Raw genomic sequence first — 144,179 nt, forward strand, 5'->3', positions numbered from 1 at the left:
TCATATCGCATTCGATTCCTCTACTAAGAAGTACTATTCGCCGTCACCTGCAAGTTATTCTTAAATCATTGGATGTATGGTTGTATCGAATACGCATCTTGTCATTTGAAATGCACATAACTCATTGGTGTTTGCAGGCGTTACCATTCTCATAGAGCAAAAATGACCGATGCAGAGAAAATATCTTCCAACCTTTACCCAAATCGTTATAATTCATGCGACTCTGTCCACTGATTGGCAGTATTACTGGTAACCTTGCCAATATAAGGCGTGCGGGATAAACAAGTACACAGTCAGGTTCAGTCGGATTGGGCACGTTAAATCTGATGCCTCGCGAGGGCAACAGTCTGTGCACGTTAAGAACCCTTACAACAACTTTTTGCGATATTCGTTTGCTGTCTGTTTCAATGTATGTCCCTATCCAATACTAGTATATCCTCTTTTACAGTGGCAGTTCAAACTTCCCGATTTCATCCTCGACGGCCTTTAGTACAAAACGTACCTTTTGTATTAATATTAATTTGTTCCCGTTCTGAATATGTATTATGAACTATTTGCATTAAACAGTAAGCAATCAGAATATTTTAAATCAATCTTTTTCATTTGGCATCATACTTCATAAGTTAATACAATAAGATATCTATAACACTAGTACGCTTATTTATTTATAAAAATACAGCTTTAAGGACAAACCCGTCATGTTTTGGAGAAATTTAATGGATCGATACAACTGAAACGTACGCATATAACTCCTGCAAAAAGAATCTTGATGTAGAAATTTTACTCGGCGGCTCCTGCTAAGAAGTTTGATCTGACAATCCAAAATGTATCTTTGGTTATTCAAGATTATTGTCTAAGCTCCCTAAGACATTGCAGTGTGCGACAAATTTTAATTGAAAAAATCTTCGTGGTTATGTTGATGTATTACTTTCTAGTCTAGATAGAAATATTTCCGCGCTGCATTTGACAGATTGCATAATAGAATAGAATATGTATTGTTTATAGAAACTTAAGATATTGGTTTGTCACAATTTGTTTCTATTTATACCTGGTTTAAGCAATGCACATTTGTTTTCCTCTGCGTGATGCGGTCAAGGTTATTTAAGTATGCCGTCATTGATACCTAATTAATGACATGACATTTTCCATATATGTCCTAGAATTTACCAGAAACTCCCACAACAGACTTAAGCAGATATATTTCTAAGAATAAAGTAAATATACAGATTACAAAAATACTTAGCTTAATCTGATAGGAACTAATTCCAACAAATCTACGAGCTTTGTTTAATCAAGAGAAAAAAAACGCGTAGGATATATTTGAAACGCTTTTTAATCAAAATATTGTTTTCTCTACAACATAGCACTATAAAGTACTTAGTGCAACGAGGTTAATTCGAAATATAACGATAGAGGTAATGTTTTGTAGTGTTTTTTTCAATTTGCCAAATGTTAACAATTTCTGTAAAAAAAAGCGTAAAAAAGAACTTAAACAAAGAAAATAAACATGTTCAAGGCTGTCTATACTTGGACGTTATAAGCCAGTTGTTGGTGTTGCTAAGAGTAAACTACTTTTTTTTCTTGTTTCTTATCCTATGGTTATCAAAATTAAGATTTTAAGGTAATTTGTTTTCCATATCTAGCCTTATTATAATTGGATCAAATAAATACAAACTTAAAACTGGTGTTGGCTTCATTTAGATTTAAACAATATTATAAGAATGATGTTCTTGGATTGTCAACCAGTCGTATAGCAGTCAATATTGATATTCCTCGTTATTTTCATGCAACTCTTTCCAACGGGTTTATTAATTTTGATGAAAAAACTTCGAAATGATCCATTTTTCTGCCACAATTTCATTGTCCAAATAGTGGACTAATCGACCACTCATAGCGCAGCTAAGTTTTCGTTAATTCATGTATTAGATGGTCACATTTAAAAAAGTTACCTAATGGGCTATTTCTTAAAGTAGAAGTATAACATACTTGTATAAACCAAAAACAAGAATATGTCAAAATCATAAGTTAACAAGTGTGTTCATTCGAATGATTTTTGACTATTTTAAATCTCGGTCTATTTCTGAAATTTGTTCTTACATACTTTTGTTGTTTGATTTTGCCATGTGATTATGGACTTTCCTCTGAGTTCAGTATTTTTGTGATTTTACTTTTTATCAGTGTCCTACTATCAGTAAATATACTTTTAAATCATTGTATCTTTACCAGTATAAGGTTTGTTTTCCGAATGCATATTTTCGACCAGTTAAGAGTTAATTTGCGTGATCACGGAAGTAACAGAATTAATTTCGATTTAACTGTGACATTTGAAACTAATTAGTTGTGGCCGTATAAATGCAGCATACCGTTTTTGCTGATTTTACGAAACACGAGCTCAATTTAATCGATTTCGTGTACTTTTATTCGACACGACCCTCTTGAATAAGCCATTGTAATTTCAATTTTGATATGACTTAGAAAAAGGGAATAGTACATGCACTAAATTATAGGTATATTTAAAACAAATGTACTCAATGAGACTCTCGCGAATTCATTGGTGTAACTTTATTATAAAAAGCCAGTGTCTTTCAATGTGAAACCCTTTTTAACAGTTAATTTTTGCTTAACGGCATAATACGATCACTGATCCAGCACTCTTGTTAAGACATGACATCGTTTCAGCATGATCAATGAAATTCAAGTGGACAATCCATAATACATCTTTCGGCCAATATCAGGAACGTACTTGGTGGAGGTTTTAGAGTGAAATTCAAAACAGTTGTGGCTGTGGCCATTGATTGACACATTAAATTTATCCATTGACTGGGACAATTTAGGTGAACGTTTGTATGTAACGACCACTGCTCACTATGTACTTTTTAAAGACACTTAAACTATGGGGTCACCAAAGGTTCTCATCACCTTAATAAAGTAATTCGAAAAATTAATTAAAAATAACACGATGTTTTGATTTATATCAAGTATATAAATCAAAACATAAAGGTTATTCCTGATTAATTTTTCGAATTATTTTATAATTAAAGGCGTTAAGAAACCTTTGGTGACCCAACAGTTTAAATGTCTATCGTAGGTACGTCGTGAACAGTGGTCGATACAGACAAACGTTCACGTAAATTGTCCCAGTAAATGGATGAATTTAATGTGTCAATCAATGGCCACAGCCACACTGTTTTGAATTTCATTCTATTTCCCGATGATATCACCAGCCCAGTGGTCAGCGCATGAACCATATCAAGGATAATTCAACTATTTACCAAACTTTAAATTTTTGAAATGCTAAGGCTACATCAGTACCTCAGGAATAGATTACCTTAGCTGTATTTAGGAATTTTTGATCATCAATGCTCTTCAACTTCGTACTTTATTTGGCATTTAAGACATTTTTTATTAGAGCGATTCTTAATTCTTATAAAAGAAACTCGCGTCTGGCGCAAATATAAAATTTCAATACTGGTATCTATAATGAGTTTATTTAAATGTTGTGAGTTTTGACAGTACTGAACTAAAATAGTATTTCATTGCCTTTTCAAATATATATATATAAAGTAAAAATGTAGGACAATTGTTAATACAAACAGCAACACAAAGAAACAAATAAACTATAAGTTAACAACATAGTAATGTCTGTTTTAATTCAATGGTAAAAAAGAAGATGTGGTATGATTGCCAATGAGACAACTCTCCATAAGAGACCAAAATGACACAAAAGTTACCAACTATAGGTCACCGTACGGCCACTTACTTGTCCACAGTCTATAAAAGAGAGGCCAAAAATACGACGCCATCACGAGTTGGTTGAACGTTATGGAATAACCGTTTCACAGATGGTATCGGATATGTTCCTTATGTCGTAACTGCAATACCCTCTCCCTTTTCACGAATATGACCTACCGAATTAGACTATTTACTGGATTTGTTGTAACATAAGCAACACTACGGGTGCCATAAGTGGAGAAGGATCTGCTTACCCTTCCAGAGCACCTGAGATCACCCCAAGAATTTGGTGGGGTTCGTGCTGCTTAGTCTTTAGTTGTCTATGGTACTTCTGTACTATTATTTGTCTGTTTGTCTTTTGTATCTTTAGCCATGGCTTTGTCAGTTTATTTTCTATCTATGAGTTTGTCTCTCCCTCTGGTATCTTTCGTCCCACTTTTAAAGTCAAATTAACCTGACCTCGCTATATATAACTGGTACACATAACACAACATATAGAAAACAAGAAACTGAACAACACAAACCCTACCAACAACTGGGGTTGATCTCAGGATCTTAGATAGGGTAAGCAGATTCTGCACCACAGGAATATACAAGGTTTATCAATTCATTCTTAAAATAGAACATTTAAAATCAAGATATTGTTCCACGTTTATTCATATATTTTTTTCGAAATATCATTTCAAAATAAGACTTTATGCAAGATAATTACATTTGTTTCATAACTCGGAAGTATTTGCTTTCCCCACATTTAGCGGTTTTAATTATAATAAATAAACAAACATTCAATTGAATATTTTTCCGAAATACATTGAAGCTTTCGTGTTTGATCATAACCGCAAGGATGATCAGACTATAAAACCTTATTTGTGTAAATTATGTTATCTATATGTATCATTTATTGAAATAACAGCTTACAAATACAGTAATATTGTGGTTAATTATCTTGAAATACATGAATTAGCTAAATCACGGAAAACGTTGAATGCAAGCAACTTAATAAAAAACAAAAATAGACAGGGAAACACAATCATTTCAATTATATTCAATTAATGCAGGTGGTGTTCACCATTTCACTGCGAGTATATCCTTGATGATACACAAGGTGAAGGGTGATGTTTCATAAAAGATACAGGGTGCACAGGGGTTACCAATCAGGAAACATAAATATTACTCTAAAAAAAACGGGAATTAAACGCTATTTGCTGTTCAACACAGTAAATAAACAGTAAAAATCAACATTTCAATTAAAATTACTACTATGTCTGAAGATTCAAAAGCTCAAATATCATAGTGAAGGTAAATAATTCGAATTGAACCGGAAACACGTATTTAGGTCATGTGGTGTTTCAAAATGGCTTCACTCGATTACAAGCAGAGGAAGTACAGTTGTTTTTGTTGTTTTGATGAAGCTTTTAATCATTCTAAGGTAGTGCTGAACATATATGAGTTCAATATGTATTTAAGAATTATAAAAGCGATCATCGTTAAGCGTTTTATCGCTATAAGTAGGCACAAGACAGGTACGTTTTTCACTTAGTTAAAAAAAAATTGTCCCAGATTTTAAGGAGAAAAGATAATTTGGTTGGAACACACTGGAAAAATGCACGAACTAAATTAAGGAAGTAAAACTTTGTCTACGAATATTGCAGTGTCAGAAAACGAATCTGGCGGTTATTTTTAAGGTTTTAGTGAAACAGACGTAATCAATGCAGAAGAAAAAGACGTGACTGCTGAGGAAAGATTAAACAAGAATGATTCTGAACGAACTGTTTTATGGGGATTATAATCTGGATGAAGGGGAGCAGGAGGTGAATATTGATAAGACAGGAGGGTTTATGGATGGCATGATGGGTTTAACATTTTTGAAAGGGGTCTTCAAAATATATTTACCTCTCGTGGTAATACTGCGCCAAGTCGTGTCATGGGTACTGATATGGAGGTCTTACATATTTAGAAACTCTTTTTAGATAATACTTTTCTAACTATGCTAACTATTACTTTCAGCAAAGGCCAAATGACTACAAAATTGCTTGGTGGATCCCTACATTACCAGAAATAAAGGACTTCTTGGCTTTATATACCAAATGGAAATAAGTCCTAAACCTTCTACAATGTTGTATTACAAATCCGATAATGGTCAACCCAATATTTTCTTCTTTAATGATCAGAAACAGGTACATTAAAATACTACAATATCACTGTTTTTCTGACCATGTAAATGAACCACGACAAGGTGGACATAATTGTGATACATAGTACAGAATAAAACCTGTGGTAAACCAATTTAATAACAAATTTTGTTTGAAAAATATCCTGAAAAGTGCATGGTACCTTTTAAAGGAAGAACATTACTGAAACAATATATACTAAGTAAACCCCATAATTGGGGCGTCAGCATTTGGATGCTGTCAAAATCAGACAACAGCTATATTCAATATATAGATGTTTATTTAGGCAGAACATTTTGGACAGAGGGCAGCCTGGTATTTTCAGTTGTGACGAATTGTATAGAATGATCGATTATTGCTGGTCAGGGGGATTATGTTTATTCCGATATGTTTTTGCATCACCTCACCTTTATTTAGAGTTGTGGGGACATTATGACACAGAAATCTATCAATTCGTCGAGACCATAAATTCAGACAAAGTTGATTTATTAGCCGTGTCCAAAAAAGTATTAGTCTAGTCAACTGTACTAGTAAGGAAAAATGTGAGGAAAAGGAAGAGAATAACATGTAATTAGGAAACATCCTTGGCTGAAAGGCACACAATTCATAGGCGAGTTACAGAGTGTTGGTTTTATTTTTTGTTCTTGTTTGTTTCAATTTTAATGTTGAAAGTTTTAAAATTATACAAAAGACTTGAGATACATGGACTGATAAAAAGAAGTTATTTGAAGAAACATTTATCAGTTTCGAAAGTTTTGTGAATTAATGTGAGACTGAATGATCAAGAACGGATAATACAGGTAATGTGTGTACACAATAAATGAACGTAGAAATTATTTTATAAGTGAAAGATTCTGCATATTAAATATATATCACCAGCTTAGTAGTCAGCACTTATGTATTGACTTTTAGATATTTTTGGTCCTTAATGGTCTTAAATTTCGTACTTTATTTGGCCTTTTGAACTTTTTTTATTCGAACGTCACTGATGCGTCTTTTGTAGACGAAACGCGCGTCAGGCGCATTTACACAATTTCAATCCTGCTATCTGTGATGAGTTTATTTACAATCACTGGGTCTATTTCACTGCTGTTTGAGTATTTATTCCCCAATGGTATCAACAGCTCAGTAGTCAGCACTTTTTGTGTTGACATGAATTATCATTGATGTGGTCATAATTATCAATTAACTGTTTGAAATTCAAAGATTTTTTTCTACCTCAGGAATAGATTATCTTAGCTGTCTTTTGGCATAACTTTCATCTTTGTTAAATATCCACTTTTCAAAAACTTATGCAGAATTTATTTTTTGTTTCAAATAAAGATATACTTGGCGTGAGTAAAGTTTTATCCTGACCAGTACTATAGTAAAAACTCACATAACACTTCATTGCATATAAGAAAAGAATCATCACTGGAAGTAAACCAATCCCTTTTCTTAACCGGTTCCACGCTGTAGTAACCATGTAACCTCAAGTTTCTAAAATATTCTATAGAAATCCCAAATGAAAAACAAATTGTGCTTTGTTTTGCTGCAATATAATGGAAGCTTAATCACCTACAACTGTCAAATTCAAGGGAATATTTTTTTTAGACCTATGTTCGTATGCAACCGGATGTGACGTACGATGATTTGGTGGTATAACACCTTTTTTTGTTCTCAATCTCTTCAAACCTCGTATTTCATTTTGCCGTCTAACTTTTATTATTCGCGATGAATCTTTTTACAGAATTTCAATTTTGTCATAGCCAGAAATTAGTAGTGGTTTTGCTAATTAATATTCATAATATGTAAATGAGAATTGTACCACGTGATAGTAGTTTGAACTGAACTGGCTTGATATCATTAAAATCTTTAAAACACGGATATTATAAGTTGCCCGTCACAGAGTCCTTATTTACAATCACTTTGATATTTCCGTAAAGTTGTCAGGCGGTCAAAATCAAAACAATGAACGCGAATTTAGTGAATTTTTCGTGCTTTCGTGAGTTTATGCTTCTTGAAATAGTGACATTTTAACTTTACGTGGGAACCTAAAATTCATCGACTACACAAACAAGGTTTGGACTTGCTTATTCTTTGGAAATTCAAGTTTCAAATTTCACCCCGGCCGGCAACCTGTTTTTGTAATGACCTTGTAAGCCAATTTTCAACACGAAGTTTGCAAATTTTGACGTTTCAGCCATTTTAGCCTGTATTTTACACTGCAATGTTAAAAGCCTCTCGCTTCGATTTTTAAAATAGCTCAGGAACCTGTATTTTTGCAACAACAGTCATTATGTTACGTTTAAATGGTGTATATTGTTGTGTATATTCATTTTCTGCCCCGGCAACCTGTCTATCACTTAAATTAAAATTAAAACATACATTTTTTCAAAATTCCCTATCATTTTAATGTACTTTCCGTGACCCGTATCCGATTTCTTTAGTATAATATTCAAATAAGCAAAGTGGCGTTGATTTCTGGATATGTTATCTATGATGAGTTTAATTTAAGTAGAAGTCGGTCAATTGGTTATACTGTAAAGCTAGTACTTTGTGGAATTTTTGGTCCTCAATGCTCTTCAACTTTGTAGTAGTTTGGCTTTAAAAATATTTTGATCTGAGCGTCACTGAAGAGTCTTATGTAGACGAAACGCGCGTCTGGCTTATTAAATAAACTCATCATAGAAACCAGGACTAAATTTTGTGTATACACCAGACGCGCGTTTCGTCTACAAAAGACTCATCAGTGACGCACGAATCCAAAACTGTTTAAAAGGCCAAAATAAAGTACGAAGTTGAAGAGCATTGAGAACCAAAATTCCTAAAAGTTTTGCCAAATACAGCTAAGGTAATCTATGCCTGAGGTAGAAAAGCCTTAGTTTTTTCAAAAATTTAAATTATAATCCTGGTACCTTTGATAACTAATTATAAATATTTGTCTTCCGTCTCTACTTTGAGATATAATTACATCGACCACTACTACAGATATTATGCAAAACTGATCAAACGTGACTGAAAAAAGGTGTCCTAACAAACTTAACACGAAAAGCAACAGCAAAGAAGCCGTCAACAAATTCTGCACAGAAGACTAAAGATAGAGCAACACCAACCCCAAACAACACTGGTGATGTTCTTTTCACCTTCTCGAAATAATAATTTTAATGACGTCATCATGTTGATTAACACAATCAACGCGACAGGCGCAACCAAGGGATCGCGAAATATCATTTTTCATGAACATCATTAATCACCATTGGGCTATTCTATAGCGTTTGCCTTACTTTTTATGCCCCACCTTCGATAGTAGAGGGACATTATGTTTTCTGGTCTGTGCGTCCGTCCGTCCCGCTCCAGGTGTAAGTTTTTGGTCAAGGTAGTTTTTGATGAAGCTGAAGTCCAATCAACTTGAAACTGAGTAAACATGTTGCTTATGATATGGTCGTTTTAATTTTAAAGCCAAATTATACTTTTGACCCCAATTTCAAGATCCACTGAACATAGAAAATGAAAGTGTGAGTTACAGGTTAAAGTTTTTGGTCAAGGTAGTTTTTGATAAGGTTAAGAGTCCAATCAACTTGGAACTTACTACAAATGTTCCCGATGATATAACCTTTCTAATTTTAATGCCAAATTAGATTTTTTTACCCAATTTCGCGGTCCATTGAACATGGAAAATGATAGTGCGAGTTGGGCATCCGTGTACTTTGGACACATTCTTGTTCTTTACGTTACTGTGATGTTTGTGTGTTGTTTTAGTTTCCAAATGCTTTACAGTTTCAAAAACATACATATATAACACCGTACATTTTGCACTTGAAATTTTTTTTTGGACGGCTGTGATTGGTTTAACGCCGTCAAAAGTGGTTCCCTATTAATTCGTACGGGTAATGATTTCATAAAGATATTTAGGCATCACGTTTACTTTCATTATGACGTCATCGATTAATTAAATTGTATTTCATTACTCATTATTAAGGCCACACCAATTTGATCCCTTGTTCGACGGACCCGCCCGCACCTATTTTTTTTCAAAACAGAATTTTTTTATTTTTTTTATATTCCCGCTTCCCGCATCCGGAATTGTAATCATGTCCATTTCCCGCACCGTTTTTTTTTGGTAAATATTATAAAAAGATATCAACATTTGTTAAATCACAGTCTATTAACCTGTATATAACGATTTTAAACATAAAAGCACCCCACCACACTGTGTAAATATCTGTGAAAATATTTGTTTCAGCATGAAACCTGGAGTGCTCCGATAAAAAGTTATAACAGCGGGTATTTCTGTGAAGAACAAAAAATTGGTTTCTTTCCCCCTTACTTATATTCCCTATCAAGAAATGATCGTTGTTAGAATAAAGTACAAAGAACTTCTGAAGGATTTGCCTTCAACTGCAATTATTTTGTATGCTGGCGAAACAAAACTATCCATAGCCGCTGCATGTTTATGCACCTGTTCTGATTGATTCAGGAGCATGTCGTTCAGCAGTTATCGTTTGTTGATGTTGTTCATTGGTATTTTCCCGTTTGGATATATAAATTAGATCGTGGGTTTTCCTGTTCGAATTGTGTACGCTTATAATTTTGGGGTCCTTTATAGCTTGCTGTTTGGTCTGTATCAAAGCCCTGTGTAAAAAGCCGTACTTTGACCTGTGTTTGTTATTATCAGATTGAGAACAACCCTCCCTCAGACAAGGAGTCATTTTACTGGTGTAGAAAAGAAAATAGAAATACCAAGGAATTGTATAGTTCTTCTATACAAAACATTTGAACACTTAGAATTTTGTACTCAAAAAGAGGAGAGTTACATCATATTTTAAACATTTTTTTCTAAAAGAGGGGTCCACTTATTTTGAATAATATTAAACTGTTAAAGTAAATGTGGTAACATGTTTCAAGTCCAGATATATTACTAAATTCTTGGACATGTTTTGACCATTTAATACCAGATAGATATATAGTTTTATGAGAAAATATGAGCCCTTTTGTACAAACAAATATATTATAACTTATATTGATCCCTCATAAAACATGTAAAAGGGATATTTATAACATTAAGGGGTTGCCCCCAAACTGATTATGATTTGGATGGAGAATTGTCTCATTGTCAGTCACACATACATAGACCAGATTTAATTATTTCTTGGTGAACAGGGAAAAATACTTCAGAAATTAAAGAAATGTCAAAGTACAAGTGATAAATCAAGTTTTAATATTGTCAAAACCTATTATTTTATGTTTACAAAAAAAAAATTATAATCGCTCGCCTTTACTTTTCAAGCTTCGCCTCAAAAATTTTGCAAATTAAATATTTTTTTATTAAAATTTTCAAATCGCTCGCTCGCCCCAAATTTTGGAGTCCAAAAATCCGTAGAACAAGAAATTAAATTGGTGTGGCCTAAACATAACTTTTGACAGGAAAAGTTTAGTGTGCGATTAATTTGTTATATATACTTCATTACTACACCCCCTAACGAACCTATAGAGGGTTCGGCTGCATCCCAATGAATTTGATATGAACAATATGGTCATTTTTATCAGTTGACTATTTGCAAAAGTATGAATTATTTGAAATACTAAGGATTTTCTTATCCAACCAATGCAAAGAGTCGTATTTGGCACAACCTTTTTGGAATTTTGGGTGCTAAAAGCTCTTTAACTTTCCTTCTTTGGCTTTCAAACTATTTTGATCTAAGCGTCATTGATCAGGATCGTAACTAGGGTTCGCATTCGGGGAGGCAGGGGTTTGGGGATTTAGGCTCTCACCGCCGATTGCGCCACCGTCGATTTTTTTTCAGTAAAATTGCCCAAAATTACACGTTTTCCTTCGATTTCCTTACTCTAAGACTCATCAGTTTTGCTTGAACCTAAAAGCAATTTTCATGCAAAAACAAACTGGGATTGTGGTTCGAGGTGAGGTAAGGTTCCGTGTTGAAGGCCGTACTTTGAACTATAATTATCATCTTTAAATTCATTGTGACTTGGATGGAGAGTAACAGTTATCTCATTTGCACTCAAACCACTTATATTGTTATATCAGTAAATGTTTCCTCGATAAAAACATACAATTTTGGCTTCTAAAAATGTTTTATGGAAATTTTAATCGGCGGTAAACGCAAGGTGAATCTTCCTGTTTCCACTCAAATCCCATCTTTTTAATACTGCTTCTGCTTTAACGTGTCCTACATTGTCATTACGGTGTACATGTAGTAATGTCAAACCACTAAGCCGATATTCTGTCGTTGAAGCTCTGCATCGTGTCTTCAAGCGTCGAAGAGCAGAGAAAGATCTCTCACAAGAACACGAGCCGACCGGCATTGTAAGAAGTAACTTTAATACCACATGGACATTTAGATGCCAGTCGGAATCAGCATAAAAAAAATTGCGCCTGTAAGCGTCGTTACTAACTGAACTGCAAGTTGTGTCTATCACATTTTGCCACCCATCTATCAACTTTTTGCCCAAATTCATCTGGATATGGCAAGTTAGTCAAGTATTCCCGTTTCATTACAGTTACCAATTCGTCTTTATCTTTCCCACAAACGATAATACATTGTAACAAGGTAGTTTCCATAAAAAATAACAGATATATCGCGTATCATGATAACACTGTTAAAACTTTTATCTTGTGCTGTTTATCAAATAAATTCAAGTCATTCTTGTACATATTGTCAATGTTTCAATTTATTACTTCAAAATACAATTTTGGTTCAGAAAATTCAGGGAAGGCAGTTGCCGCCCCTGCCTCAACGGAAGTTACGGCCCTGCTGATGAGTCTGGCGTATTAAATTATAAGCCTTATACCTTTGATAACTATTTGGGTCAATACCACTGCTGGTGGAAGTTTCGTCCCTGAGGGTATTACCAGCCCAGTAGTCAACACTTCGGTGTTGACATGAATATCAATTATATGGTCATTTTTTTAATATACTGTTTGCAAAAATATGACTTTTTCAAAAAAGTATGGTTTTTTTTTTATCCAAAGCAACAATTACTTTAGCCGTATTTGGCACAACCTTTTGAAATTTTGGGTCTTCAATGCTCTTTAACTTTACTTGCTTGGTTTTCTAACTATTTCGATCTGGCGTATTTAAAAAAAATATTAAGCCTGATACATTTGATAACAATTTACTATCCCTCTATAGATATGCAGAGGTCAGTAGAAACTATATAACTTATAAAATACCTAATTAAGGTAAGAAATACATGTGAAGGATAACTTTGTAGTTTGCAAGAATGTATGTTTTTCCTATATACTACATTTGAGACAAATCAAGCGGTGTCGTATGTAGAAACTCTTAGTTAGAGTCAAGTCGGTATTGGAAAAACAGCTATATCATGGCTATTTATTGTCCATTAACTGCCAGAATCATCTGGTTTAACGTTTCATTTATCTTAAATATTCCTTTAATGTATATTACATCCGTAACGGTATTGATATTGGTAAAAGAGCTTTATTAACGGAAACCAATCAAATGTTCAAAATCTGTTGACGTCATTACTTAAGGACACGTGTACTTTAAGGATAAACTCAGTTTGAAATTTTGAGAACTGCAATATGCTATAATAGTTATCAAAGGTACCAGCATTATAATTTGGTACGCCAGACGCGCGTTTCGTCTACATAAGACTCATCAGTGATGCTCATATCAAAATAGTTATAAAGCCAAACAAGTACAAAGTTGAAGAGCATTGAATATCCAAAATTCCAAATAGTTGAGCCAAATACGGCTAAGGTAATCTATGCATGGGATAAGAATATCCTAAATTTTTCGAAAAATTCAAAGTTTTGTTAACAGAAAATTTCTTTAAAGGACTACATTATTGATATTCATGTCAACACCAAAGTGTTGACTACTGGGCTGGTGATACCCTCGGGGACGAAACGTCCGCCAGCAGTGGCATCAACCCAGGGGTGTAAATAGTTATTAAAGGTACCAGGATTATAATTTAGTACGCCAGACGCGCGTTTCGTCTACATAAGACTCATCAGTGACGCTCAGATTAAATAGTTATAAAGGATAAAACGGATCTGAAACGGATAAATGCCAATTGAAAATTTTGCGTAGGAAATGACAATTATTTTTATGTCAGACTGCTTAAGGTTCGTGAATTCTTATTATTCATAATCGATCTTAAAGTAAGGGCACGTTTTCACAATTATGCAGCTCTTATTCAGGCCAGACACTGCCCTTAGGCGTCATTCTCAAGAACAAACCAATACCAGTTACACAGAAACATTTTAAATATTTATGCGATTTACATGTATTATCATTGTCGCCTTTAATTTTTCCGTATATCTTCTTCATCCGTTTTATCTGGTACGCTTCCGTTAGGTGTCCGTTTTATGCGATACTCGTCCGTTGGATGTACGTTTCCGTGTCTCGTACGTTGCATATCCGGTGTGTGTCCGTTTTGCATTCATTACGCGTCCGTTCTATTTGGTCAGTACATCAACAGACTCCTAACGGATAACAATTTTGTCAACGGACAACTTTTGTTTTTATCCGTTAGGCGTCCGTTCGTGCTATCCGATAAGGTGTGATCGAGGCTTTACGAGCAAAATGGGATAAGATGATATTATAAATCGGGCAAACATAAAACAAACCACTAATATTATAAAACAGACGTACTCACAATATTACAAATAACACATTAAATGTGCTATTTATTATGTAACATCTAAAGCAATATAATACGATGTAGGAATACATGTAACACTTTTTAGATAAGTGTGAAGGTTAGCGCCTATTTAAACGTTTTTTTTTTAAATCGCTGCATTTGTTTGCACCTGTCCTAAGTCAGGAACCTGATGTTCAGTATATGTCGTTTTTTTTTGGTGTGGTTCATTAGTGATTCTCGTTTCTTTTAAAGATTAGACCGTTGGCTTTTCTGTTTGCATTGTTCTTCACTAGTCATTGTGTGGTGTTTTATAGCCAGTCGGAAACCAGGTTGAAATAGAACAAAAGAATCGAAGCTCTTTGTTAGAGAAGGCGATAAATGTTTACTGTATTGTTTACTATAGTGACAAAATTTTTAAAAGTTAATAGAAACAAACAAAATTGCAATTTTCTTCTCAATAACGAGGTGTTTTATTTTAAAAACACCATTTGCATAAGTTTTCAATTTATCTAGTACATAGTTAAGCAGAACAATTAGATATCAAGTCGACGACATGGGTATCTTTCAAGTTGGATGAAGAAAATGCATATCCTCCGATTTCTTTGAAAAAATTACCACGGATGGAAAACATATCAATCTATTAGTTTAGTAATTTACGAGTCTGCCCTTCCATTATGTGACTGAAGAAAAAAATTCAAAAAATGAGTAACAATTGTATCGATAAGAGAAAATCGAGTGCACCTTTTAATGTTAGGGCGTGTTTGAGTTGAGTATTTTGTCTTGATATCGTACAAAGTAAGAATATTTCATACATCGTCTCGCTTCAGATTCTATCATTTTTATATATTAAAGCAACCGGTTGACTTTATAACACAAAAAAATCACAGTACTAAAAGATGAAATATATGGGTCAAGTGAAATACCTATCTAATGAGTCACAAACACAGAGAAGGTGTGTTCGAATAGCTATTTTTTTACTGAAAGTACTTGACGACAGTCTTTCAAGTTGGATGATGAAAGTGCATATCTTCGAAAAATTCTATTTTTTTGTGTGTGATAACTAGGGTTTATAGTCTTCATACACTAAAAAAATCTAGTCTGCCCTTCCACGAAATATTTAATTAGAATTTTTTTTAATGTTTATGAATTTTCGAAAATTCCACCTGACAACCGATCAGACAATAGTTTTAAGCTGAATCAATGCAGGCAAGATTATTAACTGATGCTTATTAGCTAGTTGATACATTTGTCATTTAAAATACAACTGACATATAATGATCGTAATGGTGCAATGTGGATAAATCTATCGGTTTCCAAGAGCAAAATTGGTAGCGCGTCATCCCTACAATGGCTTCCATTTCTACGATTGTGAAAATTAACTGGCGTAATGGGGAGATAATTTTGACGAAGTAGAATCCCGACTGATAGCTCGCTGTTCATTGTGAGCCAAGGCTTTGTGTTGAAGGTCGTACTTTGAACAAAGAGATAACACGACGGGTGCCGTCTACGGTGCAGGAAATGCTTACCCTTCCGGAACACCTGATTTCACTCCCGGTTTTTAGTGGAGTTCGTGATGTTTCTTATAACTGTTGATGTAAATGTCCTCTGGTTTTGTGAGTCTTTGTTTACTCCTTGGTTTTGATTGTTAATGTCTTTGATCTTAATGTTTACTTTTTACAAATTGTGACTTGGATGGAGAGTTGTCTCATTGGCACTCATACCACATCTTATTATTTATAATTACAAGTCAGATGATTATATGGAAACCCAACCGTTCTAGTTTATCTGTCTACGCATACTCCAGACGGAGCTTCATAATTATCTCACATACTATTAGATTAACAGTACGATATGATTGAGGGATTGATATTTTAGAGTGCATAATTCTTGTTTTGTTAAAACTATTTCCAATGAACTTTGTCACCACCAGTACCCACCTTAAACAACTTCATGACATCTCTATAAAGAACTAATCAATATAGTGTTGCTGCTAGAGAGGATGAAAGAGCTGCTGTCATCTCCATGAAAAATGCCATGCACTATTGAGACAAGGAGTGACTGCGAAATTAATATCCTTGAATAAATCTCTTACATAATTCAACTATTTTTTTCTTTTTGGTTAATTTAGTTTAAAAACAATACACATGTAACATAAACTCGTACTTAAAACCATTGGTAATGTTAATCATCATAACCCTCAATTCGAAGCAGGTCTTAGCCTGACAAAACAAATATATTAGAGAGATGTGAGCCTATCAATGTCTCGATAAGGTTTAGAGCTTGACATTTTGTGAAGAAATGTGCCTATTGTTTAAGTCAACATATTTACTTTTATGTCTTTTTGTATGTCTCTGAATTGATGCATCATTGACTTGTTATCCACTTTCCGTTTGATATATATACATCTTAAATAAATGTTAAGCACCGCCTGATATATTGAATTAAAAAATTGAGAATGGAAATGGGGAATGTGTCAAAGAGACAACAACCCAACCAAATAAAAAACAACAGCAGAGGGTCACCAACAGGTCTTCAATGTAGCGAGAAATTCCCGCACCCGGAGGCGTCCTTCAGCTGGCCCCTAAACAAATATATACTAGTCCAGTGATAATGAACGCCATACTAATTTCCAAATTGTACACAAGAAACTAAAATTAAAATAATACAAAACTAACAAAGGCCAGAGGCTCCTGACTTGGGACAGGCGCAAAAATGCGGCGGGGTTAAACATGTTTGTGAGATCTCAACCCTCCCCCTATACCTCTAACCAATGTAGAAAAGTAAACGGCATGTTAGCATGAATGAATTTTTAATACAAATATTGATTTTAACAAGACCATTCTACCATTAAAAAGATGTGAGGATAGATGTGTAATTTTGATATTGAAGTATCATGCATGGGAACCATGCCTCTTATGCAATATTCAACATTGGGTATATTCCCTTTTCAAATTTGAGTAATTAAGTCAGGCGTTTTGACTATAATAACATTGAGCCTCCGATATTCGTCTGCGGAACATGCTCATATTCCTTCTATATGAGCATGTTCCGCAGACGAATATCGGAGGCTCAACGATTAAAAATTATCGCCATTAGGTCAACAGGGAAGTCCTTTAATGGTTTTAGACGTCATATGGATTATCACTGTATTGTGGTCAGCCGTCACGTGAAAAAAAAACACATATCAAAACGGAACTCCATGAAAGACTTGCCAAGATCCGGTAGACCACCTGTCACATTGCCGTGCCAGATCACTGCATCACCTAGTTCGACGAATGTCATTTGCGACTAACCCTATTTTAAAAAGGCAATGGTTACCAAATATTCGCCTATCGACTGGAGCAGTGAGAAATTAAAGCCTGCATTTCAAAAAGGGCATGAACAAGTCAAACCTGTATATTTTATTATAAACATTTATATGTAATTATTAACTTCTTTTCTATGGTAACGTTATATAAAAAGACCACTCGCGTACAATTTCAGAAGCTACATAATAAACGAAAGCATACATTTTGAAACGGAATGACTTTTAATTAGTTTGACCCTCAATAATTCAATGGATGCAAGACATGGTATCTAGCATTATAAATAACAGTGCAATCAGAGCACATGCTCGGGCTGACATTAATAATACACTTGCATTTTAACAACGACATGCCTTTTTTGTTTAAAATATATTGACAACTTTCAAATTAAAAGCCTGCGCAGTTTATTTTTTGTTAAAATAATCAAAGTTTGAAAGGTGAAGTTCTTTTGACTTTTATCTTGTAAGTCAGTTTGATGTTGGATTTAAGTTTATTTTTTTATCTGGTAGCATTTGTTTTTAAATATTTATACTCTAATTTGATTATTTTACCTAAACAACAAGTAATTCTGTTCTAAATTTTAACTGAACAATTACGTTCTCAAATGCTGTGTATTTGTTAATCCTAATTATAGTCCAGTCAATCTAGCATAAATTTGACCCTAACCTTAATGTAATTGCAACAGAAGATTTTTAAGTTTTCATCTTTAGCATTATAACCCAAATATACACAGAAAAAAAAGTCCCATAAAATCTTATTTGAGGAAGAGTAAAAAAATCACCATTTGAAATTCCTATGGAGATTTGCATTGAAAAGGGAAATAACTCTTGCAAAAAAAGGCAGAAATATCAATTAAAATCGATACAAAATTATAACTTTACCGCTTCTATTCATCAGAATATTTTTTAGTGGTCTTTAGGGTATAACAAACAACTCTAAAGGTGTTTTCATGTCTTTTATCAAGCTATAATCTATATTTCGTAATTCATTAGTTGACCATTTATTGAATTTTTCAACATGTCAAGGTAAAGAATCTCAAATTTAATAAAAATAATTAAGCATGTATTATTCTTTTTGTGGTTTAAAGTTTCTTTAGACAAATTAGATGCTGAATAAATATAATATACAGGTATAAACAATACCAAATGTTCACATTATTTTTTCAAAATGGTCACAAAGCTTCAAATTTGCAATTTTTTTAATGAAAAATGCACAAAAAAAACCTACCCAAAACACTTCGGTTTTTGTACATTTCATGAGCAGAAGATTATATAATTTAGTCAAATATCAACTTATAACTCCATCAAAGTATCATACCTTACATAAATTTCAAGAAAATCAACCAAAAACTGACTATTAGAGTACAAATGATTATATAAATAAAATTGTGATGTACGAAATCTAACGCATTTTTTTCATTTATTGATCGTTTCTGTACTAATCAAATGATAAAATTTTCGTACGAAACTAAATGGATAGAAAAAGTGATCAAGTTTATAAACATTTGCCAAATAGGTTGAAATAACGGCAGTCAAAAATAAGTTTGATAACCACATGCCCTTCAAACTAAAAACTTGCATTACTCGGCATCCGGGTGGTGGTAAATCCTGCACTTTACCCTGTTTGATATGTGCTGCGCTTTGTGAATATTATATTGTTGTGTAAAACTACAATCGTTTCACTTTGTTACCATTATTTGCCTTATTTCTATGATGAATTCTACATACGCTCCTTTTATATGACTCCATGAGACGTAGGTGGAGGTCGAATATATTATGGGAAGTGTGATAAAACTGTCGTCAACTCGCTAAAATTACTTGTAGAGTATGGCAATACGCTCCTTAGACTCGTTAATTTATTTAATAATATCTTGGATAACTTAAAATTGCTTAGGTGCAAAGATTCTACCTATCGTTTACAGCTTTCAAGATAAAAGGCACGCTCGGAAATAGGTCAATGAAGTCCAAAACCAGCTTATAGTTTCTTGATAACTGGTTTAGAAAACCTCTCATATTCCAAAATATCAATCATGTACACCAATCGAAACATTAAAAAAATACATGTGACAAAATTGCTAATCTCAATAGTTTGTAACGGTTGCTTCTAAAATGTTTCATGTAACCTTATAAATTATGTTATATTGCTTTGGGAATCAAAAATATGTACCGTTTTTATTTTTTTATTTCTAAGTTTTTATTTCACAGCCATTTACCAAAATATAAGTTTACATGCGACATTTTGAACAATTTTCTAATCCTGTTTGTGATATTTTTATTGTTTTAGTAATTAGAATTAGAATTAGTAATGTACTACAAAAATCAAGCACAGCGATGGTATTCACCTACTGTTTTAAACCTTAAAATGTTGAGGGAATTGAAACGGAGCTTGTTTGGCCTCTCAATACACATAAAATATTTAATTCATTTTAGTTTATAATAGTAAAAATATGTCATGTAACTTTTTCGAAATCGTCAATTTTAAATGTCATCTGGGACTCTTTCATCTACAGCTTTGCTTCAATTTGAATAGTATCCTTTACTTGCTTTTCACTTGATATCTCAATATCAGGTAAATATATCGAGCTTTATCTCCAAAACTGATTTTGAGCATTCGAAACATAATCCTGCCACACATCCATTTCAGGACCCCAGTTTACTTTCACTGTACAAATGTCAAATCTTTCATTTCTAAACAATATCGTGTCTCATTTAATATGACTACTTGATCTTCTTGTTTGGTCAAATGTAAGCGTTGTAATTTATGTACTTATTTAGTAACTTTTGTCAATTCTCTCACAATTTAAGTATTAACATATGTGCTTAATATATTAAAAAAGCAATAGTCGATTAGATATTAAACCATAAACTAATCATATTTGTCCTGTTGCATCACTGCCTTTTTTAAAATCCCAGAAGCAACAAACCAACCATGTTTATTAGTATATGTGTTCATTGTAAATCTCTCTGATCTAGGTATAGATCCTCTTGGAATGGAGCCTCGATTTCTTGTAGACGATGTAGTGTATTGTGGAGGTCTAAACACCAGTCTTCGTCCCTTCCTGCAACAACTAAGTGCTACTCTAAATTCTTTTCTAAACTTGGCTGAAATAGTATAATAAAAAGTACATCATACAAATAAATGCACTAAAAGATATACAAACAAAATTATCTTTAAGTGATTTAGTACTATAGAGCACTATGTTATTTATCGTTAATAACAGATGGTAAGGACAACATTATTTGATTGTACACTTCCAAACACTCCTAGTTTATAAGACGCTATTTCTATGACAACCGATTTCATACAATTGATTCATTTAACACAATTGTGCAATAGCCAGTTCAGCAGTGTGTTCGCTTGTATAACAAATTGGAGCTGTCGTATTATTTCTCCAATTTATTGTCTTATATTACCATCTAGACTGTATTTAACTAATGTCATTAAGTTGACATCGGACAAAATATTGTCGTCGACGATTTTGTTATGGAAAGACTTTTTACAAGTATTTTACAGAATGATAAACTTCAAATTTTACACAACAAATAAATTAATCATACATGTAGCAATAAATACCAGGATTGAAATTGCATACGCCAGACAAGCGTTTGGGCTATAAACGAACCATCATTGACGCTCGAATCGAAAATGTTAAAAAGAGCAGTTAGAGAAGGACGTTGAAGAGCACTGAGGACCCCTAAATATAAAAAAAAAAGGTTTTTCCAAGTACAGCTTAGGTCATATATTCCTAAGATAGAACATGTTTGCTAAGTTGAACAATTAAAAGTTTCGAAAACACGTGATTTATAATTGTGACCCTAGCAATGGTAATTATTGTCACCACCGAGGTACTGACTATTGGGCTGCCTTTAATAGGAAAATAGAATAATTTTCTGGCTACTTAATTCAGGTTTCGGTCTTGGTTTAAGAAATGGAATTAATGCTGCTGAAAGATACAGGACAGGTGAAGACTCTTTTGATTGTTTATGTGCAAAAATGTAAATAACTTCTTATGAATTTTGTGCATTTAAAACGGGGTTATTTTAAAAGCTATGTGAGCAAAAAGGGAGCTAACAGGAGTAGAACCCAACTTGCGGGATCGACCAACTGCTAGAAAATTAAAATAACAATAAATAATTAAAAATTAAAATGACAATATAGTGTGGCTTCCGAATACAATAACTCCTTAACTCACGGTATCAGTAGCTACAAATAGTCAACAAATATAGAAATATGAGGTGCAAATTTTTGTTCCTTGGTAAATTTTCTAGAAATTTTATTAAGTATGTCTGAAACAAACCACCAATATAGGTTTTAGGGAATATCAATTGCCCCTGCAAACCTTCTACTTATCTGTATTGCTTGTGTATTTCACGTTCCATTGTTGCAAAAAAGAAATTCCTATATTTTTCGGTATATAAAACAACACTTAGACAATCTTTGTTTACTTGGAGTAGCTTTAAAAATGTACTCTTAAACTAATGTTTGGTGTCGAAAGGGTCCAGACTATGAATGAATAAGTTTATCTATCGATTTAATCGACAATATAACGACTTAGTCTGACTGTTCTGGCTTGTTACTTACCACTCTTGAATAATATGTACTTATATCAATACGTACTGCATTTCTAGTGTAATTTAAATTCCAATAAACGAGTATATTTCGTCTACTTCAAAAAGATCAGAAGTGATAATTCCCTTAGATAAACTCAATTTAGAACTGACATTAAACTAAAACAATCGACAACAATATTAGAACAAAGATTAAATATAGATGTATTCAAATGAAGGCTAAACAAGAGAGTACCAAAAACACTGTTTAGTTTTTTTTAACTTAAATTCCAATAAACTGTATTGTTGTTTTTCTAGAATTGTTTATCTTTGTAGTAGAGCATACCAGTTTCCCGTCTAGTGCAGATCGTCTCGCTGTATTGGATAACATTTTATTAAATGTGGTTCTCAGTTTACCTAATCCATTTTGTATTGCTTTTTTCAACGTAATGGTTTGTACTTGTTGTAACATTATCATGATTATGTCCTAATTTGACTACAAGAAATTACAAGGAATTTAATCAAATGCTTCTTACGGCTTCATTATTGACACGTTCTATAAATTGGACTGTATAATGCTTCTGCTGATGGTAACAATTACCGATCTGCTACAATGTGACAAAAAAGAATTTAGGAACTTAATTGTGTTAGTAAAAAAATTACTTCTAGCATTTTGCTAGATAAATAGGCCACTGTTATGAATTTTTTGTCCTACAAGCGTTGTATCTCTATTAGTGTTAAACATGTACAGACATTGTATTTTTCAGATAATTGCGAATGTAAATAGTTTCAAAAAGACCATCACAGTGATAGAATATCGCCCATTTGACTTTTGTATAAATGAAAAAAGAAATCTTGTAAAAAATTATGGTTTTTTTTAACAGTTTCATGAACGAGCTTCTATACAATACTACAAATAAGCAAATCCATCAAAATTCATTTTGGTAACTTTTCATGAAAAATGTAACAACCATTTGAGCCAAGAAAATGAATTTGAATATTATCTTTATCTAATTTTGGAAAAGAAGGAAACTGAGATTTCCAATAAGTATTAGAAGATGGTATCGTTGATGTAATTTTTGCAACAACAGTGCTGGAATGAAATCAAACAGTAAATTTATTTATTTTTTTGAGTTGAGTATTTTTTTGATTTTACTTTTTACATACTTTGAGCATTAAAATTGTAACAGAACAACAATTATTTTTTTCCACATTTATAATAAACTTCATAGAGCCTTAGGGTTTGCATGTTTGAATTCTAGCTTGGGGTCTGGTTATATAATGACATTTTTATCAGATCTGCCATAGAATCATTATACAATCACACGTAAATATCGATTTTAATGTCGGCTTTGATGGCGGGTATTCAGCTGAATAAGTTAATCTTATGAAACTTAAGTTGAATTACATTTTCAGTACAATGTAGGTCAAATACTCATATGAGATTGTATTTTGTCATTAATAGTTTTGTATTACTGTTATCAGAAAGGATAGCTGCATTCGGTGTTAAAACTCATTTTCATGACATTGCTATCAGAGGGGCGAAAAATACAAGAGGGACATTCAAACTCATAGATCGAATGTAAAATGACAACGCCATGGCTAAAAAAGACAAACAATTATAGTACACAAGACACAACATAGAACACTAAAAACTAAGCAACACGAACACCCACTAAAACCTGGGGGTGATCTCAGATGACAGACAAACAATTATAGTACACAAGACACAACATAGAAACGAAGGACTAAGCATCACGAACGCCCACCAAAACCCGGAAGGGTAGGCAGATCCTGCTCCACATGTGGCACCAGTCGTGTTGCTCATTTTATTACAAACCCGGTAAATAGTCTAATTCGGTGTGTCACATGCGTGGAAAGGGAACGGATGTAGTTACGACATATGGGACATATCCGATATCATCTGTGAAATGGATACTCCGTAACGGTCGACCATCTCGTGATGGCGTCCGTAGAGTTTACTTACTTAGGTGCCATGGCGAGTAGAAGGTACAACCTTACCGATGTAATATTTGATGAGTAAATGCTGATTTCACAACTGTAACTTTTAACGACAGTCTCATGCAGACAGATAACTTGTAGACGAATGATTTCTTAACCAATTTAGATATTATTTCTATTAATGATATAACATGTTTCACGTCTTTACTCTTCGAATCAAGTTCCAAAGCTCTGATTTAAAGTTGCATGTACTAACTAGATATAGCTTTACACAAGATATCATAACAAACAGAATTTCATATACTAATCTAATTAATCTTTGTTTACAAGTAAAGGGGAAATATTTAGTAAAAACAGGCAAGATCACATTAAAACAAAAAACAGTCAAAAAGACCACACATTTAGGTATCCAGAAAAGCGATTCTGACGTATTTTATTTAATAAGTGTTGTATTCACATATTAGTAAACAGCACAAAAAAAAACTAAAACTGAATGTAGGTGCGCAAGAAGGATGGCAATACAAATGTCATCAGCGACAACCATGGTATGTATATTCAGTGAAAATCACTTTAGAATAAAGGATTCGTGAAGGTCTCTTTTTTAATGCTATGAAATCGCTTAATTTTTAAACAACATGTGAAGGTTCGAAATGAAAACCTTTTTTTAAATAAATGATTGTTAAGACTGAATAGTAAAATAACAGATGCATTTAACACCCAACAAACTTTTAAACGCAACACTTAATTAAAATAACACAAACAACGTTAAAACACAAATACTGATTAAGTCAGAAATAAAATGAGAAATGCATTGAATTTAGAACAAACAACCAAAATTTTTTGGGAACGGTAAAAAAAAGGGATCAAGAACCGTCAAAATCTAACTTTTGTCAAATTCGTCGAAGGAACTCGCTGAAGTCGTAATACAAAATTGAAAACAAAGATAATTTCTCGATAAATCACAAAATAATTCGAAGTATTTAGTAGTGATGAAATGCATCTAGTCACCTTTACAAAAGGAGTGATGCAAACCTTTTACGTGCCATGTAAACAATGAGCTAAATAAGCAATCAATTTGTTCACTAATGGATTTTCAAAGGATTGAAATTAAAAAATAATAGCTTTTATTACAAGTTTTATGTCTTATCTCAGTTTTTAATTATCTTGTTTTCAATACTTTTAGAATGATACATTTATTGACTGCTATTTGAAATATATTTTACATTAGCTGAAATAATGATAAGGATTAATATTAGCTTTACAGTTTAATTGCAGAGATCTATGTTATTTGTTTGTTCATTAAAACACTATCTGAATAGCAAACTAAACAAAAACAAACAATTATTTAGTATGAAATGTTATTTTGTATAAATCACGAACAAGTTTTTGTTGTGCGGCTAATTTTATACAAATTAAAGTTCGGTTCAGAGATACTGGAATCATTTAAAGTTGTACATTCTATTGGGATTAAAGAATAGTTTGTAGAAAAACATCTTTATCAGATTGTCTAGATAACATAAACAAACGTATGTCCTTAACAGAATTAATCTAAAGGAAATTGTTAAAATAATCTGATGATTTACTATCAAAGAAAATAAGTAACCCCCCCCCCCCCCCCAAAAAAAAACTATTTACGCAAAAAACAATCAAAACTATCAACCTTTTTAAAATTTTGCTTGAATTGCATTTTGATATAAAAGTAAAATAACCAAAATAACCAAAAATACCGAACTCCGGAGAAATTCAAAATGGAATTCCGTAGTCGAATGTCAAAATTATAGTTCGAACACATTAAACTAATGGATACAACTGTATTAATCATGGCTTGGTACAAACATTATCTTAACATAATGACCTTTTTATTCGTTTTGCGATGGTCTCAACATCAACCACAAATCCAGTAAACGGCTTTAATCTTGATTCACTTATACGTCCTTTGCACCGGAACTAAACACATTTATTTAAAAAAAAAAACAGTTGTTAACATGACAAGGGTTATGTTCTCGTGTATTTGATGATAGTATGATACTAAACTCCTAACGGGACGGATTGTGCCTGATATTCATATGATGAAGACATAATCTTTCAATCAGTTTAATTGAGGTCTGAAGCTGGCATGTCAGTTAACTGCTAGTAGTCTGTTCTTATTTATGTATTATTGTCATTTTGGTTTTTTTCTTATAATACATCTTATGACATCGGACTCGGACTTCTCTTGAACTGAATTTTAATGTGCGTATTGCTATGCGTTCACTTTTCTACATTGGCTAGATCTATAGAGGAGGGTTGAGATCTCATAAACATGTTTAACCCCGCCACAATTTGCGCCTGTCCCAAGTCAGGAGCCTCTGGCCTTTGTTAGTCTTGTATGATTTTTAATTTTAGTTTCTTGTGTATAATTTGGAGTTTAGTATCACGTCCATTATCACTGAACTAGTATACATATTTTTAAGGGGCCAGCTGAAGGACGCCTCCGGGTGCTGGAGTTTTTCGCTACATTTAAGACCTTTTGGTGGCCTTCAGCTGTTGTCTGCTCTACAGTCGGGTTGTTGTCGCTTTGACACATTCCCCATTTCCTTTCTCAATTTCATTTTTAAAACGGCAGTTGTAACAAATTCATTGATCACTGTTTTGTGATTCGCCCTTCCTTTTTTTGTTATAAATGGGGAAGTAATTAATACGAAGCTATCGAGATATTAAAAATATTTAAATATGATCCCGTTTCAGCATTGAAGTATTTATTTACCTGATTCAGACGTTAGGACCATTAAATTGGCTGTATATTCTCGTATTCATTGATAAATTTTGTATTTATAATTTAATATAAACGGAATCAACCATTATTTCCGCTTTATTAATCGACTTTTAATATTGATCTTAAATCACATTTCAACATTGATTCAATACCAGATTTCAACATTGATGCAACATTTTCAATTACATATAAAAATGCACTTTGATTCAATAATCAAGGTAAACATTGCTTCAGTATTTTTTGCTAGCTGGTTAAACAGAAAATACTATTTTTGATGTCTCATTTGTCACGATTACCACTTTCCAGTCAGGCACAGGATGTGGTATACTGAAGACCTACAGAGGTGTACAAAATGTAACAATGCCTTAAGATGCAAGATCTGAAATACTCGATTGTTCGTCATTAACATTAAAAACGTTTTTGCTTTTCCAAAAACCAGTATGATTTTTTTTTAATTATATTATTCCAGTTTGAAACAATAGACTATACGGATTCCTCTAGGGAATTTGTTAATCTTGATTAAAATTTAACTGTTTCTATTACATTTTGGGAGGCTTCAGTCTAAAATAAAAATTAAATATAGATAATGTTATAGTCGGATGTCAACCTGGATAAGATTTAAAAATGCTCAGAACAATTTAAGTTAAGGATAAGAAGTTTCTCAGTTCATTTTTGTTCGTTTTGTATGTTGTGTTAAATATAAAGCATATATCAATATCAGACACTTTTATATTGACTGTACAGTGTAATGAACGCTTAGAAAGTTAGTTCATACGGCACATATTAGCCGTGAAGAACAGCATAACATGGAATCTAATGAAATTATAATGCTTAAAACGTGCTTGGTTTCGAATTCTGTTAATGATCATATATCTATATAAAATATATAATTCCATAACTCACCACTCATAAAATTGTAGATAATCGGATTGACAGCACTGCTGAGATAAACCAATGCATGAGACAGCATTATCATAATATGAACATTTTCATCTGATATCTTATTCACTAGTTCAAAAGACCTGAAACGGAAAGATCGCAAAAATAGTTAATTTATCCTATTAGTTAGCTTTCTTCTAAATTATCAAAATAACAAACCAAATAAAGAATATTTGTGGCAACAGAGTGCGCATTTTTTGTCATACAAACTCTCGATTAGTTATTGCTGTCAACACGTTAGCATAATGCTTGTCTTACGAAGGTAAAGGTGATATAAACGTTAGCAAACCTTCCAAAAGATACTTCGTTTGCCTACCTGGCTAGATTCAAAAGTCAGACAAATATAGGCAAGGGCATGATATAAATTACTAGGACGTCGTAGCTTCTTTCTTTTGAGGGTCTCCGTAAAATTTTATGCTTGTTTTTAAAATAATTCTTTAAAAACAAACATTTTCAACATACAGTGATATATGTCAACAAAGAACATTATGAGTGTACATGAATACAGATATCTTATAAATGCATAATGTCTGGCAGAAAAAAATTGAACAGAATTTAACTTCAAGGAAGATTTAATGCATTCGGAATATAAACGATTCTTTGGTACTAGATTAATTTCCTAAACATGAAACCACACTACCTTATAAGAATTATATTAAAATAGCATTGTAAGTCATTCAATACTAATAAAAGACATTGTCAAAAGATGTTTGTCAAAATATGCACTAAAATTATCAGGTATAATAGTTCACTTATGTGGAAAATAATAATTTTCCTATCGAATAGAAACCGTAAATCCGGAAATAACTGACTTGTGGTTTTTATAATACATAGAACAAATTCACGCAAGATGAAAAATAATATCATAATAGGCAATTTAGATGATAAATGATTTTAATACAACTGTCTTATCGTAATCACAGGCGGTTAAACATAAATTCCAATATGTGTTGTTACCAATGAAAATGTACAACAAAAGTGTTTTGTAAATGTAAAAAGCCATTTGCCTAAACATAAATAAATGGATGAATTTTTGTTGTGTGCATCGACTGACACATCTTTAAGGTTTAAAGTATGAAATGCTAAGCAATTAGTCTTTTCCTAGGGATGCCGTCGGTTCAGTGTAGTCTGCTATAATTGTTTTTTCATTAAATGTTATCAGGTTAATTTCGGGTCGTCGTTTTGTTTCGTTAACATGTGTCCCGCTTGTTAACAAGGAACACCTTACAATACAGGTGTCACACAATGCTGGAAGTGGTACAGTGACGTAAGGTTGTTTCGGTTACAGCCCTGATTTGTTCTTTAAAAGATTGGTAACCATACACCATTATCTTAGATTATTTTTTTTAAAGCAAAACCGACAAGCCAATTGCAAAGAAAAAAAACCAGTGAGCATTAGATAAACCATATTGATAATGACGTTATTTCCAACTCGGCAAAAAAAGAGGCAGATAAAAATAAATAAGGTAATTTCTGTGTTTTGCTTACGTATGTCATCGGCATTAACACAACAACAACAACAAAAACAAGACAAAACTATTAATTTACGAGTGCAACTTTGTGCGAATATTTTTTTCAAATTAATTTTGCCGTAAATATTAATGCAATATCCATTTGTTTGCTCAAACACTGTTTACTTGTATTTTTTTGTGAGGTAATGTTTCTTTGTTAATATTGTACATCTACATAATGAGGAAAACTTTTCAGAGAACAATAAATCTTAAGTCTCAGAATAAGTTTTGTGACTATATAAATCGATCATGCATATTAAAAGGTAGAATGACAAAAATGTCGCAATCCGAGGAAATTCTTAACGGAAAGTTCCTTAGCAAAACTTCTAAAGCAAAGGCTCAAACACATACACTGAATGTATTACAAAGTCATATTCCTGCCTTGGTACAGTCATTTTTGGGGTAGAGAACGGTGGTTCAAACCTGGTTCCATAGCTAGCTAAACCTCTCATTTGCAATGCGTGAAAGTCGCGTAACATTCAATTGCATTATAAACGATTTGTAAACAAAACAGATTAATGTACAAATGTCAAAATAGAGTAACAGCAGTCAACATTGTTTTATAATCTTAACCACTATAAAACAAACAAATAGGTCAACAAAGAAATGCAAAAAGAACATATTAACAAAGCACTTAATCAAAAACAAAAAGACAAGAATACACAAAATATCAGTTCAATTACACAAATGACGAGCCACTTCAAATGGATATTACCAAAAAGACTTAACAGTTAAAGTAATAATTCACAATGAAAAATTAAAAGAATATTATAACACATTAAAAACCAATTGTTCAGAGAACAATTGAAAGTCTTTCCACATCAAAGAAATTTGGATAAGAAGATAGTTTCTTCATACTGATGCGATTAATAATGGTTTAATTATATTTTTTAGTGATATAAGGGAGATAATATGCTACTTCCGGTGAAATGAATGTCACTTCCTGTCTCATGTGATAGCTTTTTTCACACTGATTCCAAAAATATATAGTATCTATATACTTTTGTATGTAGAATGGGAGATAATTGGCCACTTCCGGTTTGTTGGAAGTCATTTTTAGTCTTCAGTTATCAGTTTTTGTTTCTGTATGACAAAATATATGGATTCTGAGTACTTTTATGTGAGAAAATTGCAAAAAAGGCTACATCCGGTTTTCTCAAGGTCACTTCCGGTAGTCATTTTTCAAGGTCATTTGTCACCTTACCTTTTGTTTAAGGTCAAATGCCTTGATCATGAACTTACTTGAAGTTATAATCAAATAACCGTATTTCAAGACATTTCAGGGGCACTAACTCCTATAAGATGACCTTAAATTGTATAGCATTAAATGTAGCATATCTTCATTACAATAAAGCAGACATTTTGCACTTGTTCTTTTATATGTATCTTTTAAGGTGTCGAAGATATTGTAAAAACAAGCAAAAGTCACAATTGAGAACTTGACCTTGACCTTTGACCTTGACCTCATTTTTTAAGTTAGGACCTAGAGGCTTCAAATAAAAACATTGCAGGGTTATACAGTTAACTGTTTATGAGTTAAAAAAACATACCGACAAATTTATTTTGTAAAGGTAGATAACTCCTATAAAATGTCATCGAATCGCTTCGATCCAAATTAGCCAAAAATTCCTGAGGATAAAACGAACAATTTTTAAAAAGAATTTTGTCGCTATCTTTGTTACGAAGGAGATGCACACAGATGATAAACAGTGAATAGGGAGATAACTCTTACAAAGAAAATGGTTCGGCTTAGCAGGGTGAAATTTAAAAGCGCATAAACTATACGATACCATATGAGAAATATCTAAGCGACATATTGCGAAACAAACATTTATCGCAAGAACAAAATTTGGCGGAAGAAAAAAAAAAAAAAAATAATAATCAGAAGAAAAACAATAAGTCTTTCCACAGAAAAGTGGAAAGACTTAATTATCAAAATGATTCACAACGTCAGTAACTAGAATCTGTATTTCAAGACCATCGTGTATTATTTATGAAGTTGATACGGAATATTATCTTTATTTTAGAAAAAAGGATGAGATGTTCTCAGACATCAAATTTCTGCACAGACACTGATGACGTTTAACAAAGTCTGAGTAGCAGCCGCAAGCACTTGAATACCGAATGAGATCGGAATTGTATATCCCATATGCAGGTGAAGTAGCTATATTGTTACTTAGAAGAGGAAAATTGATAATTTAAAAATACAAACGTCTCGTTTGTCATTGATTCAGGTATTGAAATGACCGCTTATGTCAAATTCGAGGAATAAAGCAGAGGCCGAGAACGCCGTGTCTGTTGTTTCTGTAATGTTGTTCTGTAAGTCCTTATGTTTCACTAATAAAACGTAATACAGAAATGTATATTTCTTTTATAAAGCAAACAATAGTTTAAGTATTGATTTTCATAACCAAACAAAACTAGTATTCAACACTTTTGGCAAAATATCAATAATAATCAACAAAAGAACATGGGATATTTTGAGAATTTGAATATATATCCTGATATGGTCACAGGGGACAATTAAATATGCCTAGGAGAAGAACTCAGAAGATTCACAGAGAAAAGTTTTTAGATGAAATTTCTAAATATGTCATCATACTTTAAAAAACACAAAACAAATTCAATCTTATAAGCTTTGGAATTGGGTTCTACTGTCATGCTTTTCTATTTCAATCTAGTATATATGAGTTAATCTTCAGAAATCTTCTTCAGTTATCAAGTGAACTAATTTAGGAGGAAGAACAGTAAGCAATATCCGTTGTCTGTTAGTAATAACAGTAACTTTCCCATAGATATTATCCATTAATCTAACAAGATTAAAACTGTAATGTTTTGACATACAAATGTCTGAAAACAATAGACTTCACCTAAAAACAGAATGATCTATCAAAAGTTAAAAGTTTGTTAGGTATATGGCGAAAATACGGTCAAGAAAAACATTAATGATTGAATAAAGTAGTCTCCAACATCTCGGAATCACTACCAAATAGAGGCTTGTATGTGGCAGAATCTCTTTCTTCACACAGCCGTTCAGCTATATTGCTGCTACAATGTACAAACAATGCATTGTTTGAATTCGTCATTGGCACATAATGTTCAAAGTCTTATGAACTATATCTTTTTTTATCTGTTTAGATATTTATTTAGTGATTACCATGATAAAAGGATATTCTAATTCAATAATGGTTTCAAAAAAAAGAGTTAAGATTATATCTCTACATTTTCAATAGTCAAAATGTCAATAAAACCACAATTGACAATACAAGAGTTTTGTCTTATTTTAATTCCAAAATATGCAATATAATGTATATTTAAACAGAATTATTTTAGATTACTGCATTATCATCAGGAAACTGAAACTGGAAATCACCGTTTCATATCAATGATGTACATATTTGTTTTATTTTTAGCCGATTTGACTTTGATGCCCCTTCGCTTTATTTAGAAGTAAGAGCAAAGAAATGCCGATTAACTGCCAGAAAATAATAGACTGTCTTCTTGTGATTTTGTTTTACGTTTAAAATCCCAACGTGAGAGTTAGTTTAAAGCATAGCAATTTATAATTTGTTAGTTTGATATCTGTATGTAATATTTTCCAATAGATTGCTCTTAATTGACACCAACCGTGCTAGACCCTCATGATTAGCCAAGTTCGCACTATAGTTATAGCATACTTTACGCTCAAATACGCGACACTGGTGTGATGATCACTTTGAAGGTGCCTTTCAAGGATACAACTCCTGGTTATTGAGGGGATTGTCATGATTGTTGCATAGGTTATTTTTGTTTTTTGTTATTTTAATTTATGTTGCAATTATACTGATTTCACTTTTTGTTGTAATTTTTTAATCGAGAATTCAAACAGTAAAAAATCAATCAATAAGGATTTACAGAACTTTACTAAACGTGTTGTTGTATTTAGATAACATTTACTTAGTGTTTAAATATATTTGTTGACAGTCTCGTTATTGGAATTTAATGACTAATTCTAATATACTTAAAATTCAATTGATTATGGCGCTAACGTAGTACTAAAGAGTATGACTAATTAGTCCGTTATTTTCGATTTTAAATGAAAGGTTGCGAGGGAAATGAACATATGGGAATAAAGCAATGAACCTACTTTTTTCAAGTTAAACCAAATTAATAAACGTGTAATGGTTTTTTATTTATGATTTTCATTTCCCCATTTTATTAGGTTTAAATTGTACATATTAAGATGCACACAATAATGTATACTTATGTGCATATCAAACTTTATCAACATCAGAAAGAAGAAAAAACGAAAATCCAAACTCATGTACATTCGTTTTTTGGACGAATTGCAGTCATTAATTAAAGAATAGAAACTTTTACCAATTAAGAATTTTTTTAAATGTGCAACACAAGGTACCCAGACTGAATAACACAGATAGTACAATAAGAGATAACTGTATTGTGTTTTAAGATTTGATGGTCCGAGGAAAATTCAAAACGGAAAGTCCCTTTATCAAATGGCAAAATCAGAAGCTAAAACACATCAAAGGAATGGATAACAACTGTCATATTCATGACTTGCTATAGGCATTTTCTTATGTAGAAACGAACTTTTAAGCAAGATCCGTTTTTGAACATGTTTGTTTGTCTTGAGATTGTAACACAGTGATGACTGCTGTAACCATATTTTGACTATTTTACCGATTGTGTCTGTTTTGTTCACGCATCGTTGTAGAAATAACGGAATTTGATGCGACTGTCATAAAAGTGAGAGGTTTAGCGCTATGAAACCAGGTTCAATTCACCATTTTCTACATTTGAAAAAGGCCTGTACCAAGTCAGGAATATGACAGTTGATGTCCATTCGTTTGATGTGTTTTATCCTTTGATTTTGCCATTTGATTAGGGACTTTCCGTTTTGAATTTTCCTCGGATTCCAGTATATTTTTGTGATTTTACTTTTTAGTGTTTGAATTAGACAGCCTCTACAAGATACCAGTTAACATTTTGATGTTGTTTATTATAGCTTAAGATCTTAACGTCCAGAGACATCTTGAAATCCGTATTCAGTATTCAGTATTTTGCGAATCCACCTTTTTGTATAGCACAAACACTTTTTCGAACAGCGGTATACTACTGTCTAATAAGTCTAATAACAGAAAAGTTAATAAATAATATAAAATATGTTGCATAATCTAGTTTTGGATGAAACACGTCTTCAGAATGGCTAACAGTGTGTTGTCTATCAGGTCATAGACATAATTTTGTCATCTAAACGTGGCGAAATCAATGTTATTTCATGATTTCTTCCGTCTTAAAATGGAACTTAAAATTAAATTATCAGGACTGATTGTAATTTTTTTACTGTCTATTTGAAATAACATAACAATTTGGGGTGCACACTTTAATTCGCTACGCGTGTTATTCAGTATGCAGCAAATTTATTATGTTTTTTTTTTTTCAAAAACAAAAAAATATAAGAGTCATTACTTAAATGAACTGGGTATGTGTTTACTTCGATATGCGGGGATTTCCTAAAGTGTTTATATCATTATTTGTTTTGAATTTATAAAACGTACTTTTTGTATTAGTATACACTTTATAAAAGAGGGACAAGAGATACCAGAGGGACAGTCAAACTTATAAATCGAAAATAAACTGACAACGCCATGGCTAAAAACGAAAAAGACAAACAGACAAGCAATATTATAGTACACATGACACAACATAGAAAACTTAAGAATAAGCAAAACGACCCCCCCCCCCAAAAAAAAACCAAACAAAAGCCAAAAAAAACTAGGGGTTGTCTCAGATGCTCCGGAAGGGTAAGCAGATCCTGCTCCACATTTGGCACCCGTCGTGTTGCTTATGTTATAACAAATCCGGTAAATAGTTTAATTATGTAGGTCACATTCATGAAAGGGAAGGGGATTGTAGTTACGACGTAAAGAACATATCCCAAATCATTTGTGAAACGGTTATTAAATAACGGTCAACCAACTCGTGATGGCGTCCGTAAAATTTACGAAAGGATGATTTCAACTTCACCATTTGGAACTCTTGGTTTAATAGCTTCCTTGTGAGCAGCAACTCTTCATCAAGAAAATCACGATAGGAAATGCAAGCACAGGAATAGTGTATCAATTGGGAGATATATACCCCGTATGAAGGTGCTGCTGGAATGTTGCTACTTAAAATGGAAAGTTCTCAATTGGAAAGCTGAAATCATCTCTTTTGTCGTAAAGTTTTGTTTTCAACCGATATGAGGCAGACTTAACTGTATCTGTTGTATCCTTTATCTCTAGTTAGATTGGATAGAGGCGTTAAACATAGTCACCAAATTTTGAATTATTTAGTGAAAGAACATCATCTATATAGCGGAGAGTACAGTTAAAGGATATTACTAACTTCTTATCTTTCTTTCTAAAAGGATATTGCTAACTTCTTATCTTTCTTCCTAAGAATTTCCTGTATGAAGTGAGCCTCATATTAATAAAGAAACAAATCTGCAAGAAGAGGGGCACAATTGGTTCCCATTGGAATGCCGACAGTCTGTTGAAAAACACGTCCTCCGAACGTAACAAGTATGTTGTCAATCAAGAAATCAAGCATCGTGATACTGTCAGTTTCAGAGAATTTTTTGTTTGTTTCAGAGTGATCTTTTACAAAGTAGGATTTGTCCCTCCCTATGATAAGATACTTGTATCTACGTTGGCCATTCTTTTTTATGAAACAAAGCAATACCAACTCTTTCTTTTAGTGTGGAATGTGGAACACTTGTGTTGAAAAATCAAATGTTTTAATACTATTGCAAGATGTTATAAAGTTATCAGGTTGTATTTTTAATTTTCACTTGTAATCAAACCAGCTGATGGAAACCTCCGGGTGCGGGAGTTTTTCGCTACATTGAAGACTCATTGGTGGCCTTCGACTGTTGTTTGCTCTATGGTCGGGTTGTTGTCAATTTGACACATTCCACATTTTTTTTCTCAATTTTAATGTTCTTGTGGAAAAAGAAGGTCTTTATAAGAAGATAAAAGACTGACACACGTTTAGTACGAACAATGCCAATATCTTTTGATTTCCTTTAACTCGTTTTGTTTACTAGTATTCTTTCAGTTCTGTGCGTATTTTAACTATTTAAGAAGAACATTATATGAAACGCATGTATAAACACATTCAATTTATATTAATGTAGATTGCATATATAGTATCAAAAAGTCCGTATTTCGTAAGATCAAGAATATATTGTTATTTGATATTAAATTGATCTAAATTAGCCATTAAATAAGCCTTGATGTAAAACAAAACATCAATTCACAAGGTAGCTTTCTTTGAAAACGAAAAGTATTAAAATAATTTTCAATCGAAAAAAAATTATAAAAGGATTTTTTTCTTCATTAGAAATAGACATTTTAGGAATATAGAAAATTCTATACGATTGCTTTTATATGTTATAGTTGACTGTCGTAACACGGATCACTTACCAGATTTAATAACAGTAGCGTAACAATCTGAATTCAGACCACATTTTAACACTCCATCAAAATAGAGATTCGGGCTAGGTGACATTGCCTTTTAGTTATCTAGATTCATATTAACCTATCATGCCGGAAAAAGGAGTAAGTTTTCAAAGGGTTAAGTTGTTCATTTGTTTGAAGTGTTTGAGCCTTAGAATTTGCCATTAGATACTGGACTTTCCGTTTTGAATTTTTTCTCAGAGTTCAGTACGGTTTGTGTATTATTTTTTGGCCAAGACATTTTTATGCTTTTCAACCATGTCAAATTATTACAAATTTCACATATAAGTATTAATGATTAAAATATTAATACAGAATAGTTCTTTTCGGAATATAGGTTTAAAATTACGAAGTAATGACCCCACATGTATGTGTTATGTGTTTTGTACAATCATATTTGGTCAACTTTTCAATAATTAAAAACAGCTATTCAATTAATTTACTTTAGCAGCCACTAGTTTAAACATATGTTATTGTTCAAAAATGACAAATGGATTAGATACAAGTTTTTTCAACTTGGTAACGTCTTCTCCAAGCAGCCACTACTGATTCATTACGTATTTTGTGTTTAGCTTGTCTGTGGATTCAATTTCATCATTGGCAAATATTTTGGACTACAAACATTTTGAATTATAAGTAACGGCATAGAGTGCCTGCATGGTATAGGGTCCTTAAAGAGCATAGAATGTGTTTTTAAACATCATACCTAAAATGTGATCACGAGGAAGCTTATAGGATTATTCTTTTATGAAAAGATTTGTTTAACATAAAAGTGAGGCGTAAGAAATAGACCTTATAAAAGAACCAAGTTATGGCCATTTTGGAATTTTATGTTAAAGTTGAAATTCATGGCCATTTTTTGGAACTTTTGGCTCTCAATGCTCTTCAACTTTGAACTTGTTTTGGCTTTTGAACTGTTTTGATCTGGGCGTCACTGGTTAGTCTTGTGTAGACGAAACGCGCGTCTGTTGTATTAAATTATAAACCTGGTACCTTTTGATTTTTTCAATTGATTCATGAATTTCGAACAACGGTATACTACTGTTGCCTTTATTTTTTTAGACCTAACGTGAATCTTGTCCAAAGTTTAAGCCATAAATTTTACTTATAAAAATCACTGCACTAAAGATGTGTGGAATAACCTTCTTCAGATTGTAAAGCCAAGTCATTTTAATTATATCATTTTGAACCAACAATGATAAATAAACATAGTATCATCATATCAGCTCAAATGTTACACAGTTCAAGTATCACAATATACTATGTTTGAGGATTAATTAAAGAAACCTTTATAAATGCAAGAAAATAATCAACTTGCGCACATTAGATTTAATAACACATGTTAACTCAGATGTTATAGTAAAAGCATTGCTCATCTTTTGACTAAAAAACTTACATACATTTTTTGTGTAGGCTTTGATACCAAAATATGAGATATCACTACTAACAAAAAATTCATCTTTTGACTTAAAAACTTACATACATTTTTTATGTAGGCTTTGATACCAAAATATGAGATATCACTACTAACAAAAAAATAGAATAAGTGCACTTTCACTTTCCATTTAAACAGAGATATATAGTAAACCAACACTTTTAGCAATGGAATGATTCTGCAAATCTTGCAGGGATAAAGTACACTTCTTTTTTTTATATTGTCCCCAATATAAAATCCTTCGAGAGAAGTTTAATATTTTCCAAAATTTGATTAACGATGATGATTTATAATTAGTAATCGATTTTCCTAATCCAAAAAAACTGACTAATGCCAAACTAATATGCTATTATTTTTAAACAAGCTTTAGAAGTTCACAATAATTTTAAGTGTCAGTTGATCTACTATAAGTTATTGCTATACTACACACAATATAAATAGGCATTTTTTTTCCTGCAATGTTAATGTTTAATTAACAATATTTGTCATATTGTATATGTCATATTTGTTGTACACTAGGATTACGCAATTGATCGTATATGATTTATGCAATCAAATACTTGAATTGCATCTATCTTTCTGTATGCAGTTTTACTGTTTGTGATAATTGTATAAAATTACTATGTTCGATATAACAACATACACTGTATAAAGAATATATAAATATTTTAATGTATTATAAAATACTTTGCTATGCTATAGCATCCTAGGTGTATTTAATACAGTCTTAACTACAAACATTACAAATGTAAGAAAACACTTTCTGTTCACAGTAATAATAATCAATATACTTGACCCTTACGGTGTATCGTAATTGTTTAACCTTGCAATTCCACTTGTTTGAATGAATGAAATAAGTTTCATTCTTGTTCCGTCTCTAAAAAGAGACACAATGAGAGAAATGTCAGGTTGATAAATGGACAAAATTAACTTGTCGCAGAATGGAAGCATATGTTTAGTGATAAATGGGTCTATGGTTAGTATCTATAATTGCATCTTCTGAAGGAGTGGATGGGCGTAATTGTTACCTAGGAATATGATAATGGCTGTTCAGGAAAACGTTGGTTTATTGAAATCATTTGTCAGACTCAGTGGTATAAGTTTTCGTCTCTAATTGTATAATTTATCCCTGTCATCGACATATCTTCCCGATTTTAAAACTCTTTTTTCATTTTTTTTCGTGTTGTAATGTATGTTTGTTATTTGGCTTTAGAACTGACATGATTTATATCCTGCTAAAGAATTAACAAAAAAATATGAAACCAATGGTTAAAATCCAATTTTATTCTTAGTTGATTTAGGATGTTCTGTTTTGTCCTTTTTTTAGCACTAAGCTACTTTTTTTACGTATTTATGCATATCTGGCTTGTAAATGTTTACGTTGCCGCATTCCTGATGAAAGGTGATCCCGAAAAGAGCTATAGCACACGGAACTTATCAAGTTTTAGCAGAATATAGAAAAAGTACAATAATTTGTATATATGAAATAGTCTTAGTTTCCATTTTAATGAAACTAATTTTAGATAAAAGAAACAAACAAAAAATTAATTAAGGAACAGTACCAAGTTAAGAAAGGATTAAAGTTTATAAAGGTATTTATCGTGATAGATTTTAAGGTCCTTATATTGCTTTTGTGTATGTGCTTACCTCAAAACATGTATGAGATGAACAACAAAGAAGCAGATAACAAATACTGCCACAATGGTAATTAACATTTTGGCTGCTCTTCTTCTCGACCTCATCTGCGACTCGGGTCCAGATTTTGTGGCGAATTTTCCTGGTCGTTGATCTGTATAAATATATAAATTGGCATTAACTAGAATCGATATGGTTTAACAGTATTCAAGATTGTGGGGAAAAAGATTAAACTGTCACTGTATCCAAAATGAAACTTTATTTTCTTTATTTGTGTAAAATTACATTGGCAGTCTTCAGAAGTACGTGTCGCATATTAATGACATTTTGAGTTAATAGCTGTATTAGACGAGGATTTAATTTCCATTTCCGCACAATAAGATGTCTCAGTTTCTTTTCATATGCGGTACTTTTCTAATCATTTATTGTAACAGTTCTAAATCAAATATCAGTTATTTTAGTTCAAAGTAAATGTTCTTTTTGAATGGGCTATAAAAAGGTCAATCCAAATGATTATTTTAAAGATAATGTTAATATTAAAAATTGTTTGATGTGTGTTTGGAAAAAGATTAAAAGTAAAATGATGAAGAGTTAATTGGATATACAATATTGTGCTGAAATACGCCAGCCTATCAGAATAATTTAAGATTACATTTTTAAAGTGCAAGCATTCACGTTTGTCAATATAGAAACAGCTATTTCGAGAAAATTAAAAATACACTAAAAAAAAGCATAAGAAAGACATGTTATGTTTTCATTCGTAGAAGAGATTTACAATTTTTTTGCGTTCCCAACCTCTTTACTTCTATTGTAGTTGATGAAGATAAATCAGAATATCAATTATAGAACCTAATTCCGCGACACACGTAATTTTTATCATTCATTATATTTTTTTATAACGAAATCTTTAAAATGTCGGTAACTAGGTCGATGAATAAACGATACATTCATTTATGATTGATTTTATACAATTGTAAAACATATTGTTTTGACGGTTATGATTAACAAATCTAGGCTCGAATTGGTATTACTGGTACTGCACCTGATGCACCTTCCGGCAACTAGTGTATCCGCCTAGATGTTGGGGACAAATTATATGCAAATTCGAAGCATGCTGAACAGCTGTTTATTCGAAACATGGCACAAAGTAAAACCCAGACAAATACTCATGAGTGGATTCATTTCTAACGAGAGTAAACATTTAAAAGCATTACAATGCGGGGCACAAACATGAGTACATCTGTATTATGGTATCGAATTTCAGACTAACGAGAGGTTGCAAATGCGCATGACATATGCTTTATTTATACCCCCATGCCCATTCTTTTTCTGAACAATAATAAAGAGTAATATTAGAATCAATAAACAATGGCTTTTGTTACTTCCAAAAAGGTTACATTATGGCATCAATATTGTAAACTATTTTCATGCTGATGAACAAAGAAACTCTAAGGGGTGAAATGTGAGACAACCAGTATTTACTTTCCCTATTTGAATATGTCACTAGCTTTTAAACATTAGTGTCATTAAGTAATACCTTGTAGCGGGGGATAGAAAGTAGTCCGCTTTCATCCACGCGTCTAGTAGTGTAGTTGTAATTCTTAATTATATTTATATGTGTATCAATCTGATGAGTTGAGCCTTTTTCGACTGATTTTTATATTTCTTTCTTATGTTGTATTGTTATAACTAGGCTAGGGGAGAGTTTGGATCCCGCTAAATCGTTTAACCCCACCACATTATGTATGTGCCTGTCCGAAATCGGGAGCCCGTTATTCAGTGGTTGTCGTTGGTTGATGTGTTACATATTTGTTTTTCGTTCATTGTTTAAACACATTTGGTCGTTAGTTTTCTCGCTTGATTTGTTTTACATTTATCATTTTAGGGCCTTTTATAGCTGTCTATGTTGTATGGGCTTTGCTCATTTTTGAAGGCCGTACGGTGACCTATAATTTGTTAATTTCTGTGTCATATGATCTCTTGTAGAAAGTTGTCTCATTGGCAATCATCAATTACTTTTTTTAACGTGTTTGTTTTTATTCTGGGGTTAGCAAGTACAGGAATATGACAGTTATTGTCTATCGTTTGATGTGTTTTATCATTTGATTTTGCCATGTGATTAGGGACTTGCGGTTTTGAATTTTAAGTATTTTTATATTTAGTGATTTTACTTTTTTTAGAATACATGTCGAAATGTACTATTGTATATTTGTGTATTTCTCTATCCTGAATGTTCTTGGATTTATTTGTACTGTATTCCTGCCAAGTAATGTTGTCATTCTAGTGTTTTAGTTAACCTTGCCCTTAAAGCGCGAGATTTGTCTAGCCACAAAACCAGCATGAACCCACCATTTTTTCTTAAAATGTCCTGTACCAAGTCTGGAAATGGCATTGTTATCGCATTGTTCGTTTCTTTGTGTTTTGCATTGTTTTTTGTTTTTGTTTATAACTTTTTTGATTTGATCGTCACTGATGAGTCTTATGTAGACGAAACGCGCGTCTGGCGTACAAAATTATAGTCCTGGTACTTTTGATAACTATATATTTTTACATCACTTGGTCGATGTCACTGTTGGTGGACGTTTCGTCCCCGAGGTATCACCAGCCCAGTAGTCAGCATTTCCGTATTGACATAAATATCAATTTAATGGTCATTTTAATAAATATCCTGTAACAAAACTTTGAATTTTTCGAAAAACTAAGAATTTTTTTATCCCAGGAATAGATAACCTTAGCTGTATTTGGCACAACTATTTTGGAGTTTTGGGTCCTCAATGCTCTTCAACCTTGTACTTGTTTGGCTTCATTGCTATTTTGATTTGAGCATCACTGATGAGTCTTGTGTAGGCGAAACGCGCGTCTGGCGTACTAAATTATAATGCTGGTACTTTTGATAACTATTTGTTCACTTCAGTGTATATAGTTTGCGATCTGGATTTGTTTTCTTTCTATCGATTTATGACTTTCAAAAAGCGATATACTACTGTTGCCTCTATCTAAACTGTATTTTCATTCATATGAAAAGTTAATTCATTAAATCCATTTTCAATAAAGGTAGATTTTTTGTATTTGAAATGCTTTTATCAAATAAGCCTCCATCTTGCATATTTAAGTGTTAAAACATTGCTACTTAAATGAGGGCGATGTTTGAAGATAAACAAATAATGTGTGAACCGCAATAATGTTTTAATTAGTGATCAGTTACATCTATATTACTTAAATAACGAGGTCAAATGTATTAGCCGGCATGACGTCAACATGACGAATTAAAGAATCTAACTTTTTAGATATATAACTTATATAAACCAATGGTGTACTTAGAAATGATACTACTACATGTCCCTTTGTTTTCCACATAAATAATATAACCAATAACTACCGTGTCGAATTCGATACTATTATCAGTAGTATGTGTAATGTTTTACCTAATCTGTACGTCCCGCTTCTGTCAGGTGCACCACCAAACCGTGTATTTACTTTTGCGCAATTATAAAGTAATATTGAATCAATAATTTAAAAGAATTTTGACATATAGTGTATAATTACTATAAATTGGATACTGCTAATTAAGGTATATAAAACATTACCTTCTTCTGAGACTCCAGGTAATTCATTTTTCCACAGATGTCGGGAAATAACAGAGTATGTGAACGTCATAATCAGTACTGGTAATACATATAACATTGTTATCTTTAACATATTATAACCCAAATAATGGTCCTCATCCATTTCAATTTTACAATATGTCAATAACGACGTCAAAGACTCCGGAAATGTATGGAATTCGGCCATATATACAATATGAGGTATTGATATCAGACAACTAACACACCATATAATAACTAAGATACAACTTAAAGTCTTTGAAGCAGGTTTTACTTTCCAGAACTGACATATAGCGAAGTATCTCTCCACAGATATAGCACTTAGTGTTAATACGGATACAGAAACAGATGTAGTCTGAAAATTATAAAATAAATCATAATGTTAGTTATAAAAAAAACATGATTTGAAAACTTATTTAATACATTTGCACACATATCTTAAAATTAGGCAGTGTAAAATGTAAAGGGCAAGTGATTCAACATTTACAGGTTATGATACATGTACTCAGATCGAGTATATTCACAATGTGTGTTCATACACTGTGGCAACTTTGATGAAAATGTTCATATTAGTGAATCACGGCGACAACGGTGAAAAACGTTATATTCAACTGGCGTACCCTAAATGAGGGTCTAGATTCTTATAAGAAAAATCAATCAGAAATAACTTGATAATTAAGATAATTTCAATCAAAAAATTTAAATTACTTCAATAATAATCGATCATTAATGTAAACGTCACCAATTTAGTGTTTCCAAACTAAATGATAATTTATATGAAGTAAAACAGTGCATGTATTGAAAAATAAATACAGGAATAGTCATTAAAAATTGAAACATTTATTATAAACCAAAAAACAAAGGTTAACGGTAACAACTCTAACACAATTGAATAATAGATGGAACTCTAGCAGTGCTTGAACGAAGGTACGAATAACTATTATACACATGTGACCGCATACATACATAAAAACTTATCTACAGTGTATCGAGTAATGTCATCCAAGAAATGTGTTTATATAGACTTCAAATTCAATTAAACAAAATTAAATGTAATTCTGATTATATTCGTGTAGTACAATTGTTAACCACAGAACTATCTTGTATGTATGAATAATGAATGTTTATGTACATGATAGTCGATAAAATCATATAGTTAACATATTAACATTGTCAATATTGCTTTTTATGTTCTTATAACTAAAATTGAGAATGGAAAATAAAATTGAAAATTCATTTGTAAATAAGTAAACTAAAATATTTGTGTGAAACGGTAACCTAACAATGATCGAGAAGAAAGTGAAATTCGGATTTAGGTCTGCATTTTATATGTTACACACGTCAATTACCGTTATCTGTAGCATCTGTATTGATTCGGTCAAGAAAGAATGATAATAAACCACTTGACCAACAATTACTCTGCGGTAATGAATCTTTCTTCAGACAAATTATTTGTGGTAACAGGCATTATAAACAAATCAGTAGAATATGCCTTAGTATCTTAATGTTATTTCACCTAAATTGACATTATGCGATCTGTAGGGTTGTTTGTTACTTCATTACTGGTGTATCGATGTCTTGTAAAAATTAACTACAAGAACTTAGGATTACAATATACTTTATTAAAGCATAAGTTTAATGAGTTTTGATTGACAATTCTTTTAGATAACACTGATAATCATGGAAGTGACATTATAGAAATTCCCTATTTTTGTGGGGGCATAGTTTTATTATTCTAGTAAAATATTGAATTTGTTTCGGGCACCTTTTTTTATTTTCTTGTCTCAGAAACAGTTGCTAGGGTACAAAGAAAAACCACGAAGATAAACTATTGATATTTTTAATAACTGATGAGATAAAACCGGTTATATTTCAAAATACTCGAAAGTGTTTAAACTGAAATCAGATGAAACTTTTACATGGTTCCGGGTAAACATATAAATGATACTATTTCAAAGATTGATAATACTTTTGTTTTTTTATTTTCGAATTATTCTCGTCCTTCTCCTTTGTGACCTAGTCCTTTACACATGTGTCTTAGTATTTGAGACGGAAAGATTCAAAGATGACCGATCAACAAATAAAATACTAATACAAGATAAAGAGGGATCATAAACAAATAAAAGAAAAAAGGTAGGAAAAAATACAAACCAGCAATAGCAGTCACCTTAGCTGCAACCGTTATATAACGTAGCCATATTTATAGAATTTATATACCTTGAAGCTTCCGATCAAGACTTTCTTTTAACAAAACATTAACAAATGGGCAGTACGAAGGAACAAAGTCAGCTTTAAATGGTGGTTGGAGCCGAGATGCAGACGAGAATTGCCGTACTTTGGTAGGAAAACTTACAATCCTAGTCAATTAAGATCAGAGCCGACGTGCAGAATTTGAACTCACGAACAGACCAATAAGGTTGGTTTTTTTTTACCTTTAACTAAAACGTAAGGTAAAATAATACCATATACAAAGTGTGTTTTTTTTATGATCAGACACATTTTTCAATTATTTACTGTAATATAATGAATCGTTGGTTGCTTTTACTTTTATTCAATCAAGATATATTATGGAAGAATTGAAGTGACATTTCCTATTTTGTATGGAATGGACTTGTTGATATTATTCTGATAAATGAGTTATGCCTGATTATTAGTAGGAAAGCTTGTAGTAATAACTTCATTAGTTTCCGAATTTTGATGATACTTTTTTCCCTTGTGTCGTTTTACTGTGGTGAGTGTTCGCCACAGCGCAAGATGAAATCCGTTACATATATAACACAAATGTTCTGTTAGCTCATTACTGCAGTTCGATGTCCATACCGCATTTTATAAATCAGTATAGTAAATCAATGGAAGGTTAAATAGTAACAAAGATTTGTTTTACGTCCACCTGAACCTAACGTGTTTACCTCCCTCTGTCAGCATAGACGAGTTACATTTATGGCACATTCTGACAACAGTATTTATCGTACTAAATTGTTTTCAGTGGACTGATATTGAGGACAAGCAAGTTTATTAACGTCAGACGATTCATACAATTTGAAAATACAAAGTTAATCAAAATAGGAAAGATAGTTTTCTCGTTTTTAATACCAAACTGTTTACAATTGTCAATCACTCCCAACTTTTAATTCAAAAATACTTTTTTTGATTGACAAGTCACTCTGACTATGTCGGCAGCCTGATTTAATGTTAAATCACAATAACAACAAAGATATTGACAGTCTGAAAATATGCTATTTTTATAAAAACAATTGCATAAATAAACAATTAATAAGACGTCTGATATCAATAAAAAATATCAGTAATCTACTCGGGGAAAAAGTAATAGACTTCATGGCGAGATCCATTCCGTCGGGACTCGCCATCCAATATATATTCAAAAGTAAAATAACAAAAATACAAAACTCCGAAGAAAATTTAAAAGCGAAAGTCCATAATAAAAACAAACATGTATATTTTTAACCTTCTTGTCATAATGTAACAACAAATTATATGGTGATATTACGATTTCGGTAATAAAAAAAATAATGCAACAACATATCTATAACTGTTAAAATTGTGTTTGAAAAGTTAAACACTATACAAGGATGACTTTCCCACATGATGAAATTTAGAGATAAAGAGCATGTGTTTTACAGTTTTAAAATTATTAGACAGAGCCTTTGTAGTATCAACATCGATTAAATGTCAAAACCAACCTTGTTCGCGACAGGTAAAAACTACAATTTTACCTTGAACAGTTTATAACAATGAATGCCATACATTTTCGTTGTAGTGCTTTGAGCCAATTTCATTTAAAAACAACAGATTTTTATCCTGATTGTGATTACAATTAAATATCCTGATTGTGATAACAATTATATATCCTGATTGTGATAACAATTAAATATTCTGATTGTGATAACTATTAAACATAGCAAAAATGGAGTCTAAATATCTTAGATTAATGCTAAAATTTCTTACGACAGATGATTAAAAACACTTGTGTTTTTTTGACGATTTGTTTTTGGAACAGTTGAGATACAACATGGTTAAACGATGTGTAAACAATACAGTTGATCAGTATATCGCATGCGAGACATGGACTAAATGCTAAAGTCGATAAAATTTGTCAGCTGGTTGAATCGAACATTCTGGAGCCGCTTATAGTTATGACAAAAGTACAAAAGCCTAACGTCAACTCAATCAATCTTTTATCCTCTCATTAAGTATTATTAAGATGTAATGTTTCAATAAATGTCAAAGAAACCACACCCAAATATCTCTAATAAAATAAACTTGGTATGATGAGAAACGCTAAAACGCTTAATCCACAGTATGCAACATTATGAAAAGAAAAAAAAATATTTATTTAGTCCAACGAATTTCCACAGTGCTCTAAAACAGTCAAAGATATGCATAAACAATTGTTTGTGTTTCTAATTTGTTTTACATTAGTTGCATGCAAATGTATTGTAAATTTGAAGTTATTCCTTTTATTTTGGAGTTACATAATATTGTTTTTTTTTAATTTTGGGACTGATGTGGAGAAAAAGAAATTAAGTTTGCCTAAATGTGCCATGACCACATTAATAAGTTAATTAACCTGTCAAGTGAAAATGCTATAAATTTCGAAAATATCGTTTCTAGCTTGTTATTTACATAGAACAATTGAATAGTTGAGTTGCTTTTATTAAACTGCCTAAACCTGAAATAATTTGTTTGACGAATATAAACATGTGTATGTGGCTTTCAACAAAAAGGTTGTTAAAAAACCCAAATATACATGATCATTTAAAAATGGTCATCTTTTGGAAAAACGTGAACCATTACACAATTTAAGCTCTTTAAAATCGTTATTAAACTAATTAAAAGATCAAATAACTCATCGTAGATATCAGGCTAAAATATTGGTACCCAAGACGCGTGAAACGTTTCGTCTAAAAAAGACTTATCAGTTACGCTGGAATAAGAAAGTTCAAAAGGGCAAATAAAGCACGATGCTGAAAAGCCTTTAGTACTACAATTTCTGGAAGGTTTTGCCAATCACAGCAAAAGTAATCTATTGATCCATTTTTTGGGAAAGAATGGCCTTATTTTTTCCAGAAATTAAAGTTTTGTAACCATAAATTTATAAGTAGTACCATTTCAAAGCGATAAAATGGGTAACAGAAGAAACTATGCTCAAGAATGACCTTAGCTTTTCTAGAAATTAAAATTTTGTAAACCATAACTTTATAAGTAGGACCATTTCAAAGCGATAAAATGGGTAACAGAAGAAAATATGTTAAGTTATACTGAACAACGCAAATTCAAGGACTACTAGCCAGTACTCGATCGAAAGGTAAAGTCGTCACCATAGGACATCAAACACAATACCTCCCGTTATTGGTTTAATATCATGGCAAACGTATTTATTTGCATCGAGTGGTAGGGTTTTTTATTTTTAATTCTTAAATCGCCATATCTATATATTGTCTACAAAAAGCTCTCAAATTTTGGAAGCCATAAAAAAACCCGCAATAATTGCTAAAGATTTTTTGTAAACTTCCTTGTTTGACGGGAGATTTAGTACACAGGTATTTATAGATTATATCACTATATAAGTAAGAAATGGAAATATGTGACCACGATCCCAAAACACCATCTCAGAATAATGAAATGAAATACAAGCACACACATAAATTAATATTCAAAACCATATGGCAGGACATATGATTTTAATGGTGGCAAGCTGAGAATTAAACCAATGTATATTTGGTGTATTTCGCCTCACTCTTGCGGTTAAATAATAAATCAGTCTTCACATCGAACTAGGATTGCTTAAAATGTATATTGTATCCAAGTTTCTGAAGTCATGCATCCTTGGCTTTCACATATTCGGATTTGAGCTTTCCTAATGAACGTACATCTAGAGAAGCGGCACATGGACTAGTTACCATGAATCAGTAAACAATGTATTACCTTTGATAACTATTTACACCACTGGGTCGATGTCACTGCTGGTGGACTTTTCGTCCCCGAGGGTATCACCAGCCCAGTAGTCAGCACTTCGGTGTTGACATGAATATCAATTATATGGTCATTATTATAAATTTCCCGTTTACAAAACTTTGAATTTTTCGAAAAACTAAGGATTTTCTTACCGCATGAGTAGATTACCTTAGCTGTATTTGGCACAACTTTTTTTGGAATTTTGGGTCCTCAATGCTCTTCAACTTTGCATTTGTTTGGCCTTTTAACTGTTTTGATCTGAGCGTCACTGATGAGTCTTATGTAGACGAAACGCGCGTCTGGCGTATTACATTATAATCCTGGTACCTTTGATAACTATTATTCTCGCTTTTTATAGGGACAATGTTCTGTATGCACTGAAAAACTTAACACATTTGTTAACAGCCAATCCATATCACTGCTACTATTACTAAAAATGAGGAAGTAATAAACAAATAAATTAAAATAATCAAAAGACAAGTACGCTATTATGCTTCTCAAAGTTTAGGCTAATTTAAAAGATGTGTAGCCACGAGAACATGGTTATTGTCTTTTGTCAATATATAGAAAAAAATGTTCCATTTTTATTAGGTCGCTTAAGTTGTATTATTTGTATAATCGATGCATGTTACACTCTAAGGCTACAATTTTTTAAAAACTACAAAGCAACCTCTATAAAAGAATGACTTCATGACCCGATTTGAAGGAACAAGTCCATATAGATAAATGTTTTGTTAATATTAAGTTTCGATATGTATTTCATGCACTTCTTAGAATGTGGTTTTTATGGTTTTTTGGTTGAATATCTCAAGGATCAACATTGCAATAGATATTGAACATTGGAATATAAATTGAGACATTCAAATTTTCCCTTAAACTTGACGGAAGTTCAGCTTTATGGTGAACGACAAGTTCATTACATGCTGTATCGTTTTAAACAAACTGATTTTTTAATCCTTTAGGTAGCATTTGCACTGAATGTTTATAGAATAAATAATTGTCCTAAACCATAACCAGGACGAGGTTGAATTATTAAATTAAAAAGTAAAAAAACTAAAATACCGGACTCAGAGGAAAATTGAAAACGAAGTCCCTGATCAAATGGCAGAAGTCAAAGCTCAAACACATCAAATAAATGGATAACATCTATTCGGAGCAATGTTTGCAACTTTGGAAAGCATATGTACAGCTTTCTACATTGACGTTAGTACTTACTTACAGAACAATGCCTTTGTACATTTGAAACGTCTTTCGCTGTCTGTTTGAAAGACGAAGAAAGGACGTTTTGCTCTTTTGATAAAAGCATGGCTATCATGTGTAATTAGAATTAACTACCGACTTCGTCGTGTCAAAATGTAATTTATAATGATCGTAGTCTTAACAATGACTTAATGACCAAGAACATTCATCAGCTGTTCATATTTCCTTCAGTTGATTTTGTCACTGCACTATATATAATAAACATTTGTACTATAACTGAATCTTTTCCGGTAATTAACTTAGGCAGTCTTATAATAAACACATTTACTTTTTATAGTTAGGGTATGCGATACGTAATATTTGTTTACCTAATATAGAACAATTTTGGCTTTAATTTAATAATTTCCTTGTAACAAACACTGCATTTGGAAAAAAATAATGCTTCTAATAACCAGAGTCCAACGACATTATGGTTTGTAAACACGAAAGCAAACTTATTCCGTCTATTAAATTTCCATACCAATGTAATATTAGTCTTATGGAAATAATTAATAAGTAAATAATTGAATAAGCCTAATAAAAATACCAGACAAGCAGTCTGAAACATTCTTTGCAGTAGATACTTGTCTTATTACCATATCTTTGATACAGCGTTGTGAATGACAATTAAGATTACATTGTCAACTGTATGCACTTGGTATCTGGATGAAATAAGTTTTTTATGAATGTTATTTTATGAAATATTCTGATGAAATATAATTCTTATTGCTTGTTGTGTTATTTAATAATTTATGGCTTATTTGTTTCACGTGCAAATTGATACTTACCAGGAGCCGAACAAATTAAAGCGTAAACATGCTAACATACCATTTCTCTGCATTAAAAAGTAACTTTGAGATCAATTTCCATGACAGGAAAATAAACTGTTTGGTCATTTCTAGTTATCTTTGGTATGATATTTGTCCAATGCATACCAGATAAAAAAAAAAGCAATATCGTGAGATACATTTAAAGTGCAATGGTTATAATGCTTTGCTGTTATTAACGTAAAAGAACTTTAACACAGTATTCTCCGCTACGTGGAATAAATGGTATGCGAACAGAATGTGACATATTTCTCTAAGACTAGCTTATATGTCAATGTTTGCACCCCAACTAACCTCTATATATCATGAAATTTATGGGCGTAGCACAGGAATTGCAGAAAACAAAAACATGACATTTTTTTTGTTCATGTTGCCCTTTGCTTAGGGACTTATTGTTTACAATTTTCCTGTGAGTTATTATTTTATTTTACTTTTTCATGTTATATTTACCAACATAAATGCTTTCCGTATTTGCATTTCATTCGAAAACCCAGATAGTATCTAGCCTACATATTGTTGCCTTATCATTATTTTTAAATATAAATACCTCAAGCTATGATAAAAAGTTTATAATGTATCTAGACATGTAGAATAATTCTTAATGTCTTAACTTCTGACAATCGATGACTTTAAGAGGATCACATTTGATTAAACTTTAATAGTACAAATGTTATAAAAGTATTAACCCACATAATATTTTTCTTTGTATAAATTTACCTGCGTTGTCTGATTATTATCAGAGAGTATTCGTTAAAGCTGATGTAAATACATGCAGAAATAAACCGACTTACATATAAGATTGCTAATAAAACCTCCGTAGCTAAAGCACAAACAGAATTGGTCCGATTAAACAACTGTCATAATTCAAACAAGAATTAACAATGGACAGAACTTATAACTACACCTGTTGGTGTAGTTTGTAGTATATCACGACCTTTACAATTCTCCATTATTGTGCAATGTGTGACGGACAGTGGGTAACGAAAACAAAATGACTAAAAAAGTATTACTAATATCCATGTACAATATACCTCTTTTTATCCGAAGTTGTTGATATTATGCCCAAGAATAATAAAAGATTATACGTTACATAACTGAGACGGCAACCCAACAAAACTACCACAATGTATCGCAATCGGTTGTCGTTGATAGACAAGTTTCCAAACCTATCAAGCTTTTGCACTCATACCACATCTGTTTATATTTATTTGGCCGCCAGAATCTTGTAAATATATTACAAAGCTATACAAAAAGTCTAACAACAACACCAAAATGTTCAATGAGTTAAACTACAAAGATGTAGACGATGATACCAACCTTGCAAAAGTACATTCATAGTTTACTATTTTTATTTGTTTTCTGTATTTATGGACAAAGTACATAGGCAAAACATGTTTGTTTACCTATAGTTTAAAAAAAAAATCAGCCGCACTTTTAGAAACACACCTTCTAATTTTTAGAGCGCGATATACGTATGACTATAGAATAACACACAGGGTCCATATATGGGGTATGAATATTTCGCGATCGTTGGACAAGAAATGTTATGAAAAAGTACATAAACTTGGTATACATGATATTATTGATAGCCAATATTCCAACAGACATGAAATATAGGATATTAAAACAAAATTGTGTAAAATTGAAAAAAAAAGAATGGGTTGAAAAATTGTATCAAGATAGAAATGAACCAAATTGTAACAAGTTACGTATCTATAGACTATATAAAATGAATTAGAAACAATTTTAAAAATGTACATGTTACACAACATAGTCGTATTTTATCTAATTTTAGAAGTGGGTGTTTACGTTTAGTAACAGAGACAGGTCTTCACTCCAAGCCAAAAATCTTCTTACTGACCAAAAATGTAAATATTGTACAGTTGATTGTGTAACTTGTGTAGAAGACGAAAACATTTTTAAATGCATTGTGAAATTTATTCAGATCTGCGATATGGTCTATCTTTGAAAGCATGTGCAATTAACCCCAAATTAAGAAGAAATTCACCGGGCGTACTAAATCAGACGCCTGAAGGATGTTTTTTTTTTTAACATAATGTTCACCTATAAATGTTAAAATATATATAAGCCGCAATTCACAATTTTAAGCTTTTGGACACTATTATTGTGCTAACTCTAAAACAACAACATACTTTGAATGGCAGATGACATTTTACAAGATTTACATATAGAAGTACGTGGAAGCCAAATATCTCAAACGCGTAATTGCGCAAGTGAAATTCGGTTGTTAACCATATGATACTCCTCTGTGTGAACTTTGACATGTTGCATAATACTTTAATGTCAAGGGAACATTTGCCCATCTGCATTTGAATATCCAATGCCTGGTCAATGTGATATAGTCGATAAAGCCCAATCATTTACATGTAAATGTCAGCTTTCAAAGCTTGTTTCAGTATTAATTAGTAGCACAGTTGACTGATTTGCTCAAGCTATCTCGAGATTGATGATTGGTTTGTACTTTAACAACATTATAAACTTTCGTTATTAAAACACAGTTCACTTTCCTGATTTAATTTCAATCTAAAACTTATTTATTCTCTCGCGTTTCATTGCGCTTCTCATTATTTTTTAATTGTTTTTCTTCGTAATATGCATTGTCTAAATACGTATAGGTACTTTGACTAGAAAATGTGGAAGGGATATTAAATTTTTATCTTAATGGTAACAATTAACGTGGTATTTTTGGTGTTTTTTGTTCAAACTGTTATTTAAACATTTAACATGATGTACGTGTTTGTAAGGATATTTCAACAATTTGATGCTGCGATTGGCTTATAAACATTGTAGCCATAGTCTATAAAAGGATTATTGAGAGCCAAATTTCAGATTGTGCTCTTCAGATTAGGTTAAGAAAAAAAGCCAATAAACTGACATATAACAGATGCTTCCTGTCGATGCACATGTATATACCGTGTTTTGATTTTGTATATGAATACAAATTCGAACTCTTTATTTTACCATATCTCAAGACTACTATATTACTCAATTTATAGTTCAAAGAAAGGCTATGTAATCTGTGTATTTTCACCAGTGGATTACAGAGTCTCTCACCAACAAATGGACTTATTGCACTTCCGTAACGCCGCCCATTATATTATTTGTTTTATTGTTTCTTATTTGATTGTTTTATATCAACTATTTCTTGTTCCGGCATCAAATTATATCTAATATGGTGCTTGTTCTAGATCATAGACATACATCATATCAGATTTGTCGTTAGCGATGCCAATAATCCGCATTTTAATACCGGTCCAGACAGTGTCAAAAAGTTAATACTGTGTTTACGGTTGAAAGCGAAAAATAAATGACGAACCATATTAAAACGTGATAAATCACAACAGTATAATAATGGTGTACCAAAAAGAAATAAGACAATGCAAACATAATATATGACTTATAAAAGCTTATTTATTAACCTCATCAAATTGATTGTCATTACTGCCAGAAAAACAAATACCATAGATATATGATATTGCCTATACTTTATTATTTTTTAGATGACATAGTACAAACACATTGTATATTTTCAAAGGAATTGTCCTACCTGCAGTTCTTTTAATCAATAAGTATATCCTCTAGCACTATATATAAGGAACCCCTATATTGGCTTATTGCTAATAAACAAATATAAAAGTTTGTGCTGGGTTACGTATGAATATATTATGATAGAAATCCATGACTTAACATAAAGTCCGGTATATTTTGAGTATTTTTACTAAACGTAAAGACTTACAAGCATCGGTACAAAAAACACCATAGAGAAAATTAAATTGACTAATAGGGACCTTTCAATAACCTGCAGTAAACTCGCTATTCTTATCCGTTGATGAAACATATCCGGGTATCTTTAATACAATGCGATCAGAAAATGCATCTTGCATAATACTTCAATACTACTAGATATATATATTTTTTAATTTTTTAAGGTTGCTTTAATTTTTATCAATGAGTTCAACAAATTTAGAAATAAGCAAGACAAGAATTTGTTTAATCTTTTGAATCAATTTTTACTTGTTTATAAGGTAACTAAAAGGGTTAAAATGTCGATTCGGGTTGCCATAAAACAGATACCTCAGAGATGCATCGTTATCATTATAAATGGAATTTGGTGCGACTGTGAAAGGTTAAGCTAGCTACAAAACAAACTAGATTCAATCCACCATTTTTTACATGGAGACAATGCCTGTACCAAATCAGGAATACGACTGTTGTTATTCATTCGTTTGATGTGTTTGCGCTTTTTATTTTGCCATTTGATTTAGGACTTTACTTTGGAGATTCCGTATATGGTCAGGTTATCGGAATTCCAATGGGGACTAACTGTGCACCACTTATTGCGGACTTTTTTTTGTATTGCTATGAGTTACAATTTATGACAAAAATCAGCAAAGACCCATCGAAACAACATCTGATAAACAAATTTAATAATACTTTTAGATATTTGGATGATATTTTGGCTCTCAATAATGACGACTTCAGTATGTATACTAATTTAAAGAAATGTATCATGTTGAACTTACTTTAAATAAAGCTAATACTAACAATGACCACTGCCCTTTCCTCGATCTTGATATCTATATCACTAACGGAAAGCTTTATACTAAAATTTATGATAAAAGAGATGATTTTTCATTTCCTATCGTTAAGTATTCATTTTTTTAGATGGTGACGTTCCCTTGTCACCATCTCACGGTGTTTATATATCTCAACTTGTACGATTTGCTCGTGTATGTAACAATGTTTTAGATTTTAACGAGAGAATTTATGTATTGCTGAAAAATTATTTCACCAGGGTTTTCGATATCACAAACTAGTCAAAACATTTACTAAATTTTATCATCGGTATAAGGACATCATTCGTAAATACAGCTCAACATGCAGTCTCCTTATACGTTCAGGTATTTCACATTCAATTTTTTATGAAAATATTCTTTATAAAGCACAAAAATGTTAGTATTCACCTCAAAAACTAACAAAACCTTTAAATAGGCTTATTAAGAAGGGATATAGTTACGATACTGTTGTCAGGTCATTAAAGATTGCATATTTTGGCGTTAATATTGATTCACTTATAGGGTCTTTGCATCAGACCTATCACATTTATTCAAAAACCAGTTGTTGGCATGACATATGTTGTGTCCTTCTCATATATGGCATGATGGTATGATACTAAACCCCTAACGGGTAGGATTGTGCCTGATATTCATATGATGCAATCATAATCTTTCGATCAGTTTAATTGAAGTCTGGAGCTGGCATGTCAGTTAACTGCTATTAGTCTGTTGTTATTTATGTATTATTGTCATTTTGTTTATTTTCTTTGGTTACACCTTCTAACATCAGACTCGGACTTCTCTTGAACTGAATTTTATTGTGTGGATTGTTATACGTTTACTTTTCTACATTGGCTACAGGTCTAGGAGGAGGGTTGCGATCTCATAAACATGTTTAACCCCGCCGCATTTTTGCGCCTGTCCCAAGCCAGGAGCCTGTGGCCTTTGTTAGTCTTGTATTATTTTAATTTCAGTTTCTTGTGTACAATTTGGAGTTTAGTATGGCTTTCATTATCACTGAACTAGTATATATTTGTTTAGGCGCCAGCTGAAGGACGCCTGCGGGTGTGGGAATTTCTCGCTTAATTGAAGACCTGTTGGTGACCTTCTGCTGATGTTTTTTCTATGGTTAGGTTGTTGTTTCTTTGACACATTCCCCATTTCCATTCTCAATTTTATTTTCGTTTTGAATTTTCCGCAGAGTTCAGTATTTTTGTGATTTTACTTGTTATACCGACTTGTTTTATATGTCGGCGAGGTGCTCGGACTTAATTGATAATTCAACAATCAAGATTGATAAATCCGATAATCCACGGGTACCTTTGTAAGAATCATCTGTTTTGTCTAATGATAAACGAAGATTCCCTTCGAGTACCTTCCCTATTCTACAAAATTGTTAATTTCATTAACACCTGTTATTATAAATAGATTCATTCAGTGAGCTGATAAAAGTTATGACTCTTAAACTGATCCAATCATCTTCTCAGATCATTGGCAACCACACATTGATTAATGTTTTTTTAAATGGGTTCGGATAGGGTTAAATTGTAACGAAATTGTAGTTAATAAATTTATGATTTTTGAAATATCTAGGTATACTACCATCATATTCTCTATCAGTTTAGAAATACAACTGGTATCTGAGACAGCATATGAATATTTTACCATATTACGCACTACTTGAAAATCTCTTGTTTCACAGGCTCGTCCAACTAATTTTTATATTTTCATACAATGTACGAATATTGTATACACATAAATATATATATATACATGCTTTGCATATGACAAGCACCAGCTTATATATGATACCCGACCGCGCTTTTTTTTAATGTCTTTAAACCTCGTTCAAATAACAAATTAAATCTGATCAGTGAATTTGCTTTTAAATAAATATGTATTCCATATGATATTTCACGTGTATCGTTGTAAATAATAATTCGTTTGGTTCCGTAAAGTGCTTGACGTGTAAAGATGAAAGAACACGTGGTTAGCACTTTTTATAAACACGTTATTGATTACGATTTTACTACAACGTCTGAAATTGAAGATACAGTGTTTTGTTGTAAATGAAAACTCATTATTGACGATCTTGTTTCGTTCACACATTTAAAATCATAGATTGCTTTTATCACTGTTTAGATAGTTAAAAACATTCATTCAGTGAATTTTTTTTGAAATATTGATCTTAACTCAAATCTTCATTTCTTTTTTATAATTTGCATTCGGAAAATCGACTTAATAACATTTTACCATGTTGGTTTTGCGGTTTATAAAATTGTTAATACTAAATATTAAACTAACACTAATAAGGAAGTCGTAATAAACTGTTTACAAATTTAAAGCATTTTTGGGTCTGTTGTCAATGTTTCAAACAAATGTAAATATTTTTTTTTGGATTCTACTATTCATTAGTCTTTCAAGATAGTTTACATTTCAGGTTTATTCTATCTAATCTTCCAACTTCTGTTAAAAGATTAGGGAATCCTTAGTTTATTTATAATTCATGAAGAATTACACATTGAATTTAACATTACTTCATCTTTGTTCATTACTAATGACGCGTTAATCCTTATTCATATCCCTCAACAACTACAATAACATGTTTGAAAGTTTTCATTTGACAGCGTACATATTTTACATATATGCTTCCGAAAGAATATAGTTAACGATGTTTAAAGAAACACCTGACTAATCTCACTTAGAGTATTCCTATCATGTTTCCGAAAGAAGATAAGTGACGTTTGTATAAATCTTTCGACTAATTTCAATAATAGTATTCCTATCAAGTTTGATGCAAGCATGCGTTTGTTTTTTGTTATGTCTAGAACTAATATATAAATATCAACGATAGATCTATCAATACACACAAACCCGCAAATTGTTCACACGAAGGTTTTATAATTTGTCGTATGATCCTGTATAACTTTCAACATTAAATGTAGAACGTGTGTTGTCATATTATTATTTAGGTGTATAGAGTACAATGGTATAAATGAACAAGAGTTACTCGGTTATTGAAAGCTGTATTTTATATAGCCTATTTTGCAGTGTTTTGAAGTCGCTATAAGAATAACTTATGCAGTTGTCATGATGTCACAAACGCATGGTAGCAAATCCGGCTAAATCTTTCGTTTTCTTCTTGGTGTTAGAGATGCCGATTAACCATTCCAGTTTAATTACAAGCATTCCAAAATTATAACAACACCCCCCTCCCCCCCTCCCACCCCCGCCATTAAAAAGAACTGTCTCCAGTTGTCAAATGTCAAAATACTGTTCGAACATGTAGAATGTCCAGAATCTGAATGAATCTTGAACTTCGTGTGATTTCGTTCAAAATAACTTGTTTCAAAAGCAATTCGGTCATTCTGTTCAGCAACTCATCTGATGTAGTTCTGTTGTGAAGTGTTTAGTTGGAATGACTGGTTTGTACCAATTAGCTAGGAATGCATGAACCTTTCTAAATTATCTTTTTTGGTATACAAGTGAAGAAGCTTCAAAACTCACTTTCTGGTACTTATTTCCGAAAGCCAAACTTTGACATCTGTTGTTCTCCTGCCGAGCTGGATGTTCTGGTTGTCTGAAATCGGCGTTAGTAAGAAATTGTTAGATCAAAAGTAACTACAAATATTGCTATCGTGTTAGTTTGGAGGAAAGTTTGGAATGTCGATAAATTCGAATAAAGATTTATCAAGTGAGTGTGCTCATCTGCACATCTCGCCTTCATATGATTATGATGAATGTGGATACATTGCTAGAAATAAAATTAAAACATAATTCAGAAGGTCATTCTGAAATATTATGGGCATTTTAAAGTCTCCCTTACATGCAAACACGTTTCATTCTGTCATTATACCCCGCTTTGAAAAAAAGAGGGGTATACTGTTTTACTTCTGTCTGTCCTTCCGTCAGTCCATCAGTCCATCAGTCTGTCAGCCAGTCCGTCAGTCCGTCGGTCCGTCAGTCTGTCAGTCAGTCCGTCCGTCCCATGAATATTTTTCGTCAAATTTTTTCTCAGGAACTACACTACCAGAATTTCTGAAATTTGGTTTCAGGCTTGATATAAGTCAGCTATACTGTGTGATGCGTTTTCAGATTCATCACTCGACAACTTCCTGTTTACCGAACACTTGTATCATTTTTACACCTGATAGCCAAGTTGAAAATTTTTCGTCACATTTTTCTCAGGAACTGCACTACCAGGATTTCTAATATTTGGTTTCAGACTTGATATAAGTCAGCTATACCGTGTGATGCGTTTTCAGATTCTTCACTTCGACAATTTCCTGTTTACCGAAAACATTTGGACGGGAGTATCATCAGTGAGCAGAAGCTCAGTTTATCACAAAGGTTATCACTTGTTAGTATTATATTGTAATATCATTGTCGGAATTCTAGGTCAGCAATACTCTGCTACTTAGTAAAATTGTTATCCTTTAACTCGTTCAAAGATCACTGGTGAGACTTTTGTATATTAAATCATAATCCTGCTTTACAAAGAGTTTTTCGCCAAATAAAACTCTACAAATATTTGATAGTTTACAATAGTCTTGTGTAATTTCTTATATGAAATCTAAAACTGGCTTAAAATGACTTACATTTTTATCTATGAAGAAGTGAATGAAACATACGCCAATCGCATGCTAAAAACTACAATTTCCTTGTGAAATCTTAATCTTATTTATTACGGTTTTGTGTTCGATTGTGGTGGTATTTTAAAATAACTAAAACAATTATTTCATTATTACATTAATCAAATAATTCATATTGGACAGCTCAAAAAAAGAGGGGCGAAAGATACCAGAGGGACAATCAAACTCATAGCTTAAAAATAAACTGACAACGTCATGGCCACAAAATAAAAGACAAACAGACAAATAATAGTACACAAGATAAAACATAGAAAATTAAAGACTAAGCAACACGATGATTTCTCAAGTGCTCCAGAAAGGTAAGCAGATACAGCTAAATAAACGTTTGTTTTTTTCAGAAAAAGATAATTATCTTATCTTTTTTCTTTTAACATTCACTTGCATATCTGTATCATGGAGATATATTTAAATAAACTCGGAGAGAAAAGTTGAAAATAGAATTGTTGAATAGAGGCATAGGAACAAACACTTGTTAAACAACGTTATATAATGTACAATTCATTGATGGTTATATATTTTACGCTAACCAAAAATTTGATGTACATGATCAGTGATGATATTTTTGAACATATGATTGGTATTTAAGTTTTTTTTAGATGTATAATAAAAGGCATTTCATAAAGACCTAACTTCTTTTAATAGAAAGACGAATTACAAGTACCATACTTGAACAATAATCATCTATCGTTTTGATTTAGTTATACATTTCATTCACATGCATGTTATCTTACTGATGTATAATACACAGCTGTTACCATTCCCAGTTGAAGCCAATTCTAAGATGTTAATTAGTTTTTATCTACAATGTCTAGAATATTCAGAGATCATTTAAACCAGATATACCATTTGCATCCATATGATATTACATTAGTCTATTTTATGATGTGTTTAGTCATACTGCAGTTATCTCATTTCAATTCAAGAGGGACGAAATACGTTCACAGCATTAAACACATTTCGAGTACTTGCTGACAAAACAAAATATCCTTTCCTGAATTCGCATTGATACATGATATCTAAGCATATATCCTCAAAATGTAAAGAAATATACTCAAAAGTTATAACCGATTTTGAATATCGTTTATTTCAGGACGCAAATAATCACATGCTTGTGATTAATGTGACACTATTTGGGTGTTCCGCCTTCTTAATAAATCAAACAAAATGCTTGTTTTCAAAATGATACTAAAGTGTAAGAATGAAAAGTCACTCCGAAGAGGTGCGACAAGATGTGTTGATAGAGTAACAGTAATCGGGCATGCATTCATCTCCTATTAGGCTATTCAGACCATATCCGATAGTATACGAATTTAGAAGAGTGGGTTCTTTACCAGAGTTAACATCTTTGAAAAAGGTTAAAATACTGTAATTTCAGAAATTTTGCCATGTTTTTATTTTGTGACAGGATTATAATCGCAATAATTTAAACTCACATTTCGAAAATTCTTTATATTAATTAAACAGGATTTTTCTCAATATCGCAAAGATCAAAATCGCATTTTAGTATATATTGACAAAACCGCAATAATAAATGCATGCACTATTTTCTGAATTTACAGTATTGAGAATGTAACGATCTCCAAGGTTGAGTTCGTTCTGTCTTTTTACTCTGTCTGATCAATATGTGATAAATAGATTACTAGTATAACATGTCTTTTCCATATTGGCCCTGGTATAATCCCTCGACCCATATCGGCCCTCGGCTAAAGCCTCGAGGCCGATATGGGAGTCTCGGGGTGATACCAGGGCCAATATGGAAAAGGGCATGTTATAATCTGTACATATATTATGGAATCAACGATAATTTCAATTAATCAGTAGACCAGATTTTCTTCTTATACAAAGACAATGATTTCTTAATCGAGAGATTGACTAACGGAAGATTGATTTAAACATTACATTACTAAGGGTAACTGTTATGTACCGATATGTCAATTACAATGACACCAATGATAATTTTTATACAAGATACAAAACATTAACATTCATGTAACCAACAATGATTCACGATAAATACAGGCAACAGTAGTATAACGCTTGTCGAAATTCATAAATCGATAGAGAAAATAAATCCGAGTTATCAACTAAAACTGAGGGAAACGCATCAAATATAAGAGAACTACTACACAACAGAAATACATTAAAATGTAACACACACAGAAACGAACTTTAATATAACAATGGCCATTTTCCTGACTTGGTACAGGGCATTTTAAGATAAAACAAGGCACTAGATTAAGCAATGACATATGATTTAATCCTCGCAATATCGATTTGTGTTTCTCGTCCATGTTTGTATCTTATTTCGGATTAAGTCTGCATAATTTTTTATTTTGAAGGATAACTGTAAAACTATGAGAGACTCTTATAATATTTTATTGACATATACTGACAGCGTTGTTTATATCTGTGGTAGAAAAATCATAAGTTTTTTTGAAGTTTTATAAACAGTTTCAAAACAATTATGACCGTTCACTAGAATTTGTAGTGTTACCGCTCCAATATTGCTATTCAATAGAAGTCACTTTTATATATTCTCGTCAAATTTGATTCAAGTTGATGAATGAGTATAACTTTGAGATTTTAAATAGAAACATCTCTCAGTTAATTGGGAATTGTTGTGTATGATTTACATTGCCATTCATTTAGCCTTCTGGTGGTACATTTTTACATTTTATTATCACATGAAAACATCTATTTTTAGTAATGATGTAGGAGTTTAAAGTGCATTGTGAATCAAAAGGTTTCTTTCGACGAGGTTTCCAATTCATAAAAGGAAAACCTACACATGTCAGTAGTCACCTCAAAAGCTAACAAAACCTTTAAACAGACGTAAGAAGGGACATAGTTACGATACTGTTGTCAGGTCATTAAATATTGCATATGTGGCTTTAATATTGATTCACTTACAGGGTCTATGCATTGGAGTTAAACACATTTATTCTAAAACCAGTTGTAGGTTGACACGGGTTATGTTCTTCTCATATATATTTTTGATGGTATACTACTTAACACCTAACGGGAGGAATTGAGTTTGAAATCTATATGATGAAGACATAATCTTTCAATCAGTTTAAATGAGTTTCGGAGCTGGCATGTCAGTAACTTCTAGTAGTTCTTTGTTAATATTATGTAATATTGTCATTTTGTTTAGTTTCTTTTGTTACCTATTCTGACATCGGACTCGGACTTCTCTTAAACAGAGTGTTACTGTGCGTATTCTTGTGTGTTTGTTTTTCTGCATTGACTATAGTTATAGGGAGAGGGTTGAGATCTCCAAAAAAAGTTTGACCCCGCCGCATTTTTGCGCCTGTCCCAAGTCAGGAGCCTCTAGCCTTTGTTAGTCTTGTATGATTTTTAATTTTAGTTTCTTGTGAATAACTCGGAATTAAGTATGAAGTCCATTACCACTGAACTAGAATACATGTTTGTTTAGGGGCCAGCTAAAGGCCTCTACCGGATGCGGGAGCTTCTCGCTGCATTCAAGGCCCATTGGTGGCCTTCGGCTGTTTTCCGCTCTATGGTTGGTTGTTGTCTCTTTGACACATTACCCATTTCCATTCTCAATTTTAAATACTTAACGTTCGACCTTCAATCTCATTGGTCATTTTGCGACTCTTTGAGAAAAATTGCATTCAAGAATTTTGATGACAAATACGGACACTTATGTCCTTTTGAACAACTTTAGTTTATACCTATACAGAATACAAAGATTTCCTCTGCCATTTACATTACAAAGGAAAACGTCCGGATTTTAAATCAAATACTTTAATTTTTGCAAAAATCTGTCACTTTTTTTACTTGACCATATAAGAAGATGTTTACTATGTCGAAACACCATACCTTTCTTATTTTGACTTCATGCTATCCCCCAGCGTTTGCTTATTACATCTTTTGTATCTTCTCATTTTTAGCTGACCTGGCCCAAAGTCCCACGTGAGCTTTTCTCATCACTTGGCATCCGTCGTCGTCGTTAAAACTTCTCTGAAATTACTGGTCAACCAACATAGGGGTAAAATGTAGGTTTTGGCTTATAACTCTGAAACCAAAGCATTTAGAGCAAATCTGCCATTGGTAAAAGTGATAATCAGGTCAAGAGTTGGGTTGCTCCCCCTTAATTGGTAATTTTAAAGAAATTTTGCCGTTTTGGGTTATTATCTTGAATATTAATATTATAGAGATAAACTGTAAACAGCAATAATGTTCAGCAAAGTAGGATCAAATAAGTCAACATGACCAAAATTGTCAGTTAACCCCTGAAGGAGTTATTGCCCTTGATAGTCATTTTTTGCCAATTTTTTGTAATTTAAAAAAAATCTTCTCCTCTAAAACTATTGGGCCAAATGTAACCAAACTTAGCCAAAATCATTATAAGGGTATCTTGTTTAACAAATGTGTGCGGTGACCCAGCCAACAAACTAAAATGGCCGCCATAGCTAAAAATAAAATATAGGGATAAAATGTAGATTAAGGCTTATAACTCTGAAACCAAAGCATTTAGAGCAAATTTGACAGGAAGTTAAATTGTTTATCAAGTCAATATATATCTGCCCTGAAATTTGTAAAGAAATTTTGCCGTTTTTGGTTATAATCTTAAATAATATTATAGATAGAAATAAACTGTTAACAGCATTAATGTTCAGCAAAGTAAGATCTTCAAATAAGTCACATGACCAAAATTGTCAGTTGACCCCTTAAGGAGTTATTGCCCTTTATAGTCAATGTTTAACAATTTTCATTAATTTAGTAAATTTTTACAAAATATTTCCCTCTGTAACTAAAGGTCCAAGTTTATTATAGATAGAGAAAACTGTGAGTACATGTTGTAGCAAGAATGTTCAGTAAAGTAAGATCTACAAACACATCACCATCACAATTTTGTCATGAATCCATCTGTGTCCTTAGTATAATATGCACATAGAACAAAATGAGTGACACAGGCTCTTAAGAGCCTCTAGTTTTTAGATTTTAACATCAACAATCTACTGTTGCCTTAATTTAAACATCAGTAGACCGATCACTGTTGTCTCATATTTGATATGAACCGACTTTGATTCATTAATAACATTATATTCTTTACTTTTTATTCTAACAAGATATTTCAAAATGAAAATTAAAAGAAATAGCGTTTTACTTTTAATTTTGTTAAAAAAAAATTAATAACAAGCATCAGTATTGAAAACAAGGAAATATGGTTATTTGATATGAGAATTGTCGCTTTATTTTAATATATTATTTGAAAAATCGCATAGACTAGGTTTTTTAGTAAAATTTGTTGTTTTCGTATTACAATTCTGTAACTACATTTTCTCTAGAGCGTTATCGGTCCAATTTCGATTAGATCTTACATGTTCATTTTTAATATCAATATATTTTGTATAGTTTCTGATTCATTAAAATTAGAAATCATTTCTTTTAAATATGAAACAAGCAAATATAAAATTCTCAACTTCATAGTATTATAAAAAGATTACAGAGAAGGTAACGTACAAAAAAGTAAACTCCGAGGAAAATTCATAAAGGAAAGTCCCTAGTCAAATTGGCAAAATCAAAAGCTCAAACACATCAAACGAATGGATAACAACTGTCATATTCCTGACTTCTTACAGGCGTTTTCTTATGTAGAAAATGATGGATTAAACCTTACTTTAAGGCTAGCTAAACCTCTCACTTGTATGGCAGTCGCATAAAATTACATTACATTGACAACGATGTGTGAACAAAACAAACAGACATCATAGGTAAATAGGTCAAAAATAGGGGTACAACAGTCAACAAATATATTGATGATATTCAATTCGTCAACAATTTATTATTCGGTAAGTGGAATCAATAATTATATCCCCTGGAGATGATTTACAAATGAAAAAAGTTTTAAAACTGGCATTAAAAGTTTTAAAATTGGCATTCGATGTGAGCCAAGGCTCCGTGTTAAAGGCCGTATATTGACGTATAATGGTTTACTTTTTTATAAATTGTTATTTGGATGGAGAGTTGTCTCATTGGCACTCACACCACATCTTCCTATATCTATTACACATTTTCCTTAATTGATCATTTGATAAAACGTCTTTCTAATTCTTAGATTTGACAGTCAAATGCAAAGTGGAGTAACCTCAAGTTCCTCTCAAGAACTTCATAAGAAATTACCTAATTTAAATTCATGGTAATCTCAAAACTATATCTAGAACATGTTTGTTCTAATCCTGAAATACATAGCATCGTGTTTTCTTGTTTGCCATATAGTTACAATTGTATCAATTGGCGGTAAAATTGTATGTTGTTTGTCCATGAGACTATAAACATAAATATCATTATTGTGTACGTTCTAACTAACTCGTTTAGAAATAGTGAATTGTTCTTTTTACTGAAAATAGTTCGTGCCAGTCCAGTACTTACATTATTATATACTTTCAGTACATTTTCTATAAAATTAGTGTAAAAAATAATTATTTATTTTACCTTTATAGTACCACACCACGGAGGTACACACATATTTAGTACTTATCCAGTACTGTAGATCACTATTTTGAGAGCATTACATCACTTTTATATGTTTGATCATTTTTAGTACTTTAAAATTGTAAAAAGTACAAATACAAACGTTGTTTATAGACAACGACACTAGCTGAAGATGCCGGGCTTATAATTCTGCATGTTAGCAGTGCCTGTTGAGATGAATTTTCATTGATATGGTCATATTTATAAATTAAATGTTTCTAAAACTGAAAGTTGTCCGACAATCGTAGGATTTTCTACTCCAGAATTATACCCAAATTAACGTATCTGTATTAAGCAAAACCTTTCGAAACTGTAGGACATCAGTGCTTTTCAACTTCGTGCGTGGTTTTTAGCCTTGCAACCTTTTTATAAGAGAATCAAGGCTGACTTGTGTTAGACAAAAGGGGCGTCGTTTGGCGTACAACATTAAAAGTCTGGTATCTGGAGTGTGTTGGTCTACAGAATACAGGTCAATGACGCTCAAACAGTATTGGTGAGTGAGATTGAACAATTACCCTTAATAGGCTTTTAAAAAAGAATTCAGTAGTTGTAAGCGTTGTTTCAAGATATTTAATTCTCATTTTGTCTGAAATTGTAGGTTAATTACTGAATGAAACAAATGCTTCCGATTTAATCAATGTTTAGTATTAAGTAACTTTTATATGAACTTCAGGTTACTCATTACCTCGTGTTTATATATCTTTAAGCTATAGAGCGGACATCAATTAGTTAAATTGATTGTATTGAGCAAAGGTTTAAAGTTCTCTGATCACAGTAGAAAAATGATATTCATCTACAAAATATTGTTTACAAAAAGGTTTTTATTATTCAATCAAAATAAGGTCGGATTTTAGTTATTTAATATGTTTCTTCAATTTATCTTACTTAATTAACAGTTCTTTCTAAATATCACTGAACTGAAAATCTATGTTTTAGCAAATCACATAAAAAAAATCCGTATTGTTTCATTTTACTTTTCGTTATTGTTTCAAATAAACCATTATTAAACCAATAATATTAGTTTGTCAGTGAAGTGTGTTGTTTTTAAAAAAGAAATTTTATTCAAACTGGATCAAGAATATTTCTTAGATACTCTTTAAAAGAAGCCCATTATAGCTTTTATCTGATAAGAGTTTCTGTTCTGCATTGCCATTTCATTTGTATATTCCGTATCAACTTCACAAATAATACACGATGGTCTAACTTTTGAAATATAGATTATTGGTACATAACAGGATGCCTGAACCAAGTCAGGAGTATAACAGTTGTTGTCCGTTCGTTTTGGTGGTGTGTTTGAGCTTTTGATTTTACCGTTTGCGTAGGGACCGTCCGTTTAGAATCTTCCTGTGAGTTCGGTATTTTTGTTATTTTACTTTTTGGTATAAACATAATTAGGTAATCAAGATAAAAACAATTATCCGAGACAGCAGTTGAAATATCTATGGAAAACTGAGAATCTTATTCAAACAAGAGTAAGAAATCGTAATAATTCAATTCATCGTTATAAAACAAAATAATAACATACATGTACATTAATGTAAACAAGCATTAAATACTAAAAATGTTTCTCTATATTGGCACCGAGCATCACTGAGCAGAGATTAATTAAACAATTCCGCATCTAATGCAATAAAATTGGTACCGTTAATGTAATGGTGTTATACCCTTCGGTTGAGATAAAGGACTTCAAAGTGATCTCTTTATTAATAGTTTCTTTTTTATTGGAACTTGAAAATATATATTGAGAAATGATAATGTCTAGATTTAATAGATTAAAAGCCAGAATTCCTATGGATCGAGAGTGGTCCGGAGAGCTAGATCAAACACTCCGACAGTTACATGTAGGTGCGTTCCGTAAAATTCGGGGAACTTACCAAATCGGCTATGTCGTGACAGATTCTCTGCTATATCGGATCAAAATCGTAGCAATGTTCTGTGTTTTCTGAATTGTGTCCTGTAGAACGGGAACGAACTAGAACAATTTGTATTCTGCCGATTGATTCCAGATTGCACTATATCTTTCTAATGAACACCGTCTTTATCGAAACCGTTCCGGAACAGTTACGTTATTAATAAGAAATTCTGCAATGATACCCACGTCAGAAACCCGACAATTACAGAACACAATACAATTTTGTCCAGAAAAAAAAAACTTTTGTAATGCGGGGTTCGCACAGTGCCGATTATTGCTCCCGTTTGAGACCAGACAGCGCTAAGACACGAAAAGTTAAAAAGTCGGATTACTATCCTCAATGATCTGGAATGTCCTATTATTGACTGAACGCTGTAGTAAACGTTCGTAACAGATTCCTACGGATCGGAGAAGTTGGCCAAGCACCCCCGACAGTTAAGTGCGTCCCGAAACATTCGGGAAAACTCATCCAATTTTGTCTAGTCGGATTACAATCGATATTATGTCGTGATAGATTCTGTTGTATCGGATCAAAATCGTTACAATGTTCTGTGTTTTCTGGACTGTGTCCTGTCGAACGGGTATGATCTGGAGAGTTTTCATTGCTGTTTTTTCCGATTGAGTCCAGATTGAATCCCGAATGCACAGTCCCGTTTTTTATACGAAATTCGGAAATAATACCCTCGTCCAAGTCCCGACGGTTACAGAACACGATTCGACTGAGTCCAGACAAAGCCGTTTGCAATGCGGTACAGCAGACTGTGATATGATTGCGTTCTGACAGTACCTGATCATCCCAAATATGGAGACAGTTTTCTAACGGATATCTTCTGTCAGCGTCAGTTCACTGTCTAGTCACTGTCTGATGTCTGTCGTCGCATCGGGAGAAGTTCGGATGGAAACGGCCGAATTTGGACGCTTCCTGAACAATATTTGATTGTTGTCGTGGTTAAATAAATGTTTTAACAAATTTCAAGAAAGGTTTGCATTTCCAGCCATGAATAACAAGATCTTGTTCAGACTTTTAACATTTTTTATCGGAAATGCTCCCAACAAGGACGGAAGTAAAAATCGTGAATGTGTTACCCCAGCTTAACGCGTGGTATGATTGCTTTCCGACGGTACCTGATAATCACGAATATGGCGAGAGTTTTCTAACGTATATCTTGCGTATGCTTTGGTTCTTAGGCTGGTCAATGTCTGATCTCTGTCGGATCATAATCAGTTGAATCTGGCCGTTGTTGGGATAGATTTGGTCTTTTTTGACGATACAAAATATACAAATCGGATTGAAAAGGGGGATAATCGCTACAAATTCGATTGGAAACGGCATTATGTAATATGTTACAACAACGATACTACAGCCTCAATAGGAATATCTGTTTAATTGGAATGGACAACGTAATAGTGGGAGATGAAATGGAAAGTGTAAAACCAAGCTAACTATGACGTCAACCTATTCATTAACCAAGATCTTATTTCTAAATTTTATATCTCTCGCTGAAATTGAGTCTAAATGTGTTGAAATGCATTTAATGTATTTGAATGTTTAAATTAGCTAATTGACTGATTTTTATACATGAATGGAATATAACCTCATTTTTGTATTTCATAGGCTCTCACTTCGGATTGAGCTGACAGATTGAGGTTTATTTCGTTAAGGTTGTGTAACGGTTAAGTAATGTCGAATTATCAACGGGAAACCTTTCCAGTGTTTCTTGTGAGTGTTATTGTTTATTTTTCAAACACTTGAAGAATAAAATACGTTATATATCAAAATCAGTTTTGGTGTAAAGTATCGGATAGACATGATCTATTTGAAATATACTCTGACAGACCGAAGTATCTTTCCCTTTTCTTTCGAACTATCAGCCCTTAAGCTTTTCTTATTGTTTATACACAGAAAATGTAACGGATAAAAAAAGAATCATTTGGCCCATGGCGGTACTTGATTAACTTTTTTTATTATTTGACCCATCGTTATTGGAGAGAAGTGTTGAAGTATCAAAGTCCGTCACACGTTAATTCGAAAACTGTGAGTCGTCGAGACCTGCAACATTCAGCATTCTGTCTTTTGACAACACAACTTCACAAAAGTCAAACGGTCATGGCTACAGTAACCGTTCCATCGTGAACCAATTATAGGATGCACTCAGAAACCTTATAGTTAGGAAATATATCATGTAAAACGTTTTCAAAATCAAGCCGTTACTCACCATCGGTCACTTCTGTCTAAATGGAAGTACATATTTTCTTTACAAAATAACCCCACAACAAAATGTGCAGCATTTGGGATATCATGTACTATCAATCGGTACATTTTTCAACCAATTGAAACAATACCTTTCCTGAATTCACAATAAACCCAACTACCGTTGTTAGATCTAGGTGTACCCAACAAACATATTTGATTGGTTAGAATAGAGCATTTTATACCATCATTGATAAACCTAATCCTTTTTTAGTATAAAAAGGTCACCTAATTCTTAAAGGAAGCTTACTTACAGATTTTGAAACGTACCAAGCAAAACAAATATTTTGGGATTCAGTATGCAATGAACTGTTTATTGCTTGGTAGAATTTTCAACCAGACAGGGTACTTTAGAAATTACTGTTTACAACAGTACGTGCCAATGCATTAATCACGGAGATATATGCTTTTATATTACAAATGAGTTTCAAAACTCAGCAAATGTCTTCAATATAGGAGTGTTTATAGATAATATACATATCTTTTACAGACTACTCTATTCTGTTTACAATAACCTCACGATGAAAAGTCATCAGAACAATACAACCGGGTTTACTTTCATGTTTCATTACAATCTCCAGATGAATACAGATACATGTATAATGATAGTTTCTAAGTAACGCTACTATTCCATGGGAATAAATAATCGCCTAGCAATGGAATTCTTGCAAACCATTAAAATATAATACATATGTAACATTTGAATTTGTTATAAACAATTAAGATGTAATTTTGTAATTAAGGGACGACACCACCCCGACAAGTTAAATGTAAGATAAAAAAAAAAAACTTTTATATTGTTTTTTCACTACCCCCCTTACATTAATTTGTGAAAAAAATGATTGACCAATAAGGATATATATAAAATTGATGTCAATTAAACAAAACTTGCAGCAGTTTTGACCCCCACCCCAAAACTATTTGAGTTAAGTTTTTTTTTATCTTTCATTGATTTTTTGTTGTCCCTAAAACATAACCCGTTGCGTCCGTTGATGAAATGCTATGTATCGTTTAAATATTCCATCAAACGGGAATATTAAGAAGAAAAGTAGATCCACAGCACTCGAATGAATACATGCATGCTGTTGTTCATACTTAAAACCTTAGCCTCAGATATAAAATGTATGTTATAGCTCAATAAGTTTTATATATTTTCACCAACTCATTGACATTTAACAGAATGCACCAACCAAGAGCCAAATTTCATGTAAAATCTGTTACTGAGTAAATTGTTGATACCGAATACTCCCGTTGCAATAACCACTCCCATTAATTTCAATTAACCAACAAAGATTATTTCCATGTTTAATACCATACTTCATTTGAACTTTAGTCTGTCAGAGGTTGGATACAGCATTAAATCATCTAAATGCATTAAAAGGATCCAGTTCATCGAACTACTTCTTAATCGAGATTTGTTTTTTGAAAGATTTACTATTTTGTTGTGTATTTCGATGACATAATTGACCAAATGACCTGTGTTCCATTTATTTATATTATCATTCTCCATCGTATAAATAATTCAAGTACATTTCTACAAGTAATTATTTATAATTTAAAAAAATTAAATAAAGATTAAAACATAGCACCAAGTTGGCGTTCCTTTTTAAAGTGTATCAAAATACTAATCTGTTGAAATAAGACCGGACCGATGTGATTCAAAACCAGTTGTATCTTGCATGGTGTCGAGGGAATAAAAAATGAAAATTTGTTTTCGTGTCTGAACACTTTTTAGGATTTCCCATCATCAGGAACGTGCAAACCCACTCATTTGAAAACTGAAGATAATAATTAATCATTTTAGGAACAATATGCTCAAAAGGGACACACACAAAAAAAAATCAAGGGGTGTACATATACAATTTAAATTTGAAAAACATTTATATCATCCAAATTTTATCCAGAAATGTACTGCTATTGAACTAATGTGTGGGAGGAAAATAGACTGTATCAATTTTGCCAAACCAATAACAGAATTCGAAACACAACATGAAAAACCTAGACATATAGCAACACGACCCCCATCATCAACCGGGGTTGGTCTCAAGTCATTAAAAAGTGTCAGTTAACTGTTCCACAAGTTGCACCCGTTGTGTTACTCGTAAGAACAAATCCGATAATAAGTCTTATTCGGTAAGTTACATTTGATTTAAAAGAGGACGAAAATTTAGTTACAATTGGAGCATTTTCGGCGTCATCTGTGAAACTTAACGGTCAGTCAACAGGTGATGGAATCCGTAAACTTTCATAAAGGGATAATTTCAACTTTACCACTTGTAATTCCCAGTTTAATAGCTTCCTTGTTAGTTGCAGCTCTCTATCCAGAAAAACTTAATAGAAAATACAAAACCTGGAATATCATATCACCTGAGTTGTAAGCTGCAATCAACTCTTTTGTCGTGAAGTTGTGTTCTCAACCGCCCTGCATTTTCAATTTCTAAATGGGAGTCAAGTATGAAGTTGCTTGGTTGCAACGTTTGTTCTTCTATAGTTGTTTTGATTAAACACTAGGCTGTGCAGTATTTGTGGAAACCTAGTGTTTAATTATGAACAACAGCATATATTTAAAATAAACAAAACACTTTAAGGAAGTCTGTTTCAATAGTAAATGTTTGAGAGAAAAAAAGAAAACAACACTATGTTATTTTATGCGTCCGAAGCTCTTGTCTTGATTTACCTCATTAGGATAATCCGAGCAAAACATGTGTAAGCCAAGGATGTTTAAGAACCGAAACAGCTGAAAAACTATAAAGCAAGAAGGACCTAAAAATGATAACAAAACTTCAATAAGGTGTACATTGACTGAAGGAGTTGAAAGCTTAGTTTCCTAATCACTTATAAATGTACAAACGAACAATTTAAGTAAAAGAGGGGCAAAAGATACCAGAAGGACAGTCAAACTCATAGATCGAAGATAAACTGACAACGCCATGGCTTAAAAGGAAAAAGACAAACAGACACATAATAGTCAACAATACACACCATAGAAAACAAAAGACTAAGCAACACGAACATGTTATTACTCATGTCAGTAGAACATGCAAGTGTTTGATTAACATAAATTGAGGACAAGAAAAACTATTGCTGCATATTTAATAAGATGGATGTGGAAAGACAAAAAACTATCAAAGGAAAAGGGAATGGCACTCTTTTGACTTGAGTCTTACTGTCGGGCAGGACCCTTTTTTGTGTCATGTGTTCTATTGTTTATCTTCTTTCATCTTTAACCAGGCGTTGTCAGTTTTATTTTCGATTTATGAGTTTGACTGTCCCTCTGGTATCTTTCGTCCCCCTTTATGGTGACCACATTTTTACACCATAGCCAATCATTGAGATTTTATAGTTAAGATCTACATACCAGAGCTTATATTTACCACAATAATTGATTAACTGAACCCTGAACGTTCATATAACGGCAATTCAAACGTAATAATGAGAAAGTTAAAGTAGTACTGGAAGCCGTTTCTGAGTAATTAAGATGAAAAAATTGATACTGGTTTGGATGTAATTTCAACAAAACCAAATTTTAATATCAAAAAGACAATTTTAACGTCTTCATTGAATTGCAACAGTTTTGGGGCAAAATATTGACAGACAAATAACAATGTATTTAGCCCGAAAAGCTGTTATTAAAATCTAGATATGAGGTAAACATATTAAACAAACTGCAGTATTAATTAAGGATATTTTTATTCTTACCTATTTCAATTATATAAAATACTTCTGTAGGCTGATGTAGATAGAAGTGTAATGACTGCCAACTATAATATTATCATGCCTTTGTAATGGAAGTTTATTATGATTAGTTTTCTCGCGCGTTGCATTTTTTATTGAAAAGAAATTAAGAGGTATTTAGTCACCGCTCAAACATTAGAATGCAAGCATCACAGAAAACAATAAACATTTATCGAGTAAAAACAGCTGGTTAAATCAAGAAGATGTTATGAATTGTTCTTACTGTTGACCTGCAAAATCCATTAACTTTTTTTCCTAATTCATGTAGTTAGAATACAATAACATGCAATAAGGGGAACAAGTAAAACCTCTGTTCATATCATAACTCTTGAACTGTCAATGACAAATAAGCAAATCACGAGATTAACGTTTATTTTTTCACGACACATTTTAATAAATACTAGGTAACTGACTTGGTAAAGCGGTGCTGTCATTTACAAATATAACAACTTTCAGATTATCAAAGGGCATAACAAAACTGCCAAATCCAAATGTGTCTTAACCTGACAGGGGGTCAATGTGTCCAACAATCCGACATAAAATCTGCTCATACAACCGTAATGCAAGGTCTGTTGGGCGCTTGCACAGATTTGTATGAAAACCTACTACTTGCTGATTTGGTTTTGAGAAGGGTTAAGTCATATTATTTTAAATAAGACTTGTATTCGGTAGGTATCTGTATAACACCTTCAGCCATGCAATGGATTTACTGAAAAAGGATCTGCTTAACTATATTATTTTACATATATACGTGTAAATATACAATATTAGGTCAATGTCAGAAAAATATAAACTTTTTTGTATGATGCTGAAAAACTGGGGAAGGGAGAGGTTCTACCGAATACAAAAAAGTTTATATTTTTATGACATTTACCTAATATTGTTTTTATACTGCAACTCAAACTAATTTATTGATAGCTTTTTAAATCGTAACACAAATGTCAAACTAAGTTAATCCCTTAATGAACCCCTGATTGTGGAGAAAGTTTTCCATGATGAAATCGACACTGCACAAAATACAGCTGTGTTACTATATTTCGGAAATAAACAGAACTAGATGCAATATAAATACATTTACATCTTACTCTTATGTATCGCGAAAAGTGATAAGAAGTTTGGTCCGCTATAAGTTAACAGTATTACCTTTATTGCATGTATAATCTTGAAAATCAAGATTCACTTGTAGACTTTTCCGATTCCTGATATACATAAGTATCATCAAAACAGAAGGATTTTGCTCTTCGTTTGTTATACTGAGAGAAAAATGGTAACATTATATGAGAACGGTGTTGGTATTTGTAATAATTACTGCTGTTTACCGGTTTTCTTATTAACTTTTAATCGTCCTTTTAACGACCTTTGGGTAAATGTGTCAAGTGTTTTCTATTTCTATTTGGATTAGAGTAATGTTTGTTGCTAGTCATCTTACTGCATGTCGTTTATAAAAGTAAATGACACATTTTAGCAATCATTAACAAACTACATTTGTGAGCTAAAAGAGTTCATGTCACAACATCTCATGTTAATGCTTTTACTGTTCATATATGCAATCCAAACTTAATTATTCAAACAAATTGACGCACATGATTAAGATAATGCTAATCCAGTAATTCATTTATGTTAGTAGTTAACATTTTTTGTATATATATATATACAACTCGTCTAAATATCAACCCAACAATGTTAGATCTGTAAATTTGCTTTCGCAAATTTTTGTTCTTCCCTCCTCACCGGGATTCGAACCCATGCTACTGAGATATCGTGACACCAAATCGCATGCCCTGTAACCAGCGCGTTAGACGCGTTCTAGCGCACAGGTTATAACAAAAAAAAGTGGTGGAGGGTTGCTTTCTGAAGTTAAAAGATTTGAGAAATAAAGAATACATTACAAATATAAAAAAAGTACCAAGAATGTTCGTTTTATTTTGATTTTGCTAGTGTTAGCCGAACATCAAAATGATACGTTTTATTTCGATTTTGCTAGTTTTAGCTGAATATCAAAATGTTACGTTTTACCTTAATTTTGCTAGTTTTAGCCGAATATCAAAATGATACGATTGTGTAGAGTAGTTCTTACCTGTATAAACGGTATGATTTTACACATTGTATCTCCAAGGTACCATGTTTCTGTCACATCTTGTAACAGGGTAGCAGGAAGACAGAACAGGATCACCAAAAAGTCAGAAAAGGCCAAGTTAAATATAAAAGTATTAACCACTGTGTGCATCTGCAGACTACGCCATATTACAAAGCAAACTAAAGCATTTCCTACAAGTCCACTCGTGAACAGTACCAAATTTATCACAATAAAAAACCATTCACTCAAAGATGGAAAAATATAGTCGGCGATTACTTTTCTACAAACTTCCTGCACCACACCTTCACATGGTTGAAGTTTACAGTTATTGTAACACCAATTTATTTCTGAACTCAAATTTTTAGCCGTATAATTTGCAGTTGAATTATTATCCATTGTTGTTCAGTCTTCAGATCTATTCTACATCTGATAATGTTTAAATATTAATTGTTAGAAATGTTGGTGTTTGTTTTCATCCATTATTGAATATTCTGTGGAGTTCCTGTTCGTCCATATATTTATATTTAATGAATTATAAACGGTATCCAGAAACCAATGACGAATCAGAACTAATCAGTTTCGTTGTTGGTTTTTATTGATGATCGCTTCACGTATTTAATTAGATAAAACAATAGGCGCATTGCCGTGCAAGTTGTATTTATCCAATGTTCTTATATTTGTAATAAATAAAAACTAATACGGGATAGTGAGAAGTTAAACATTATAGATTGCTTACCGAATGAAAGAAAATTAAATTATGAACTTCTAAGATGACCTACCAATACATGTTGCTGTTTTGTAGATAATGTTTAATTACTATAAGTGATCGATTGTGACTAGTGATTTCTTCTAAAATAATGGTTAACAAGAATACTTTCGGCTGTTGTCTGCTCTATGGTCGGGTTGTTGTCGCTTTGCTGATGAATAGTTATTTCCCCGTGGGTATCACCAGCCCAGTAGTCAGCACATTTTAGGCTGACATGAAATATTATTGATATGGTTATATTTATAAATTAACTGTTTACAAAATTTTGAATTTTTGTAAAACAAAGGCTTTTCTACCTCAGGCATAGATTACCTTAGCTGTATTTGGCATATCTTTTAGAAATTTTGGTCTTTGATGCTCTTCAACTTCGTACTTTATTTGGCGTTTTTAACTTTTTTGGATTAGAGCGTCACTGATGAGGCTTTTGTAGACGAAACGCGCGTCTGGCGTATATACAAAATTTAGTCCTTGTATCTATGATGAGTTTATTTGACACATTCCCCATTTCCATTCTCAATTTTATTTTCCATTATTTCTACAGTTTAAGATTTATGATAATAATCTTGCTAGTTCTACTCGTTTTCATTCGTTTATTTCTTCTAAATTTTCTTATTTTAATTTTGTAGTTCTGACGTCTAATTATACTATAACATATTCAACTTATGACTGGGACCTTTGTACTGAAAATCAACAAATCTTTTTTTTTAATATTTAAAGTTAAATATCCTGGAACAAAAATAAATTAAAGATGTAGATAAAGTGTCGGCGTATCACCACCATTGGACAACATGTGGTATAGCATTTGGGCTTATAGTTGACTTCTATGTTAACTTTGGTTTTTGTTTTAATTTAAGCGAATCAAGTCGATTCTTTTATATTGTAATAAAATCAAGCTAGTTATAAAACTCATTCTCCTACATGCTTTAGTACTCTTTGAACACATCCTTGTAATATTTGGAGGGAGTAGCACCAAGGTTAAATGTGATAAATTCAATCTTCACTGACACGTCATGAGATAAAATATCTTCCTTCAAATGTAAAGCACCGCATGTTGTAAAGTTATTGAAATGACTTTTCAAGTACTGTCGTGTAGTTAATCTGCAGGGCGTTGATTCGTACATATGTTTGATTGAGTTAAGCCAATTCAATTGATATGTTATAGTGAGACCTTCTAAGTTGTGGTATTAGTTTTCTCGTTTGAATTGTTTTACATTGTCTTATCGGAGCCTTTTATAGCCGACTATGCAGTATGTGCTTTGCTCATTGTTGAAGGCCGTACGGTGACCTATAATTGTTAATGTCTGTGTCATTTTGGTCTTTTGTGGATAGTTGTCTCATTGGCAATCATACCACATCTTCTTTTTTATATTATACTCTGGTTTCAGAAGGGTGAAGGTTTGTAACTAGTAAAATGTTTAAACCCGCTGCAACTGTTTACACCTGTCCTAAGTCAAGAATCTGATGTTCAGTAGTTGTCGTTTGCTGATGTTGTGCATAAGTGTTTCTCGTTTTAAATAAAGATTATACCGTTGGTTTTCACGTATTTCAAACAGAATATAGAATTCAAATTTACATACACTGATCAAATATATATGACACAATAATTTTGTTTGTGAATTACTAGTTACATAGTGTGTTGGTGACCTAGTACGATAAATACGGGGTCAGTAAATTCCATATGGGGTTAAAGCGAACACTATGTAACGAATTTATCTTAACGACTATCTCATTTTATCTTTATTTGTTGAATTTAGACTATAAAATACTTGTCTCATTTGCAATCGTAACACATCTTGTTATTTTATGTTACAGTGTTCAAGTGTTTAATTTTAATAACGTACTATTGGTCTGCACAGAAATAATTAATGTCAACAATAACAATTTAGTATCAACAACCTAGATATAACATTAAACAGAACTTTTAATCCATGTAGATAATCAAATAGTTTCAAAGTCGTAACTCCACTACTAACCGTGTATGGAAATTAGCCTCGCCTCCCTACCTACCTAATGAATATACATGGTCTCCACGCGGACGCTTTTAACCAATCATATTCCTTGAAATGTATAGGAGGTAAGATAAATGACATCAGACTCGGACTTCTTTTGAACTGAATTTTAATGTGCGTATTGTTATGCGTTTACTTTTCTACATTGTTTAGAGGTATAGGGGAGGGTTGAGATCTCACAAACATGTTTAACCCCGCCGCATTTTTGCCCCTGTCCCAAGTCAGTTAGTCTTGTATTATTTTAATTTTAGTTTCTTGTGTACAATTTGGAAATTAGTATGGCGTTCATTATCACTAAACTAGTATATATTTGTTTAGGGGCCAGCTGAAGGACGCCTCCGGGAGCGGGAATTTTTCGCTACATTGAAGACCTGTTGGTGACCTTCTGCTGTTGTTTTTTTCTATGGTGGGGTTGTTGTCTCTTTGGCACATTCCCCATTTCCATTCTCAATTTTATTCTCAAGAACATATAATATGCGCTTTGGATGTTAATTAAAAAAGTGCATGGTGGTAGACTGTGTCTCAACTTAATGTCGACAGAGAAGGATTTATAGGGACATATTGAGTGGAGACCAATTATTTTTTTTTTGGCTGAGGTTTAAAGAAGCAGTTTTACATTGAGGTCCCCCAATTATTAAAAAACACCAATACAAATAAAAGAGTCTAGCAATCAATTTCAAGGTCATCAACACTACGAGTAAGTCTTAAAAGAGGGACGAAAGATACCAAAGGGACAGTCAAACTCATAAATCTAAAACAAACTGACAACGCCATGTCTAAAAATGAAAAAGACAAACAGAAAAACAGTACACATGACACAACATAGAAAACGTAAAGAATAAACAACACGAACCCCACCAAAAACTAGGGGTGATCTCAGTTGCTCCGGAAGGGTAAGCAGATCCTGCTCGTCGTGTTGCTTATGTGATTACAAATCCGGTAAATAGTCTAATTTAGTAGGTCACATTCATGAAAGGGAAGGGGGTTGTAGTTACGACGTAAGGAACATATCCGATATTTTTTGTGAAACGGTTATTCCATAACGGTCAACCAACTCGTAATGGCGCCCGTAAAATTTACGAAGGGATGATTTCAACTTCACCATTTGGAACTCTTGGTTTGATAGCTTCCTTGTGAGCAGTAACCCTCTAGCAAGAAAATCATGATAGGAAATGCAAGCACGGGAATATCGTATCAATTGGGAGATATATACCCCGTATGCAGGTGCTGCTGGAATGTTGCTACTTAGAAATGGAAAGTTCACAATTGGAAAGCTGAAATCATCTCTTTTGTCGTAAAGTTTTGTTTTCAACCGACCCTCATTGTCAAAGATGTAAGTCAAGATATGAAGCCGACTTAACTGTATCTGTAGTATCCTTTATCTCCAATTCGATGGGATAGATGCGTTCCACATAGTCACCAAATTTTGAATTGTTTAGTGAAAGAACGTCATCTATATAGCGGAAAGTAGAGTTAAAGGATATTGCTAACTTCTTATCTTTCTTCCTTAGAAGTTCCTGCATGAAGTCAGCCTCATAATAATTAACCCATTTCTCTGACGTCAGTCTATTGTTCTAACAGTGGATTATTTTTCAAGAATCCACTGGCCACCATGTTAACTTAAGATAACTTATATCATAACTTTAAACTTTTAACTTACGGCATGTGATATTCTCAAAAACGAGTGACTAATGAAAGATTCGAACTCGCGCGTATTTTCGTCAGTAAAGTCTGTAGTCTATGCATGATACCACTAGACCACGAGTGCCGATATAAATTACTAATTAAATATCACTCTTATATCGTATATCTGTCAATGCATGTCAATATACTGAATTTCAGTCTTTTTGTTATCTAATAAAATATCTACACAGGTGATTTTTAAATCAATGAATTGTAAATATTACTTATTAGTACAATTCCTTAATAAAATAAACATACATGTACACATTACACTTATGACTTTTAATGTACAAGGCCTTTCCCTTTTGATCATGGCAAATGCTTAATTTTGGTTTTAGTATTAAAATGATATCATACCATGATCACTTAGTTTTTCTTTGTTTGATTATATAAATCAACATCTTACTGACTCTAATTTTAATAAAGAGTGATAAGTTTTGACTATAAAACTACTTCTTTGGCGGCAAAACTAGATACAAAATCGTCAACTTTATAGTAAAAATGAAATAAAGATACCCCTAAGATTAAAAACAATATTATGGACTTTCCGAATTGATTTCTCTGAGTTCAGTATTTTTGTGATTTTACTTTTTAGTAGAGAAAAATATTGCAAAAAAAATCATTCAGGATACTAGGCTTGAACTTGGCACTGTTGATATCACAATTTTTTTTTACCATGCCAACGACTAGACGATCACGGCTATGAACAGCTTACATGATACTCTGCAAAATTGAATACCTTATATATTGTACATTTGTAATAAGAGCAAGTCTGCTTGGGTTTCAGAATGAGTACCACAAATAATACTAGTTCATTAACTGATTGTCGATGGATGCCAAATGAAATAATGTTACAATAATCAAGATAATGAAAGGGAACCATTTTACACAAAATTTATATATAATTTTTTAAATAAGACTAATAACTTGTATCTATCTTATCATCAACTGGTTTCTAGAGAAGTGATGTTACTGTGACATTTTCACTTCAATAAGATTTAAAATGTTTAAGTCATTTTTAATGTGTGTTGTAAACCTAATCAATTGGGAGATATTGACGACATTAACTGCTCATTCGGTTGCTAAAAACTATATATGTAAATATTAAAGGTTTCTAAATGTTAAAAAAGATTTAAAAAATTACGTATATTAATTATATGTCTTTTTGAATGAATTATAAATACTAAAATCTAATCAATATAGATAATTTGTAATGCTTAAACATAGAATGAAATAATTATTTACAAATATAAAATCTGGTAATAATAAGGGAAGATAACAACACATTTAAGTTAAATTTAACTTATATTAAGTTATATAAAAATGTGAACCGTGTGGATCTAATCATTTCCAGCTATCAGAGAATAAAAAAGACAAAATACGAAATTATGTTCATGAAATTCCGTTGATTCATTGTCAGATCATGAAACAGATAGTCGTTTTACTAGAAATGGGTTAAGCTAGAGAATTGATAAGAAGTAGTGGATTCGAAAACGATAATCAACTCGCGACTAAAGTCGCTCGTTGATTATCGTTTACGAATCCACTACTTCTTATCAATTCTCTACTACAGAAACAAGTCGGCAAGTAGAGGGGCACAGTTTGTTCCCATTGGGAAGCCGACAGTCTGTTGAAAAAAACGTCCTCCGAACGTTACAAATAAATGTCTGTACCAAGTCATGAACGTTACAGTTATTTTCAAATCGTTTGATCTTTAGATTTACAAAAGGACTTTGAGTTCGGTATTTTTGTCTACTTGTTTCTGTATTAGAGAATTGATAAGAAGTAGTGGATTCGTAAACGATAATCAACGAGCGACTTTAGTCGCGAGTTGATTATCGTTTTCGAATCCACTACTTCTTATCAATTCTCTAGCTTAACCCATTCCTAGTAAAACGACTATCTGTTTCATGATCTGACAATGAATCAACTGAATTTCATGAAAATAATTCCGTATTTTGTCTTTTTTATTGTCTAATAGCTGGAACTGACTAGATCCACACGGTTCACATTTATATTTAACTTAATATAAGTTCAATTTAACTTAAATGTGTAGTTATCTTCCCTTTTTGTTACCAGATATTGTATTTGTAAATGATTAATTCATTCAATGCTGAATGTTTACAAATAATATATATTGATTAGATTTTAGTATTTATAATTCATTCAAAAAGACATATAACTAATATATGGATTTAAAAAAAAAAAATTGGAAAGTTAAAACTTTTTAATTACCAACATTAGAACCCTTTAATATTTACATATATAGTATTAAGCAAGGCCAGTCAAGGTCGTTAAACACCACCACATATATATGATAATACCACTTTATTTGATTTATTGAATTTAGAACACACGTTCAATAATAAAGATATGAAAAAAAAACACACATTCTATAAACATTTTAAAACTAAATGAAGTGTAACATTCACATTAACACCACTTCACCGGTTGTTGGTACAATAGATACTATGATTGGTCATAATTGAAATATTATATATACGTTTTGTTTAAACTGGTTCCCTTTCATTTTGTTTTGATTTTTTTTTTAACGTTATTGCATTTGTCATCCATCGTCAATAAGTTAATGAACTAGTATTATTTGTGGTACGCATCCTAAAACCCAAGCAGAATTGTTTTTGCTTCAAATGTACAATATATAATTATGTCAATTTTGCATTGTTTGAAGTAAGCTGTTCATAGCCGTGATCGTCTAGTCGCTGGCACCGAAAGAAAAAAACTGTGATATTAACAGTGCCAAGTTCAAGCCCAGTACCCGGAATGATTTTTTTGTAATGTTTTTTCTCTACCAAAATATTGTTTTTAATCTTAGAGGTATCTATATTTCATTTTTACTCTAAATTTGACGATTTTGCTTCTGGTTTCACAGTCAAAGAAATAGTTTTACAGTCATATTTAATCACACTTTATTCACATAAGAGTCAGTTAAATGATGATGTATATTTGGACCATTTATAATCAAACACATATTAAGTGATCATAGTATGATATCATTATAATCATAAAAACAAAAGATGATGAAAAGGGAAAGGCCTTGTACCTTAAAAGGGATAAGTGTAATGTGTACATGGATGTTTATTTTACCAAGGAATTGTACTAGTAAGTAATATCTACAGTTCCTTGATTTTATAGTGTTTATGTATTTCATTAGATAACAAAAAGACAGAAATACAGTTTATTGACATGCATTGACAGATATACGCTATAAGAGTGATATTTAAATAACTATTTATATCGGTACGCGTGGTCTAGTGGTATCATGCATAGACTACAGACCTAACTGTCGAAAATACGCGCGAGTTCGAACCTATAAGAGTCACTCGTTTTTGAGAGGACAAAATATCGTACGTTAAAAGTCATGATATAAGTTATCTTAAGTTAACATGGTGGTCAGTGGATTCTTGAAAAATAATCCACCGTTAGAACAATAGACTGACGTCAGAGAAATGGGTTAAAAAATATTTCGAATTATTTAAATCTATAATTTTCTAATGTGTTCCTGTTCCTATTCATTCGATATTACAATAACAGTAGTTGATACGTGTTGTCGTTCTCTTTTCTTTATCAATAATAATATTAACAGAGTAATTGCACTTGGATTACCTCAATTTTCAGTAAGGCTCTCTAAATACAATAATAAATTACATTGATAATTAAACAATAAAAATCCCATTGTAATGATAATTACATATTTAATACAATTTAAATTCGATAAACAATTATTCTAAGAGATTTAAAGTACATATATTTCTAGTTCTGTTTAAAATCTAGTATTTTATTTGATTTATTTTAAATTATACAAGGAAGAAGATTCCAAACTTGTTGTCCACTGTACGAGAAATAAGACGTAAACAACTCTGAATGTGGCTTTTGAATTATAAAATTATCATACGATTAAAATCTCGTATGCATTATTTGTTTGCAGAAGCTGATGCAATGATACTCGACTAATAAGATAACACACAAGATTGAGATAATATGCCAACGTTGAATGATTCATATTAGAAGTCAGTTCCAATCAAGACCAATTTTTTTTATAGTCAAACAAAACTGAATTACGCAAAGCCCAGTTTAATAAGTCAAGGTATAGTAACACAATTAAAAATTAAAAAAAAAACAATTAAAAAGTAATATGGTCGTACTTTGAATCGAATACGAATCAGTACTTTTACAGCATATTTGCTGATTGAAGGGAAATCTATGATTTAATTAACAACTTTCTGACTTGTTATTAGTCGTATTTTTATGGCTGCCTTTTAATGTTTACAATATAATGGTCTAAACTACATTTCTATTTTTTCTGACATATAGAGCAATTATTTCCATCAATACTTGTCAAACAATGTAACTGTTCAAGAGAAAGGGTCATATACAGTGTCTTAACTATCAATCAGTACGATGGAACATTGTGTAGCTAACTTTCCAACAGCTACTTCACATCGTACATACTACAGCAAACGGTGAGACAATAACATCAAATCGTCGGGACTAGATGTACTTTTAACGTGTAATTGTAGTGGTTTATTGGCCATTCGAGAAAAGTCAAGTCACAAAAATACTAAATTCCGAGGAAAATTCAAAACGGAAAATCCCTAATCAAATGTCAAAATCAAAAGCTGAAACTAATCAAACGAATGAATAAAAACTTTCATATTCCTGACTTGGTATAGACATTTGCTTCTGTCGAAAATAGTGAATTAAACCTGGTTTTATAGCTAGCTTAACCTCTCACTTGTATGACGGTCGCATCAAATTGCACTATATTGACAACGATGCGTCAACAAAACAGACATAATAGGTTAAAATGTCAAAAATAGGGGTACAGCAGTCAACATTGTGTTATTATCTTAATCACTAAAAAAAACAAATTACAAAGAAACACAAGAAGGCATAGCGCAGAAAATGCTGCAACAAGGCTATGTGGACAGATTAAAAATGACACTCCGAAAACATTTAACGGACACCATCACGAATTAGTTGATCTATACGATGCGTCTTTGTCCAAACTAACTTAGCACTTTTTTACTACGTGTTTAATGGTCTGTCATCACGTCGTCTAATCTTTTGATTACCGAACGTGACTTGTTCCCGATTGTGACTGTATCCCTGGGTTAATTCGCATTGCTATAAGACGTGTCTCGGTACTTTTCTATCCAAAATTCATGTATTTAGTTTTGTAGTTGTAAATTTTTTTTTTCTGATGTATTTCGTGTGTTATTGTGAAGATAATTAATCATCCAGTTCAATTATTAGATTTCAGTTTGGGTCAACTTAATTTATACGATGTATTTGGTTTACAGTTTGATTAAGAAAAACAACCGACATAGCTAGATAATACAATTAATTATCAAATTACTAGTGACAATTCATATTAATAAGTATTGTAATTTTCATTGTAAAATAAAGGCAACAGAAGTATACCGCTGTTCGAAATTCATAAATCAATTAAGAAAAAATTAATCCGGGTTACAAACTAAAACTTAGGGAAACACATTTATTAAAAAGAAATATCATAAAAAATACTAAACTCAGAGGAAAATCAAACGACAAAACACATCAAAAACGAATGGACAACAACTGTCATATGGTGGATTAAACCTGGTTCTATAGCGCTAAACCTCTCAATTGTACGACAGTTTCATCAAATTCCGTTATATTTACAATGATGTGAACTAAACAGACATAATAAATAAAAGAGGGACGAAAGATACCAAAGGGACAGTCAAACTCATAAATCTAAAACAAACTGACAACGCCATGGCTAAAAATGAAAAAGACAAACAGAAAAACAATAGAACACATGACACAACATAGAAAACTAAAGAATAAACAACACGAACCCCACCAAAAACTAGGGGTGATCTCGGGTGCTCCGGAAGAGTAAGCAGATCCTGCTTCACATGTGGCACCCGTCGTGTTGCTTATGTGATTACAAATCCGGTAAATAGTCTAATTCGGTAGGTCACATTCATGAAAGGGAAGGGGGTTGTAGTTACGACGTAAGGAACATATCCGATATCATTTGTGAAACGGTTATTCCATAACGGTCAACCAACTCGTGATGGCGTCCGTAAAATTTACGAAGGGATGATTTCAACTTCACCATATGGAACTCTTGGTTAAATAGCTTCCTTGTGAGCAGTAACCCTCTATCAAGAAAATCATGATAGGAAATGCAAGCACGGGAATATCGTATCAATTATGGGTACAGCAGTCATCATCGTGTTAAAATTTTAAAAGGAAATACAATGCTTCGCGCGTCTGACGTCAGAAAGTTTTATACGTCACATATTTTTGTCGTTCAATGTTTATACAAACAATTTTAAATTTCACATGGGCAATGTTAGCATACAGGGTTAAAAAATCCAAAGTATGCAAGAATTCAAAAGTCTCATACACAAAACACACCAGCAAAAATGAAAGATAATAAAAACACATTAACGGGATGTTTAAGTACCGAGCCACGTTAAATGGATATCATATAAAACAATCCAACAGTGAAAGTAAAATCAATAATAGAACAAAGAAAAATGAAAGAACAATAAAACACGTTGATAAACATCATCAGTACACAGAATCTATTCATCAAGAACATCATGTATTATGTGTGAAGTTGATACGGAATATTTATCAACGAGACGTTCTTTGACATACCCCTGGGTCATCAACTTTCTGCTCAGACACTGAAATGAGAACTACGACACAACAGGAACACAACACTTAACTGTAACACACAAAGAAACGAACTATAACAATGGCCATTTTCCTGACTTGGTACATGACATTTTAAGAAAAAATGGTGGGTTGAACCTTATGCGGCCAGCCAAACCTGGCGTTTTTATGGCAATTTTAAATATAACCTTGAAACGACAACACTACATGACAGGACTACTGTTCAAACAAAAGCAAGAACATTCAGGACAAAAAAATACAGAAATAAACATAACAATAGGACATTTCGACTTGCTAATAAAATTAACGGTACCAATTTTCTTGCACCAGATGCGCATTTCGACAATACATGTCTCTTCAGTGATGCTCGTGGCCAAAATATTTGAAATCCAAAGCTTATATAAAAGATGAAGAGCGCTATAATCCAAAAGGTCCAAAAATTATAGCCAAATCCTTGAAAGGAATCAGAGCTTTGCATGAGGGAGATACATTCCTTAATTTATAATAATTTCTATCATTTTGTAACAGTAAATTTTAATAACACAAAAAATCCGTATTTTCATGCCAGTACCGACGAAGTCCCCTATTACAGTAGAAAATTCAATAAAAAAAAATCAAAAAAAAATCGGGAAAATTTCATGAATTTTTCATTGTACTAATGAACTCAAAATAGTTCAAATTTTTTTGTCGAGTTTTTTAATTTCCGGATCTGCGCAGAACACATACATCTACTTCCTTCTTCCGGTCTTGGTGTCGTGAGACTTTGATTAGTCTAGTAAAATATGGGAACTCAAGGAACACAATACCAATATTTCATTTTTAATCATTCTTTGTCTTTGGTATGAATAAACGTTACCTGATGCATTGCGTTTCTTTGTTTACATTGAACATGAAGTCATAACTTAAATAACGTCACTAGTAAAATCCCTAACAACAGAACCAAAATCGGAAACGTTACGGTATTTCCGTTTCTTTTTTTTAACAAATATTTAAGTTACAAAAAAAATAATTTAAACAAACTTCGTCCTCATTCACAGGTAATGCCTGCCTCATATTAGTATATATGCATTGTGTTTAAATGCAATATCAGTATTTAGTTCTATTTTAATCTTTAATCAATCCTAATTCTATCTTACTTTTGAGATATAGTTTTTCATATGTGACGTAATTTTTCTGCTGTTTCAGAAATTTCATATATTCAAATGTGACGTAATTTTTAATGCCTTTTCACCATCGTATGTGACGTAATTTTCAATGCCTTTTCACCATCGTATGTGACGTCATTTTCATAATTTACTGCGTTGAGGCCTGGACTGAGTCGGGTGTGTCTATTCTGTGTTTGTCATTCATTATGTATTCGTGTTTGTTTTATGTAATGAGTTAATACTTCAGTTTCATTATGTATATATGTTATATTCATTTGATAAAATTTACTGTTTGCAATAGCATTAATGGTTCTAAATAATAAGGATGTTCTTATCCCAAGCATAAAAACTTAGCCGTATTTGACACAACCTTTTTCAACTTTTGATCTTCAGTGCTGTACAACTTTGTACTTTTTTTCGCTTTCGATCTTTTATATCTGGGCGTCACTGGTGAGTCTTGTGTGGACGAGGCGCGTTTTTAGCATATTAATTTTAAATTTGATGCTTTTTGTTATTCATTAATCATATGTTTCTTTGTCTAATACGTTTTCCTATTTATTTGTATTGTAGTCCTGTAATATTATGTTGTCATTTCTATGTTATATTTAACATTGCCATTAAAGTACGAGGTTTAGCATGCCACAAAAACAGGTTCAACCCACCATTTTTTCCTTTAAAAATGTCCTGTACCAAGTCAGGAATATGGCCATTGTTATATTATAGTTCGTTTCTGTGTGTGTTACCATTGAACGTTGCGTCGTTTGTTTTCTCTTATTTTTGAGTGTAAATTGACATTGCGATAAGACGTGTCACGGTACTTGTCTATCCCAAATTCATGTATTTGGTTTTGATGTTCATATATTTGTTATTCTCGTGGGATTTTGTCTGATGCTTGGTCCGTTTCTGTGTTTGTTAGTTACATTGTAGTGTTGTGTCGTTGTTCTCTTATATTTATGCGTTTCCCTCAGTTTTAGTTTGTTACTCCGATTTTGTTTTTTGTCCATGGTTTTATGAGCTTGATTAGCGGTATACTACTGTTGCCTTTATTTATCACAGGTACCAGTGTTATAATTTAATACACCATACGTGTGTTTCGTCTACTTAAACTCACCAGTGACGCTCAGATCAAAAAAGTAAAGAAACCAGTGACGCTCAGATCAAAAAAGTAAAGAAAGCCAAACAAGTACAAAGTTGAAAAGCATTGGTGACCACAAATTCTAAAAAGTGGTGCAAAATACGGCTAAGGTTATCTATTTCTGTGGTAAGAAAATCCTTAGTATTTTAATAGAATAATTTTTACTTTTACAAACAGTCAAATACAAATCACCATGTAATTGATATTCATGTCAACACCGGAGTGGTGACTTACCACAGAATAAAAACATAAACGAAAAACAAACAAGAATGTGTCCCAAGTACAGGACATGCCCCATCCGCATTATCATTTCCTATGTTCAGTAGACCGTGAAAATGGGATATAATCTCTAATTTGGCATTAAAATAAGAAAGATCATATCATAGGGAACATCTTTACTATTAAAGTTTCAAGTTGATCGGACTTCAACTTCATCAAAACTACCTCGACCAAAAACTTTAACCTGAAACGGGACGCAAAAACGGACGGACGAACGGACGCAGACAAGAAAACATAATGCCCATAAATGGGGCATAAAAACGAAAGAACGTAAAACAGTACAAAATATCCTTGCATTGTCAAATACAGAATAACGCTACGCTACAAAATGACGTCACGATAATTTTCGAAAAGTTTTAGTTCAAAATCAGTTTTGTGATTATGGCATTTATGTATAAAACAACATTTACAATCTTATTAATATAGAATTGTGTTTGCAACCAGATAATTAATTGTATTATCTAGCTATGTAGGTATTGATTTAATAAATAAAACTATAAAACAAATACGTTTAATACGTTGCCTCAAACTAAAATCTTATAAATGAACTGGGTGATTAATTATCTTTACTTTTATATACGATTAGAATATTAAAACAACTACAAACAACAACAGATTTAAGATGATAACATAATGTTGACTGATGTACCCCTATTTTTGACATTTTTACTCTTTGAGTATGTTTGTTTTGTTTACACATCGTTGACAATGTAATGGAATTTGATGCGACTGTCATATAAGTGAGAGGCTAGCTATAAAACCAGGTTCAATCCACCATTTTCTACATTAGAAAATGCCTGTACCAAGTCAGGAATATGACAGTTGTTATCCATTCGTTTGATGTGTTTGGACTTTTGATTTTGGACTTTCCTTTTTGAATTTCTCGGAGTTATTCAGTATTATTGTGTTTTTACTTTTAACAATATCCGATCAAAATTACAAATACAACATCATATCTAAACACATTAATTTTGGTAAGCAAAGTACCCGGACACGTCTTAAAGTAATGCGAAATCACACTCAGCAAAACAGTCAAATTCGAGAATCACGTTTGGTACTTAGACAGAGACACATCGTATGGATCAACCAATTCGCGATGGTGTCCATAAGACAAAAAGAAATCAAAACCAAGGAGTAAACAAAGACTAAAAAAACCAGAGGACATTTGCATCAACAGTTATAAATAATAAATAAAAAACAATACGAGCTCCACAAAAAAGCGGTAGTGAAATCAGGTGCTCCGGAAGGGTAAGAAAAATTTACGGAGTATCATTTTTAATCGTTACTCCTCATAACTTTGTAGGAGCAGTTTCTGCGTAAGGGACACACTCCTGTATATGTCCGTATAGTGTAAACAAGCACGAGCATAACGTATCAACTGAGATATGTAAACACAATACAAAAGGGCAGTCGGTATGTTACTGCTGTAGACTTCATGCAACTTGAGATTTATATATGATTTTCCACGATACTAAGGGAGCTACCATTTGATTTTTATGGGGGGCTAGGATGAAAAATTGTGTCCTGCCTTTTTTTTATTTGTAATCTCTGTCCTGCCTTTTTATTTTTCAGTCTATTCGGTCCTGCCTTTTTTTTCTTAGCTTATCCTGACTTTTTTAACGTTTTAATTACGTTTTATTGTTAATGCGATATTAAGCTACTCGGTGATCACAATTAGTGTTTGTCAAACTGCTATATAACCAATGATTTTGTTTCTGATAAAGCGGTTGTTTCAAATTTTTAGATTTTTTTTATATTTTTGTAAAAGGGTCAAAGTAATCATTTTGTGATTAGGGACTTTCTGATTGAATTTTCTTCTGAGTTCAGTAACTTTGTGATTTTACTTTTATCAAATTTTTATGAAAATTAAACGAGCCAAATTAATATTAGTCAAGGTGTTGGAACCACCTTAAAATGTATATATCAGAATCCTTCTCTATGAAACACATCTGTAATCTTACATAACGCGTGTCTGGCGTACTAAGTTATAATCCTGGAACCTTTGATTTACACCACTGGATCGATGCCACTGCTGGTGGACGTTTCGTCCCCGACGGTATCACCAGCCCAGTAGTCAACACCGAAAGTAGTCAACACTTCGGTGTTGACATGAATATCAATAATGTGGTCATTTTATTATAAATTTCCCGTATACAAAACTGAATTTTTCGAAAAACTAAGGATTTTCTTATCCCAGAGATAGATTACCTTAGCCATATTTGGCACAATTTTTTGGAATTTTGGACTCGATGCTTTTCAACTTTGTACTTGTTTGACTTTATAAGTATCTTGATATGAGCGTCACTGATGAGTCTTGTGTAGACGAAACGCGCGTCTGGCGCACTAAATTATAATCCTGGTACCTTTGATAACTAATTAAATCAAATCCACAGTATTTCTATCATAAAATTTACATGTACATGTATGCCATCCAAATTAGCAAATGGTAAATCTTCAAACAATGTTTTTGCTACCTGAGATAACGTACCAGGGGGTCAGTTGATTGCGTAGGGTACTATGATGTCATGTCTACTATTAATTGTGTGGTCATGATTAATGTTATTGTATAAATTTTCAAAAAGTCCCCTGAGGGATGAATTCGTTTGAAGTACCAATTTATATAAAGAATATTATAAAGAGAAGATGTTACGCGCGTCTGGCGTACTAAATTACAATCCTGGTACCTTTGATAACTATATATTACCAGTATTTATGAAAATAATAGAAATATGAGTTGCACATTTCCTCATTGCTACAGTATTATAATAAACAAATAAACAAATTCTTGATTAAAAAATAATTAAAACATCAAAGACTAATATTTTTTATTATTCAATTCGTTTTATCTCAAAAATGTCTTGAAGGGAAAATCACGCTAAGTGTTCCTGTTCTGAACAAAGGGTTTATTCCTTGAATGCCTATACCATTAGATCTGCCGACGAAATACAGGTGAACAAATTATAAGCATTTAAGCAATAGTGTCTTATTAAAATTTAGTTTAGTCAAAACAAACAGTTGTTATACTCTGCAGGTAAGCTGAGTTTTATTGTTGTTGACGAACCAGGGTTATGTCAAAGAACATATCGTCCTATTTCATTTTTTTTTTTTTAAGTTCATCGGAAGATACCAAGACCTTGTTGATAACAGTCCGTATAAACCTCACAAACAATACGTAGAGATTAATAGATGGCCTTTTCCATATCGGTTCGGGTATCATCCCGATACCCACATATCAACCTGAGACGTAGACGAGGTGCTGATATGGGTCGAGGGATGATACCCGGGGAGATATGGAAAAGACCATATATTAATACCTTTATCATATACTTCCGACAATTGTTTTATGTATAAGGCAAATAAACAAATGAAATAAAACGGCCAAAAACTGTATAAAGAAGTTAAATTATGAATACAACTAATACACTATAATTGTCCAACAAAAGCATCACTACCTACACGTTTTTCAATAACAGTAACCAGAAATACCTAAAGTAACTTGCACACGAGAGACCTCTGATATGGGTTATCAGCCCGGTGGGGAGTTATTGTTTGTGTACTTTCGTTCATTACACATAAAAAAAAGCTATCATATTAATGCAAAGTATATGATAAACGATGGTATTCAATTATAGATTCTAGCTTGTGACGTTTGTTATCGTTATAAGGTTCTTTAAGTGTCCTTGTATGAAATAAACCTTTACTGAATTATTTAGTTCATTTTTGGTTATATCCTTTTTGCGTGGTTTAGTACTTATACATCCCGCCATTGTTTTATTAGGTTATGTTTATTGTTTGTATTCTTGTCTTTCATTATTTCTATGTGTTATGTCATTTTGTTTTCTTTGTTGAAATATACGAACATTTGTTAAGTGATTAAGATTATAATGGAATGTTGACTGCAGTTTCCTATTTTTGACATACATTTTGTACCTTTTAGAAATGTATGTCTCTTTGGTTTTTTTTTTATATATTGTTGTCAGTATAAATAAATGATATGCGACAAATATTTGCCTCTATAACCATTTAAAATGTATGCACAACAATTATATCTTCAAATCAAAATACGTTTATATTGATGAAAAAGAAGTACGCGACGGAAAACTGGAGAACTACTGTTTGGTTTCCTGTTATTTTTCAGACCAATGCGCCATGTCAACTTGATTTTGCCTAATGAGTTGTATATTATATACTAGTAGTCAAAATACAGAAAAATAGAACGCTGACTACTCTTGGGATAACGGTGATGTAAAGACAGTTAGCTTAGTTATTGATGTAAATCCAAACATTTCTGAACATCATTGTTCATCTTATACAAAATTCATTCTTAATGAAAATAAAACTGCCCTTGGTTGTGTCAATTGTTAGATTTATTATGACAGGTGCCACCTGCTTGATAAATTCATTCGTATTTTAAATGACAGTGTCAATCAAATTCCGTTATGTGCATCTGAACAACTAAGTAATAAATGTATTGGTTTTTTTTTAAATTTATTTATAAATTAGAAATTACCGTTGTATAAAAGTTTTGATTACGCTTAGTACACCATTCTTTTGAATGAAATTACACTCTATTAATCAAGATCAAAACTGCTTCATTTTATAAACATGTCTCATGGGCTATCAACCAATGTTTGCTTTCGTTTTAATTATGTCTCATGTGCGACCAAACCCTTTCTCGTACCATAATAGTATGTGTGAAATGTATAAATTTGGCTCCTTTTTTTTTTAAAGATAAATACAATCAATAAATAATTTGGAATGATATGCCAAAGTATTTTTTTCCGCGGACCTAATAATGCAAGATGAAAGATCACATTAGCAACACGACGGGTGCCACATGTGAAGCAGGATCTGCTTATCCTTCCGGAGCACCTGAGATCACCCCTAGTTTTTGGTGGGGTTCGTGTTGCTTATTTCTTAGTTTTCTATGTTGTGTCATGTGTACTATTGTTTGTCTTTTTCTTTTTTCATTTTGAGCCATGGTGTTGTCAGTATATTTTCGATTTAGGAGTTTGACTGTCCCTCTGGTATCTTTCGTCCCTCTTTCAAAACGCGGAACCATTTTTTTTTTTGGCAAACCTGTGTTTAACTGGTAGGTAATGAAAGCTACAATCCTCAGCGTTAAATGCCCACATCCTTTTTCCCCCAATGCCAGGAATTTTTTGTTTTTCATTGCAGCTTAGTATTTATTATAAAATTCAAACAGAAAACTAGTTCCAAACTGGTACCAATTCAGGAACCGGTCTCTTTGGTGCATTTTAAAAAGCATCCAAATAGTAGCTATGGGAACACAGAAGAATATAACCCCAAATATATTAAGCTAGCGTACAATGTAGGAACTTGTTTCATTTTCATCTTGCCATAATCTGTACGATAATTTAAGTTTGAAGTTGGATTCATAACAAACTGCACATATACATATTATAGTTAATTGCTATTAATAAGTATTGCAATATGCATTGTGTTTAAATGCAATATCAGTATTTAGTTCTATTTTAAACTTTAATCAATCCTAATTCTATCTTACTTTTGAGATATAGTTTTTCATATGTGACGTAATTTTTCTGCTGTTTCAGAAATTTCATGTTCAAATTTTTAATGCCTTTTCACCATCGTACGTGACGTAATTTTCAATGCCTTTTCACCGTCGTATGTGACGTCATTTTCACATTTACTGCGTTGAGGCCTGGACTGAGTCGGGTGTGTCTTTTCTGTGTTGGTCATTCATTATGTATTCGTGTTTGTTTTATGTAATGAGTTAATACTTCAGTTTCATTATGTATATCTGTTATATTCATTTGATAAAATTTACTGTTTGCTATAGCATTAATTGTTCTAAATAATTAGGATGTTCTTATCCCAAGCATACAAACTTAGCCGTATTTGACACAACTTTTTTCAACTTTTGATCTTCAGTGCTGTACAACTTTGTACTTTTTTTCGCTTTCGATCTTTTATATCTGGGCGTCACTGGTGGGTCTTGTGTGGACGAGGCGCGTTTTTGGCGTATTAAATTTTAAACCTGATGTTTTTTGTTATTCATTAATCATGTGTTTCTTTGTCTAATACGTTTTCCTATTTATTTGTATTGTAGTCCTGTAATATTATATTGTCATTTCTATGTTATATTTAACATTGCCATTAAAGTGCGAGGTTTGGCATGCCACAAAACCAGGTTCAACCCACCATTTTTTCCTTTAAAAATGTCCTGTACCAAGTCAGGAATGTGGCCATTGTTATATTATAGTTCGTTTCTGTGTGTGTTACAATTTAACGTTACGTCGTTTGTTTTCTTTTATTTTTTAGTGTAAATTGACATTGCGATAAGACGTGTCACGGTACTTGTCTATCCCAAATTCATGTATTTGGTTTTGATGTTAATATATTTGTTATTCTCGTGGGATTTTGTCTGATGCTTGGTCCGTTTCTGTGTGTGTAAGTTACATTGTAGTGTTGTGTCGTTGTTCTCCTCTTATATTTATGCGTTTCCGTCAGTTTTAGTTTGTTACCCCGATTTTGTTTTTTGTCCATGGATTTATGAGTTTGAACAGCGGTATACTACTGTTGCCTTTATAGATAGCCCGCTGGGTACACTGTAACGACCATTTATAAGCTTCCCATAGCTAGAGCCAAGTGAGCTTTTCCCATCACTTTGCGTCCGTCGTCCGTCTTCGTTAATATTATTATAGATAGAGGTAAACCGCAATAATGTTTAGCAAAGTAAGATTTACAAATAACTCAACGTGACCGAAATGGTCAGTTGACCCCTTTAGGAGTTATTGCCCTTTATAGTCAGTTTTTAACCATTTTTCGTAAATCTTAGTTATCTTTTACAAAAATCTTCTCTTCTGAAACTACTGGGCCAAATTAATCCAAACTTGGTAACAATCATTTTTGGGGTATCTAGTTTAAAAAATGTGTCCGGTGAACCGGCCATCAAATCAAAATGGCCGCCACGGCTAAAAATAGAACATAGGGGTAAAATGCAGTCTTTGGCTTATAACTAAAAAACCAAAGCATTTAGAGCAAATCTGACATGGGCTAAAATTGTTTATCAGGTCAAGATCTATCTGCCATGAAATTGTCAGATGAATCGGACAACCCGTTGTTCGGTTGCTGCCCCTGAATTGGTTATTTTAAGGAAATTTTGCTGTTTTGGGTTATTATCTTGAATATTGTTATAAAAAGAGATAAACTGTAAACAGCAATAATGTAAGACAAAGTAAGATTTGCAAATAACTGAATGTGAACGAAATGGTCAGTTGACCCCTTTAGGAGTAATTGCCTTTTCTAGTCAATTTGTAACCATTTTTCGTAAATCTTAGTTATCTTTTACAAAAATCTTCTCCTCTGAAACTACTGGGCCAAATTAATCCAAGCTTGGTCACAATCATCTTTGGGGTATTTAGTTAAAAAAAATGTGTCCGGTGACCGGCCATCAAATCAAGATGGCCGCAAAGGCTAAAAATAGAACATACGGGTAAAATGCAGTTTTTGGTTAATAACTCAAAAACAAAAGCATTTAGAGCAAATCTGACATGAAATTTTCAGATATATTAGACAACCCGTTGTTTGGTTGCTGCCCCTGAATTGGTAATTTTAAGGACTTTTTGGTTATTATCTTGAATATTATTATAGATAGAGATAAACTGTAAACCAAAATACTGTTCAGTAAAGTAAGATTTACAAATAACTTAACGTGACCGAAATGGTCAGTTGACCCCTTTAGGAGTTATTGCCCTTTATAGTAAATTTTTAACCATTTTTCGTAATTCTTAGTTATCTTTTACAAAAATCTTCTCCTCTGAAACTACTGGGCCAAATTAATCCAAACTTGGCCACAATCATTTTTGTGGTATTTAGTTTAAAAAGAAATGACCGGTGACCCGGCCATCAAATCAAGATGGCCGCCAAGGCTAAAAATAGAACATAGGGGTAAAACGAGTTTTTGGCTTATAACTCAAAAACCAAAGCATTTAGAGCAAATCTGACATGGGGGAAAATTGTTTATCAGGTCAAGATCTACCTGCCATAAAATTTTCAGATAAATCAGACAACCCGTTGTTCGGTTGCTGCCCCTGAATTGGTAATTTTAAGGAAATTTTGCTGTTTTTGGTTATTATCTTGAATATTATTATAGAAAGAGATAAACTGTAAACAGCAATAATGTAAGGCAAAGTAAGATTTGCAAATAACTGAATGTGAACGAAATGGTCAGTTGACCCCTTTAGGAGTAATTGCCTTTTCTAGTCAATTTTTAACCATTTTTCGTAAATCTTAGTTATCTTTTACAAAAATCTTCTCCTCTGAAACTACTGGGCCAAATTAATCCAAGCTTGGCCACAATCATCTTTGGGGTATTTAGTTAAAAAAAAAAATGTGTCCGGTGACCCGGCCATCAAATCAAGATGGCCGCCACGGCTAAAAATAGAACATAGGGGTAAAATGCAGTTTTTGGCTAATAACTCAAAAACCAAAGCATTTAGAGCATATCTGACATGAAATTTTCAGATATATTAGACAACCCGTTGTTTGGTTGCTGCCCCTGAATTGGTTATTTTAAGGACATTTTGGTGTTTTTGGTTATTATCTTGAATATTATTATAGATAGAGATAAACTATAAACCAAAATACTGTTCAGTAAAGTAAGATTTACAAATAACTTAACGTGACCGAAATGGTCAGTTGACCCCTTTAGGAGTTATTGCCCTTTATAGTAAATTTTTAACCATTTTTCGTAATTCTTAGTTATCTTTTACAAAAATCTTCTCCTTTGAAACTACTGGGCCAAATTAATCCAAACTTGGCCACAATCATTTTTGTGGTATTTAGTTAAAAAAAAGTGTCCGGTGACCCGGCCATCAAATCAAGATGGCCGCCAAGGCTAAAAATAGAACATAGGGGTAAAATGCAGTTTTTGGCTTATAACTCAAAAACAAAAGCATTTAGAGCAAATCTGACATGGGGAAAATTGTTTATCAGGTCAAGATCTATCTGCCATGAAATTTTCAGATGAATCAGACAACCCGTTGTTAGGTTGCTGCCCCTGAATCGGTAATTTTAAGGAAATTTTTCTGTTTTTGGTTATTATCTCGAATATTATTATAGATAGAGATAAACTGTAAATAGCAATAATGTTCAGCAAAGTAAGATTTGCAAATAACTGAATGTGAACGAAATGGTCAGTTGACCCCTTTAGGAGTAATTGCCTTTTCTGGTAAATTTTTTACCATTTTTCGTAAATCTTAGTTATCTTTTACAAAAATCTTCTCCTCTGAAACTACTGGGCCAAAGTAATTCAAACTTGGCCACAATCATCTTTACGGTATCTAGTTTTAAAAATTTGTCCGGTGACCCGGCCGTCATATCAAGATGGCCGCCACGGCTAAAAATAGAACATAGGGGTAAAATGCAGTTTTTGGCTTATAACTCAAAAACCAAAGCATTTAGAACAAATCTGACATGGGGGTAAAATTGTTTATCAGGTCAATATCTATCTGCCATGAAATTTTCAGATGAATCAGACAACCCGTTGTTAGGTTGCTGCCCCTGAATCGGTAATTTTAAGGAAATTTTTCTGTTTTTGGTTATTATCTCGAATATTATTATAGATAGAGATAAACTGTAAATAGCAATAATGTTCAGCAAAGTAAGATTTACAAATAAGTCAACATGACCGAAATGGTCAATTGACCCCCTAAGGAGTTATTGTCCTTTATAGTCAATTTTTTAACAATTTTCATAAAATTTGTAAATTTTTATTAACATTTTCCACTGAAACTACTGGGCCACGTTCATTATAGATAGAGATAATTGTAAGCAGCAAGACTGTTCAGTAAAGTAAGATGTACAAACACATCACCATCACCAAAACACAATTTTGTCATGAATCCATATGCTTCCTTTGTTTTATATACACCTTATCGCTATTCCCGGCTGACCCGTCCGCTTGAACTTTTGACGTCAACAACAATCACTTTTCCATTGTGGCGTCAGACATTTTGTTTTATGACGTCAAAATTTTACGGGAACCTGTGTGATTTCCAGCAATGGCGGACAAATAGCGATAAGGTGTATTCACATACACCAAGGTGAGCGACACAGGCTCTTTAGAGCCTCTAGTTTTTAATTTACAACAAAATTTGGAAGGATAAAATATTGAATTAAAAGTCATGTAGAAATAATTTAATTATGAAAATGAAATGTCAATAATCTTGTGAATATATCCTTTATTGTACACAAGTATTATAATCGATTAACTCGTTTCTCATATGCATTCACTGAAAATATGACACGTTCTGACTTGTTCTTTTCAGGCTGAGCAGTTAGTGCCAGTGACAGTTTTTCCAATGTACAACTTTTCTGCATATAAACTGCATGGTTCACATCAAAACCTGAAACAAGGTGAACACAGCAGCAGAATATGTCTTATCTTTATTTTTGCGAGAGGATGGGAGGTGTGTTGGATTTTTCAATTTTGCACTTGATTGATAACGCATAAATGACGTCACAAATTGACGTGTTATGGAATGGGACTGAATTCGGATCAATTGGGATTGATTCCGGGGAAAAACAGAGTACTGCTTTTCAACTTCGTACTTTATTTGGCCTTTTTAACTTTTTTGGATTCGAGCGTCACTGATATGAGTCTTTCGTAGACGAAACGCGCGTCTGGCGTATATACAAAATTTAATCCTGGTATCTATGATGAGTTTATTTACAACCACTGGGTCGATGCCACTGCTGGTGGAGATTTATTTCCCCGAGGGTATCACCAGCCCAGTAGTCGGCACTTTTTGTGCTGTCATGAATTATCATTGATATGGTTATATTTATAAATTAACTGTTTACAAAATTTAGAATTTTTGAAAAACTAAGGCTTTTCTACCTCAGGCATAGATTACCTTAGCTGTATTTGGCATAACTTTTCGGAATTTTGGTCCTTAATGCTCTTCAATTTTGTACTTTATTTGGCCTTTTTAACTTTTTTTTATTCGAGCGTCACTGATGAGTCTTTTGTAGACGAAACGCGCGTCTGGCGTATATACAAAATTTAGTCCTGGTATCTATGATGAGTTTATTTCTTTAAACTGTTTATCCTTATATGATAAACTTAATTAGTTAATAAAGTACAAGGATAAACTATTAAAAAAAACAGTGGTATCAGGCATATAATCAGAATTTTAATTAATTTCTTAATGAAATTTTCTCCCGGCTCTATCATTAGAAAGCTAATTGTTGCGTTCTGTCATTTATATTCAGATCAGCAAATATTCTGAATACCGATTAAAGTTCTTTTTTTATATTTGAACATTTCTATATCTTGCAAGAAGTAATAACGATTATAAATTCTGATTTTTAAATTGAAAAATATAAGTTAAAAACATGTTTTACTTGTAAGGAAGGATATTCCAAGGTGTGACTCTGGTATTGGAATACGGTTATTTCTGGTCTTCTCCCTAATGGCAGAAAAAAAGAATAAACAAAATACCGAACACCAAGGTACGTGGAACGTCCATTAATCCTCAAATATAAATCAAACGCTCGACATTATAAACCAACAACTGTCATATTCCTGACTAGGTACAGGCATTTTTCCAAAGAAAATAGTTGGTTAAACCTGGTTTTAGAGCCTCCCATTTATGTTAGTTGTTTATGAAAGGTATTGATTTAATCGGGTGAGTAAGCAAAAAAAAAAAAACAATTGGTTAACGTGTAAGGAATTTGGATCTGATATCTAATGTTATGTAAACATTCACTATAGATACACGCCACAACTGACATTAAAAAGTCAAACAAATATCTTTAATTATTAATGATGACCTTACACAAAATCAATTGGGAGCAGGATTTGTAATGATTTTTATTTTCATTTGTTATTGGCTCTGAACTAGCTATCAGTAACTATGAGTACTCTCAGATTGGTTTTTTGTTGTTGTTTAAGATTTATTTATTCCCTGCCACGTCCGGTATGTGCTTTTCTCGGAGAGAAAAAAGAAGGGAGGCTATTTCAATACTTGATTAATAGGGGTGCAGTTGGGGTTCTATTACCTCACACTTTTCATATAATTTAGATTTTAAAAATGTATACCTTATCATATCTTGCGTAGTTTAAAAGAAACCTTATCCAATATTGTTTGGGTTCATGTGGTGTATAATGGTAAGTAATGTAAAAATGGAATACCAAAGTGCCAAAAATTTTGGTAAATAAAAACCAGCCAGGAACACCACGAAAGATGACAAACGAAGAAGTTATGGGATGTATTCTTGTCTTTCATTTTTGCTAATGTGCTTTGCTGATATGCCTTTAGGTATTTCTTTGATATATGTTATGTGGCTCTGCACTTCAACATCCTGTTATTGTGCTAATGTAAAACATTTTTATAATCTTGTTTTTCTTTTAGCTGATGTGTTTTGTTTGTATGCCTTTTTTGTGTATCTTTGATACATATTTGACGTGGCTCTGTACTTATACATCCCGTCCTTGTGTTATCGTATTATGGTAAATTTATGTATTCGTGTCTTTAGTTTTTGCTGATGTGCTTGGTCCATATACCATTTTGTGCTTTTTAGTTCCATATTTGTTTTTTTCTAGTGATTAAGATTATAATTCAATGTTGACTGCTGTACCCAAATTCTTTGCATTTTTTTTTTATCTTTTATGTCTGTTTGTTTTGTTCAAACATCGTTGTCAATATAATGGAATTTGATGCGACTGTCATACAAGTGAGACGTTTAGCTAGCTTTATAACCATTGTATATATCAGATAGTGCCTGTACCAATAGTTATCAAAGGAACCAGGCTAATAGTTTGATACGCCAAACGCGCGTTTCGTCTACATACGACTCATCAGTTACGCTCAGATCAAAATAGTTAGAAAGCCAAAAACAAGTATACATTTCAAGAGAATTGAGGATCCAAAATTCCAAACAAATTCTGCCAAAAACGGCTAAAGTAATCTATGCCTGGGAAAAGTAAATCCTTAGATTTTTGAATAATTCGTTCTTTTGCAAATTGTTAATTTATAAAAAAAAAAATGACCATATAAGTCAGGAATCTGACAGTTGTTCTCCATTCATTTGATTAAAGATTTTCATTTTTTAATTTTCCTTGGAGTGCAGTATTTTTGTGATTTTACCTTCACGAGGTTTTCAGTTGTTCGGAAATACTGCTATTGTGCATTAGTTACAGTCGCTTCGTCACATGTTGATTTGGGTAAGAAGGAGCTGGAACAAGCTGAATAGTGTCAACAGTTTTGGGATTGAAAATATATTGTAGCGAGCCAGGGGTGACTAACCCAACAGAAAACAAAATTTAATCTCTAAATTCCAACCACTTGGAAAAGTATAAAACTTGAGACTATATGGCTATTTCTGACAAGACTGAATATTCTATGACTAAAGTATAGGTTCTTCTGTTTTGATAAAAATTCGGACAATCAGATTATGCTATCGTGGTGAAAAGAACACCAAACAAGTTTTGGAGTTTCCATATTTATTTATATTTATTTACTATAGGTCATGAACTCATCAAATATGTATTTCACAATACAATAAAGGTATGCAGTAATTACATAATAATAAAATTTCTAGCACATTTAAACCGCTCTAAACCAGTCTCAATAAAAATGTAGGAACTCTAATCTTTTGACAATTTATCAATTCTATAAGGTATTATTAAATGTGTTGAAACACATGGAAAAATAGGAGATTGTGATCCAGTCCCATATAATACTGTTTGTAGTACTATATAATAATTTGTACTGATATATACGTGAACTTGTACATGGTTGAGACTTGCTATATAAATTACTTATTTAACTAACATTTCTATAAATATAAAATTTAATAATTTGAGCAGAAGTTAATCAAAAACCTTTTCTGATTTAGATAAATATTATAAGTTATGGAAACTGATTCCTTATCAGTTCAAAATATGTTAAATAACTATCAGGTCCTCCCTGATATAAATACAGAAATGTGAAAAGAAATACTGTCAAGTCAGTTACTTAGACAATATTCCATAAAATCAAAGCAACTGCCAGATCCTTCCTGAAACAGTACCTATTTTAAGATAACAGTTAGATCCTTAGAACTGTTATCGAATTTAAATATGGTTTACAAACCTTATGGAAACCATAATCCCTAATTCCAAAGATTGCCTATTTATTCCTATTTAAAGTAGTGTTTAAAAATTTACAAACACCAAATAACTATTATAACTAAAGCATTGCCTGCAAAATCCGTAAAATTAACTAAAAGGTTTAAAAGTATTTGCTACAGTTTCTTAAATTTAACTAAACATTACCGATGAGAATAAAAGATTAAAATCTTGAGAGCCCCGCTCCCAAAAGTCCGCTAAAATAAGATTTAACTTTACAAAACTAAAAAGACATAATGATTGTTTTTACCTTTCTATTTAAATAACTATCAATTTAGTTAAAGTAAATGTGGAAATTTCGTCTAAAATTAATTTGAATCAAAAATCTGCCTTAACAAGCCAAAGTTTTAAGCAAGACTAACGTTTTTAGCGTTTTTTATGTCACCGTTGGAAATATGGGAAGTTTGATTGTTGGATGTTGGAACGTAGGAAATTCCCGCGGAAGTTGGATTTAAAGAAAATAATTATTTATAAAAATAATTCGTAAATTCAAATGAAATATATTTCTCATCTTATTTTTATATAAGAGCTTCTACTATGGTATTTATTTCAAATCTCCCTATTAGCAACTTCTTCTTCTTCTTTATGTTAATCCCTCCAACGTTAGAGCACACACAGCCAGCTGTGTTCCCTTAACGGATTAGTTTTTTTTTTTAAAACAAACAATAAATAAAGTTACAACTGCGCCACCGGAAGTAGCGCCTGTCTATGAGAACAAATCATGTGTGTGTGTTAACGGCTGACAAAATTACAGAATTCGCCGCTAAAACAACTTGACAGCTTATAAAAACTATGTGAATACTTTATATACAACTCATGGATATACGAAATGCCGGTGAGTACAACTGTGAAAGCGTTAAATTAAAAATCGAACTAATAATCCTCAACGATTAGCTTGACATGTTATAACTACTGCACATGAGCAGGAATTTACACATTCGTTCATAAAGATCAACACTCAGAACAGATGCTCGTAATTTACATTTTATAGTCTTCAATCGAAAACTTCATATAACGACTATTCAATCAACAGGACTGATATCAGGAATCACATTTCTTCATACAACAACTACAGTTTATTTACAACACGCATAAAAATAGCGTTTTCTAATAGTAACACTATGTGGATTGACATCAGCACATGTTTTAAAATGCAAATTAATTTTGGAACGAGGCATTGGCAGCAGACGACACTTTTGCCTTATAAAACAACATGAAGAAGGACAAAAGTTTCAACAATTTCAAATGAATTAACATGGAAGTTATGTTAAACAAGAGTTTGTGATATAATACAGATATTGGGAAGTATGTGATGCCAATTTATTTCTGTTAAAAGCAGTTTCAAAGTTTTAAACTGTGAAAAGTTAACTTTATGTGCCATAAATCATTCAAAATGAGAATATTACAGTTATGAAATTTTCTAGTCAATAATAAAATTGAATAAAATATGTTCTATTTCTATTATGTCACTGTTTCTGTTCTAAAATGAACAATTACAAAAAGATTGAAAATACTTAAAGCTGCTTGTCTAAACAACACATTTCATATGGTGAACATTCAAATAAATAACATCATAAATCTATGCACAATTCAAAATATACAATTCAAACACTGCATGTACTTGTCATATAATACACACAATAATATCAACAACAAAATTCCTATATAAGAATGAGTAGGGGCTGGTACCTTACAATATACTGGTATTTCCCTTTTTCTTGAAAGGTCACGTCAGAATTTGTGCTAAGAAACCCTTACTGCTATGGTGAACATAAAATATGTCCAATATTAAAATATTGTGATTTCACATCCCGGCATTCTACGCATTAACAGATGCAACAAGGCTTGAGTGAGAAAAAAAACTATAGTGGGAAGTCTAGGCGAAGATTCAGCTCAATCTTAAATCACTTTTTAAAATTTTGGGTCATCAATGCTCTTCAACTTTGAACTTGTTTCGCTTTCTTTACTTTTTTTCATCTGAGCGTCACTGGTGAATCTTATGCAGACGAAACGCATGTATGGTGTTTTGAATTATAAGCCTGGTACCTTTGATAACTATTAGCATGTCGAAATGTCATATTGCATTGTGTATTTGTTTATTTCTTAGTCCGGAGTGATCTTGAATTTATGTGTACTGTAGTCCTGTCATGCATTGTTGTCATTTTAATGTCATATTTAACATTGTCATAAAAGCGCGAGATTTGGCTACCCGCTAAATCCGGTTCAACCAATCATATTTTTTTCCTTAAAATGTCCTGTACCAAGATTAGGAAAATGGCAGTTGTTCTTATCTGTGAGTTGAATTGTCGTTTTGATTTTTTGTTGCACTTCAGTGTTTCTGTTGTTTCGTTGTTTTCCTGTTTTAGTTGATTGGTTTACCTCAGTTTTAGTTTGTAACCAGGATTTGTTTTCTCTCAATCGATTTATGACGTTTGAACAGCGGTAAACAACTGTTGCCTTTATTTACAGCTTTTCACGTGAAAACGTTGAACAATATCAGTAGGGGAACCCTAGAGTTATCATTAGAAACTTACTTCAGGAAGTACTTTTCGAGGTAAGTTTAAAATGCGTCACTTTTTGAACATCCTGATAACTAGAAGCGCCCTATAAAATTTTACTCATTAAGATATGATTAAGGGTAGAAAATTATTGCCAGAACCAATTATAGTTTCATTTGAATACCTTGGGGATTTAACAGACTGAGGCTTTATAATAATGTCGTGCATTATTTTAAGTGGGTTATACTTAGTTTTATGAGCACTATTATTAGTGTTGAAGATAATCTTTGCAGGTTTATGGAGATTTTATTTTGTCAATTAAGTGCCAAACTATTTTCAATAGTAGGTAAGTGTCCCCTTTGATGCACATCAGACTCTCTGCAAAGACAATTTAGGAGGCTTACTCAATGTCAGATTTTGAATATCTTTTAAAAAAGGAATAGTAAATGTATCAATATCACTCAATCTGTCCTCCGCGGGTGTTTGTGCGCATTAACACGTCTATATTAGTTGGTTGCAAGATAAATAACACCAATTTTGGGATATCCACTACCATTGCTAGCAATATATACAATGTTATCCACTATTTGCTTCTCTGTACCCTCATCAAACAGGAAAATTGAGCATCACCATCCACGGTTTCCAATATCTCTGAGAGTACTCTGTGGAATACCATAATTTCGTGCATCCTTCTATTTTGGACGGCATCAAATGAATTATTTAAAGCATCGCGTTCATCCTGCTTTTTCTTTTATAAATTACTTGCAAGCATTGAGAAATTATCAACATAAACTAAAGGGGTAAATTCAGTAAAAAATCTCCCATTGACTTTAATGCTAATCTGCTATGTGTGGAGATAAATTTATACCTGATTAACCTTTAGAAATTAAAAACTTTCATATATCATTCATGAAAGCACAAATGTAGCCCTATCTTTTGCAACAATAAAAACATAGGGTCATGCGGCAATTTTGGGCATTCACATGGCCTTGTTTACAAACAATGTAGATTCGCACTGAATTCCTATACTGACCCCCATTACTTTTCAACCCTGTAGGGGAAAAAATAGTACATTCAGCATTTATTTTTTTTTTTTTTTCAACTCTAGTTTTAATCCATTTACCATAAAATATTTATTACAAACATTATCTACCAATCAGAAGAGCACATGACTTCACTTTTAGACAGAAAGCTCTCCCCCAAATGGGCGGTCCCTGCCGACGTATATTTATTTACTGAATTTACCCCTATAAGGGATTGTTTTACTTCTTTTCCAACTTTTTTTGTAATAAACATATAATGTATCCAATTTCCCAGTTCTAGTTTCAATACAACCTTCATAAATGCCGAATTTGTAAAGATAGAGCAAAATTTATACTACAGCCCATACTGCGGCCAATGTATATTTGGTATATAAAGTTGCGCATTGACTGTTTTTAAAAGAATGGTGTAAAATACTATGTTTAATAAGTATGAATTGTTTTCTGTGTTTGCTTTGACCAGTATTGCAAGTACATCTAGAAACTAAAGTCTTGGTGTACTATTAGTTAGATTTTTCTTTATATGGAGGTTTTTGATTAAATACCACGAAAAGACCACAAAAAGACTTTTCAAAGGCTTTTTTAAGCAGTATCATACCAAAGAAAACAACAATTATGTTTCATTATACTAAATCTGTGTTTTAATTACTTGTAAATTTCACAAAATGTCATTGACAATCACTCTGCAGAAATTCCTCTTACCCCAACATCAGGATGGGTTCTTCGCCAAAACTAGACAGCCAGAACTGAAGTAGAAAAAAGTGCCAAATATGAAAAAATAAGATTAGGTATGACCAAACTTTACATTTGGGAGATTCAAGTAACAATTTAGAATATTTAAAAGCCATTATTTAACATAAAAATCCAATTACAAACATTTCAACACTTGTTTCATAGATGAAGGACATGTAATCATGAAAAGTTGTCTAGTATATTCTTTAAATAAAGAAACGCAATGCGTTATGTAAAAAAAAATGAATACCTTCATGCGGTTAGATTATTCGAGTGTTAAAATACTAGAAAAGTGCTTATTAAACACTTGTTCTAAAACTTAACATGGGGAACACAGCTTAAAAAAAACACACTATGTCAAAGGGAGGTAATCCATTTTTTTCATATGATTTTATACATTATGAGGAGAAATATGTGCAAAATATGATGTAAATGGGGAGAATATTTATGCCTTTCATTGATATCATAACTCTCAAGTGTAATTTCTATTGTTTCTTTCAATCTGGACACAAAAACTGATTTTTACCATATACTCCATGCTTCTCTCACAGTACACTGAGTGCATCCTGGATAGCCGCAGTTAAAGATAGAAATTTGTGTGAAAAGCAACTTCAAAAGGTTCTAAAATCCTTCCATTACATTAACATTTACAGGAAATGAGTTTTGTGATTATTGTGTGGCCTTGGACAAGTACAGTGAAAAAGTGCATATTTTCCTATAGGGGTAAATTCAGTAAAAAATCTCCCATTGACTTTAATGCTAATCTATGTGTGGAAATAAATTTATACCTGATTTACCTTTAGAAATTAAAAACTTTCATATATCATTCATGAAAGCACAAATGTAGCCCTATCTTTTGCAACAATAAAAACATAGGGTCATGCGGCATTTTTGGGCATTCACATGGCCTTGTTTACAAACAATGTAGATTCGCACTGAATTTCTATACTGACCCCCATTACTTTTCAACCCTGTAGGGAAAAAAATAGTACATTTAGCATTTTTTTTTTTTTTTTTCAACTCTAGTTTTGATCAATCTACCATAAAATATTTATTACAAACATTATCTACCAATCAGAGGAGCACATGACTTCACTTGTAGACAGAAAGCTCTCCCCCAAATGGGCGGTCCCTGACGACGTATATTTATTTACTGAATTTACCCCTAAAATATGTATTGAACTAAGTTATTAGCCGCCGAATTATTTTTCTCGTTGACAGCTGTAATTATTTTACTTAAATAGCTCCATTTATAATCTTCGTTTTTATTAATTTCTATTGAAAAAAAATGATAGGACACTGTTTACTAAAAACATTATAAAAGTGATCATTTTCGTTTATCAAGCTTTCCAGAGTCATACGTGTTTCATAATCACGTGAATAATGTTGTGTGGGATACCTCAACAATACATAGATATATTTGAATTTTCAGTACTATTATTTTAGATGTCATTGATTTTTGTGACTGGTTTTGGATCGGTTGCAAAATCACTATGTTATTCTGATACACATTTTTTTTTTAACTGTAATAATGCAACTATTTGGTGTATTTACAACTTTTGTACAGGGTTTAAAGAAATTGTCTGTTACAGAAATTGTCTGCAAACTCTATTTTCCGACCAATACACTCGCTTTTATTTAACCAACACCCAGATTTTAACATTAAATTGTATGAGGTAAACACTGGAAGGAGAATGCAGTATATAAAGAGAACATACTTCAACATTTATAATCGTTAACTCATGTTCATCTTGTTTTGCAGTTTGAAACATCCGTATCAGCAACAATAGCAGGGATAATTTATTAGATGGAGCTGCAGTCGTCGGTGACGTTTAAAAAATCCGCTTAATCAATCGACTAAAATTCGACGTTTTAACAGGTATTTTTAGTTGTGTTTTTTATTGTTATTGATGTTTAAAGTTTGTAGATTTTGTGAGCAATATAGTTTCAATACAACATAGAATTGGTATCAAAGGTACCAGGATTATAATTTAATACACCGGGGCGCGTTTCGTCTACGTAAGACTCATCAATGACGCTCAGATCAAAATAGTTAAGAAGCCAAACAAGTACAAAGTTGAAATGCATTTAGGAACATTGTCCTAAATAATTTTTATTTGCTATATTTTCTTATCCTGTCCGTCCTGTTCGCCAAAAAGATGAAATTAATATAACTTGACGTTTGTGTATCCATATTCGGAAAAGAACGGTAAAAATCTTAATTCAGAATGTTCATCTTCTGTTTATTGTACCTGTTTCCAAAGTACTCTAATAAAGGCAACAGTAATATACCGATTTTATTATAGTCTTAGTCTTAGTTCACACATAAAAGCTGTGATTTGAGATTTAACTACCGTTATATATTATTCAATGCCTGTCTTCTTTCTTGGTGTGCAATTTTTTGCAATTTGAGATATTATACTGCGATTTGAGAATTGTATAAACACATATCAGTGAAACGACAGGACTTGAGGATAACAAGGACAAGAACATTTAAATAGCAAAAACTGAATCCACTGACTATTCAATAATTGTACCAAGAATCTTTAGCAGATAGGAAATCTAATGATCAAAGAAAAGCTGAGATTGACCACAATATTGTAACGCCTCTGGTATAGCATTACGAAACTCATATTAGAAATGTGTGTGTGTGTGTGTATTTACTTGTTTAACACTAGATACAAATCAACCTTGGTAGCAGGCCTTTTATAATCTTTCACTGGTAATCGTGAAATTGCAATGGTAATTTGCAACCTTTGGTAGCTGGACTGAGTAGCCTAAGACACTGGTTTCCTATTCATTTCAAGATAAGTATAACAAAGACAGTTATAAGTTTAACAATTACTATTGAATTAGTCATAAATCAATATATATATGTTATAAGTAAATATCCCAAAGTAAAAACGGTCCAGAGACCCCCTTGGATGTTAATCGTCGTGCGTAAACAATGGAAAGTGGTTTTACTATTAATAGTATCATAGTAAATAATATAGGTCACTTGTCAGGTCGTAAATATCATAAAAATCGGAGTTATCATTAACCTGGTAATGGTTCACAAGTGGTATAGTCTCTGGTAATAATGGTATATCTATCAAAATGGTCAGGGTTTTGTGAGCTGTCCAGAATCGTCTGCTACAACCGTTTATAGTGTCTGGAAGTCTGCCGGCACAGAAAGTGTGTCCGTTACTATAACGATAAGTGTGTCCGTAAAATTAACGTAGCGATTGGTTGTAATTCTTAATATACATAATACCGGGTTCTGGAAACTATGTTAACTCTGTCAATTCCGATTGGTTCTTAAAACCGGAAATTCCCACGGCAATAACATAGAAGATGGCACAAAAAACAAATAGAAATACACAACTGTCGAGGGAAAAGGGGAGATATGGGCTTATGAAGAATAACCCTTAGTGGGAACGTACCCTGGTTATAATATAGACCCTTAACGTGATCGAATAAAACAGATGAGCAAAAGGGACAAGCGATATACAGGTCAAACTAAAGCTGGAATCATGTCAAAGTACCCCCTGGCCAAACAGTGAGTCTCAGAACGAACCATGCCCTATCAATATTTCCCATAAACAATAATATAATACATACATTAGAATATAATACGGCCGCGATACCTGAAATATGAAATGTTCATCTCCATAGTCCTTCCGTTCATAATATAACAGTGCATCTCAGAGTAGCGGAACACGAAAATAAAAGTGAAAGTAGAAATGAACTCTCTGTGCAACACGAGAAAAGAATGAAACATGATACATATAAACCTGTCATCCTTAACTTCTACCCTTAGGCATAACACTACCCCCGATCCAGGGTTAAAAAGGGTTCGTCCTCGAACTAAAAATAAGAGAACTACTTACCCAGCACTTACTTACAAAATATGCCCTTAAATAAACCCTTATTCTTCTGTTGATGGTGGTGTTGGCTGGTCAGAGGTCCAAACTTCCTTCATTTCCAATATAGTTCCATCTGGTAGATAGCAACGTTCTTCCTTCATTATAGTTCTAACTCCAATTGGCACAAGTTGCCTCTTATATCTTGTTTTTTGAGATGTTCTGCATAAATTCACTTTTTCTTTTCTTGTATGGTAGTGACCGAAAGGTGTGAAAGGCAGAGATGTTCATGGTTGTCTATTTATATGGTGATGGGTTTTACATTCCATAGGTTAGTGGGTACCGAACAGTCAATAAAGGGTGTCAAAGAGCTGGTTGGGATCTCTTTTTGTCTTAAATTCAATTTATTAGCTGGTTTCAATTTCATGGAGAGATCTAAAGGTTAATCTTGATGGGTGGTACTTGGGTCTTCTGGTGTAGTGGTAATTGGTTCTTCTGGTGTAGTGGTAATTGGTTCTTCTAGTGTACAGGTTGTTACTGTCCTGGTCAAATCTAAAATTTGTTCTGTTGGTTACGGTTGTTTATCTATAATGGTGGCTGTAGAAACTAAAGGTGATGGTTCAGGATCAATAATTGTGGCATTAGTAAATAGAGTTGATGATTCAGGATCAATAATGATGGCAGTAGAAAATAGAGGTGATGGTTCAGGATGAGGTAAAATGATGGAAGGTTTCTGTGGTTCCAAGTCAATGTCTATGGAAAAGTTGTCCGGAGAGTTCAAAGGTGACAGATCTTGCAAATATTTTGAGAATAGTTGATCTGTCCCTTACTGGAAATCTCTTCCCACACTCATCACACTGGAAAGGGTAAACAAAACAAACCTTGTTTGTATTGGATACCAAAGCTTCATAAAATTCCGTACAAACAACGGTATATTGCTGGCTCATCTTCATGTTCTACTAAAGAATTGTCCATTAGATTGACTAAAATTATGCCCGCAGTGAAAGAGGGTCTTCAGAAATACTGCGAAACGGTTTACTCGCGTAGTGGTATTAACCATATGTGGTTTCTAAAAAATGCTAAAGAACTTCTAGACAATTTTAAATCTCTTTTTCTGAAATTAGTTCGATCAAACCTTTTTGATTTTTCAACCCTGTATACCACCATTTCCCATGTGAAATTTAAAAATCGCCTAAAAGAAATAATCCACAATGCCTTTCAACATAAAAATGGTAGCATACGCAATAAATTTATTACTTTGGGATTTTCATAAGGCATATTTTGTTAATAGTTACAAACAAAAAGGTAAAACATGCTACACAGAAGATTAAGTGGTCAGTATGCTTGAGTTTCTTATCGACAACAAATTTGTTGAGTTTGGAGGTAGACCTTTCCAACAAATTGTCGGCATTCCTATGGGAACAAACTGTGCGCCTCTTCTTGTCGACCTCTTCTTATTTCTATATGAATCGGTCTTCCAGACACTTGTCAAAAACAAGAGGATCAAAGAAGCCAGATTATTTAATTTCACTTTCAGATATATTGATGATGTTCTTTTCATAAACAATCCGAACTTTTCTGATTGGGTTCCATTAATATATCCCCCAGAACTAGAGATTAAGAAACAACAGACACGGCTTCCTCCGCTTCATTTTAGACATATCTCGAATTTGACTTGCACAGTCATATCAGTACCAGAATCTATGACAAACGAGACGATTTTAATTTTGAAATTATAAATTTCCCCAACCTTAGTAGCAATATACCAACTTCACCTGCATATGGGATATGTATTTCCCAAATTATTCGATATTCAAGAGTTTGCAGCTCCTACTCAGACTTTGTAACACGTCATCAGTGTCTGAGTAGAAAGTTGATGAACCAGGGGTATGTTAAAGGACGTCTCGTCCTTTTTCTATAAAAAAAGTTCATCGGAAGGTACCAAGACCTTGTTGATAAATATTCCGTATCAACTTCACAAATAATACACGATGGTCTTGATGTATAGATTCTGATGTTGTTTATCATCTTAACAACGTGTTTTATAGTTCTTTTATTTGTCTTTGTTCTATTATTAATATTACTTTTACTGTTGAATGGTTTTATGCGATATTCGTTTGACGTGGCTCGGTACTTATACATCTCGTCAATGGGTTTGTATTGTCTTTCATTTTTTGGTGGTGTGTTTTGTATATGCGACTTTTTGTATTTCTTTGGTTCTTATAACGTGACTCTGTACTTTACAAGATCCCGTCAGTATGATATTGTTCTATTTTATGACATTATGATATATTTCTATTATGAATTACAATATACGTTGAACCACAAACGTCAAAATCATTCAATCGCGTAGTGGAATTAACTATTTGTGGATTCTTATAAATTCTATATATAACTTTTAGACTAGTTTAAATCTCGGTCTATTTCTGAAACTTATTCTTACATACTTTTAATTTTTAAAACCGTATGCGAACATTACCTAGGTAAATTTTAAAATTGTTTGTATGCACATTGAACGACAAATCTATGTGACGTTTACAATTTTTTGACGTCAGACACACAAATTAATGAATGTGTTCGTAGATAGATGTTTTTGTGTTCTGTTAAATTGTTCCTTTTAAAATTGTTATACGATCGACTGATGTACCCATATTCTGACTATTTTATTTATTGTGTCTGTTTAGTTAATGCATCAATGTAAATATAACGGAAATTGATGAGACTGTCATCAAAGGGAGAGGGTTAGCGTTATAAAACCAGATTTAATCCACCATTTTCTACATTTGAAAATGCCTGTACTAGGTCAGGAATATGACAGTTCTTATCGATTTGTTTTTGATGCGTTTTGTTATTTGATTTTGCCATGTGATTATGGACTTTCCGAATTGATTTTCCTCTAAGTTCAGTATTTTTGTGATTTTACTTCTCACTAAATCACTCATGCTACAAAATATTAAATAAAAATCCATTTTAAACACAATGGCCCACTTAGATTTTGGTATCAATATATTCACAGATTGTTTTTGTTTTTTTTGCATAATATATATATATATGTATAAATGCACACAAGAAAATAAATGTCTGGTTACTGTAACTTTTTCAAATACAACATTAATTGTTTTACATGTTGCATTCCACGTTCATGTATACTAAAAGGTTCTAAGAAATCACTGGTAATGTGAATTATTAAAACCAAGGTATAATACTTTATACTATGCACATGTACAATACATATGCATGAATACTAAATCTCGTTTTTTAATAAACTTAAATGCACCAACTTCATATGGTATTAAGTTTCCTCTAGTCACTGGTTGCATGACTAAACACATGCTTTGTATAGCCTACAACTAACTTTTGGTATTCATAAATACATGTTTCCATCAAAATTAAAGGTTCTCACTTCATTAACAATCAGGTAATTAAACTATTACCAACAATAAATATAATAATGTATAACACATAGAATATCACTCAAAATACTGGTAAAATTAAACATATCTATAATATAACAATATCAGTCATGGTCTGTCTTTTCTCTGTCTAGTTTATTCTTGACTTGAAATCTGGTATTTTGGGCTGGTTCCCCCACCGGTTGATACCATCTTTTCATATTTTCTTGAAAAGGTTTAAGTCTGTTCACATGAACAACTTTAAATTTCACTTTTGGGCCTTCCTGAATTTTATACAAAACATCTGAAAGCACTTTAATAACAGTAAAGGGGCCGGACTACCGCATTTGAAAATGGGGTGACCGTCCTTTATATTTCCTGGGGTTATGTAGGAGTACTCCATCTCCTACTTTAAATGTGGGGAAAGTACAAGAGAGGTCATAACGCCTCTTTTGTCGCTCACTTCACTGACAAGTCGGTCACTAACTTCTTCATGGACCTTTTCTATTTTATCTGTCAACTTATCAACATAGTTGATCACACTATATTTATTAAGTTTAATACCGCAAGCCCCCCCCCCCCCCTAAATTAAATCTACTGACAGCCACTTCGCTGCCCATCATCATGAAACATGGTGTTTCTTCCAAGGTTTCATGCACTGATGATGTATAGGCCATCATAAGGTACGGTAAATATAGATCCCAGTCCTTTTGGTGTTTTGACACAAATTTACTAATATCTGGTAAAATAATCCGTCACGACAATGACATATTCGTGTCACTGGGCCTAAAATATCAAGCGATACCCTCTCCATAGGTTCCCAAACAATATATGATTTCAATTGTCACCTGGTATGGTGGGAAGGTTGGTTCCTTTTCTGACATTCAGTGCAACGCTTACACCACCTTTCTATAAAACTGGTATACCTAGCCCAATAAAACCTATGCCTAATTCTGGCTATAGTACGTTTAAATCCTAAATGCCCCCCTAACTGATCATTATGCAACAGTAAAAGCACACGGTTTTTATCTGCACACGGTAAAACATACTGTAAATTTATATTATTGGTGGTGGTATTTTCCCACTTTCTATATAATATTCCCTCAACAACAGTAAGCCTTTCCCATTGACTCCAATAAATTTTATGGTGTTGACTAAAATGGGAAATTTCCGGTCACTTTGGTTTTTCTAGGGTTCTTGAAATTTTTAAGCCAGTTAAGAACTCCGTGGTTAGTTCTCACAGTTAATTTGACCCCGTACAAATAATGGTGAAAATGTTTCACCGCTAAAACAATAGTCAATAATTCCCTTCTCGTAACACAATATTGTCGTTCAGTTTTTGATAAAGTACGACTAAAATTTGCAATAACACACTCTTTGTTATCATTATTGATTTGGTATTAAAAAAAAAAATTCCTTAACAATACAAGGATACATTAAAATCGGACTAGTCATAATGGGCCTTTTCCGGAATATCGAATGCTGTTTCACATTCAGCATTCCATTTAAAAATCACATTCTTTTCTGTAAGTCTATGTAAGGGTCAGGCTGTTTTTGAAAAATCTTAAGTGAATTTTCTAAAATAGGAACAGGTTCCAAGAAAACTTCTTACATCCTTAACATTTGTTGGTATAGGCCATGACTGTACAGCTTCAATTTTAATTGGATCTGGTGAAATACCATCTGCATTCACAACATGTCCCAGAAATGAAACTTTCTTTTGAGGGACAATTTTCAACCCAGCCAACTGAATTATATCGCAAACTTCTTGGAGCCTGGTAATGTGCTTCTCAAATTACTTTTGAAAACACAATGATATCATCTAGGTATACTACACAAATTTCCCATTGCAACCCAGATAAGATATACTGCATAAGTCTGGAAAAAATGGCATGCGATTGAATTCAAAAATGCCTTTACTAGTAACAAAAGCTGTTTTAGCACCGTCTTGAGAGTCAATGCCCACTTGATGATAGCCACTAGCCAAATCAAGATTACTAAACCATTGATCTCCCCTTAACGCATCAAGGCAGTCCTCTATTCTTGGTAACGGAAAATTATCCTTGATAGACAAATCGTTGACTAAACGAATATCTATGCATAGGCGAATAGACTGGTCTTTCTTACGAACAACTACAGTAGTAGAGCTCCATGGTGACTGGGAATGACGTATAATACCCCCGTCAAGCATCCGTTGTAATTCTTCGTCAACATCCTTCCTTTGAGCCAAAGGTACACGTCGTGGATTTTGTTTTATAGGATGAGCATTCCCTGTATTTATTTTATGTTGGATTATATCTGTTCTACCTAGGTCAATTTTGGACATTGCAAAAGCTCCAGAGTATTTAGTTAAAAGGTCGACTACAATTTTGCATTGATCCGCCTTGAGGTTCCTAATAATGGTTTCACTATTGGGGGGGGGGGGGGGTATAGTCACTTGCTCATCTATTGATATTTTGAACAAACTAGGTATTTGACTCTCTAAATGACAGTCCACAGTTAGACTATTCAATAAAATATTTGTATTTGGTACATCAATCACACATTGATTGTTATACATGAAATCATATCCTAGAACAATAGGTATATCTATATCAGCAATCACAAAAATTTGGTATATGTACTGATTGTCAATTGATGATGGTAACTTAACAGTGTCTAATGGTCTAACATTATGCCCATCTGCCTTTTTCAAGTTAGTTTCATATGGTTGTAACTTGTTTTTACAATGTTCAGGTAAACTATCAAAAATTTTGGGGTTTATGCCCCAGTATCAAGTAAACAACGAATTGTTCTACTAAAAATCTCAACTTTCATGAATAACCTATAATGATCATGAGTTTTCACTTTCAAAATATTGGGTCTTTTCGAAATACAAGGTTCAGCTGGGAGGTGACCCTCTCTTCCAGCAACTAACAGTTTCCCTGGTTTGAGGAATTTGTTGTGGACACTTCACTTCTTTGTTGGTTATTTTGTCTGTTAAACCTTGGTTATTATATTGACCACTTTTCATTTGCTAAATGAATTGATTATTATCAGTCATGCATTTTTCACAATCCCTCTTAAAATGTCCTGGTTCCCCACAATTATAAAATGACCCTTTTCCTGAATTTCCCCGTTAAAAATGGGTTTTCGGTGTATTATAATTTGTATTTACTTCGCTGACCTCGGCAAGTTTCCTTAAATAAGGTTTCCTATGACTTGAATGAAAAGCTTCATATTTCAGAGCCAGATTGAGGGCATCATCAATAGCGTCAATATTCGATTGGGTAAGAGCCCAAGCAAGGTCATAGCCATTCAATGCTGTTCTAAAGTTTCGGTAAGCAAGACTATCCAAAACCTCTTGGTGTGCTTTTGGGTAAGCCAAACGTACAAGTCTTTTAATATCCTGGGCAAGTTTAGGCAAACTTTTCCCCCTTTTCCTAATTCTTGTGTCAATTTGAGTTTTGTACAGCTCAGTCTGGTTTTCTGGTGCAAACCTTCTAGTTGAAGTATTGATAAGCTCACTATAAGATGGTGGACAATTTGTATTTATATCACCAATTGCTGCAAGTGCTTCATTTTGCATACAAGAAATTAATTTTAAAGCTTTAATTTCACTAGACCATCCATTTAATTGCGCAACAATCTCAAAATGAACTTTATAATCTGACCAATTTGATTTTCCGTCGTAACTGTGGGGTTTGGTATAGCCAACATTTCCTGAATTCTAATACTAGGGCTAGATACAACATTTATTGGTTTGTCAATCTGTGGACATGTAACTGGTACTTGTTTTATAAACACGTCTGAACTAGGTGTGTTCTTGGTATTCTCAATAGGTACAAAAGCACTAGGTATAGGACCTGACGTATGGTTCTCAGGGTTTTGTAGGTTTTGGTTGTTTGATTTATTTTGGTTATTTATTTCATGCACACTAGGACAAGAACTAGCGAGATGTGTGGTGTCACTATTTGAATTTGGAGGTGATTGGCTTTTAAAGGGAAAACTTTTTATAAAATATAATCCGCTTACTTTTCCATTGCTATAGTGATTTTTCCCATTTCACCATGAAGGTTCACAAAATTATTCTGTGATTGTAATTTTGTGTTAATTTCAACAGATTGGTTTTCTGATTTGTGTCAAAATCTTTTGACACGTCACTTAATCTGGTATTAAATTGTGATAACAGGTTTTCAATTTTCCTATTGGTATATTCACTATAAGTATCAAATTGGTATTTGAAATTTTGGTGCTCTTCAGCTTGGTCACTTAACCCCTTGTGTAAATGGCTAACAATACCAGTTAATACATCAGATTTGGTTTCAATAGTATGAAAATCTGGTGCTTGCACTGCAGTTGGTGATAATATTTCAAGAGATGTCATTTGGGAACTTAGACTACTTAAAATTGGTGATTCTCTTGCACTTGAAACTTCAGATCCACTGTAATTGCATGTTTTCGCTCATTTTATGAGCTATTTCATTGATTAAGGGACATAACTGGATAATCATGGATAAAATAAATGACAACCATTTCGAACATGACCTGTGTTTGGTGGTTATAAGCATGATAAGCATTGTGTTTAAGTTTCATAACCTCTGGATGTCGCTAAATAAAAATAATGTTGGGACGTATTGTACAGACGGACAAAGGTAAAACTATATGGTCCCTATACCACATAGCAAGACTTTGGACAAAAAAAACTTTCTGTGCATGAATAACAACATAAAACATAGTAACAAAATAACTTCTCTTCATTAAAAATTGAGAATTGTCCATACAAAAAGCGTAAAATATTTTTTACACAAAACCTCACTTTTCTTTTCTTAAACATTTTCGATCCATTACCATCATAGCAAACACTCATGTTCCTTGAAACATATACCGGGATGGCTTTGTTGCCACTCCTTTCGCCCTCATCAAACGCACCTTTAAGGTAAACATTAACCTTTTGTGAAAAAACGAGCATTTTTTTTTTTTTGTCTTTTTTTCAGTGCCCACCCAAGGATCATTTCACTTCTGCCGGACGAAAGGGTACTTTGTTTGATGTTGGATGTGATAGAATCAATATCTAAACAAATGTCATGCCATTTCATTATGATATCTTCTAATGTTGACAGGTAGTGATGGAGACCAATAAAGCAGTGTTCATTTAGCTCAGAATAAGTATGCAATACTGTATTGAAATTTGGTTCAAGACGAGTAAAATTAACTTCAGACTAAGTAATCTTTAAAGTCTGAAATATATTTAAGGTCGACTCCAGGTTAATAGGAGTAATTGACAACTGATGACCATCAACGACGTTGCAATTTCTTCAATAGTTTATGTGACCATAATTTTCAAATTGTACATTAGAAAACTTTGTTATGCTTTTTTTTCGCTGGAGCATGATTTGATCAGCTGGTTGATGAATCTTAACATGAACAATGTGACATCCTGGCATATCCTCTCCTTTATCCAAGGCTTTTTTACTTGTCTTCTGAACATGAACTGCTACAAACGTTGCTGACATATTTCCTGTCATGTGAGCAATTTTATTATCACAGTATGACTTGCCATCTGGCTTTTCTCTGTAGTCATATCTGTATATTAACACATAAGAAAAAAGAAAAGACTTAATATATATTTACCTTGCAATGAATACAGGGGTACAAATAAAGTAAAGTGACAGTAGACGGAAGTACTTGTTCTGGTACCTGAGTCTACTCAATCTATGATGGTTTACATTGTATTCCGGTTCGGGCACTTATATACTTTATTTGACATCACTTAACCAACTAATAATGACTAAGTTTTAGTAACGGGTAAATACGTCCACATTGTTTACTATAATTTATTGAGCTATAAGCTTGAACATGGTCATAGTCAAATACGCTGTTTAAAATTCAGAAAAAAAGATCATCTTTTTTAAAGCATCGATAAGACCGCCATTTTTTTTCAAAGAACTCCCCGCGGTACAGAATTTCGAGGAATTCCTAATCGTATTTTTTTTAGACACACGGTCTATGATGAAACAAATTATCCTGCACCGATCGCAATTCTTATAGCATCGGGCGATCAGTCCCGCATGAATTTCGAACTCTGTTATATTAATGAATATTTGATTTTATTGTCAAAGTTAGTGTATAATATAAAAATGAAGATGTGGTATGAATGCCAATAAGAGAACTCTCCATAAGAGACCTAATGGTTAAGAAATTATTTACTATTGGTCACCGTACAGCCTTCAACAATGAGTAAACAGACTCCTGACTTCGGACAGGCACATAAGAACAGATCTTAGAGTAATTGCAGTTACTGACAGCTAGTTCAAATAAAAGCCAGTAACAACTAATAAAAAATCGTGCATATTAGACTAAATTAGCAATCAGTACACATCCAATGAATTTAGTGTCAAGACGTCATAAACAGTCAGTCAGAGAAAAACTATCCCTTGTGCAAAGTCAAGATACAAGTATCGACAGATATTAGGTCCATGAATCTTAGATATATATATAACAATACTATTAAGTTTGCAACGAAAGTGTCCAAAATACATGCATATCTGAAAGAACAAGAATCCGTTTTGTCAATAATATGCCTTCTAAATCATTTGTAAACGGCATTATGGTCATTAAAAATAATATAATTCAATTTCTTTTGATCCCCAAAGGTAGCAGTGTTATTATCTATCATATGATTAGGAGTTAATATCATTAGCTTTATACAGCTTAGCCTTTAAATTATATGACTTTATAAAGTAACAAAAGTAGGATATTTAAATTATAAATATGAACAAATAAATCTAGCATAAGCATGAAAACGGGACAACCACCAAGTTACAGCTGTTTTTATTACAATACGAGGTTCATTTCCATAAACATTCATGTTTTCAAACATTGGCATCTTCTAAGGTGAATACTCGTGAATCTTCCATGAAGCCAAAAGTGCTGAATCACTGGTATTGCAAACTGCTTTATGAGATGGGCAAGACATATAGCCAAACGGTGATTCCTCCGGTTGCTGTACACAGCAGAAATGGCGTATTCTCCTTTCCAGACATGTAACCTATTATAATCATATAAGTTTTTGAAAAATATTCCAATGGTAAAGGATAGAATAAATTTAATGTGTGGCTGACAGGACTTTCGGTGCTTTGTTATTTTGTATCTTAATCAGTCTCCCTATATGTAATCTGTAAACGTTAATTGAACAAATTCTTGTTTACTGAATTATAGTTATATACTATATTTTTGAGACTGACACTTTGACAAATTTTGGGTTTTTAAAAAAAAGGTTTTCACATGTGCATTTATTGCTGTTATCTATCATTTCAACAACAGTGTTTTCGTAAAGGGGGAACTTAAAGGAACCCAAGTTAACCTTTTAAATTAAAACAGCTGGAAGTGATTTGTTTTCAAACTGAATTTTCATCTTTTGTACAACAGTTCTATTTTTAAAGTAATATTTAATAGGCATAGGTTAATCAAATATGAGAACAATTATAACAAAATGAAACATTGCTAACTAAAAAGTGAATTCCAAAAATACTGAACTCTCAGGAAAATTCAAAATGGAAAGTCCTTAATCAAAGGGCAAAATTAAAAGCTCAAACAAGTAAAACGAATAGATAACAACTGTCATATTCCTGACTTGGTATAGGCATTTTCTTATGTAGAAAATCGTGGATTAAACCTGGGTTTAAAGCGCTAAATCTTTTACTTGTATGACAGTCGTATCAAATCCAATTATATTGACATCGATGTGTGAACAAAACAAACAGACACAATAATGTCACAAACAGGGGTCCATCAAATCCCATACGAGGATTTTTCTATTGTAACTCCCTTTGCAAGCTAGAATGTTTCTATTGCATACAAAATGGCTGCAGTAATTTTGTTTAATTAAGCAAGTCCCGGTAAGTGGGATTTAAATCCTCTTTCAGCATTCACCTGAAATGTTGCCATGATGCTCAGCTGGCTCCTGTGGGCTATTTCAGCAGATTAATCGGCCAACAATCAAAGTCTTTGCCTTGCAACCCAGCGAACAGCTTGCGTTCAATCAAATTAAATGTAAGATGCATATATCCATCTGCCATACAGTTTTGTGACAAGAACTTCACCTAAGATAAACAGATATGTTGTTCCAGACTTTTGTCCTCAATGCTCTTCAACTTATTACTTTATTTGGCCGTTATAACTTTTTTGGATTCGAGCCACACTGATGAGTCTTTTGTAGATAAAAACGCGCGTCTGGCGTAAATACAATTTTAATCCTGGAATCTGCGATTCAGTTTATTTACACCTCGTGGTTGTAGGGTTTTATTTTTGAGTCTTTAGATAAAAAGATGCCATTTGCAAATTTTTAGATGTTTTGTTTATCAACATTGTCAGTGTTATTGAAGTATATATTTTCAAACACATAATGGTAAGATCTAAACAATTTTTTTAGACGTCGGTTGCAAACTGCCTACAGTTTGTCCAGTAATGATGGTATGACGATATCAAGTATTATCCCCGGCTTAGTATATTTGTAGGATTTTGATTGGTAAACGCACGTCGTTACAAAACCCATATCCCCAGACGTTGCTACCCATTACATCGGGGAAATTCACGCGCGATTTCCTTAGTTCCATGGTTATTCTTTATGAAATATCGAATTCTGTAGATTATCCATGATGTCTGTATAATTAGATACTTAATCTACTAACGATTTTATCTTACTATGTCGATTATTTGCACTCATTTTAGTAAATGCATCACTATTCTGCCACATTGTCAATCTAGTTTCTCTGTCTCCGAATTTAAAAACGTCTCATATTTGACTAAATGTAGGGTTCTACCAAAGGTAGTAGTACCCTACACCCCGTAAAAATATGTCAAATTTCCAAATTTCAATAAAACATTTTTAGATAATGAAAAAGACGTTGTTTTCACGTTACACTTTGTACCCGAATTTCCCTAAAACTCGCCCGATTCGGACAAAGACATGGGATGAATTCGTTATCTACGTTCATATCCGTAGATAAATTATAATGTGACGACGGGTTCTGTTGTGATGACAAAAGCAGTACAAATGAATAAAATTCGAGGTCATGCAAATCCAATTCAAATAAGGGTTGACATATATAAAAATTTGAATAAATCTGAATTTGTTGTAACATTATGATGAAGGCACGATATTGGTGTCACTTTGGAAATATGGGTTAGAAGGCGGGTTATTCAAATTCAAGCTCTTATCCTATACAATAAATATCCATGTTATGCATATCATTCGAAAGGAAATAAACCACAGAAAACAATAACATAGATGATTTTGTGCTTTGTCTATTTTTTAATGAAAAACTTTGCTCATTTCGATGCCTATAACGTCCTTTCAAGGGTGTCCCGCTGTTACAATTTTGTTTTATGTGAGTCTTTAAAATCCCAGTGCGGATTCATTAGTAAGTAGAATGGTTAAAAATTTTGCAATTGTTTTGTATACATTTAACTTAAAATGAAGTAACAGACGTTTTTAACTTTAAGAGAAGGAAGATCGTCAAAAGAGTTTAAATAAAAAAAGAGAAAAAATGTCCCAATTAGCTGCTCAACCCGTAAATTTTGTTTCTGTCTTCACTTTCATAAGATATAACGGACGAAAATGGATTTTAATAATATCAGAAAAATTATACATGTCCCGAAGAAGCTATCTAAAGTCATCATTAAGTAACTGTGGTCTTATTTGAAAAACATCGTCATTTCCCCCATGTCCAATAAAATGTCCCGATGGACAAAACAACACAAAGAATAATTCAGAGGCTTTTTATCAAACGAAATTCTACTATATCTCAATTTTTTAACACCTGTTAACTGATATGAATGGAAAATACATTTAATTTCCTTTAAAATGATATGATATGTACTTTTGTTTGAGTTGCAGTTAGAAAATCCGAAACGATCTAAGATGTCCAATGAAATGTCCCCGTAACCGTAATTTGACGTTCGCGTTATAATAACGTTTAAACTGTATTTGAATTTTCTTGCATATTTAGCATAACATAATTTCATGATATGGTCTGATCTATATAAAATAAAGTTCTCGTTTAATGTGCATTAAGATACAGATCTGCATTAATTCATGCATATAAGATGTCGAAATATTTAACTCGGATATTTCATAAAGACAAGGCCCCGGAGGTATAACAAAGAGATAACTTACTAATAACCACACTCCCACTTTATAAAAGCAAGATACATTGAAAAAGAAAATGCGATCAAAAGTGAGATCTTCTTAATTATCCTCCTAAGCCAGATAGTATCTGTAATTCCTGGCGTTGCTATTAAAAGATTCGAAGCTATACACATGAATGAAAATTCTCACAAAAAATTGATGAGAAAAAGTACACCTTAGTCGTGAGCATTTCAGTAAAACGTGCAATCATTTTTTTTGTCGCATCGACTCATTTAACAAAACGTTTTATCAGAGAAATACTTGTATGTCATAAACATTTCAGTATAGCTAAGTAAACGATAATTTTTTTTATCTACTGTGAGTAAAACAATTCCTAGTCATCTACCTAGCAATATGTGTTCGAAAAATAAGGTTATTACATTTAGAAGTAGTGTGGCAGAATGAAGATTTTTTTCTCGAATCTCCAACAGAATTGCCTGGTACATAGGCATGTGATGAAACTAGTATATTGAAATTGAAACTTTTCTTTTACCACAATTTGAGAAAGAACGAAAGAGAGAGAATGAGAGAGTAGTTGTCCGATATATATGATGGATGGCACACAAACATGTAGCAGCTAGCTCCAAGGTATTATTTTACAGACACTCCCAACTCATTCTAGAAAAAAAATCAACCAATCAATCTGCGGTGTAAAGTAGATTTTTTTTTATCTTCGCAGAACGCCACAAAACATGATAGCTTGAATTTTAATTTTTACATCGCAATGTCCGTGAGGGCATACGATGTATTGTTGCCATAGAGATTTGACTTTCGTTTTTGACTGGTAACCGATCGTATAAATACGCGGATATCATCGAGTGCAAAATAACATTTCTTATCGCTTGTTATAAATTCACTTCTTCAATGAATACTCATAAGAACAGAAATTTATGATACGAAAATATTATGTCGTTACAAATATTTATATGCATTAAAAAATGCACACGTACAGAAAAATTGTGTTAACGCATGCGAAAGAATATCACAAGAAAGTTTGTTTTTGGGAAAATATGAATGTCTACTCAAATCCAATCTATTGGAAAAATCGAATTGTTATAGAAGAGTGTCCTCAATGCACTTGTACTGCACTTTTATTAGAATCGTAGAATAGAATGATATACAATTGGATGAAAATTATACATACATGTAAATTTGTTATTTTGAAGAACGTGATATATTGTTTTAAAATTACTTAATTTCATTTGAGGTGACTTATAGGTCCATTGGGCCGGGTGTATTAATATTTATCATATATTGTATATTTATAATCTGTACATATTTACACATGTCACTATAATAAATAATTTACTTACTTACTTACTTACTTACTGTAACTGCTATATACAATTATAAATATAATATATATTATATAACAACAAACCAGAGTATACGTATGTGTATCACCACAATATAATAGATATTAAAGCAGTGAAGTTGAATTCCTTGTCATTTATTCATCATCCACGCACGAACTTGTCTCAGAAAAAATATATCTCTGTACATAAACCTCAGTTTTCCGGTATAGAAATGTGATTTTTTTTTTCTGAGACAAGTGCTTGTGACCATCCACAAGAGCTTGCGATCATCCGAGGACAGTACTTCAGTACTTTGATTATACTTTTAAAACAATGTAAAAACGAAACCAAAAAGATTGAAACCGAAAACATAAAAATAATCAGATGAATGTCAAAGAAGATTTTGTGTAAACCGATACTCAGTTATATGTTGAAAATGGAAGCGCAGAACCAAAAAAATTGTATAGTATAAAAAATGCATGAAATGCATTCCTGACGGTCCATAGTTGTTCGCTTGAGAAAACACTGAACTATGTAAACATGCACATATAGCAGTTACTTTAAAAAATCACATCTAGTAAAAAAAAAAGTTGTATTATTCAAAATCGGATTTCGACCTGCTGGTAATCTGTGATGTAGGTATTGGTCTGTGTAAAAGTTTTCCATACTTTGCCAAATTCTATTATTTCAAATATTAAAAACAAAAAAGTATTGATTGCCGACCCTTTTTTGAAGCTTGAGTTTGTGAAAAAATATCAGATGAAAGGATAGCTTGCAAAATATGTTTCCGAAAGCAAAAACAAAACAATACAGAATCACTGTTCTCATTTTCACAATAAAGTAGAAGATGCGGCCGTATAAGACCAATTAATAATTTCTATATGCAAACAACAATGAGCAAAACCCTTACCTTATAGTCAGCTAGGAAAAGCCCCGAAATGACAAATGTAAAACAATTCAAACGAGAAAACTAACGGCCAGATTTATGTGTAAAATGTGTAAATTCCTACATAACATGAATTTTCTTAATTATTTGCCTGGTAAAATAATCCTGATTTAAAAAATGTAATCAATGAAAACGTTTTCATTTTAAAAAATAATAATTTAGACCCCGACCAACTTTAAATTATTGAAAGTTGGCAACGGCAGCATAAGAGCACGTATTTCTTTTTCAAACATGATGCACATTTTATAAAGTCTTTTGTTACAGATTTTTTAAATAATGATTTAGTTAACATTTTCTATAAAATCGGGATTGATGTTAAGATTGTGGACTTACTTATACGTTAAAATAAATAATATGAATTATAATGTAATTATAAGTCACTGTTATAGAAAAATTAAATAAAACCAAATCCTTGGACTTTTATATTAACGTTAGTATACAGTATGATAGTCCCAGGATTAAAGTGTCAGTGATAAAATAAGATTATGAAAAGAAAAATAGCTTGCGATATACTACCTACATCTTTCACATAATCAAAGACAAATCAAGAAGCATTTGAATATTAATTGAGGGAGCGAAATTACCAAATTACAACAAACATATATAAACGTGTAATTGGGGAAAAGAGACAGAAACAAGAAACGAAATATTCACCATTTCATTAGCAAAGATAGGAGACGTCTTCTGGCAGAGAGAGCATTGCTTAATTTTAAGAAATAGAAGAAACTGATTGTTGAAGGCCGTACAGTGACCTATAGTTGTTAATTTCTGTGTCATTTTGATTCTTGTAGAGAGTTGTCTCATTGGCAATCATACCACATCTTCTTTTTATATATTTAAATCATTTTACAAGACATCAAATTGTCATTTTGTGCTATTGTTGCAGACAATTCTTCGCAAAAATAAAAAAATGTTCATGTATCTAAAAAAAAAATTTAATTCAATGGAATTTTGCATTTGCACCGGCTTGAAAAATAAAACCATATAAAGCAACTTCGAACATCTCTTTACTTTATATTTTCACATGAGTAGAATATAAGGTCAACGTTTGAAACTTTCCATGGAACAACGTCAAAATCGTCGTTTTATTAGGAACGTCGTGTAACGCTGAGTGGCACCAATACCGTGCGTAACGTCTATATATTTTGTAATTCTTTAAATTACATCGAAAGCAATTAAAACTATTCAGTATAGAAATCGTACTCGTGCAAATGGATTTTATAGGGTTTTTTAATTTCATATTGTATATTAAATATCTATGTTAATCATCGTTTTTACCTGTAACGAATCTGACAATTAACTGATTTATCTTTGTTTCACTTTCAATATTGACATTCTTTTCCTTTGAATAACCGAACACGCACAATGCATGCGTTACCTATCTCTATTTACGGGAGGTTACATTGAAGTTCACATGGATACGGATTCAATGAGGTCGAATTATTCACTTGCACGTGAATAAATTCATAATCACTTTCTTAGCCTAATTGGACAAAATTGAAACTTACATGCGGCTAAAAGTGAATCAGTAATTCACTATTTCACGTTCATTACTGATTGTATAAACAAAAATCATACTTTAGTTTCTGTTTATATATGTCGTCCGCTTTAACAAACGGACGTAACTCGTAAATTATAATCTGAACCGATTCCTCAGAATTCATTTCAGATCGAAATAGCACATAAGAATATTACAGAATTTTAAGTGGCACACACCTGACACCTGCTAGTTCATAAAAAGGTTCATCAAACAATTTAAATTTGGCTTAAGGTCCTCACAAGTTAAGAAAGTAATTTAAAGTTCTTTGTTGAAAAACAATGACTCGACTGGCGACGAGTTCGGGTTTGAATGCTCCGTATTCTAATTCAGTACGTTTAATCAAAACAATTTGTATGTTAGAACTATACAATATACACAGTTTTCATGTGTTACATACAACAAGCTTGATTTTATCCAGAGGACTTTTTGAAGGAACCCGACTTTGTTACAGTTGAACAAAAAAATGACAAAATATGGTAGTCACATTACTTCCATTGTTGTCCTAAATTCATAATTCATATCGGATATAGTATACACTTTCTCGATAAATGAAAATTAGTAAAATAAAAATACAGGGGTAAACAAAATAGAAATATCCCTGTAAAATAATCTTGCGTCCGAATCTCACATCAGCACCTGCTTGCACCAGGAACGCCCAAACTAAAAAAAAAAGCAATAGGGGAAAGCATAAATACCGAGTCATGTCAAAAGTCATATTACCAAAAGAAGCACAGAGACAAATAAAAAGGGATGCATTAGTTCAGCATTTAGAATCTGTTATCCAAGGTCATATTGTATTACTTATGAAGAAGACACTGAATATATAACTTTTAGGTCTTGACACTCTCTGATGATGTTTTGGGGAAAAGGGACGTGACGTTCTTTGTCAAAATCCTGACCCGTTTTTTCTCCGACATCGGTTACGTTTGAGAAGCAACTGCAATCTCTTGAATATAGTATGAGTTGAGAAATATGTAATCCATACACGGGCGAATTTGGTTAATTTCTGCTAATGTGAAGGAAACAAAATTTCGAAATCGTATCATATGTCATAGATTCTGGAACTGAAATAAACAGCTGTTGTCAATCTGGAGGTAAATGTATAGAAAAAAGATGAAGGAAGCTGTATCTGATGTTTCTTCATATAATATAAATTGTTGTTCTGCCAACCATTACATAATAACGACTGAAACATAACACTTATATATATAAAAAAAAAACTGTATTGGAGACACGTATCGAAAACAATAAGTATACTTAATTTTGAATAATTGATTCCTATTAGTTAACTCAAATCTGACTGATGAAAATGGTTTACAATAAAATAAGCTTTATGTATCTCGTTGTAACACTTATTTTATGCATCAAAGTGACAAATGCACTTATACAATTAGTACATATGAACTATACGATTTGATATCAAGACGAGTCTCATAAAATCCGCTCCTAAAGCTAATTTTCACGAAACCATATGATTCATCTTAAATAATAAAGTTCATCCGAAGAAATGAAGGCTATGTTAGATTATTTCTGACATAAAAAGCTTATTTGATATTATGGTTTATAGCAAGCTTTCGAATGACTAATAAAATTAATCTTGTTTATTTCCTGTATTTGTAAAAACAACAACTCATGATTACAGTCGGCAAGCAATATATTTCCTAAAGAAAGGCCCAGAAAATTTACTGCGTTGAATTGTCACACACTAGTAAAAGACAATGGTCAATTACAGGTCAGAATGATATACATGGGTATCTCCATGAACCGGTTGTAAAGTACTTTTATTCCCTAAGAGTCTTGTATTTATTCTATATAATGGTGCAGGTAAGTTTTTTGGCATTATCATGAATGGAGGTTATAGAACGTTTAGAAAGCCAGCAACAGGGAAAACAAAAAACAAAAAAATCTGAGATTACGAAAAACAACAATACTCCCAAATTGTGGCTATTCATATGAATCCTTTATTTAAAATATGAATTGGGTTAATTGTATGTGTGATCTCTAATTGTATGTGTGATCTTACGTCTGGTGGTGTTTTTTAAAACATGCTTATCATTTAAAGAATATTGCAGATGAATACTAGATTTTGTTAGAGACTGGCTGCCCAAACGGTTCGTCAATTGTCACTGTCATGAACCTTCTTAAATTCTTTCGGTGTAAACAGTTAAGCTTATACGAAAATATCTATACTGTTGAGTGTACTTTTGACCACTAAGTAATTTATGTTTATTTTGTCAACTTGTTATGTTAAATTTCCGTTACATTTAGATTATCTCCATCTTTATTTATAACGAAAGTATATTTGTGACAGGACAGAATTTGTTTCCACCTCATTTGAACTTTGAAATAAGAATCCACTCTATCATGTAAGATTGTACTTTGACCTCTGGTCTCTATATTTAAGTTTGAATATAGTGTTGTCTTGCTGTTACATTCATGCTGATCCCATATCGGTCAATCATAATGACAAATTACATTAACCTTATAAATAACTACGAGACTGACCAGCTACATGTATATACATGCGTTCTTGTGAATCTCACATGAAGCAGCATTTATCAAGTTTGACTAGGCACCTTTGGTGCAATTACTTAGTAATCACACTTTCTGATTTGAAAATAATGGTATGTTTATGATTGGCTTTTATAGGGATTACAAAATACTTGACGATTTTTCTCTGACACGTATAGCAATTACTTTTCCTAGACTTCCATGGTACAGCTCTTCAGGAGATGGGTTCATGTAGAGTATCTTAACTGTCAATAAGTTCGATTATATTTTTTTATTTCTTTTTCACCTATATACTATAGCTTATGGTTTAACATTAACTAGAACTTAATGTACTTTAAAACTTAGAATGAAAGACATTTATAAGTTTGAGATGTTAAGATGATTAAAATTACGCACTAGTGCTTTAAGTGCTAAGGGTTCAGAATTTTAGTTGTTAAACTTTTTATTGCAAAAAAATATAAAATATACATAAAATGTATTGAGGAAGAAAACAAGTTCGACTCCTATGCAGTATTGACAATAGATACGTAATGAAAGAGATGTAAGATGTGTTGCACGTTCACATCCGTTAAAGAAAAAAGGCCTAAACATATACTATTATATATGAATTTTAGATATGGCGAATACTGATGTCAAGTAGACTGCCTGATATGATAACATTAACGATACAAATATTACTGCACCATATATTTATTTAGACAAGCAATGTCTCTTCGTAGATTTTTTAGACCAAAATGCTTGAATATCTTAATCCTAATACATACGTTGAAAAGCTGATTAAAATGTATTTCAGGTCAACAATTGTATACTTGCATGCCAGTACCACAAAACTAGCTTGCCTGGTGATACCTTCGGGTTATCAAAATCCACCAACAGAGTTATCATCACAACGGTAGTAACAACATCAACTGTACGAATTTGAATGTATCAGATGTGCATTTCGACAACCAATATAACATCGGTGAGGTTCGAGCCCAACATATTTGAAAAAAATTGAGAGCTGGTTAAACAAAAACTAGAGGCTCTAAATAATCTTTCGCTCGCCTGGTTCTGTCCATCTTAAACAGTGGATACACCCCATCTATGTGGACTAGAAAAGAATTCATGACAAAAATCTCTTTGATCTAGTCTTGCTTATCATTTTTTCTTATTTAAATTTCTATCTATCTAACATAGTGTTTTCAGAGAGAAGGCGACAACGCAAAATATGAAAAAAAATCGTTATTAGAGCGAACAGCTCCAATTAGTGGCCACCAGACGATTTAAACCATATTGCATCATTTATAGATCTTGCCTTACTGATTATTTTTGCATGTTTTAGTTTCTATTGATCTATTATAAGTTTTTCAGATAGTAAACAAAATCTCTACAAAAATGGTAAGAAATATCATTAATGATCAATAATTCTAAAAAGGGGTCGCAAACACTTTCAACTTTTTAAATATATTTATAGATCTTGTCTTGCTGATTTTGTGTTTTGCCTATTTAAGTTTCTATCTATATCAGGGGTCACCAGACGATATCAATAATGCTGACTTATTTGTTTATATCTTGCTGGTCATTTTCGCAATATGCATAAAAAATTATATATATACAAGTAAGACATTTGTGGCAGTCAAAATCTCAACTTGAATTTAGAAACGGTATACTTAACTATTTTTGGGACGATGCAGTGGCACCAAGACTCTTGTTTATAACACCAAGGAAATTATGACAGTAAATGCTTCATCTTTGTCATGATTTACGATCAGCAGGACATTTAGGACAAGATAAAACCTTGGCAAAATTAAGACACACAGTTTACTGGTATGGAATGACAATGGACTGTAAACTTAATGTTTCGACATGCCAGATATGCAATAGATATTAAAAAAAACTCTGAAGAGAGCCAAAGCAGAATTAGGTAGGTACCACTCCGGCGTTCCTTTTGAACGTCTTCATATGGATATACTTTGACCATTGCCAGTCACTAAACAAAATAATAAGTACGTTCTAGTCATCATAGATCAATTTACCAAGTGGTTGGAATGTTGTCCCTTGTCAAACCAAAACGCTGAAATGTTAGCAAAAGCTTTGATGGATAGCACTTTATCCAGATTTGGTTGTCCCATGGAGCTACATACAGATCAAGGCATTTACTTTTCTACATTTGCTAGATGTATAGGGGGAGGGTTGAGATCTCATAAACATGTTTAACCCCGCCGCAATTTTGCGCCTGTCCCAAGTCAGGAGCCTCTGGCCTTTGTTAGTCTTGTATGATTTTTAATTTTAGTTTCTTGTGTATAAATCGGAGTTTAGTATGGAGTTTAGTCCATTATCACTGTACTAGTATACATATTTTTAGGGACCAGCTGAAGGACACCTACGGGTGCGGGAATTTTCGCTACATTGAAGACCCACTGGTGGCCTTCGGCTGTTGTCTGCTCTATGGTCGGGTTGTTGTCGCTTTGACACATTCTCCATTTCCTTTCTCAATTTTATGAATGTAGATGGGAGAGTAATTAGTCAACAATGTGATCTTCTTGACATTTCCAAGACAAGAACATCGGCTTATCATCCTGCTTTCAATGGCCAGGTAGAGAGATATAACAGAAGAATCACTCAAATAATCCGTTGTGTCTTAAAGAAGACTCAAAACAGATGGCATATACACCTACAAGTTAGCAGGTGCTATCAGAGCAACAGAGAATCGACAAACTGGTTTTACACCAAATTTCATGGTTTTCGGACGAGAGGTAAATCAGCCTACTGGTCTGGTTTTAGGACATGTACATATAAAGGAACGTTTTCCGGATCAGTATATTTGTAAGTGTGTTCAAAGTTTAAGACATTCACCACTCTGCACTGAAACGTAAAAAGCAAGGATATGATTTAAATCTCAACTTTAGTAGATATTGTATTAGAATTAGATACAGCCAGGAAAGTAGGGATATCCCCAAAAATAAAAGCTCCATGGAAAGGTTCATATGTGTTTACTGAATTTAAGTTTCCGGCATTGCTAAAGATTAAAGACAGGAAGAGAGAGGAAGTCGTGCATCATGATAGACTCAAACTGTGCATTGACAGAGAAATACCTCTATGGTTACAGAGACTTAGAAATCATATTCTTGGAAGGGTCGAGAATACATTAGACACTAATATGGAGCTGGAATATCTATATATGGATATTTTAATTATTGACGAGAATCAGAAATAATCAAAATTATTTGAACTCTCTGACTGGTGGTATTAATAACAATGATCCCTTCTTTGTGTCAGATTCTCTGACAAACGACTCAGAAAATGAACGCATAATTCTTAAAGATCTTCATTCGCTAGTTGACATCCCTTTGAATTTAGACGCGACATTCATTTACGACTTAAGTCAAAATACACTGTTCCGAACCATGATGATAAAAATCGTGATACAGATACATTAGATAATGGGTCCAAACGGGGACAAGTCGGTAGGCGCAAAAGACAAATGCCATCCTACTAGCATGATTATATACAGTAGATATTTGAAATAGTGTAAATATGATTATTATTAACCCGAATAATCCAGTCGTTATATTACGTTACTTCGATCACACCGTAGTGGATAGAGGGCGCTGAATTATTCGAGTTAGATTATTATGTATATATTTACATGTTTGTTAATTTATTTTAAGTAGGGATAATGAGCTTCATTATGGTCCATTGATGGTGAAATTCCTGAAAGATTGGAAGATTGGGGGAAGATACAAGGATTAAAGGCAATAGTAGGAAACTGAGAAAGGCAAGACTCTGTCCGGTATGTCCAGGTCGTTTTACTAATGTAAGACGGCATGTATTTCACCAACATTTGCCCATGTATACTAATCAACTTACTGCATGTTGGACTTGCCATAAGCAATTAGGTCAGAACAAATGGTTAGATAATCATTGCCTTGAACTCCACAACTGTCATATTGCTGACAATATATTCAAAGAAGAATATCAGTCAGTATGGACAGAATTGATGAACAGTCTCCTTTTGGAACTATGCCAGCGCTATGACAGAAAGACCCTTGACCATATGGTAGATTATGTACGAACTGAAGCTGTCTTTAAACAATGCCAATCAGCTGTTTTCCATTGGACAGATAGATACCTTTATTGAATTTCTACAATAAGAAAAACAGATTTGATGTGGAGGTAATTCATGCTGTATTTCCTCCATCTGCAATATATTCTTTGGTACATTGGAAAATTTTGGCCTTTTTGTTAAAAGGAACTGAGGGTGCAGAAAACCTCATTACATATGAAAGGAAAATATCCCTTTATCAATGCAGTGTTCAAAAGGTTATTATGGTTACTGATTCTCATTTCCATTTGGACCAGATGAAACAACAAGCCAGATTTTCTTGCTTACCGATCTATAAATGGAAGGATGGGGGGTCAGTATACCAAATAAGACACCTGGTAGCAAACTATGCATTTCCAAGACGTTGGCCAACAATAGAAGAGATGGAAGAAATCAGGAAGGATAGACGAATAAGAACTACTGCTGGAATACATCCAAAGATAGAAAAAGGGAAGGAGATGAGTGTCCTGAATTCGTGAATTACAGATTTAGAAATGATTATCTGTGTGAAGAGAATGATCGCAGTTGAGGAAGGTGGGTTAGACTCCTCTGATAAACCAAATAGCAGAGAACTTAAGAAACAGGTCCACGTATTCGAAGAATATCAAAAAGGCAACATCTACTTATGGTTATTCATTGCAGAAGAGAGAAGAAGATAAAGAATATGTGCAGAGATTCATTATCCAATTCCTAGAGGAAGACCACCCAATCCATTGGCATTGTTTTAATGGTGACATGGAGGAATACCGGCAATACAAAACTATGTTTCCAAACGGTCAATTTGGCATCTCTCCATTCCTGCTTATCGATAATAAATACCCAGTTGATAGATCAACTGTGTGTGAAATGGATTTAGAGGATTTAGTAGTGGGGACTGACTCGCCTTATCTCCACCCTCAAAGATATCATGAGGCATCTCCAGAACCACTAAACGAAATTATCTGGATCTTGCATCCATGTTTGATGTCCCCTCTGAAGAAATAGCTAGGGTGACAACTAGGAATTCAAGGCAACTTTATAACACAGATTAGACGCAGGAGGAGGAGATCTGTATATATGTTTTAACCTGATTATTGATTAATTGACAATTATGAATTTGTTTTCTGTTCGGTGACGGATTTTATTATATCGTTATTGTGGTTTTCAAGACAATAAACAAACCTTATATTTTACCACCTATATTCAATTTTAGCCATCTTAGCTATCTTTGCAGAGGTCAACGGACACACGGAAGATCGTTTACGGTAGTTCAAATACCGGTCACTTTATTTTATTTTGAAGGTATGGTTGGCCTGCTGTCAAATTCGTGATGATCCCATCTCGTTAATTCATAATGACAAAATTAAGTTCATTGCTTGTTTATAAATGTGAGACTGTTATTTATGAATGTAACATTTTTTAAGAAGAATTGAGCACTAAGAGTTCAATTAATTATACTTCCTGATTTGTCTCTAGTAGTTTTTTTTTTATGGTTTTTCTTTTTTAATGTTTACAAGATATTCCTCTGAAATAATTGACACTTCTTCACTGACACATATAGCTATTACTATTCCTAGACTTCAATGGCACAGCTCTTCAGGAGACGGGGTCATGTAGAGTATCTTAACTGTCAATCTGTTGGATGACTACTAACCTTTTTATTTCTATTCCGTCTATATACTGTAGATTATGGTTAAACATTTTAACAAACCTTAGTTACTTCTAAACTCAATTAAAAGACATATATAAGTTTAAGAAGTTAAGATGATTAAAATTACATTCCAGTGCTATTAGTGCATTGAGTTCGGTATTCTTGCTGCGAAAATAAACCATCAAAGATGCATATAACGTATTGAGGAAGAAAACGATGTCGACTCCACTGTATCTTTTAACAATAGATACGTAATGAAAGCGATGTAAGCTGTGGTGTGGTACATAGGAAGAGCTGATTATTTAAAAAAAAAAAAAAAGGACATACAGTATAGACAAATCGGTTAAAGGAATCATTACTTTGCATGTGTATGTTATATTCCTCAATTTTATAAAATAACGTCTTAAAATATTTATGAAAGCAAACTTTAACAAGAAAATATCCACGATCGTATAATTTCATGCCAGTACGACAGAACTGGCCTTCTGGGGTGGTGATACCTTCGGGCCACTAAATCCACCAGTAGATTTATCTTCCCAGTGGTAGCAATAACATTAACTGTACCAATGTTCCTGCATCAGAAACGCATTTCAACAATCATTGCCTCTACGGTGAGGTTAGAGGCCAACATATTTGTCTCTACGATGAGGTTCGAGGCCAACATATTTATCTTTACGGTGAGGTTCGAGGCCAACATATTTGTCTCTACGGTGAGGTTCGAGGCCAACATATTTGAAAATCCAAAACTAATACAAAGGCTGAGGAGTAGATAAAAACATGAATAATCAATAATCGTATGTTAATGCCGAATTACTAACAGTCGAAGGGTTGTAACACTTGTGGATGGAGAGTTGACTCACTGGCACTCAAACTTCATCTTCTTATATTTATGTACATTGAACTAAAACGAAATTTACTCCCTTGATATTAGAGAGGTATTTTTATGGTCACCCCAAACAATAGAACGTATCTTATAAAATAGAACGTATATTTTTAGTCGCAGTCAATTTGATTAGACATTTTATTAGCAGCAGCATTAATTTCTAATGACAGTTTGTATATATAAACGGACCATTACAATTAACAATCATGAAACTTGGTAAAGAGTTTTGCAGTGGAGTAAACACTATTTTTGTATTTGACTGTGGTTCGAAGAATGTCAGGATCATATTAACATCACGACGTCATCACTGTCAGCACTGATCAAATATTTGAAAACACTAAACAAACTGTACATGTCATTTTCTGTACATTATTGTGAAATACTGGGGAGCGGTCATATTGACGACATCAAACGATCTATCACTGAACATAAAGATATTAAAACATTTTTATAATAATGTTAAGCAAAAGCCCAAAACTTGTTGAGTCTTAGAAAAAATTGCTTACAAGTGCCCCATGGTATGCCAGCCATTAAAGCAATCCATTCAGATGCTACGAGAAATGTTGCAGTCACGGGGGAGGGGATGTCTCTTCCAATATGAAGGTATATACAGATAATGTGGGACTACTGGTGATGGCTGATTCATGTATATCAGGAGGTGCTAACTTACCAACGCCTCAAGTCACGCCAAGTTTGTAGTTAATGCGACTGCCTTTGCGGTATTTTTTTATACTGATTTGTTATAAATAAAATTGTGTTTACGAGTTTTCAACCACAGTATACTGCTATTGTCTCTTTCTTGTTAAAATACTGTTCAAGTTGTGAAAGTACAAATCTATAATACTAAAATAACGAGGTCAAATTTGTCAGCCGTCATGGGGTAAAAACTACAAATCGAAGAATTCAACTTCATATATAGCTAATATAGGACAATGTTGTAGATTAAAATTACACCACTCCAGACCCTTTTGTTTTCCACATAATTAATATTGCCAATAATTAACAAGTTCCGGATCCAATCCGATACCGATACCAATAGTATATTCACCTGTTACCTATTACCTTATCTGTACGTTCCGCATCTGATAGGCACACCACCAAACGGTGTATTTAGGATTTTGCTACATGTGTATATACTCGGGTCATAACAACAGGGTTGACACTACTAAATTCGATCAATACAAATTGTTCCCTATTGTAGTATTTTAATCAGTAAGACTTTCTAAGATAATAATACGAATACTAAAAATCTGGACTTAAAATAAGGCGTATAGGTACAGTTTTCAATTTTTTAGTGGGCATGACGTAACTAAAACAGCGAATAAAGTACAAAATGTAATTCAATTTTATTTATTACTAATATAGGACAATGCTTCATTCCAGGATATTTTGTTTTCCAAATAATTAATATTACCAATATTTGATAAGTTCCAGGTCGACGAATTCAAACAGAAAGATTTTGAAAGCAGAGAAAACTGTGTATCGACATGACTTTATCAGATGACAATACCAATACTAAAATAAGGCTTACGCATAGTTATATACTTTAATTCAGTCACGGACCCGCGATATCATGGGTGTGTTCTAGTACAATCAAAATATCAAAATATATTTTAGGCAGGAAAATTATACATTGGATAAAATGCCGAAGAGAACATGAGAGAAATGTTTGCTTTGTTTTTAAATAATTATTTTCTGTCTATCGATCCTTGTCAACTTGATTTTGTTTTATGATCTTTGAATTTGTTTGCTTCGAAATTGACAAACTATGTTCGAGTGAATTACGGAGAGGTTAGTACTGATGTTTGTTTAGTTATTGATGTAAATCTTAACATTTCTGTACATTATTGTTTATTTTATTGTAACATTTATTCTTTAAATGAACATTAAATATCCCTTGGTTATGTCACATGTCATGTAATTTAGAAATACTGGTGCCACCAGCTACTAGCAATTATTCATATTTCCGATAAAATGATTCATTTTGTTACAATTAGGTAAATAGGTCAAACTAAATAGTCGCCATCACCCGCTTTTACTATATATTTGAAACTTAAATGATAATAACAAAATATTTTAAAAAGTTCACAGTTTTTTTTTTTTTTTGTTGTCCAGATTTATTTTTTGTTTGCAATTAGTTTATTGGCAAAGTACATAAAAAACATTATATTTTGTTTAGTTACGGTAAAAAGTCCGACAAAATTTAGACAAATTGACAAACTTTTGAATGAATATTTATGGCGAAAAATCTAGGCAGTATGGATATGGATGATATTTTTAATACTTAAAAAATTACTTATATAATTATTTAATAGTTGGAGCCAGGGGTTCCAACAAGAGTTATCTGTTTGCAATGCTTTTATTTTCATAAAAAAAATAATTTTTTTTTTTAATTTCAAAACTTTTAAACATATTTTTATAATTAACTTAATGCAACTACATACACTCTTTTGAATTGTCAGAAAATGCAATAATCAGTTACATAAAAAAATATATTTTTTTCATACAAACGAGCAAAATTCAAACCAGAAAGTCCCTCGTCAAATGGCAAAATCAAAAACAAATCAAACGAATGGATAATAACTGTCATATTCCTGACTTGGTACAGGCATTTTCTAATGCAGAAAAAGGCAGCGACTCTAATAATTCAAAAGTAATTTATGTAGATATAGGAAGATGTGGTGTGAGTGCCAATGAGACAACTCTCCATACAAATAACAATTTAAAAAGTAAACCATTATAGGTTAAAGTACGGCCTTCAACACGGAGCCTTGGCTCACAACGAACAACAAGCTATAAAGGGCCCCAAAATTACAAGTGTAAAACCATTCAAACGGGAAAACCAACGGTCTAATCTATATAAACAAAACGAGAAACGAGAAACACGTATATATTACATAAACAAACGACAACTACTGTACATCAGATTCCTGACTTAGGACAGGTGCAAACATTTGCAGCGGGATTAAACGTTTTAATGGATCCAAACCTTCTCCCTTTTTCTGAAACAATAGCGTGTATGCTTTAACCTAATTTTTCGACCTAAGAGCGGTCTGTTCACTCTCGTACTTTGAATTTACTCCCGATATAAACAGGTAATGCAAAGTAATGATCAATCAGATAATACCCAAAAGTAATTTATTTTTCAGCATGCAAAATCAGTTAATGTAAAGTGTCTTGTGAAATGAGATAAGTCATAACATGATCTCACGTAAACTTGAAATATTTAATTGGAACCTTGTTATGTATAGAAAAAAATAAAATCACAAAAAAAACTGAACTCTGAGAAAACTCAAAACGGAAAGTCCGTAATCAAATGGCAAAATCAAAAGCACAAACACATCAAACGAATGGATATCAACTGCCACATTCCTGACTTGGTACAGACATTTTCTCATGTAGAAAATGGTGGATTGAACTTGGTTTTATAGCTAGCTAAACCTCCACTTGTATGACAGTCGCATCAAATTCCATTATATTGAAAACGATAGTATGACAGACATAAGCAAACGACAACCAATAGAATGCAAACTCCTTACTTGGTACAGGCATATTCAAAATGTGACAGACTGTGTGTTAAACATGATTGTTCATGAGTGCTCAACCCTCCCCAAACCTAGGGCAGTGGTGTCACGGCAAAACATCAGAAAACACCAAGGTTAATTGTGAAGACGTCATAAACAGTATAAAAATGCATGACTTTCTGAAATGCCAAAATAAATAAGAACATAGTATGGACATGATTTTAGATCACAAGTTCAGTTTTCATAACTGAAACAAAAATATATTCAGTTATAAAATTGAAAAGGGAAATGGGGAATGTGTCAAAGAGACAACAACCCGACCATAGAACACACAACAGCAGCAGGTCACCAATAGGTATTAAATGCAGCGAGAAACTCCCGCACCCGGAGGCGTCGTTCAGCTGACCCCTAAACAAATATATACTAGTTCAGTGATAATGAACGCCATACTAAACTCCAAATTGTACCCAAGAAACAAAAATTAAAAATAATACAAGACTAACAAAGGCCAGAGGCTCCTGACTTGGAACAGGCGCAAAAATGCGGCGGGGTTAAACATGTTTATGATATATTCTATTTTTACAAATCCAGAATCAATATTTGTACCCAATGAAAAAAAAACACAACGTGAAATGAAATAAAGGCAACAGTAGTCTACTGCTGTTCAAAAAGTCATAAATCGATTAAAAGAAAACAAATCCGGGTTAAAAAGTAAAACTGTACATAGAAACGACCTATTTGATAACAACTGCAATATTCCTGACTTG

General features: G+C 32.6%; 1 protein-coding gene across 1 annotated transcript; it reads right to left on the reverse strand.

Annotated features, from left to right (window-relative positions):
- Window positions 1-20,228: 20,228 nt before the first annotated feature.
- LOC139499155 (orexin receptor type 2-like) lies at window positions 20,229-78,018 on the reverse strand. Its single transcript, XM_071287840.1, has 5 exons — window positions 77,454-78,018; window positions 43,689-44,061; window positions 40,114-40,255; window positions 27,986-28,104; window positions 20,229-20,919 (listed from the first exon to the last, which is right to left on the reverse strand). The coding sequence occupies exons 1-5, from the start codon at window positions 77,847-77,849 to the stop codon at window positions 20,684-20,686; spliced, it is 1,266 nt and encodes a 421-aa protein (XP_071143941.1). The 5' UTR covers window positions 77,850-78,018; the 3' UTR covers window positions 20,229-20,683.
- Between the last annotated feature and the right edge of the window lie 66,161 nt (window positions 78,019-144,179).

This window comes from Mytilus edulis, chromosome 1 (genome assembly GCF_963676685.1).
Source record: "Mytilus edulis chromosome 1, xbMytEdul2.2, whole genome shotgun sequence".
NCBI lineage: Eukaryota > Metazoa > Mollusca > Bivalvia > Mytilida > Mytilidae > Mytilus > Mytilus edulis.

Excerpts from the sequence above, each read along its gene's own strand:
- LOC139499155 (XM_071287840.1), bottom strand. The coding sequence starts at position 77,849 with ATGGATAATAATTCAACTGCAAATTATACGGCTAAAAATTTGAGTTCA. Across the intron at positions 44,062-77,453 it reads AAATCATACCGTTTATACAG|ACTACATCTGTTTCTGTATC; the intron begins GTAAGAACTACT and ends TATAATTTTCAG. Across the intron at positions 28,105-40,113 it reads CATCTCATACATGTTTTGAG|GTCTTTTGAACTAGTGAATA; the intron begins GTAAGCACATAC and ends TTTCCGTTTCAG.